Here is a 110539-nt window from a genome sequence, read left to right as displayed (position 1 = left end):
TACAGGCGCTCACCATCACGCACAGCTGATTTTTGTATTTTTTGCAGAGATGAGGTTTTGCCATGTTGCCCAGGCTGGTCTAAACTCCTGAGCTCAAGTGAATCGCCCGCCTCAGCCTCCCAAAGTGCTGGGATTACAGGTGGGAGCCACTGCACCTGACCCTCTGTTCATTTTAGAATCCCATTCTCTTCATTTGGTTTGGACTTTCTGTCTCCTTGTCTTAATAATACACTGTTACCCAGGTGTTTTGAAGAGGAATCTTTCCTGCTGAATGTGAAACATTCATTTAAGCTAGCTTAAAAAAACGCAGTAGGATGTTCTCACTTATAAGTGGAGTTAAGGTTGGGCGCGGTGGCTCACGCCTGTAATCCCAGCACTTTGAGAGGCCGAGGCGGGCGGATCACAAGGTCAGGAGTTCAAGACAAGCCTGGCCAACATGGGGAAATCCTGTCTCTACTAAAAATACAAAAATTAGCCGGGCATGGTGGCAGGCGCCTGTAATCCCAGCTACTCGGGAGGCTGAGGCAGGAGAATTGCTTGAACCTGGGAGGCGGAGGTTGCAGTGAGCCGAAATCACGCCACTGCACTCCAGCCTGGGTGACAGAGCAAGACTCCTTATTTAAAAAAGAAAAAAAAAAAAAAAGAGTTAAAAAATGTGTATAATGTGTACACAGGGACATAGAACGTGAACTGATGGACATTGGAGACTTTGAAGCAGTGGGGGTGGGGCGAGGGGAGGGATGAGAAATTACTTAATGGGTACAATGTACATGATTTGGGTGATGTTACACTAGAAGCCCAGACTTCACACTAAACAATATATCCATGTATCAAAACTGCACTTGTACCCTCTGAATTTATACCAAAAAAAAGAAAAAAAGGATTGATCTTAAGTCTGGAGGGGTATGCTTTGGAAACCACAGGCAGGCGTGCACCTGGGTCTAGGTGCGCTAGAACCAGGGACTCAAAGCACCTTCAGGAGCCTCCATCTCTCCCCACTGCTGCCCTCTGCATAACTGCCTCCTTTCTGCAAGCTGCCTGCAGCCCAGCCCTCTCTGGTTTCCCTTTCCAGGTCAAGAGGTAGAGTAGCCACCCGCTGCCACTCCTGTCAAGGATCAGCTGCTTTTGGGGCAGGGTGGGTGATTCTAAAGATGACAGGTACTGCCACTTCTGATTGTGGCAGAGGGAATATTGGGTTGCAGGGAAGGGGAGAGGGGAACAACCTGGAGATCCAGGCAGTGGTCCCCACAGGGATGTGGACACAGAGCTGCAGGGGAAGGCCTCTCTCACCAGAACCCCTTGGTCTCTAAGATAATCAGAGGAAGCAAACTAACTGTTTTGGATCACCTATTAGATGCCAGGCACCATGCTAACCATCTTTCTTGTGATTTCCTTCCATTTTCACACATTTAAAAAAAAAAAAAAAAGATGAGAAAACAGGCCCAAAAGAGTTACGTTACTTGCCCAAGGTTACAGAGCTAGAAGTAGAGAGTCTGGAATTCAGCCCATGGATCATTCCACTCTACCACACTGTCCCTGGCAACTGGGTCAGTGCCACAGTCAGTATCAGTATCACTGAAAGTGCCTGCTGTGACCTGGCCAGCCCAGTATCATCACAGGTGACTGTGGAAATATCCCTGGTTCCAGAAAAACAGTATTTTCAAACATGGCTCATTGTACCCGCTCACTTGGATTCAGCTCAGCCCAAGATAAATATGGCCAATATTGGTGGCTGATGAGCAGAGCCCCTCGATGGCAGAGGCAGGACCAGGTGAAGAGCCAGGCAACCTGGTCTCCTGAGATAGGTCAGCAGGTGGTGAGTCAGGGGGCTATAAACGGCCTGTGGCCCCAACCAGCACTGCCCAGATACTCAGCTGATGAAACCCCTTGTAAGCCCCTGTGTGCCCCTGCCTGGCTTAGGGAGGAGCATGTCAGCGCTCCTCGGGGAGGGGGCCCTACTTGGCAGGCCGGGGCCCAGCATTGTGCACGGTCTGTTCCAGCCTGGCTGGCCAGGCTGGGGGCCTGGGCTCATGGGCTATATTGAGGGCTGAGTCACCAGCCCCGCGCCTGGGTCAGGCTGATTGTCACTGGATGCTGGGGTCTGAGTCAGGCCCCGATTTATCCTGGAGAGCAACAGGCTCAGGTTTCTGAGGACAGTTGCGGGGGTTGGGGGGGGGTGACGGGAATCATCCCTTGGCACTCTGCACCCTCCTCTACCAACCATTCACTTGATCCCCTGGGGCCCGCACACTGACCTCCCCTGGAGCCCGCACACTGACCTCCCCTGGAGTGAGCTCATGAGTCAGAGGGAAAGCAAGGGAAGCTACAATGGGAGTTCCTTCTCCTCTCCCTGGCTTTCTCCAGCCTCTCCCACCTGAACAGAGGCGCTCAGTTGGCTGGGGGACCTCAGATAATGCCTGCAAAACAGGACTGTGGACTATTAGGGTCTGTAAAGGGGCTGTCAACTCCAAGCAAACTCACCTTAACCCTTTCTCCACCCCAGCAGCTCAAAGAGGAATGCATCCTTTCTCAGATCTGTGCCTCAGTTTACTCACCAGGGTTTCAGAGGCAGCACTGCTGAACCCTGAGCCCCTGGCACCTCAGGTTGGCTGTCAGAAGTCGGCCTTTGTATATACACAGTTCCCCTGTGAGGCCCAGCTGTGTGTCCTAGGAGCCGGGCCTCTCTCCACAGCAGAGCTCAGTCTCTCAAGTGTATGGACAGCACTGGTGCCTGACGGGTGGATTTAGCCAAGAGTTGAAGGTGGCTTGGGGAGAATGAGAGTTCTAGAGATAGAGAGAAGGGGTTGCCAACAGGAGAGTGGAATTCCTGAGCACCTCGTCACAGGCAGCCGACAGAACATGAGCCACAGGGCCCAGGCTATTTATACCTCGCCTGTCACTATCAGGGTCCCTAGAGCTCCCCCCACCCCCAGCCATGCACAGCAGGTCCTTTTGCTCTTTCTGGTCCCTTCTCTACTCCTCCCCCTCCCTACCTAAGGACCAGGCAATTTCATTCAATGAGAAGAGAAAGAAATTATTCATAGACCCCTGTCATCATAAGCATTGCCCCCCACAGAACCCTGAAACTTTCCTCAGCTCCATAACAGGGGGTGCCCTCATTGGCCCTTGGGGGAAAGAGCCCCCAAAGATGCTCACTATCTTGTCTTTTACGCCAGGTCTAGGGGTAGAAAAGGAATGAGATATAATGATTTACCTAAAAGGGCCCAGACCCTTCCCTGGCTTGAAGAAACTTCTCAGGCTCAGATATGGCCTCCTACCCAGCTCAACTCGACTAACTGGGTCTAGAAGGATGGGAAAGCTGAGGACACATGGCTTGAAAAAGGGGGAACTGGGAGATATGGCTGCATGTATGCTACAGAGTTGCAGAATGGATCTTCTCCTTATAGAAATATGTTCTCTAGACTGGGCATGGTGGCTCATGCCTGTAATCCCAGGACTTTGGGAGACTGAGGTGGGCGGATCACCTGAGGTTGCGAGTTTTAGACCAGCCTGACCAACATGGAGAAACTCCGTTTCTACTAAAGATACAAAATTAGTTGGGTGTGGTGGCGCATGCCTGTAATTCCAGCTACTCAGGAGGCTGAGGCAGGAGAATCGCTTGAACCTGGGAGGCAGAGGTTGTGGTGAGCAGAGATCATGCCATTGCACTCCAGCCTGGGTAACGAGAGCGAAACTCCATCTCAAAAAAAAAAAAGAAAGAAAAGAAAAGAAAAATAAATACCTTCTCTAGCTCTTTCTCCTCACCCCAGGCCAGAGGGTCTGTTTGGGTGCCTCAGTTTCCCTGCTGTTCTATTCCCCAGGCCTCCAGCTTTTGGCTTGCCCTGAGTACAGCTTTGCCTGGGCATCCCAGCTGGCTCCCTTGGGCTCTCCCTGACCACTCTGACCCTGGCCCTGCCCACCTGCCTGGTCACATTTCCCTCTGGCTGCTCTGGCTGGGGCTCTCCCTGTTTCAGCCTGGCTGACCCACCCTTTCCCTGGCAGGATCTGCCCCATGGCCCAAATGGGCACGTTGCCCAGGGGGCTCCCTGGCACTATGGGGGAAGAGTCTCTCCTTCCCCTCTTACCACCTCAGTTGAGTCAGACTTGGGGGAGGGGGACACACAGTGTGAGTCACTGTGTGCCCTTTTCCTGAGCTCAGCTTCATTCTGAGGTGATGAGGCCAAACGGGCTGCTGACCGGGACACTGAGTCAGGGGCAGGGGGCCCAGTTTTACTCCTGGAACTCTGGATTTGGGCCCCACATGAGGCTTTTCTATTTGTAAAGTCAAGTAATGGCTGGGAGGCACCCCCCCACCCCCCGGAGGATTCTCCTTCATTGGCCTGGGCAAGGTCCCTGCTTCCTCTCAGGCCCTCTCTGCACAAGCACACACACTTCCCTTCCCTGTCCACAGGTGGACAATGCCCTGGGCTAGGAGCCAGCCCTCGCAGGTCCCGTCAACAGCCTGCCACCAACTAGTCTAGAAAATTCTGTCAACACCAGATCAGTGGGTTTTGCCCTAATCGCTGGCCTCAGTTTCCCCATTTACCTCTTTGGCCCGTGCGAGGTGTGGAGGGAGCATATTTCATTCCTGACAGTTTGGTGTGTTGGGTGTGGATGGAGAACTGTCGGCCCTCCCCGCCACCTTCCAGCGCGGCGGCACCGGGGGCCCAGGGGGTGGGCACCCTCAACCCTGTCCCGCTGCTCGGGCGGCGCGGGGGAGGGGCGACGGGGGCGGGGCGTCCTGCGCGGCACGGCCCCCACCCGCTGGCCGGGCGGCATTCCTGGGAGGCCGGCGCTCTGACGTGGACCCGGGGGCCGCGGGCGCGGCGGGGGGGCGGCGGCCCGGGGGCTTCTTAAACCCCCCGCCCCGGCCCAGCCCGCACTTCCCGAGCACCGCTCCGCCCCCAGAGGGAGAGAGAGCCAGAGAGCGGCCGAGAACCTAGGAGGCCAGCTGAGCCCCGCCGAGCCCCGCCAGCCCCGGCGCGAGAGAAGTTGGAGAGGAGCGCAGCGCAGCGAGTTCCCTGGTCGCGCCCCGACAGCGCCCTACAGCCCCCGACAGCCCCAACCCCGGCCCTAGCCCCGGCCGCACCCCCAGCCCGCGCCAGCATGATGAACAACAGCGGCTACTCAGACGCCGGCCTCGGCCTGGGCGACGAGACGGACGAGATGCCGTCCACGGAGAAGGACCTGGCGGAGGACGCGCCGTGGAAGAAGATCCAGCAGAACACATTCACGCGCTGGTGCAATGAGCACCTCAAGTGCGTGGGCAAGCGCCTGACCGACCTGCAGCGCGACCTCAGCGACGGGCTCCGGCTCATCGCGCTGCTCGAGGTGCTCAGCCAGAAGCGCATGTACCGCAAGTTCCACCCGCGCCCCAACTTTCGCCAAATGAAGCTGGAGAACGTGTCCGTGGCCCTCGAGTTCCTGGAGCGTGAGCACATCAAGCTTGTGTCCATAGGTCAGTGCGGGGGGCGAGGGCACGGGCGCGTCAGGGATAGGGTCATCCCATGGGGCAGGGGACACAGGTGCGGGGTGGGCGCTCGAGGATCTGAGAGACAGGGCAGAGGGCACCCCCCTGGTACAGAGAGAAGACCCTGGCCCCGGCCCTCCCACCCACCGACGCGGGCCACGGGCACTGTCTGCACATCCCTCTGGGGACAGCGAGCACTCCCTGGGTGCCCCGGGGAGTCCAGGCCTTAGGGTTTGCGTGCCTTCCAGCTGCCGCCTCGCCATGCACACTCCTACCGCCCGTCTCCGCTCGCTGTCCCCTTTCCTTCCATCGGGCAACCCTAGCCCACACTTGGGAGGACAGAACTTGTGCCTGTCACTGATTACTGGGGGCCCCCAACAAAACAAGTGGCTCCCCAGCTTCACAGCCCCTCTGCGGGCCAGGAGAGAGGGCTGAAGACAGGTCCCAACAACTGCCCGCGTCTGCGGGCTCTGGGGCCGAGGGGAGCTGGCGCGGGAGGCCCTCTTCGTGCATGTGCTCAGCAGCTGGGTTCAGGCCCGGGGGCCAGGACAGGCAGGGCCCAGCCTCAGAAACCTAAAAAGGCACTGAGCGAGCGCGGGGAGACTTAACCCCTGACTGTCCTCCTCCTGCTTCAGCCTGCGGCGGAGGGGGCTTCCGCAAGTCCAGGCCCTGCCCCAGCCCACCCCCTACCCCGGGATTGGCTGCAGCTAACGGTCTGGGCTGCGGGAGAGGGAGGGAAGGCCTGTGGAAGGGAGGAAGTCATTGAGTGTAACCAGATTTGGAAGGTGTGTAGTGCAGGGTGGGGGTGGGGAGGCACTCCAGTCTTGGGAGCAAAGAGCCAAGGGTGGGCTTGGAGTGGCAGGAGGCTGTCCTGCCCTCAGAGTCCTGCAGTCATCCCTGAGGCTGGGGGGCCTGGGGAAGACCCCCCCCCCACCCCTGTGGAGAGCTCTTAAGAACCTTGCTGGGATTTGCAGGATGAGGTTCTTGGACGGTGCACCCCACGGCCCCACGAGAGGAGTTTCATGGCGGGCCAGGTGGGCCCCACACTGTATGTTCCCTGAGATTTCTCTGTCCGCCCCACTCTCCCTTGGGGCGATCTCTAGGCCTCCTGATATAGCAGCTGAGGTCAGCCCGGGGCCCTTTGCCCCATCCAGTCCCCTCCCTAGCCCTTACCCCCTCCTGCCCCTATACTGCCCCCCCACCCCACCCGCCTGGCCTGGCCTGGAAATAGCCCTGCCTCCGTGACACAGCAGATGTCTCTGAGCTTTCCAGAAGGACAAGGCTGAGGGCAGGGGGTGGGGGAGGGGGCCTGGAGTGTGTAGTGAGGCTGAGGGCTACGTGATGGAGGCTGAGGGGTCAAAGAGGAGTCAGTCCTGGGCCGGCATCCTCAGCAGACTGGGGTTTGAAAGGCAGGACTGACTGTCCCAGGTGGGGTCTCAGGGAAGAGCCGGAGGCCTCAGCAAGACATGTAGGAAACCGCTCAGCCTTCCCCTCCCTTCCAGTCTGCGGGGGCTCCCGGCCCCTCTCCAGGCCTCGTCCTTCTTGAGCACACCTCTCCCCTCCCCCGTGGCGGTGCCTGGCTCCAGCCCCCTTGGCTCTGCGGAGGAGGGGCCAGCTTAGAGCTGAGGGGAAGAAGCAAAAGCTGGTTTGAGGGTGGGAGGGAAGCTCCCTGGTTCCCGCTGGGAGGAAGGGGAGGCAGTCCTCATTTGGGCCAAGTGGCTCACTTGCGCTGATGAGATAAGCTGTCAGCAATTCAGCTGCCGGCCCCAGGCTGAGGCTGGAGGGGAGGGGACACTGGCAGTGACCGGCAGAGGTCCAAAGGGGCTGCCCATGAGGAGGGGGCATCCTGCTTCTGCTCGCTCCCCTACTCCATTTAGTGGTGGGAAGGGGCGATCCACGGGGCCTCCTTCTGAGTATTGTCTCAGCACTGAAATCGAGAGTCTGGGCACCTCAGGGGGCGTCAGAAAGACTCCCCACTTCTCTTTCTAGAAGGGAAGTCGGGGTCTGGAGTAGCAGTTGGGATCCAAGTCCACCTGAAGAAGGGGCACTGAGCCCAGGCTAAAGGAACTGTGCCCTTCATATCCCCACCACCTTGTCCTGGGCCCCCATCGCCCCTCATCCCCTAACAAAGAGGCCTATGAGGCAGCTCTGTCCCGCAGCTGTTCCCCAGTTGCTATTCCTTCTCCTGGAGCCAACAACCGAGGGAGGGGCTGGAGGGGGCAGCAGCTGTCCCAGCACCTCCCTAGGCCCAGCCCTCTCCTCCCCCTCCATTTGAGGCCTGGGGTGGCCTCGACTAGCTGTCTGGCTCCTCCCACTCCTTTGGGGGTATCCCTAGGCAGATGGAAAAGTGGTTTGGTGGGCCCTGGTGGCGCTGAGCTCCTTTCCTCTGCCTGGCCTCCGAGAGGGAGGAGGGAGAGGGAGGCCATTGCTTCCAGAGTGGGACTTGGGGCCCCACTGCCCTTCTCCTGCCCCAAGCCTGGACCACTCGCTGTCTGGCCCAGGGCCAGTTGCTGGGGAGAAACCTCCCTCTCCAGCAAGTATGAATGACCACCCTCCCCATATACACACCCCCTCCAGCCCCTGCAACCTCAAGGCTTCCTGCCCAGGGGTCTGGCTCCAGTTTGCAAGAAGTACTTCTGGGCATGTGAGCTTTGGAGTCTGTCGGGGTTGTGAGAGACTGGGGGCACTGGGGCATCCAGACTGTGTGAAAGTGTTGGAGCCTGTGTGTTTGAGAGAAAGCACCGGGAGGCAGGGAGTGAGTGTGTCATGGAATCTGAAAGCTGCCAAACCATTGTGCTGCAGTGGAGCCAGGGGAAGGGGGCGGGCTGGGGAGCTGCTGGGGAAGGAAGGATGAATCAGTGACAGGGTGGGGGAGCCCAGGAGGCCAGAGCCCCAGCCAGATGGACAGGGAGACTGAGGCACCCCTCCCATGGCAGGTGGGAGTGAGGCAGGGGATGCCCTGGATTTCCCAGGCTCTTGGTCTCCTAACACTCTCCCCAAGATGTGGGGAAGGGTGGAGGGGAGAAGATGTGTAAAGGGAAGCCTCCGCTCCACCCTCTCCCATCTCTCGGGCAACATCAGTAAACAAGACTGAGTCCTCCACCCGCTTCCAGCCTCCTGAAAGCAGTGCTTTGGGAAGCTGATAGATTTCAGAACTTCATTGCCCTTTACAAGTAAGCTGAATTCCAAAGATCTGTCTATGTGCTAGGCCGCCCCAGGCTTCTGGATATTTCTTTCTGATTGTTAAGTGGGATCTAGGCCCCCCCAAATCTTGAGGAACCAGTTCTGGCTCAAAGGAGGTGATGGGTGGAGTGTGTCAGCTCCTGAGGCTGGAGTCCCTCTGGCCCCTAGCCTTTGACAACATGACTTTCAAGACTTAACCAAGAATGTACTGGACCCCACCCACCCACCCCTGCCCCACTATCGGAACCCCTTGGTTTCTAAAGCCCTTTGTGGCATTCAGGGTAGAGTGTGAGTGGAAACTCGTCCTACTCCGCTCCAATTTCAGTTCTTAAAATATTCATTCATTCAACTATTATTTATTGAGACCTTACTATGTTTAAGACCTTCATTGTAGAAAGATAAAACCTAGTGTCTAGAATGAAAGAAACTAGACCCAAAAAAAAAGAGTATATACTGTGTGATGCCATTTATATAACACTCTAGGAAATACAGAGTAATCTATCGTGACAGAGAGCAGATCAGTTGTTGCTTGGAATGGAAGGACGAGGGTGGCAGGAGGGAGGGCTCACAAAGGGGTGTGTGCAAGGAAACTTTGGGGAGTGATGGATGGTACCTTTGTTATTCTCGATCTGTGGTGACGGCTTCGTGAGATATCAAAGCTAGTGTCAAAGCTTCTCAAACTTCATTATCTAGCATGTGCAGTTTGCTCTATGTCAATCATAGCTCAGTAGAACTGTTAACAAAACAAAAAGGCTCTGCCCTGGGAGCCTTACAATCCCACAAGGCCAGACAGAAACCAGGTAATTACATAAACAGGAGGCAGACTCACTGGCTGTAGCTGAGGTGAGGGTACCTTCCGGAACCACAGGAACACAGAGAAGCAGCCTTCTGACCAGAAGGGCCTCATAAAGGACTTGGCATCTGAGTGGGGCCTCGCAGGAGGGAGAGGGTCAGGTAGGCAGAGACTAGAGGCCTGACCCCAGGGCTCTGGCCCGAGGAGCTGCGCAGGTGAGGGAGGGTGCTCTGGGGCAGTGGAGGGTGGGGCCCCTGAGCCTGTCTGTGCCCTCCCCTCTGCAGACAGCAAGGCCATCGTGGATGGGAACCTGAAGCTGATCCTTGGCCTGATCTGGACGCTGATCCTGCACTACTCCATCTCCATGCCCATGTGGGAGGATGAAGATGATGAGGACGCCCGCAAACAGACACCCAAGCAGCGACTGCTCGGCTGGATCCAGAACAAGGTGCCCCAGCTGCCCATCACCAACTTCAACCGTGACTGGCAGGATGGCAAAGCTCTGGGTGCCCTGGTGGACAACTGTGCCCCTGGTGAGTGGGCCAGCAAGCACAGCATGGAGCCCTTAGCTCCCAAAGACAGAGGGGACAAGCTGGGGCTGCCAAGGCACATGGTTGTCAGAATGCACACCCTGGGGCCTGGGGGGCAGGATCCCCTGCAGGGTTTGTCCTCCTTCAGCTGAGACTGTCTGCTGGTTGGCAGCAGGCCCTACCTGATGAGTGTGCCAGATTCCACAGAGGCAGGGAGAGGTTTAAAACCCCTTATTTTACAGACAAGGACACCATGGCCCAGAGAGGGCTGGTGACTTATCCAAGATCACACAGCTTGTCCATGGCAGAACCACCTAGAGCCTAGGGCCTGGACTCCCTGCCCCACGAGGCACTATTCCTGCCGAGCTGAGAGAGAGGCAGTGTGGTGACCGGGACTTGTAGCAAGACCAGGAGTTAGATCCAGAGAAGGGTTTTCTCTGGGAGACCCTGGGATGGCTTTGAGAAGGGGTTGAGGCTCAGGATGATGTGGGATGAGGCCAGTGGGGCACTGCCTGGTGGCAGGTGACCCAGCCTTGCCCCTTCTCCATGTAGGTCCTGGCCTGGTCAAGTGGGGGCAGCTCAGGAGCCATGAAAAACTGAGGCATCACTGGCTAGAGCATACCCCATGGACAGCTCCCTTTCTGCCCCTCACCTCCTGAAAAGATAGGTTTTCTCCTGGAGTCACAGCCCCTTGGGAGAATCCTCCTCCACCCTGGGGTCAGCCGGGGAGCAGGGGGTGGGAGGCGGGGGCACAGCCTCCTGGGAAGCATTCCCAGCTGCTGAGCCATGGCCCATAACTGGTGTGGCTGCCAGCAGTGAGCTCAGCTGTTCCAGCCAGTCATGGATTCCAGCCTTGAGCCAGCCCCCTCCCCGAAACGGTGTGCCGTCCTCCTCCTCCAGTTCTGGCCTGAACCAAGTGCCCCCTCACCTCCAGCCTTCACAGGATTGATCTGGGGCTGCCTCAGCATCCTTCTTGTTAGGAGGGCGGGGCTCCTGAGGATGGCAGAGGAGAAGTCATTCTCTCCCCACAGGCCCTTTAATGCCTCAGTTTCCGCAAGTGAGCAGTTAGAAGGAATAGGGAGTCTTATCCCCTAAGACCGGTATGGAAAGTGTTTGGAGATCTAGGGCTTCAGGACAGCTGTGAGGAAGCCTTCTAGGAATGGGTCAGGGGCGTATGTGGGACAAGCACTCTGACCTCCTCTGCCCACCCCTGAGAAAGCTGAATGAGGCGAGAGGTATCTGAGAGGGGACACTCTCCCAGGGTTTGGGGCTCAAGGTCTGAGCTGGGGCCTGGGCAGGCAGGAGGCTGGCCAGCAGGGCTGGTGCCAGGCTGCGTCAGCGAGGGCAGAAAGGCCTCATTGTTGGTGGTGGGGAGGGCTGTCGTGCTCCTACATGGTGAGGGGCCTCGCAGCTGATGGGATCAACAGGAACCTGGCTGGTCAAGGCCTAGAGCTGGTGGGAAGGGGTGTGAAGCCACAGCCTCTGAGGGTGTTGGGTGAACAAATGCCCTGCATCCTGGCCAGCTGGCTGCCCCTCACCATTGTCTCCCTCCATCACCTCTCCAGGTCTCTGCCCCGACTGGGAGGCCTGGGATCCCAACCAGCCCGTGGAGAACGCCCGAGAGGCCATGCAGCAGGCCGACGACTGGCTTGGGGTGCCCCAGGTACCTGCACAGATGGGGCGGCAGGGGACAGGGGGCAGGGGCAGAGATTGGTTCTCTAAGTTTACCTGAGCAGGGTGCAGGGGGAGACTGGGGCTGCTGGGAAAAAGAGGACGCCATGTGACATCACTCCCTTCCATCGCAGGTCATTGCCCCTGAGGAGATCGTGGACCCCAACGTGGATGAGCATTCTGTTATGACATATCTGTCCCAGTTCCCCAAGGCCAAGCTCAAACCCGGCGCCCCTGTTCGATCCAAGCAGCTGAACCCCAAGAAAGCCATCGCCTATGGGCCTGGTACGTGTGAGCCCCTGGCAGCCCTCCTGGGCCGCTGGGCACATGTCGGCTCTCCCTCAGTAACCTGGGCTCTGCTCCTACCCCGCAGGCATCGAGCCACAGGGCAACACAGTGCTGCAGCCTGCCCACTTCACCGTGCAGACGGTGGACGCAGGCGTGGGCGAGGTGCTGGTCTACATCGAAGACCCCGAAGGCCACACCGAGGAGGTATGCAGAGGCCACTGGGGAAGAGGGATTCGCTTGGGATTGGAACCAGAGAGCGTGGGGCCAACAACAGGAATGGCCCGGAGGTGACTGCTAGAGCCACACACTGTGCTGTGCAGTCTGGGGAAGGTGTCACCGTGGAGGCTAAGTGGGGCTGGGGTGCATAAGGTGTTATGTGGTCAGGAGAGACTATGGTCATTGGAGAGGCTTCCAATCTTTTTCCTTCCCAATAGGCCAAGGTGGTTCCCAACAATGACAAAGACCGCACCTACGCTGTCTCCTATGTGCCCAAGGTCGCTGGGTTACACAAGGTATCTCCCTCTAGGCCCCCCTGCCTGCCCAGCTCTTCACATCCTTGGCTCTGGCTGCATGGACCCCTCTCTCAGCCTGCACTTCACCCCTGCCCAGAGCCCCAGCTGCCCTCTCACCCTCCTTGGTGTGGCTGTGCCCCTCTGCCCCCCTCAGGACTGCTCTCCCCTAGAAGCTAACCTTTGACCTCTGACCCCTAGGTGACCGTGCTCTTTGCTGGCCAGAACATTGAACGCAGTCCCTTTGAGGTGAACGTGGGCATGGCCCTGGGAGATGCCAACAAGGTGTCAGCCCGTGGTCCTGGCCTGGAACCTGTGGGCAATGTGGCCAACAAACCCACCTACTTTGACATCTACACTGCGGGTAGGACGGGCACCAGTGGGGTGCAGGCGGAAAGCCCCTGACCGTGTGGGGCTGTGGGAGGTGGGGCTGGGGCAGGGATGCCAGCCAGAGGGTGGGCAGCCTCAGGGTGAAGGCACTGGGGCAGCTGTGTGTCCAGAGTGGGTGCTGACAGCCTCTGTTTTCGGCAGGGGCCGGCACTGGCGATGTTGCTGTGGTGATCGTGGACCCACAGGGCCGGCGGGACACAGTGGAGGTCGCCCTGGAGGACAAGGGTGACAGCACGTTCCGCTGCACATACAGACCTGTCATGGAGGGGCCACACACCGTACATGTGGCCTTTGCGGGTGCCCCCATCACCCGCAGTCCCTTCCCTGTCCACGTGTCAGAAGGTAAGGGCCCTTCACCGCTCCCCACGGTAGCCCTCACCAAAGCCAGGATGCAGAGAATTGCCACCAAGTTCTAGTCCTGAGGACTGGGGGGACATGAAGCACTAACTCCATGGTGCAGAGGGGCACGGCTGGCTGAGGTTTGCAAGGGGCAAGAGGAAGAGCTGGGGCCGGGCTCTGCAGAGACCCCCTCCCTGAGTCCTCCGCCCCACCCCCAAGGTGGCTGGAGTCCCTGAGAGCAGGGCTGGGAGGCCACAGTGGAGGGTCCCAGAACACGTGCCACACTGGGAGGGCTGAGCGGAAGTGACGGGGCCGTACGGGTGGGGGCATATCTGGGGAGCACTGTCCTCACACCAGGCCCTCGGGTGGTGACTGCCCCACTTGTTCTCTCCCTACACTCAGTGCCCATCGTCCACCAGGCCAAGAGAGTGGTGCCACGTTAATGCTTTCCAGTGGAGGCGGGGCCAGGCATGGCCGTAGCTGACTGGCCTCACCTGCGCTGTGTGGCCTGGCCCGGGCAGTGTGGAATCGCCCCACTTCCATGGCATCCTGTGGCAGGCCCCAGGTCCCATGCCATTGTCTGTGTTCTGTGGCAGGTCTAGTGTCTTTGCCACTTGCCTGGTGATTTCTGTGATGAAATCTGGGCTCTGAGCTCTGCCTGTGTTCTGTGGTACCCCTTGGGCAGTGCCATTGCCTGTGGTCATGGTGGTCCTGGAATATGTGTCGTTGCCTGTAGCACCTGTGGGTTCCATGCCATTTTCTGGATTCTGTGGCAGGCTGAGATTCGTATTCCTTTGCCTGTGTTCCATGGCAAGGCCTGGGCTCATTGCCACTGGCCACAGTCTGTGGTAGGCTGATGTCCATAAGTTGCCTGTGTTCTATGGCAGGCTTCGAGTTCTATGAAGTAGCTCTTGTTCCGTGGCATTGCTGGATGTTTTGTGGCATGACTTAGATCCTAAGGTTGCTTTGGTGCTCTGAGAGGCCCAGAGGGCTCTAGATGGATGGCCTGGGGGTGGGTAAAGGGGACTTCCCTGTCTCTCTGAGCCCACCCTCAGCCCAGGCTCTGCCATGCATTTCCCCAGTGGCACTGGCTCGGAAGCTTTCTTGTAACCTGCCTGATCTGGGGCCTGTACCAGCTCCAGCCCAGCAGCCCCAGTTGTGTTGGGGGCACAAAGGGCTCCAGAGCAGCGCTGTGGGCCACTGCCTGTGCCTGGGAGGGGTTAGAAGCACTGTGCACAGGGAGGTGGGGGCTAGTAGTCCAAGGCTCCTCAGCACCCCCAACCTCCTTTCTGTTTCTTCTCTAGCCTGTAACCCCAATGCCTGCCGCGCCTCTGGGCGAGGCCTGCAGCCCAAGGGTGTTCGTGTGAAAGAGGTGGCTGACTTCAAGGTGTTTACCAAGGGTGCCGGCAGCGGGGAGCTCAAGGTCACAGTCAAGGGGCCAAGTGAGTGCCAGAGCCCAGGGTCGTGAGGGTGAGGCTGGGGGATCAGGAGGGAAGTATGGCCAGTGGTTCTGACTCCCAGAGGGCAGTGACAGCCCGCACCACAGCTCCACAGTGACCAGAGGCACCCCAGAATCTCAGGCACATTGTCTCCTCTCTGCCTCAGTTTCTTGGTCTCAAGCCAGGAATGATTCTCTCTACCCTAAGTGCTATATGGGGTGTTATGTACAGGGATGACAAGTGGTCCCTGCCCTGAGTTGCAGCACTGCTCACTAGAGCACTGCCCTCAGGCTGGGTCGGGGTCCCCATGGCTCCTTGAGGGGATTGAGGAGCTGGGACTTCAAGGCTATTGATCTGCCTTCTATCCCCACACCTTGCCTCCCTCTCCTCAGAGGGCACAGAGGAGCCAGTGAAGGTGCGGGAGGTTGGGGACGGTGTGTTCGAGTGCGAGTACTACCCGGTAGTGCCTGGGAAGTATGTGGTGACCATCACGTGGGGCGGCTATGCCATCCCCCGCAGGTAAGTACCTTGCGCCCCCCATGCTGTCCTGTCTAGGACATCACAGGGAGGGATGAAGGGCAGTGGGCTGCGGGGGAGTTTGAGGGGAGATGGAGGGGGACCTCGGGGGTCACTTCCTGGAGTAGACACCAGCTCCCTCTCTGCTCAGCCCCTTTGAGGTACAGGTGAGCCCAGAGGCAGGAGTGCAAAAGGTCCGGGCCTGGGGTCCTGGTTTGGAGACTGGCCAGGTGGGCAAGTCAGCTGACTTTGTGGTGGAAGCCATTGGCACCGAGGTGGGGACACTGGGTAAGTGGCTGAGGGGCAGGAGGAGGGAGTGCTGTGGGGGAGGGCAGCAGGGGGCACTGTGGGTAATGGGTGCAGTGAGCATGCTGGGGAGTGCTGGGGTGAGCAGGGAGATGGGACATGAGGCGGCCAGAGGGGAACTGGGGGATGGAAGGGTCTTGCCTGATGCTGGACCCTCTGACCCTCCCTGACCTCGCCCCAGGCTTCTCCATCGAGGGGCCCTCACAAGCCAAGATCGAATGTGATGACAAGGGGGATGGCTCCTGCGATGTGCGGTACTGGCCTACGGAGCCTGGGGAGTACGCTGTGCACGTCATCTGTGACGACGAGGACATCCGAGACTCACCCTTCATTGCCCACATCTTGCCCGCCCCACCTGACTGCTTCCCAGATAAGGTATGGTCCCAGATTCCACACACCTGCCCCCGGGGTGGGGCAAGCTGGTTCTCCTCCCGTCCCCAACCCAGCCTTCTTCCCTCCACACAGGTGAAGGCCTTTGGGCCTGGCCTGGAGCCTACAGGCTGCATCGTGGACAAGCCCGCTGAGTTCACCATTGATGCCCGTGCAGCTGGCAAGGGAGACCTGAAGCTCTATGCCCAGGTAGGTCATTATCCAGTCTCTGCTGCCCTTACTACCTATGGCAGGGACCCTGGAAGGCAGGGCCAGGCCAGAGGCAGAGACCTCCCGGCAGGAAATGACAACATCACAGAAGATCAGGCAGGACTGATACTCATGGGCCCATCAGTACCATGGAAAATTTTAAATTTTGTGTTTTCTTTTCTTTTTTTTTTTTTGAGATGGAGTCTTGCTCTGTTGCCCAGGAACAACACTCACTGCAAGCTCCGCCCCCTGGGTTCATGCCATTCTCCTGCCTCAGCCTCCCAAGTAGCTGGGATTACAGGTGCCCGCCACCACGCCTGGCTAATTTTTTGTGTGTTTTTTAGTAGAGACCAGGATGGTCTCGATCTCCTGACCTTATGATCCGCCTGCCTCGGCATCCCAGAGTGCTGGGATTACAGGCGTGAGCCATCACGGCGGGCCAAATTTTGTGTTTTCTTAATGATGATAACCTAAAAATGTATTTTACCAAAGAGTCATTTTTGTGCTAATTTGTAATTGAAAGATTGTTTCATTGAATAAGACAAGGTTTCTCAGACTGGTGTCCATTGACCCCTAGAAGTTAATGAACATAGTCTTGAGAATCTAAGAGGGTGATTCTTCTTTGAACGGCTCATGATTCAGTTTTAGGAACATAAATTTAGTCCACACTCTTCCTGTCCAACACATTTCAGAGTTGAGGAAACCTAGGCTGGGAGAGCAAGCCATACAGATGGCCTTGAGCCAGGCCTCCAGGCTCCAAGGGTGGGCTCTGGCCACCAGAGCATGTGGCCCTGGGCTCTGGTGGCCTCAGTGACTGGTGTGGGGGTGGGAGTGCCTGCGCGTTGGCAGTGGGAAAGGAGGCGCCGGGTTCACCTGTGGCCAGCAGAGGGCACTCTGCAGAGGCCACAGCTATGAACTTTGCTTGGGTGATGCCCACAGGACGCGGACGGCTGTCCCATCGACATCAAGGTGATCCCCAACGGCGATGGCACCTTCCGCTGCTCCTACGTGCCCACCAAGCCCATTAAGCACACCATCATCATCTCCTGGGGAGGCGTAAACGTGCCCAAGAGCCCCTTCCGGGTGCGTCCTCCCAGCCTGCCCCGTGCCCACCACCAGAGGTCCTTGAGGGAGGGTGGGCGCCTCGCTAGAGTCCCTGTTGTCCCTGGGCTCAGGCTGGGACTGAGGCTTGGGCTGGTGCCACTGAGGCTAGGCTGGGTGCGCTGGGCAGGAGGATGAGCCTTGAGGGAGGTCACCGCGCTGAGCTGTGACCCCTCCTGCAGGTGAACGTGGGCGAGGGCAGCCACCCCGAGCGGGTGAAAGTGTACGGCCCCGGCGTGGAGAAGACGGGCCTCAAGGCCAACGAGCCCACCTACTTCACCGTGGACTGCAGCGAGGCAGGGCAAGGTGCGCCCAGCCAGAAGGGGCGGGTCTGGGAGGGGGGCAGGGGTGAGTCGGGTTGGGGGGCTGAGCCTGACTCACAGCGGTGCCCGCCTCTCTGCAGGTGACGTGAGCATTGGCATCAAGTGCGCCCCCGGCGTGGTGGGCCCTGCAGAGGCTGACATCGACTTCGACATCATCAAGAATGACAATGACACCTTCACCGTCAAGTACACGCCACCGGGGGCGGGCCGCTACACCATCATGGTGCTGTTTGCCAACCAGGTACCCAAGCTCCTGGTACCTCCCAGCTCTAGAAGGCAGCTGGAGATGCTGTCACGGGACAGGGAGGGATGATTCCACAGACATGGTGGAGCGCTACCTGTGTGAGGCAGGGTGCCTCAGAGGAAGCAAAGGGGGCTCTTTTGGAGGCTGCCCCTGTCTATGCTGGGTCCCCTGGGTGTGTCCTGAGCCACATCTAGCCCAACAGCAGGGGTGTGTTCCCCTCGAGAGCCTTGACTGAGCCTCCTCCACATCCAGGAGATCCCCGCCAGCCCCTTCCACATCAAGGTGGACCCATCCCACGATGCCAGCAAAGTCAAGGCCGAGGGCCCTGGGCTGAATCGCACAGGTGAGTGTCTGGGCAGGGGCTGGGCCTGGCTCGAGGTTGGGGTTAAGTGGCTACCAGGCCCTCACCACATCTCTGGGTGGCTCCTCAGGTGTGGAAGTTGGGAAGCCCACCCACTTCACGGTGCTGACCAAGGGAGCCGGCAAGGCCAAGTTGGATGTGCAGTTTGCAGGGACAGCCAAGGGCGAGGCTGTGCGGGACTTTGAGATCATAGACAACCATGACTATTCCTACACTGTCAAGTACACCGCTGTCCAGCAGGTGCGCTCTGCCCCTCCCATGTCCCCGCCCGGCTGGACTGTCGGAGCTCTGGGTCTCCCTCCTCCAGTCCCATGGGACCAGTTCTGGATCCTCCATGCCTTCGCTGCCTCCTGCCCTCACTCTCGTGGTGGATCTGAGCTTCAGAGCCCATATTCACCACCAGGATGTTGCAGGACCGTGCCTTATACCCAGTTCTGACCTACCATTGTACCCAACAGGGCAACATGGCAGTGACAGTGACCTACGGCGGGGACCCTGTCCCCAAGAGCCCCTTTGTGGTGAATGTGGCACCCCCGCTGGACCTCAGCAAAATCAAAGTTCAGGGCCTCAATAGCAGTAAGTGGGGCAAGAGCCACCCTGGGAGTGAGGGGTGTTCGGGTGGGGTGGACCGGAGTCTCCTCATGGTGTCACTTGTCCTCCACGCAGAGGTGGCTGTGGGACAGGAACAAGCATTCTCTGTGAACACACGAGGGGCTGGCGGTCAAGGCCAACTGGATGTGCGGATGACTTCGCCCTCTCGCCGGCCCATCCCCTGCAAGCTGGAGCCAGGCGGCGGAGCGGAAGCCCAGGCTGTGCGCTACATGCCCCCGGAGGAGGGGCCCTACAAGGTGGACATCACCTACGATGGTCACCCAGTGCCTGGCAGCCCCTTTGCTGTGGAGGGTGTCCTGCCCCCTGATCCCTCCAAGGTGAGGAGATAGGAGCTGGTTGGGGCTGGGAGTTGGGGACTTGTCAGGAAGCTGGAAGAGTCATAGGGGGCAGAGGCCAGAGGGACTTATGTGCCTGGAGTGGGCACAGCCAAGAACGTGGGACTGAGACCAGCCGCACCCCACCACCTTCCTTGGAGACAACTTAGCTATTAAGAGCCTGGCCTTGGAGTCAGACCTGGGCTTGAATCCCAGGTCCACTACCGGGGAAATTGCTTCATCTCTCTGCCTCCATGTCATCACCTGGAATTGTTATAAGCACTCAGTCTGCAGTAGCAGCCACAGTTGGAGGTGATGAGTTGGGTGGGGGCCATGAAGGCTGGGATGGGAAGGCCGGGTGCAGGGAACCCACACACCTGCCTCTTCCCCTAGGTCTGTGCTTACGGCCCCGGTCTCAAGGGTGGACTGGTAGGCACCCCCGCACCATTCTCCATCGACACCAAGGGGGCTGGCACAGGTGGCCTGGGGCTGACCGTGGAGGGCCCCTGCGAGGCCAAGATCGAGTGCCAGGACAATGGTGATGGCTCATGTGCTGTCAGCTACCTGCCCACGGAGCCTGGCGAGTACACCATCAACATCCTGTTTGCCGAAGCCCACATCCCTGGCTCGCCCTTCAAAGCTACCATCCGGCCCGTGTTTGACCCAAGCAAGGTGCGGGCCAGTGGGCCGGGCCTGGAGCGCGGCAAGGCCGGTGAGGCAGCCACCTTCACTGTGGACTGCTCAGAGGCAGGCGAGGCAGAGCTGACCATTGAGATCCTGTCGGATGCCGGGGTCAAGGCCGAGGTGCTGATTCACAATAATGCGGATGGCACCTACCACATCACCTACAGCCCTGCCTTCCCCGGCACCTACACCATTACCATCAAATATGGCGGGCATCCGGTGCCCAAATTCCCCACCCGCGTCCATGTGCAGCCTGCGGTCGATACCAGTGGCGTCAAGGTCTCAGGGCCTGGTGTTGAGCCACATGGTGAGTGGTCAGGAGGAGCCAAGTGAGGTCAAGTGGCAGGTGCAGGAGCCGGATAGTCAGTGGGAGGGAGGGAAGCAGAGCTGAGGGCTGGGGGAGCCACCTGGCATGAAGGGAGGGCTCTCAGGGCAGCCCTAAAGTCCCTACTGGCCCAGAAGCCCCAGAGAAAGAGTGGAGGGGAAGACTGGGAGTGGAGACTGGCCTCCGCTCTTGTGGCAAAACTGCACCTGCCTCTGGGCGTTTTTCTGGAGAGGTCTCTTCTTTCATGTGCTTAAGGGGTACTCTGATGCAAAAAGCTACAACTCTGCTCTGGAGGGGGCAGGGGAAAGCTCTGGGGTAGAGGATGACAAGAGTCAGGAGACAGTAAGTGGGAATGGGCCATCTGCCGGGGCCAGACCCTGGCTAGGCATGGGGCACGGCAGAGGGATGCAAGACCCAGGCCCACAGCCTGGTGGGTGACTCATGTGAACAGAGAATGTCACTACATGGAGAAGGGAGTGAAGGCAGAGGCTGGAGCTCACGGAGGTGCAGGGGAGGGTAGGGGGCCCAGCCTCTGATCAGAGGAGCAGCCTGGGAGTTGGGGAGTGGGAGAGGAGGGGGGAGGAGGGGAAGAGGAGAAGGAGAGGAGAGGGAGAGGAGGGGGAGAGGAGGGGGAGAGGAGAGGGAGCATCTGTGTGAAGGCTGCCCCCACCCCTGCTGAGCATGCCACCCCTGGGCTCCAGGTGTCCTGCGGGAGGTGACCACTGAGTTCACTGTGGATGCAAGATCCTTAACAGCCACAGGCGGCAACCACGTGACGGCTCGCGTGCTCAACCCCTCGGGGGCCAAGACAGACACTTATGTGACAGACAATGGGGACGGCACCTACCGAGTACAGTACACCGCCTACGAGGAGGGTGAGGGCCGGTGGAGGGCCGGGCGAGCGGGCAGGGCCGGCCTCTGATGATATTGCGCTTGGGGCAGGAGGGGTGGTGGGGGTGCACACTCCCTGATTGATGCCCCTGTGGCTGGCTTCCAGGCGTGCATTTGGTGGAGGTCCTGTATGATGAGGTCGCTGTGCCCAAGAGCCCCTTCCGAGTGGGTGTCACCGAGGGCTGTGATCCCACCCGCGTCCGGGCCTTCGGGCCAGGCCTGGAGGGTGGCTTGGTTAACAAGGCCAACCGCTTCACTGTGGAGACCAGGTATCCTCCCCATTTGCTAGCCTAAACCTGTGACCACCCTTTCCCAGACCCTGGCCCTCCTTGCTCGTCCCTCTGTCTGTACCTCAGCCCCACCCCATCCTCTCTCTGGGGTGAGGCAGGAGCAGACCCCCCGACAGGACTCCAGATCAGCCCCTGGCTCATTTCTCCTCAGCTGGGTCCCCAGCAGCCTGCCCTCTTTCCTCCCTGTCCCCCCATTCAGCTACTCCCTCATCTTCACTCACTGGTCTTATGAAGCTGATGGGGGGGTGTCATCTCTCAGGGGAGCCGGCACCGGGGGCCTTGGCCTAGCCATCGAGGGTCCCTCGGAAGCCAAGATGTCCTGCAAGGACAACAAGGATGGTAGCTGCACTGTGGAGTACATCCCCTTCACCCCTGGAGACTATGACGTCAACATCACCTTCGGGGGGCGGCCCATCCCAGGTGTGCAGAGAGAGTGGTCGGGGCCTCAGGGAAGACAAGGGAGGATGCAGGATGCTCACCCCACAAGGGGGAAACTGGAAGGAAGTTAGATGAGAACATTCATAGAGAGGATAGCTGAGAGCAGGTCGGGGCTGGAGCCCAGCCAGAGGGAGGACGTGGAGGAGGCAGGCAGTGAGGGTTGATGCGACAGCCCCCCAGTCAATCCCAGGAACACGCTCTGGCCTCCTAGCCCCTTGCCTGGAGCTCGAGACGTCGGCTGTGCAGGTCCACTGCTCAGTGTGTGTCTGGAAACTCAGACACCGCCCACTCCTCTTGGTGGCTCAGGCCAGCCTTGGGCCTTCTTGCCCGCATCGCCTGCAGAATTCCCCTTGCCTTCTGCAGGCCCAGCTGCCCGGACAGGTTATGTCTTCAAATATTGCATGACTTGGGACTGCTGAAATTGGAAGTATTTTCCCTTATCTAATTTCCCATCTTTTTATTATTTCAGACACAGTGTCAGAAATACATTTCATTTTTAAAAACATTTTATTTTCAGTTTATTAATTTAGGAAGGCCTTCTCTTCCAGGCCTGGGACCCACGTGAGTGAGGTTTGCCCAGCCTCAGTCAAGTTCATTTATTCTTGTGTGTGTTTTCTTAGCAAGTTCCTAGGCATTTTCCCATGTTGGTCTGGCTTCCCTATGGGCATTTCAAAGGCAGGGAAGGCCTCCTCCTCCAAGGCTCCTCAGCATCAGGGGGACCCATCAGGGCTGGTGGCAGGGTCTGATGTCCTTCTCCTCACAGGGAGCCCATTCCGGGTGCCGGTGAAGGATGTGGTGGACCCTGGGAAGGTGAAGTGCTCGGGGCCAGGGCTGGGGGCTGGTGTCAGGGCCCGGGTCCCCCAGACCTTCACAGTGGACTGCAGTCAAGCTGGCCGGGCACCCCTGCAGGTGGCTGTGCTGGGCCCCACAGGTATAGAATGGCTGGGGCAGGGAGGAAGGAGGTGGGGCAGGATGCCCGGAGGCTCTGCTGACCCTGCGCACCTTGCCCAGGTGTGGCCGAGCCTGTGGAGGTGCGGGACAATGGAGATGGCACCCACACTGTCCACTACACCCCAGCCACTGATGGGCCCTACACGGTAGCTGTCAAGTATGCAGACCAGGAGGTGCCACGCAGGTGAGGACCAGCACTGGGCTCCTGTGCTATGACTGAGCTCTGGGGGTGCTCCTGCTAGGGCGGCACTGCAGGGTCACTGCTGGGGTCCCCGGGAGAGCCCCTCCCAGCTGTCAGCCTCGTCCAGTCTCACTGCCCCATCCTGCTGTTCCCCAGGGCTCTCTGCCCTGAGGCTATCCTGCCCCAGGAGCTTTTACAGCAAAACTAGCACCTTAGGAAAAGTGCAGGAGGCCTGGGCCAGGGCCTCCTCCTGGACCCTCCTACAGCACCTTCCTGGGGAATGGAGAAGTGCCCTGGGTCTGTCAAGGGAGTCCCAGAGTGCCCCCGCCCCCAGACTCGGAATGTCATCGGCTTCTGGGAACTGGCCTCTCCTGCCTGCCCCACAGTCCCCCTTCCTGTATGTCTATGGGGAGGACTCTGGCTGAAGATGAGATCACCCCTCCGCCCCGTCCATGCCCCCCAGCCAACTGTTTATCTCTTCTGCTCCTCAAGCCCTTTCAAGATCAAGGTCCTTCCAGCTCATGATGCCAGCAAGGTGCGAGCCAGCGGCCCAGGCCTCAATGCCTCTGGGATCCCTGCCAGTCTGCCTGTGGAGTTCACCATCGACGCAAGGGACGCGGGCGAGGGGTTGCTCACGGTCCAGATCCTGGTGAGTCTCTGCACAGCCCACCCCCCAGGTCATGCTCCAGGCACAGGCGGGCCTTGACCTCTGCTTCTCCCTCAGGACCCCGAGGGTAAACCCAAGAAGGCCAACATCCGGGACAATGGGGATGGCACGTACACTGTGTCCTACCTGCCAGACATGAGCGGCCGGTACACCATCACCATCAAGTATGGCGGCGATGAGATCCCCTACTCACCCTTCCGCATCCATGCTCTGCCCACCGGGGACGCCAGCAAGTGCCTCGTCACAGGTGGATGCCCACCCGCTGCCTGTGCCCTGCTCACCACCCAGCCCCTCAAAGCCCCTCCACAGCCCTGGCCTGGTCCCCAGGGTTCCGCTGGTCAGAGAGCACACATGCCCTAGCCCTGGCCCCTCCCTCATCCCTGCCCAATGCCCCAGCCCACGCTGGGCACCGCCTGGCCTCACTCTGTTCTCTCTTTCCAGTGTCCATTGGAGGCCACGGCCTGGGTGAGTGCCCTTTCTCTCCTCTTCTTGCTGTGGGCCAGGGTGGTTGGAGGTAGGGGGTGGGCAGTGGGAACAGAGAGGGCTGGCTCCAGCCCTCCAGCGCCCTGAGCAGGATCTCCCACATGGCAGGTGCCTGCCTGGGCCCCCGAATCCAGATTGGGCAGGAGACGGTGATCACAGTGGATGCCAAGGCAGCCGGCGAGGGGAAGGTGACATGCACGGTGTCCACGCCGGATGGGGCAGAGCTCGATGTGGACGTGGTTGAGAACCACGATGGTACCTTTGACATCTACTACACAGCGCCCGAGCCGGGCAAGTACGTCATCACCATCCGCTTCGGGGGCGAGCACATCCCGAACAGCCCCTTCCACGTACTGGTAAGTTCTGTAGCCACAGCAAGACTAGATGGCTGGGGAGGGCGGCCTGGCCCTTTTAGCAGCAGCAGGGATCCCCAATAACTGTCCCCAAGGAATCCCACTTCTCTGAGGGCTCCTGGGGCCAGAGTGCTCCTGGATGGAGCCTTAGCTTTCCCCACAGCCCTCCGAAATGGGAGGAGAGCATGGTCCTGCCCTCTGCCCAGTGCTATCAGCTCTCTGTGGAGGAACCCACTGTGTTCTCCACCATCCCCAGCTCCATCTCCCCAGAGGCTTCCCTGCAGGAAGATGAAGCCCTCCGAGGGGCGAGCACCCAATATATCAGCCAGCATTTCAGGTTCCTGGACCATTCTCTGAGTCAGCCCCTAGGCCTGTGAGGCTGCCACACCCTGTGCCCCCATGCCTTGCCTCCCCAGGCGTGTGACCCCCTGCCGCATGAGGAGGAGCCCTCTGAAGTGCCACAGCTGCGCCAGTCCTACGCTCCTCCCCGGCCTGGCGCCCGCCCCACACACTGGGTACTGCGCCTCCCACCAGGCGATGTCCTCCTTCTCCTCTTCCCCTTCCTTCATTTCTTCTCTCTACTCCTCTGCAGCCAGGGCAGGGACATGGTCTGGGGGCCTCTTGGGGAGCAGGCAGGAGTCAGGCTGGGCAGATGGAACCCCACTTGGGCACAGCACTCCTTCTCTTGCAGCTGATGCACCTCTCCTGCCACACTGGTTTCACCATTAACTACCTTGTTCTTTCCTCACTCTCCAGCTTCAGTCATGGCATGAGCCAAACTCCCGAGCCTTCCCCAGTCACTGACTCTTCCCTCTCACCTGCTGCAGGCCACAGAGGAGCCAGTGGTGCCTGTGGAGCCAATGGAATCCATGCTGAGGCCCTTCAACCTGGTCATCCCCTTTGCGGTGCAGAAAGGGGAGCTCACAGGTACTGCCCTGTGGCCCCCAGGCATGAGGGCTGAGGGGAGATACCCTCTTCCAGGTCCAGCCCCGTGTCTTAGAGATAAAAACCAAGGCCCAGAGAGAGGAAGTGAGCTCTATCCAGGGTCACACAACAAGTTGGGCAGAGCCAGAACTCAGGTGCAAGCCATCTGTCCCCAGTTCAGGGCTCAGGCCACTGCCACAGGCTGTCTCCTGGTGCGTGGCCTCTCAGGTGGCAGCAGAAGCACTCAGGACCAGGCCTGGGACAGCAGGGAGGTTGCAGTGGGGGAAATCAGGGTCCCCATGTAACTGTGTCTGCCCTGCAGGAGAGGTGCGGATGCCCTCAGGGAAGACGGCGCGGCCCAACATCACCGACAACAAGGACGGCACCATCACGGTGAGGTACGCACCCACCGAGAAAGGCCTGCACCAGATGGGGATCAAGTATGACGGCAACCACATCCCTGGTGAGTTGAGGGCTGGGCTGGGCTGGGGCTTGGGTGAGAGGAGCAGGCAGCAGCTGCAGTCCTGCCTTCCTGCTTTCAACAAATATTTATTGAGCACCTGCTGTGTGCAGACACCAGGCGAGGTCCCAGGGAGGCTTATACCCTGGTGAGAAGCAGACCTCCATGAGCCGGGTCCCTACGGCACAGACGGAGGGGGTTGGCAGGGAGGCTGCTGGAAGGTGCTGGGGCCAAGGTGGGCTCAGACAATCCCTGACGCTGACCCAGCCTCCTTTTTCCCTGTTCCCCCAGGGAGCCCCTTGCAGTTCTATGTAGATGCCATCAACAGCCGCCATGTCAGTGCCTATGGGCCAGGCCTGAGCCATGGCATGGTCAACAAGCCAGCCACCTTCACCATTGTCACCAAAGATGCTGGAGAAGGTGAGGGAGCTGCAGGCTGGGGGCTGGGGTGGGGACTTGCCAGGGGCAGGGGTGAGGGCAGGACCTCTGATTTGGGCCACACCTCCACCTACAGGGGGTCTGTCGCTGGCCGTGGAGGGCCCATCCAAGGCAGAGATCACCTGTAAGGACAACAAGGATGGCACCTGCACCGTGTCCTACCTGCCGACCGCACCTGGAGACTACAGCATCATCGTGCGCTTCGATGACAAGCACATCCCGGGGAGCCCCTTCACCGCCAAGATCACAGGTGAGGCGGGTGTATGGGGACGTGCAGCCCATGAGACATACACACCACATACACTGCACAGGTGTGCAAGCCCAGCCTGTTCAAGTCACTCATGACATTAAGGCAGAGGCCCTTCAAGTTGTAAGGGGTCATATTTTGAAAAATGTAAAAACACTGTGTTCTCCACGGCAGCTAAGAAGCAGTCAGCCACTCCTGTGCCTGAGAACACATTGCCTCATTTAGTCTTTGAAGTCACCTTTTGTTGTTGTTGTTTTTGTTTTTTGAGATGGAGTCTCGCTCTGTCACCCAGATTGGAGTGCAGTGGCACAATCTCGGCTCACTGCAACCTCCGCCTGCCGGGTTCATGCCATTCTCCTGCCTCAGCCTCCCGAGTAGCTGGGACTACAGGTGCCTACCACCACGCCCGGCTAATTTTTTGTATTTTTAGTGGCGACGGGGTTTCACTGTGTTAGCCAGGATGGTCTCGATCTCCTGACCTCGTGATCCGCCCGCTTTGGCCTCCCAAAGTGCTGGGATTACAGGCGTGAGTCACCGCGCCCAGCCTGAAGTCACTCTTAAGAAGTTAGGGCATGGATAATTCTTTTGATGGATAAGGAACCCCTGTCCCAGAGAGGCCAAGCAACGTGATTACAGTCACACAGCGAGGAAGGGGTCTGTGCGGTCCAGTCTAGTGTTTTGTTATCACACCATGTGACTCAGGGTTAAAACGCAGCAGGCTTTCTTTAGGGATTTAGTCCACAAGGACTGAGGCACCCACAGTGGAATTGGGGTACAGGCCCCTCTTAGTCTCTGGCAGCTCACATGTGAGTGCAGACTGGGCTTTCCAGGCCTTGGGCCTCTGTGCACCTGGGAGTGGCCCCCCATGTCTGTTGAGTCCAGCAGGGTCTGCCCAGGAGGATTCCTGAGCCCTTTGAGGGCAGGGCCTGTCTGGAGTCACAGCAGTCTGATGCCCCAACTCCCCCACCAGGCGATGACTCCATGAGGACCTCACAGCTGAACGTGGGTACCTCCACGGATGTGTCGCTGAAGATCACCGAGAGTGATCTGAGCCAGCTAACCGCCAGCATCCGTGCCCCCTCGGGCAACGAGGAGCCCTGTCTGCTGAAGCGCCTGCCCAACCGGCACATCGGTGAGCGTGGGGCCTCACGGAGACCTCAGGGGTGGGGGCCCACAGGATGCTCTGCCTAACACTTCCTTTCCACAGGGATCTCCTTCACTCCCAAGGAGGTGGGGGAGCATGTGGTGAGCGTGCGCAAGAGTGGCAAGCACGTCACCAACAGCCCCTTCAAGATCCTGGTGGGGCCATCTGAGATCGGGGACGCCAGCAAGGTGCGGGTCTGGGGCAAGGGCCTTTCTGAGGGACACACGTTCCAGGTGGCAGAGTTCATCGTGGATACTCGCAATGCAGGTACCTCCTGCCCCAGAGACCCCCATTCCAGCGGGTGCCTCCCACAGGCACTTGTCCTTCTGTCCTGCCCAGCACCCCCTTGGCTGCACTCTCCTCTCGAAAACTTCCTGGCCAGTCTGTGTCAGGATTCGCATTCTGCGGCCCATTGGGGGAAGTAAATGGCCCCGCATCAGTTCTCTCTCTTTGAAGAGAAAGGTTAGCTGTCCTGAGTTTCTGTCCCTCTCTTGCTCACTGGAATCCAAGAGGCTTACCTTAGGGAAATTTCCAGACCGCCTGGCCCGTGGCACCGCCTCTCCTCCCGCTGAGCCACTTTTGTTAGTGATCACTACACACATCCGGGCCCATTCTGGGTGCAGCCAGCAGTCGGGGGAGAGGAGAGCACTGTGGCTTGGCCAGCCTAGGACTGAGGGAGATGTGTTCCTTGCTTTCCCCCAGGGTATGGGGGCTTGGGGCTGAGTATTGAAGGCCCAAGCAAGGTGGACATCAACTGTGAGGACATGGAGGACGGGACATGCAAAGTCACCTACTGCCCCACCGAGCCCGGCACCTATATCATCAACATCAAGTTTGCTGACAAGCACGTGCCTGGTAAGGCTCTGGGCAGAGGTCGGGTGGCGAGAGACAGGGAGACCAGGAGGCCGGGGGTCTGAGGTTCCTGACCCACCCTTTGTCCCCCCACTTCAGGAAGCCCCTTCACTGTGAAGGTGACCGGCGAGGGCCGCATGAAGGAAAGCATTACCCGGCGGAGACAGGCGCCTTCCATTGCCACCATTGGCAGCACCTGTGACCTCAACCTCAAGATCCCAGGTAGAAGCCTGGAGGAGCCTGGGTGGGGCAAGTGGTGGGAGAGGACTGGCCTGGGCCAGAGACCACCTGTCGGGTCTCCACGCTGCTTCCTTACCCCTCGCTTCCCTCCCTCACCCTGGCTCCCTTAACCACACAGGGAACTGGTTCCAGATGGTGTCTGCCCAGGAGCGCCTGACGCGCACCTTCACACGCAGCAGCCACACCTACACCCGCACGGAGCGCACGGAAATCAGCAAGACGCGGGGCGGGGAGACAAAGCGCGAGGTGCGGGTGGAGGAGTCCACCCAGGTCGGCGGGGACCCCTTCCCTGCTGTGTTTGGGGACTTCCTGGGCCGGGAGCGCCTGGGCTCCTTCGGCAGCATCACCCGGCAGCAGGAGGGTGAGCACCGTGCACTGGGCCGGCTGGGTCTTAACAGTGGGATGGGAGGGTGCTGCTGACCAGGCTTGGTGCTGGCAGATTGGTCCCGAAGGCCAGGCGGGTCTGAGCAGAGGAGGTTTAACTGATGGGGAGGGAAGGGCCAGAGCTAGGAGGAATCCCAGTGTTGCCCTGACATCCCCCAAACCCTGCAGGCGAGGCCAGCTCTCAGGACATGACTGCACAGGTGACCAGCCCATCGGGCAAGATGGAAGCCGCGGAGATCGTCGAGGGCGAGGACAGCGCCTACAGTGTGCGCTTTGTGCCCCAGGAGATGGGGCCCCATACGGTCGCTGTCAAGTACCGTGGCCAGCACGTGCCCGGCAGCCCCTTTCAGTTCACTGTGGGGCCGCTAGGTGAAGGCGGGGCCCACAAGGTGCGGGCCGGAGGCACAGGGCTGGAGCGAGGTGTGGCCGGCGTGCCAGGTAAGGGGCAGATGGCCAGGAGTGGGGATGAAGTCAGGACAGCCAATGTGAGGGGCACTGATGCTGAAGTCCCCTACCTTGCCTGTCCCCAGCCGAGTTCAGCATCTGGACCCGGGAGGCCGGTGCTGGGGGCCTGTCCATTGCTGTGGAGGGTCCTAGCAAGGCGGAGATTGCATTTGAGGATCGCAAAGATGGCTCCTGCGGCGTCTCCTATGTTGTCCAGGAACCAGGTGGGCGTCCACACTGGCAGTGGGGCTGGGCCTGCCTGACCTTCCAGACTGGGTTTCTGCTCACTGGAGAGGCAGGAGATGCTTGGGGCCACAGAACTCCCCTCCCCGGGGCCCCCATCTCCCTCTACCCCACACCCTCGGAAACATGTGTCTGTCTCCAGGTCTGAGTGCTGACCACGGAGTCTATCCTGGGATAAAGCCAGAGTGGGGAGGCTCCCACCCTGCCAACCTCCATCCCGGAACCTATGCTGACTGGTCTCTCTCCCCAGGTGACTATGAGGTCTCCATCAAGTTCAATGATGAGCACATCCCGGACAGTCCCTTTGTGGTGCCTGTGGCCTCCCTCTCGGATGACGCTCGCCGTCTCACCGTCACCAGCCTCCAGGTTTGTGCCCAGGGTGGGGGTGGAGGGTTTCTGCTATCTGAGAGATGGGTAAGAGTTGGGGACAGCAGGTCCATGGGGCCAGGGATTTAGCAGTGACCTTGGAAGGGCCAGTTAGAAGTCCCTTCCCGTAAGGCACAAGGCAGGGCCCTTGGGGACGGTGGGCTCCGACCCTGTGGGCTAGCCTCTACACTCAGGCATGCCACGCCTCATTCTGCTTTTCTCAGGGTGGGTTTGCCTGTCCTACTGCCACCTGCCATTTCTTGTTAGTTTGTTCCACCTTCTCCTGTTCTAAGAATGCTAGATGCCAACATTTATAAGAATGAGAGTATAAAATCTATACAAACTAAGAGTAAACCAGTTTGCAGAGAGGGTGTGAGAGGCTCCTCTAAAGGGAATGCCTATGGCCTGCAGAGCCTGGGCTGCGTCCTCTCCAGGCCGATGGGAGCCTGGCTTGCTTTCTCTTGCTGCTGACTTCTAGAGATGTGGTGTCTTCCTTTCCTTCTGTCATAGCGGACATGTGCAAGGAAGGCTTTCAGCAAGTCACACTGAAACAGGCAAACCAGGGGGCCAGGTGTCCAGGGGACACACTGTAAAGGAGCTTGTGCATAAGGGGCATAGAATAGGCCTCACCCCAGCTCCTTATCCCGCGCGCCTCCTGGCTGCCCCTCAGGGTGGTCACATTAACCCATCCAGGGTCCTTGTGCATCTCCTCCTTCCACTCCTGAACCGGGTTCCCCAATGCAGGCTCCAATCCCTCCCCCAGAGCCCTTCTGTGCTTCTTCTGGGTCCTCCCTGTTGGTCCACCTCCTCCAGGAAGCTTTCCCAGGCCAGTCCAGCCAAACTCAGCTTCCTACCTCAGAGCTCTCTGGCACCGCCAGCCCACACAGCCCATCAGGCACTTGCTCTCTGCTCTCGGCCTGCTTCACACAGAGTGGGGCCCTTCCTTCCTCAGCCAGGACAGGGTACATCATCTCTCATCGCCCACACACCAAGCACAGCTAGGATAGCAGGTGCACGTATAGGGTTGCATACCAGACCCTGGCTCCTCCTACTCCCAGGCTGGTCTGGCAGGCAGGGGCCAGGCTGGGCGTAGGGTGGTGGCAGCCTTTGGGCTGGGCTTACGGTGAGCACCATGTGGGGCTTCAGAGAAGAGTGCTCCAGCCCTGGTCTCCCAGCAGTCTGAGCATCCTCCTTGGCCTTTGCAGGAGACAGGGCTCAAGGTGAACCAGCCGGCGTCCTTTGCTGTGCAGCTGAACGGCGCACGGGGCGTGATTGATGCCCGGGTGCACACACCCTCGGGGGCTGTGGAGGAGTGCTACGTCTCTGAGCTAGACAGTGGTGAGCTGGCCCTGCCCCTGCCAACCCCCTGCTGGGCTGGGGCCTTCTAAGAAGGGGAGGGGAAGGATGGAGGGTAAGCCACCAACCCTCTACCCACAGACAAGCATACCATCCGCTTCATCCCCCACGAGAATGGCGTCCACTCCATCGATGTCAAGTTCAATGGTGCCCACATCCCTGGAAGTCCCTTCAAGATCCGCGTTGGGGAGCAGAGCCAGGCTGGGGACCCAGGCTTGGTGTCAGCCTATGGTCCTGGGCTCGAGGGAGGCACTACTGGTGAGTGCCTGGAGCTAGGGAACAGGGTGACTTCTAGGGGTGCTTGGCCACTAGTCTGGTGCTGCCTTGCTCCAGAGGCAGGAGCCCTGCTTCCTGAGCCAGGAGTCCCCACAGAGGCTGCCCAGGGAACTGGAGCCCAGCCCCTCTTGGGCCACAAGCCCTTCCTGCCCTCAGCCTTGCTACCTCTGGCCTCTAGGTGTGTCATCAGAGTTCATCGTGAACACCCTGAACGCCGGCTCGGGGGCCTTGTCTGTCACCATTGATGGCCCCTCCAAGGTGCAGCTGGACTGTCGGGAGTGTCCTGAGGGCCACGTGGTCACTTACACTCCCATGGCCCCTGGCAACTACCTCATTGCCATCAAGTACGGTGGCCCCCAGCACATCGTGGGCAGCCCTTTCAAGGCCAAGGTCACTGGTGAGTGCTGGCTTCAGGGAGGTCCATCCAACCTGCAGCCCAGCCCAGCCTGGAGGGCTCCGGTGGCCACGCACATCCAGACCATAGTCTGACCCCAGACACCATGGTCAGTTTACCAGGGCTAGAGGTGGGCCTGGCTCTACACAGCACACATTCTGTGGAGTCAGGCATGATGGTGTAAAAGTCCCATTCTTCCTCTCCATCGCGGCCCCTCACTCCTTCAGCTCTGGCCTGCGCTGGCTCCTCAGGCTCTAGCATCACTTTCTTCCCTCCTGGCTTCCCATATTCCTCGGCTCCAAGAAGACACAGTCAGTATTGAGCAAGCTCCCCTCTTGAGGCTGTCTGTAGGATGCGTTGGGTGGGTGTTCCTTTGTAAAGTGACTCTTACCCTGTGAGTTAGCCTGAGTTCCCAAAGCCTGCAAGGGTGAGGGTCACAGCATCTGAGGCCCCAGCCCTGGGGTGGAGCACCAGTTGGAGCTGGCAGCTCAGGGCCCTGGCTGGGAATGGGGCTGTGCTCCTAGAGTGGCCCTTGGAGGAATTTGAGGGGAGCCGCGAATGCAGGCAGTGAGTCCCACAGGGTGGCAATGCTGACCGAAGGTCCCCTGCCTGGGGAAGAACAGGAAGCCCTCCTGACCAGGTTTGTGCCCCCTCCACCCGCCCCTCAGGTCCGAGGCTGTCCGGAGGCCACAGCCTTCACGAAACATCCACCGTTCTGGTGGAGACTGTGACCAAGTCTTCCTCAAGCCGGGGCTCCAGCTACAGCTCCATCCCCAAGTTCTCCTCAGATGCCAGCAAGGTGGTGACTCGGGGCCCTGGGCTGTCCCAGGCCTTCGTGGGCCAGAAGAACTCCTTCACCGTGGACTGCAGCAAAGCAGGCAGGTGGCGGGGGGAGGGTGTCTCCCAGGGTGTGAGCAAGAGGCCGTCAGGGAGCAGGGTGTGGGTCACAGTAGGGGACTCCCTGGTGTGAGCCTGTCCCTCTGCCTCCCTCTCCAGGCACCAACATGATGATGGTGGGCGTGCACGGCCCCAAGACCCCCTGTGAGGAGGTGTACGTGAAGCACATGGGGAACCGGGTGTACAATGTCACCTACACTGTCAAGGAGAAAGGGGACTACATCCTCATCGTCAAGTGGGGTGACGAAAGTGTCCCTGGAAGCCCCTTCAAAGTCAAGGTCCCTTGAATGCCAAAAGTGCCTCCCCAGCCTCAGCCCCCACCTCCAGCCAAACACATATTACACACACACACACGTGCCACACCCAGACACACGCACAGAATCAGACACTACAAACACCTGCCTTGGGGGTGAAGTGAAGGCACAGCCTCCTCACCCCACTGCGCCCCGGGGGTTGGAGGACCTTGTCTGTGTTAGGACAGTGTCCCTCCCTGGGAATGTGACATGCTAACTCACAGACTGGGGCCAGGCTCAGGGGCAGAGGCTGGGACATGAGGGGCTGACAAGTGGGCTTCGAGGCCAGGGAAGCCCTGAGTTTTCTGGCAGGGCTGAGCAGTGGGAGGGCATTGTGTTGTGGGTGTCTGTGTGTGAGGTCACCCTCAATCTGCACCGCCGGCCAGCCACCCCCCTGTCCCTGAGGACTTGGTCTGGTCCCTCTGGTAGCTTCAACCCCAGACTTTTAAGGACTTGGAAAGGAAAGCACAATCAGAGAAGAAAACAGCCCCTGAATCAGCAGGAGTGGCCTGGCACATGGACCGGCCTGAGCGATGTGCATTCTGCCCAAGCCAGCCTCCCAGGGGGCCGGATTTCTCTCTCACTGTCTCTTTTTTTAAAATGGTTGCACGGCTCTGCCCCATGGGGGGCCTTTTTTACACACTGCGAGGCCCAGCTTTCTAGGGGACTTTGCACATGTCATGCAGCTCAGCTGGGAGCTGCTTAGGTGGAAAACTCCAAATAAAGTGCGGCTGTCGCAGAGGCTTGGCTGTTCCTTGCGGGTGTGCTCTCTGTGGCTGGCTGCCCTCTGGCCTGCCACACGAGAAACTGGGCCCTGGGGAGGCAGAGGCAGCCTGGCTGTCCCCTGGAAGATTGACTCAGGTCGAGGGGAAGGTCCTGGGGCAGAAGTGAGGTCTGGGATGTTGGCAGAGTGCCTGAAAGAACTGGGGGGGGGGCTTGGGGATGTGGGAAGGGGTCCCAGCGGGAGGGTTCGTGGACAGTACAGGGTGTGGATACTGTGTTCTACAGTACTGCCCCAGGACCCCTGGGAGGCCAATTTCAGTTCAGCCTGACCTCAAGGATGTTTTTCAAATTAAGACTTTAAAACAGTGAGCACTGACTCAAACAGGAATATTCCTCAACCAGCAGGCAGACAGAACCACCTGCAGACTCAGCACCTTCCTCCGAGTCTGGCACTGAATCAACTTGGCCTGTTTCATGCCCGTTTCCAGCACTGAGCTTGCACAGGGCTTCCCTCCTGAACTCCTGCCCCAGCCCTGCCCTGGTCAGCTCCCTCCAACCTCCTCTCCATGCTGCAGCTTGAGGGGGGTCACTTTAAAGAGAGTATACCCCTCTCTGGTTTAGGGCCCTCCGTGACTCCCTCCTGCTCCAGAGTAAAGTTTCTTCCTCACAAGGTCTCCAAGGCCCCCCAGGTTCAGACAGCAGCCTCCCCAGCCGTATGAGTTGGGCAGCAAGCCCACTCCCCATTGTACCCTCCACCTCCAACCTCCCTTCACCACTAGTTAACTGGGCACCCATGCTGAATTTGGGCCCCTTCCCGGAAACACCCTTGCCTCCCCACCCTCTTCATCTTCCTGGCCAACAGGAAGTTTCCTGGACCCCTCCCTACCCCTCCTGGATCAGTGCCCCCAGCTCCCAAACTGCCCTGGGACACATCTCTAGCTGCAGTTACCACCCTGAGCTGTGGCCATGTATCCACGGCCCCCCACCAGATGGAGCTCCCTGGCCCTGGGTGTGAATGAGTGAGTGAATGGGTATGAGTGAATAAATGAGCAGCTGAGTAGCTGGAGCAGGGAAAACGCCTTTCATTCACCTGATCCCACAATCTAGACCCACCTGGGCATTTCAGCACACGGTGGTGGGCCTGGCAGAAAAACCCACGAGGCCCCAACTCCTAATCCCTGACCTCCCCACCTCTCTTACCTCTCACCAGCCTCTGTGCTTCCTCCCTCTTCCCACACACCCCTCCTCACTCTCTGCCCCCCTCACTCTCACCCCTAGATGTGCTAATTTCCCCCTCAGCTTCAGCTGCCTCCACCTGTGTGTGGCTGATAAGCTCACAGACCTCCAGCCTGCCCACTTCCAGCCAGCCACAGTGTGGCCCTGGGTGCTAAGCCTTAAAGGCCCTCCCTCATTAATCCTCATAACGGCCCTATGAGGTGGGGCTACTACCATCTGAAGAAACCAAGGCCCTGGGAATTTCAGTGATGAGTCTGAAACCATACCTCTAAGTAGTGGGGTACAGATTGAAACCCAGGCGTGCCCAAATCCCAAGCTTATCACACAAACAATTGCCAGACCAGACCACTTGCACTCCAAACTCACAAGCACTCCAAACTCACAAACCCCATGCCAGACACCAGGAGTGCTGGTTTATTAAAAGGGAGGAGGAAAGAGCGGCCCCTTCCCCTTCAGCCTGCTCATCTCACAGAGGTCACTTTCCCGGGAGTGTTACTCCCGTTCATGTGCTGTACAGGCCAGAAACCTGGAAGTCACCCAGGTCTCTCTTACCTCACTCCCCAAACACGCCACTCTGAAATCAGTTTTGTCCTAAATATCTAAATATCTCTCGGCTCTACCTACTTCTCTGTGTTTCCCATTTATCACCACCTGAGTTCTGGCCACCATTATCTCTCACAATGGCCTCCCAATCTGGTTTTTCCTCCCTCAATTTCGCCTCCGCTCACAGCACAGTCACAGTGAGTGACAGCTCTAAAACGTAAGTTTGGTGATAGCACTCTCTTACTTGAAAACCCTCAGCGGCTTCAGGATAACTCTGTCCTCAGGATAACTTCCAGATCCTTTTTTTTTTTTTTTAAACAGAGTCTCGCTCTGTCACCCAGGCTGGAGTGCAGTGGCGCCATCTCAGCTCACCACAACCTCCCTTGCCCGGGTTCAAGCAATTGTCCTGCCTCAGCCTCCCAAGTACCTGGGACTGTAGGCACACACCACCTCATTGGGCTAATGTTTTTTGTACTTTTAGTGGAGACAGGATTTCACCATGTTGGCCAGACTGGTCTCAAACTCCTGACCTCAGGTGATCCATCTGCCTCGGCCTCCCAAAGTGCTGGGATTACAGGCGTGAGTCACCGTACCTGGCCTGCAGATCCCTTTTTTTTTTTTTTTTTTTTTTCAGACAGGGTCTCGTTCTGCTGCTCAGGCTCAAGTGCAGTGCCCTGATCATAGCTCACTGTAACCTTGAACTCCTGAGCAAGCCCTGCTGCCTTAGCCTCTCGAGTACCTGGAACTATAAGTGTGCGCCACCACACCTGGCTAATTTTTCTTTTTTTTTTTGAGACAGAGTCTCGCTCTGTCGCCCAGGTTGGAGTGCAATGGCACAATCTCGGCTCACTGCAGTCTCCACTTCCCAGGTTCAAGCAATTCTCCTGCCTCAGCCTCTCGAGTAGCTGGGACTACAGGTGCCCACAACCATGCCCAACTAATTTTTTGTATTTTTAATAGAGACAGGTTTTTGCCATGTTGGCCAGGCTGGTCTCAAACTCCTGACCTCAGGTGATCCACCTGCCTTGGCCTCCCAAAGTGCTGGGATTACAGGAGTGAGCCACTGCACCTGGCCTACCTGGCTAATTTTTAAAATTTTTTGCAGAGACAGGGTCTCACTGTGTTGCCCAGGCTGGTCTCCAACTCCTGAGCTCAAGCAATCCTCCTCCATCAGGGAAGCACTCCCAAAGTGCTGGGATTATAGGCGTGGCATGAGCCACCATGCCTGGCCTTACCAATTCTTTAACTTTCCTTGAAGGCCCTACGCTCTCTAGTCAGTACGCCTTTGCATATGCTCTTCCTCTGCCTAGAACACCGTCTTGTCCTCACTTCTATCCCCTTCATCCTGCAGGTCCTTCAGGTCTCAGCTTAGATCTGAAGCAAGTTTCTTGGGGAAGGGTTCTTTGGATACCCCCTCTCTCCATGGGTTAGTTACCATGGATGTGTGCTTCCATATACTTTTCACATCCTAACCATTAACACACAGCTCTGTAGTCGCCTATTCCCTTGACTTTCCATCTCACTAGACAGTATCATCACTAACTTCTGCATTCCTTTAATTGAACAAATGCGTATTACTTGTTAAATATGTGTCATAGGTACACACATACACGATAAAGACCCAGACCCTGCCGATGAGATCAGTAACTGCGTCTCTTCTCTGGGATCTCGGCGTTTAAACAGCGCCAGGTTCAAATCGCTTGTTGAACGAATGAACCAAGGAAAGAGTGAATGAACGAATGAATGCCCGCGAAGGAGGTGGTGCCGCGCAGCCTTCTGGGAATCGTAGTCCCCTGCTTCGGGCCTGTCTTTATGGCGCAGGCGTATTCACATGGAGGCCGTGTTGCTGTTCATGCGCATGTCCCGGAATGCGGCTCGGAGAACTGCGCATGCCCGAAGGGGGGTGGGGCCGACGGGGAGCCGTACGGCGGAGGCGGGGCTTCGGCGGCTTTTGGTGCTCTCGGGTGAGCTCTGTCCGGCAGCGGGGATGGCGGGGAGGGGGAAGCTCATCGCAGTCATCGGAGACGAGGACACGGTGACTGGTTTCCTGCTGGGCGGCATAGGGGAGCTTAACAAGAACCGCCACCCCAATTTCCTGGTGGTGGAGAAGGATACAACAATCAATGAAATCGAAGACACTTTCCGGTACGGTAGCGCGCGAGGCCTGAACGGGCCCTTCTGCTGCCTGGTGGAGTGCGGGGCGAGGGTGGAGGCGGCCCGGGGACCGAGGCGTGAGGCCCGGACGGGGGTTAGGGGATGGTCGTGAAAGTCCGCCCGCCCGCCGCCGCGCCCCAAGTTCCCGTTTGGGGCTGGGTGGCACCGACGCTGTATCAGGTCCACGAGCTCCCCACCTCACATGATCGTGTGTCAGGAAAGAAGGGGAACAGAGCTCGTGACGGGCTAGGCAGTGGGCTCGGACTTTGTTCTGCTTTCCCCTCCTTTACAGGCTCACCGTCGTCCTGTAAGGTAGGGGTGATTTTGTCCTACTTACAGGTGAGAAAACTAAAGCTTGGAGAGGTTAAGGCACACACTAAAGTTACAAGTGGGCAGAGGCAGACCTGGAATTTGAACCTAATCCTAACCCTTTCTGCCTTTGGTAAGCCAGGTACACACTCTGTACAGCTCTCCTCAGTCGGCCTCGGAATTTCCCTTTGCTCTTGAGCACAGTAGGCAGAAAATGTCAGGACTGTGAGAGCCTTCTGCTAAGACCTTGCACTCAAGCCCTCACTCCCTGCCTTAGGTCAGAGGGTGGGCGCAGACATGCCTTTAATCCACCAGGGGTCCTGGTGACCTGAATTGAGGATAACAGCCTCCTATTCTATTCTATCCCTCACCCCTTCTTCAGGTTCGCTGTACTAAGTCTCAGGAATAAACCACTCACCTGTTTCCCCCCAAACAGTCCAGCCCAGGGCTGCCGGCTGAGACTGGTTCCTGCTGCCTGGTGTATTAGGTAGTTCCTGACCTGGTAGGCTGTTACCTGCCGATCTCTAAGCTGTCTGGTAAAGTTACCCAAGTTACCATGGGAGAAGGACAAATTTTACTTCAAGAATTTTTTATGTTTCCAATCAAAAGGGACCTCAGAGATCAAATCTAACCCAGTGACTGGCGGGGGGTGGGTGCTCAGTAAATAATTTTTAACCAGTAAATAAATGAATGAGTCTGGGCGCGGTGGCTCACGCCTGTGATCCCAACACTTCTGGAGGCCGAGGCGGGTGGATCACCTGAGTTCCACCCGCCAGGCTGGTTGGAGTTCGAAACCAGCCTGACCAATATGGTGAAACCCCATTTCTACTAAAAATACAAAAATTAGCCAGGCGTCGTGGAGGGTGCCTGTAATCCCAGCAAATCAGGAGGCTGAAGAAGGAGAACTGCTTGAACCTGGGAGGCGGAAGTTGCAGTGAGCCGAGATCCGCCGCTGCACTCCAGCCTGGGTGACAGAGGGAGACCCTGTCTCAAAAAAATAAAATAAACGAATGAATGGGTGGGTGATCACAGGAGAGGAGGATCACGAGGCCAGGTTCTTTTTGGGCAGAAAGTATGATTCCTTCATCAGAGTGTCCTCTTCCTAGCTTGTGATCTTGGTTCATGCCAGACTTTCCCTCTGACCCCTCCACCACCCTCATCAGCATAGACCTTGAGGCCTTCAGTGGTCTCATCAGCCCTATTTTTAAATTGTTTTCTTTCTAAAAGTTAATGTGTCCTTTTTTTTTTTTTTTTTTTTCTGAGACAGGGTCTCACTCCTGTCACCCAGGCTGGAGTGCAGTGGCGTGATCACAGCTCACTGTGGCCTCGACTTCCCAGGCTCAAGTGATTCTCCCACCTCAGCCTCCCAAGTAGCTGGGACTACAGTTTCCCAAGCAGCTGGTACATGCCGCCACATCGAGCCAATTTTTTGTATATATGTACACATTTTTTTTTCTTTTTTTTTGTAGAGATGGGAGTCTCACTATGTGGCCCATTCTGGTCTCAAACTGCAGGGTTCAAGCGATCCACCCGCCTCGGTTTCCCAAAGTGCTGGGATTACAGGCATGAGCCATTGCACCCGGCCTTCAGTATCTGCGCATAAAAAAGGATCTGTATACATATAATCTTATCCTTCCCCTTTCTGACACCATCACTGCATATTGAATACACCAGTGTGCACCCTAATTTTCATTACCAGTTCACTTGGAAGCGTTTCAGGCAGCGTTGCAGAAGCCAACCCTAGTCAGCATGACCCTCCGCTTTGGGATGAAATTGATTCTTGGTAGAGTTGACATAGGGTTGAGCGTGGCCGCCTTTCTCCTTGTCCTCTGTGCCCTCTGGGTCACACTCATTCTCCTCCACTGCCCAGCCCAACAACTTGGAGGCAGGAGAGAAGGCAGCCCCCAGAGCTGCCCTAGACTCCCGTCTCATCTCTCCCCACAGGCAGTTTCTAAACCGGGATGACATTGGCATCATCCTCATCAACCAGTACATCGCAGAGATGGTGCGGCATGCCCTGGACGCCCACCAGCACTCCATCCCCGCTGTCCTGGAGATCCCCTCCAAGGAGCACCCATATGACGCCGCCAAGGACTCCATTCTGCGCAGGGCCAGGGGCATGTTCACTGCTGAAGACCTGCGCTAGGGGACTCCTCACAGCCCTCAGCCCTTCCCTCGTTTCCAGGCCTCTCCCCAGGCTTGCCATCAGCCTTCTTTACTTTTTGAGCCTCTGATTTCCAATTCCCTGCCCATTCCCACTCCATTAAGAGGCTAGGTGAGGCACTTCTAGGTGGCTGGGGCTCTGCTGTTAAAGCTGGTTAAGGAACAGGAAGCCTGACCATCTCCCTCCACTACCTGTTCCCTGTGCTGTTACACAGTGTCATTGTTGATGTTAAATTAAAGTCATATTCTTGCTTCTCTCCAAACGGGCTGGGTGCTGGAAAGTACATGTGTGGGGTGAGGCCATGGGGCAGATTCAATTGGCAAGGATGGAAAAAGGTGCTGCCAAAGACAGGCATAGAAGAGCTGGCCCAGGAGGATCGTGCTGGGAGGCAGAACTCAAGGACTGGTCCTTGGATCAGAGAAGACCAGCTCTGGTCTGGGAAGGATTGGGAGGAAGCTTGAGCCCAGCCCCCACCTCCCCCACCTTGCTCAGCATTGGGCTGGGAAGGGGGCCAGACCCAAAGGACAGACGCAGAAAGCACACAAAACCTGGAAGCCTCTGATGCCAGATCCCGCGTGGGCCCTGCGGGAGGTTTGGGGAGCAGGGCTCTTAGCCAGTGGGCCCTGGCCCCAGGCTGCCTCAGGAAGCCGGGTTCATGGGGTCTGCTGGGGGCACAGCAAGTAGAACCCTGGCCCTGTGTGAGGTGAGGCATGGTTGCTAGGTGACTGCCAGGGCAGCCACTCGCCATCAGAAGCACTCTGCTTGCTGTGCTCACCCCTCAGCTGCATCCACCCTGGTGCCACTCCTTCCCTGGCCACCATGTCACGGCAGCTCAACATAGACACGTTACGGCAGAACTTCTGGAAGGAGGAATATCTGAGGGAAAAGATGTTGCGCTGTGAATGGTACCGCAAGTATGGGTCGATGGTGAAGGCCAAGCAGAAGGCTAAGGCTGCAGCCCGCCTGCCCCTCAAACTGCCCACCCTGCACCCCAAAGCCCCACTCTCACCCCCACCCGCCCCCAAGTCAGCCCCTTCCAAGGCGCCCAGCCCTGTCCCAGAGGCTCCTTTTCAGTCAGAAATGTACCCAGTACCACCTGTCACCCGAGCCCTGCTGTATGAAGGCATCTCCCACGACTTCCAGGGGCGCTACCGCTACCTCAACACTCGAAAACTGGACATGCCAGAGACGCGATACCTCTTCCCCGTCACCACCAGCTTCACATACGGCTGGCAGCTGGGTGAGCCCAACCTCTTGGAAATCACCTCAAAGACAGAGCACCTGCCATGTCCTAGGGAGTGGGCATCCTAGTGAAGGGTCCAGACCATAAACAGAGCAAGGAGATGACCAAGAAGTGTCAACATGTGCCACAGAACTAGGGAGTGGTGGTGGGCGGGGAGGCAGCGGCCATGTGCTGCTATTTATTGGATTTTCAGGAAAGGCCTTTCTGAGGACCTGAGGCCAACAGCCAGATGATAAGGATGGGTTTGGATTTTATTTGGTGTGCAGGGAAGCTGATGGAGGGTTCTAAGCAGGTTTCAAGAGTGACACTGATGAACCTTTTAAAAAGTCACCCTGGGCCGGGCGCGGTGGCTCACGCCTGTAATCCCAACACTTTGGGAGGCTGAGGCATGCGGATCACGAGGTCAGGAGATCGAGACCATCCTGGCTAACATGGTGAAACCCCATCTCTACTAAAAATGCAAAAAATTTGCTGGGCGTGGTGGCGGGTGCCTGTAATCCCAGCTACTCAGGAGGCTGAGGCAGGGGAATGGTGTGAACCCGGGAGGCGGAGCTTGCAGTGAACCGAGATCATGCCACTGCACTCCAGCCTGGGCGACAGAGCAAGACTCCGTCTCAAAAAAAAAGTCACTCTGACCTGTATGTAGGCAGTGGCTTTTTCAGGGGAAATGGTAGAATCTGGCACGTGAGTTGGGCATCTATTTTGTTACCCTGTGGCAGTGGCCTGAGGAATCAGCAATAGAGCTGAAATCAATTCAGGATGTTTTGGGGGAAGACTCAGTGGAACTCACCCATGGATAGAATGTGAGAATAAGGGGAAGAGAGAACAATCACCCAGGTGTTTAGCTAAAGCCGCAGTGACAGGGAAGACTGGGAGAGGTCAGGGCTGGAGTGTGCATGAACAGGTCCTATTTAGTCATGTGTGTTTGCCTATGTTATGCTTGAAGTGTCTGTAGGGTGACTGTTCTATAAGTCTGGATTGAAGTCAGAGCTGAAGATGCAAATTCGGAGGTCATTTGAATATAGGTGCTTTTTTTTTTTTTTTTCTTTTTGAAGCAGAGTCTCACTCTGTCACCCAGGCTGGAGTGCAGTGGCATGATCTCGGCTCACTGCAACCTCTGCCTCCCAGGTTCAAGAGATTCTTCTGCCTCAGCCTCCCAAGTAGCTGGGACTACACAGGCACGTGTCACCATGCCTGGCTAATTTTTGTATTTTTAGTAGAGACAGGGTTTCACCATATTGGCCAGGCTGTTCTCCAACTGCTGAGCTCGTAATCTGCCCACCTCGGCCTGCCAAAGTGCTGGGATTACAGGTGTGAGCCACTGCCCGGCCTATAGGTGCTATTTAAATCCGTGAGATCACCTAGGGAGCTCAAGTTGCTGGAATCTGATGGGAGTGGGGGCAGGAGGGCTGAGCCAGAGGCTGGTAGGGGATGGCGTAGGCAGGAAGGCTGTCCATCTGGGCTGAGTCTTTTTTCTGTGAGGTTGAGTCAAGGCCATCAGTGGGGAGGGAGCCGAGCTCAGGCAGTGGAGTAGCAGAGATGAAGAGGAAAGGTGTGGAACAGGCATGTGCCAGAGAGGGCTGCTGGGCGATGTTGCTGCACGTCCCATTGCTGTCTGTGCTCATGAATGTCAAGTGAGACTCCTCGGCCCTGTGTCCTTCTCCAGCTGCTTAAGTGTCTTGCAGAAAAGGTGGATGGTTGGGGATTGACTCAGTTGAGATTTTGCCCCCAAACATCCCTTTCCCCCAGGCCCCTAAAGGGAAAGTCAGGGAAATAACTTTCTAACAAAAGCAGGAGGCAAGCCCTAGAAGGGGAGAGCAGGAGACAGAAGGAAGTCCCATCTCTTCACAGTCTGTCCCTGTGACAAGCAGGCTAGGGTGGCTCCCCTCCTGGCAGGTAGAGGATCCTGAAGCTGGGGTAATGATGGCAGATGGCTGCTGTATGTATCCTGGCCTCCAACCAGCTCCCAGTATTTGCAGGTAGCTCCCATGCCTCCAAAGCATTTTCCGCTTCTTCCCACAAAGTGGCTACTCCACTGACGGATTCCTAGGGCTGTGCAGACAGACAGGGCTCCCATGCTCTGTGTGTCCTTCCCTCAGGAACCCATGCTTGGCCTCTAACATCTTTTCCCAGGCCCCCCAGTGAAGCAAGAACTGGTCTCCTGCAAGATGTGCCGCATTGAGTCATTCTTCCGCAAGAACGGGGCCTTCGCACTGCTTGATCCCCGAGACCTGGCCCTCTGACGGTGGGCCAGGTGTGGGCTTAGGGGAGGGAAGAAGAAATAACAGGCCTCCTGGTGGGGCAAAGCTGTTGTGTGTGTCTGTGCCCCTCTGCGCTCCCTGGCCCTGAGGCTGCATTCAGGCCTTTCTGAAACTATCTGACCTGCAAAAGTTGCCCTCTTGCTTTTTCCGTAACCCTCATCTCTTTAATCATCCCTTTGAGTACCCAGCAATGACCAGAGAGGACTGGGAAGGGCGAGCACTACTCTGCAGGCACGGGATCCGCAGCACCAGGGGAACACAGTAGTTCCAGAAGTTCTGAGTGTTCCTGCGGGGAGAGCGGCCTGTCATCTCGGAGGCCAGGGAAAGGGGACTCCTGCCACCGCCACGCGCCTCCTTGCCCGCCCCTCACCTGGCCCCGAGGGCCCGCAGCCGCCCGGTCCTCTCCCGATGCATCTGTTCCAGCTGCTCCCGCAGGGCGCGCCGCCGCCCAGTCGCGTCCTCCTGGCGGTGCAGATCGCTGAGCATCCGCGGCTCAGTGGGGCGGGCGGGGCAGCACCTGGCACACCCGCCCCTCGCGCCCCGCCCGCCCGAGTCGCTGCCAGAGTGCAGTGCGCTCACTTCAAAGGGACCCGGGCGCACCAAGCTCGGCCCCTGCCCCGTGCAGGTTCCTTGTGGCCCCACCGCCTTCTGGGGGTCTTGCCTGTGGCGGGAGTTGAGCCGGGCAGGGCGGGAGCCCCACGGGGTGAACCCGGCAGTGGCGGTTCCTGGCGATGTGGAGGCGTTCCAGGACCTGCAGAGGGGCAGTCAGCGTCCGGCCGCCCCTCGGTGCCCCGCCCGCCCCAGGCAGGCCCCAATACCGGCGTGGGGACGCACCCGGAGCCGCTGCTGCTCACGGTCCCGCCGGCGCCGCCACCTGGCTGCGCTGTGCAGCTCCAGCAGCCTCTGCAGAGCCGTCTCCTGCTGCGCCGCGCTCAAGCCCGCAGGCGCCTTGGCCCTGCCTAGGGGCGCCGGCCACGCGGCCTTCGAGGCCTTGGGACGCTCAGGACCGCCCCCCCGACCCCGGAGGGCACCCGGAAGCCGAGCCTGGCCCACCTCCTGCTCTCCCGGGCCGGGGCCCACTCCAGGGCCCTGCAGCCCGTGCGGATTGCGCTCCGGGTCTGGAGGCCCCCGGAGACCCCGGGGAGCCCCTGCTGCCCGGATCCCTTGGCGCGCAGGGTCGCTGGCATCACAGCTCCGGCTCCGCGACCTGGAAGCAGCTGCCGGGCCGGGGGCTTCGGGGTGGGAAGCGCAGCCCACGCCCCCTCCTGGGCGACTCCTAGCTTTGCCACCGCCGGTGCCGACTTTTGTGTCTCGCCTCTGATCCTGCCCTGCATCATCGCGGTAGTCCTTCTCCGGAGGTCTGAGCTCTCCCTGCCCACAGGCTTTGGAGTCTGTGCTTTCAGGGACCCGCAGGAGTCCCTCTGATGGCTCCGGGAGCCGCCTTCCTCTGGGAGCTGTACAGTGGCCTCCCCGGGAGCCACCTCCCAGGCTTGTGAGATATTGCCTTCCCAAGACCGCAGCATCTTCCCCAGACTCTGGGGACTCGCCTTTCCCTGGCACTTAGGACTAAATTCTCTTCGACTCTGAGGAACGCCCGTGTTCTCACCCAGGGGGGCCTCCTCCCTCTGACCCTGAGGAGCCCTTGGGCTCTGGCCCCTCTGTGTCTTCACCCTCTGACGCTGAGGAGCATCTTTGATCTCGCCCCGGGAGGCCTCCCCTCTCTTATGCTGAGGGGTCTCTGCTTTCTGATCCTGAGGGTCCTCCTCTCTCAGACTCTGAGGGGTGTCCATCCTTGGCGGTCTTTGAAGTTCTGCTCTCTCCTGGCCCAGGTGCGGGTCCCAGCCCAGTTCTTCAAGGGCATCTTGGGAAGGCAGGTTTTGGGAGGGCAGGTCCCCTGGCCCAGGGGTCCTGGGAGTGAGCTTTCTTTCCTGGGTCTCAGGTTCTGCCTCACTCCTCTCTTCCCTCTGGGCCAGGTCCTGGAAAGGAAGAGCACTTTGGGCCCAGGCTTGACAGGGAACCTGCAGACCCGACCCCAGGGGCCAGCCCTTGCCTGATTCCTGAATTTGTCAAAGCCATTTAATGTAGTGTGGAAGGTGCTTCACTGAAAAGCCTCCCCCTCACCCCAGCAGCCTCCTCCCACGCAGACCCACCCCTGCCCTCCCCAACCTGAGACGCTTGACCTTTTCACCTTGTACTCTGAGCTGCCTGGCACCCCAAAGCTCCTCCTGGTAGTGGGGTTCAGCTCTTGTAAGGAGCCTGAGGAAGAAAGACCGGTGTTGGGAGCTCATGTCCCCTCATGCACAGTCCACCTAGACTAGAGCCAGGAAGTTTAGGGAGTCCCAGCACATGGCTAGGGGTGCCCTGAGGGCGCTGTCTGAACCTCAGGCTGTCACAGTTCATCAGCCAGCCACGCACTTATTTGTCATGTGTGCCTGCCAACAGCCCACCCCATCTTTCTCATCCTCCCAGCCAAGGCAGACCACTCCAGAGGGACCTGCACAGCCTCCTCCTCAAGACCACCATGGGAGGCCTGGGAGTGAGAAGGGTCACGGTGCTGGGCGCCTGGGTCCCTCAGCACCAGCTACTCCCGCTTTGTCCTGGTATGCCCATCAGGCCCAGAGAAGAAACCCGCTCTGGGCATCTTACTTTTTACTCTTACTTAGAAGAAACCTCCCTTAGCCTTTTCTTTGTTTCTGACAGCAAAATCAAAGGAAATTCAAGTGAAATTTTAGGCCAGAGGCTGGCCTAAAAACTGCAAGTGTTCATAATTAACAAAAGAAATCTAAAAACAGAGATGATGTATTGCCGCTCCCCTGCAGCTGTGGAAGAAGGAGCGCTGTTCTGCATCCATAAAACTGGTTAAAAGGGATTTCATAAGGTCTGAAATTGAGATCTTTCCCAAGAATACTGCATCTTGTTCTCTTGTGCAATATCAGACGTGTGAATATTCATAACAGTAACCAAATGGGTGCACTCTCTGTGACAACACATCTTTCAAAGAGTTGTTTGAACAAAGGAGTCTTATAAGACTCCTGGGCCTTTAGAAATAATTGCCACAAACTGCAAAAACAACCTCCAACCTCCCACCTCTAATTCTCATCGGTTGTCTTACTAGAAAATTTATTTCTCTGGTAATGTTATAATTGATAGCCCTGTCTTCTCAAGATATATATCCCTGTCTTCTCAAAATACTTGTAAAAACTTCTCTGTCAATCAGAAAATAATTATTGGCAGTTTTCTTCTCTCTCATGTGCGTGGTGGAACAATAAAAAGCTTGTGGCTTTGCTACATCTATTATTTAACAATTTGAGAGTCTGTTTCATTTAAATTAATAGGCTCAAGGCTCATAGTATCCATTCCACTGCCTGTTTATTGTCATGCTGTTTCTAGCCTGTGATCTAAAGACAGGCACCCAGTCTCCTTGATCTCTGTATATCTCCAGTGCCCAGCTGAAGGGTGGCAAAGAGGTGGCCTGTGCCTGGCTGAAGGGTGGCAAAGAGGTGGCCTGTGCTTGGCTGAAGGGTGGCAAAGAGGTGGCCTGTGCCTGGCTGAAGGGTGGCAAAGAGGTGGCCTGTGCCTGGCTGAAGGGTGGCAAGTAGGCGGCCTGGAGTTGGTATTGTGTTCCCTCGTCCCTGGGCAGCCAGTGATGCTCATTCCTGAACTTTCTCCCCTGAACCCCAGTTTAGCATCAGAATCCTACTGGACGCACTGCCTGAGACAGCTGGTACCAACCAGGTGGAATTGGCACATCAAATAAAACCTACTTGCCATCGCTGGGTGTCCTGGCACTCCATCAGGAAGTGTGAGATGAAGAATGAGTGAAGAATGAAGTCCTGGGACTTGGGCAGAGGACTTTCCTGCCTCATCCCAATCCAGTCTGGCTGCCCCTGCCCTCCCAGTTGTCTGACAACGTACCGCGTGTGGGCTCTGCAGGTCCTCCAGGGCTCTCCCACCCTTGGCCTGCACCACTCCCGGCTTCACCCAGATCTGGGGCCAATGATGGGTCTCCCGCCTGCCCCCTGCAGGAGTTCAAGGGCTGCCTCTGATGCACCTCTCTGGGCCCATGGGCTCTGGAATGGGAGGGAGTCTGCCTGCCAGTCTCCAGAGACCCCCACCCCAGCATGCAAACACTTGAGGCCCCCAGTGCCCTCCCTCCTCCCCCATCACCAGATCCTGGGAGCTGGAATTTGGAGATTAACCTTTCCAGGGGCCGTGGGGCAACCATGGGTGCAACTAAGAGCCCAGGAGGCATAACGAAGGGCACTGGCAGGACTGCAGAAGGTGACAGAGAAAGAGCCCAGTTCACAGAGGGAAAGGCAGGATTCCCCAGGGAGACTCACCCTTCCAGGAGCTGATGGTTCTGGCTCAGGGAGTCCCTGTCCTGGGGTAGAAGGTGCAGCCTAGAATTCTGGAAGGGTTGGGGGCAACCTAGTCCACATGGCTCCATCCCCCAGTGTGGCAGCCAGGCTTTAAGATGGCCCCTAAATGATCCCTGCCTCCTGGAATTCATACCCTCTGTGCCCGCCACTTCCCCTCCACGCAAAGGGGCTTGGAAACGGATCCCTCCTCCCAGTTGAGTCTCAGATGAGACCATAGTTCTTGCCAGCAATGTAGGCTGAACCCTTCCTAAGTTGCACCACGAACACCCGCTCCTGCTACAGCTGAGGGTGCCTTGGCCCAGAGAGGGCTACTAACCTGCCCAAAGTGACTCAGACAGCTGCTGGCTGAGCCAGGACTGGGACCCACATTCCCAGTTCCCCACTCTGTTCTGGGCCCAGTCACCACAGCACCCCCTCCTGGAGTCTCAGCCCAGCTGCAGCCCTGGAGGGAGAGGCCAGCGGCTGGGGCTGTCGGCGCCTGTGTCTCAGCGGCACACTTCATTGCCTTTGCTCTCTGGGGCCCTGCCAGGCTGCTTTCCTCCCACGTGGCGGTCACATGGAAAGGCTTCCAGGTATCACCACACAGGTGATTTGACCAAGACAGTCGTTAGCTGTGGAATGAGAATAACGGCCTGCCTGGAAGAGCAGGCCCTGTGTGCCAGGCGTAGTCCACTGTTCCTCCTGACAGCCCTTGGAGAAAGATCTCTTCTTGTGGGTGTTTTCTTTTTTTTTTTTTGGCGGGGGAGTTGGGGGTAAACGGAGTTTGGCTCTTGTTGCCTAGACTGGAGTGCAATGGTGCAATCTCAGCTCACTGCAACCTTCACCTCCCAGGTTCAAGCGATTCTCCTGCCTCAGCCTCCCAAGTAGCTGGGATTACAGGTACAGGCATGTGCTATCATGCCCGGCTAATTTTTGTATTTTCAGTAAAGACGGGGTTTCTCCATGTTGGTCAGACCGGTCTCAAACTCCCAACCTCAGGTGATCCGCCCGCCTCAGCCTCCCAAAGTGTTGGGATTACAGACGTGAGCCACCGTGCCCGGCCTCATGGGCATTTTCTAGCTGAGGAAAGGTAGACTCAGAGCCCACAGGGGGTTCAGCATGGAGATTCGAACCCAGCCCTGTCTCCAAAACCGTGCCCCTTCTACTTGCCCTCACCACAGCAGGGCCCCAGTGTCCCCAGAACCTCTGTCCCCGCCGTGCCCCCTCACCCACTCACCAGCTGCTCGGGGTCCCCACCCGTGCTACCACCTGGCTGACAGTGCTGGCTCCATGCATGCTGGGCCTGGCCCCTCGGACTGAAAAACTGGGCCTGGGGTGGCCAGAAGAGGCCCAGCTCCACACCAGTCAGCAGCTCCAAGTCCCACAGGAGCTGCAGGAAGATGGGGTGCCAAGGCGTGAGGGGGCACCCACCCTGGCCTCAGCCACACCCCCAGCCAGCCCCTACCTGCTCCTGGGCCCGCCGGCTCCGCTCCATCTGCAGCAGCACAAGGGGCAGCTCCAGCCCCGGGGGACACCCGCAGCCCTTTTGCACCTGGAGGGGCAAGGTGATGTCAGGTCCCCAGCTGTCTCCTTCCTTCTAAGGCAGTGCCCCTCCCTCACCTGCCAAAGTGCAGCCCGGAGCTGGCCTGGACCTGCAGGGCACCGGAAGAGATACTGGTACAAAGCCAAGGCCTGCCTGGGGCTACAGGGGATCCCTGAGCCCCCCCGGAGTGGCTGCCTGCGCCATGCAAAGCCTGGAGGGAAACGGAGGACAGGCAACCAAGAGCCAGGAGCAAGGAGGGACAAAGGCTCTGATCTCAATAATGCAGGGCTTGACATCTGAGCCCCGGCTGGACCGCAGCCAAGCCTCATAGACTCTGGCCTGCCTCAGGAGACGGTTTTTGTGGCCCTAGGGGTGGCAGCATGGAGTGAGCAGTGTGACCCTGAGAGAGGGAGGTGTACGCATATGCTTGTTTACAGCCCCCAGCGAGCATTTGTTTGACATATACTGTACACGCGTACATCTGAACATCAGCTTCACAGCTGCATTATTTGGTCACACAATATGCCCAATATGGGTAGCAATAGCAGCTGCTACCAAAGTTTAGCTTGTGCCAGGATGAAGATGCTTCATACATATAATCCTTTCTTGCAGCAACTCTATGAAGTAAGCTCTATTATTATCCCTAATTTATAGGTAAGAAGACTGACTCAGAAAGCAACTTCTCCTAGGCCAAGTGTGGTGGTTCACATCTGCAGTTCCACCACTTTAGGAGGATGAAGTGGGAGGATGGCTTGAGCCCAGGAATTTGAGACCAGCCTGGATGACATAGCAAGACCTCATCTCAAAAAAAAAAAAAAAAAAGTTAGCGAGGCGTGGTAGCACATGCCTGTAGTTACAGCTACTTGGGAGGCTGAGATGGGAGGATTGATTGAGCCTGGGAGGTCAAGGCTGCAGTGAGCTGTGATCATGCCACTGTATTCCAGCCTGAGTGACAGAGCAAGACCTTGTGTCTTTAGAAAAAAAAAAAAAAAAAAAGAATAGCTTGTCTTAACATGCAGCAGCATTTTTTTCATCTGGAGATGGATGGATGTGATACCCTCTGGGAAGACATGGTCCTGGGAGCCCAGGCCATCCATCAGCAAGAGGCGAGTGGTAAGAGGCCCTGCCCCGGCAAGCACTGCCCACATGCTTGTCCATGCTGTCCACCTAGTAAGTGCTGTCCATGGGTCACTGTTCATTCCCTGACACTTATTATTATCATCCTCACCTCACAGATGAATAGACAGGTCATATAAGTTATCTAATCAGAAGAGAGGCTGAGTGCAGGAGCTCTGCCATCTTTACATCCTGCCCTGTTGTGAGCAGATTGGCCTGCTGGCTACTTTGTCCCCATTCCATGAGACAACGGAGCAGACCCTCCTCTTGGCTGGAAGAGAGAACAGCCTCAATGAAAGAGCAAGCAGGCTGAGTGGCCTCTAATTCAACCCGGCACTCTCCTGCATCCCTGCCTGAGCACAAAGCCCTTCACTCCCTGTTGGAATATCAGGGAGCAATGAGGATGGAGTCCCCTGACCTCATGGCCAAGGTCCCTAAAACACCAAGGTCACAGAGTAGGCGGCAAAGAAAACTTGAATTCTGGACTTTTTCTATCTCAAAACCCATGTTCCCTCCCTACAGTGACGTCTTCACACGCTGCCAGTGTCTACTGCCCACACATCTGCCTGGGGTGGGTGTGGTTGTGAAGGCAGGCAGGTATGCATTGCATGTGTTTATCTGGGCTTCTGAGGGATGTATGTTTCTGTGTGTGTTTCTGTGTGCACACGCAGGCACATGTCCATATTGCATTGTGGTCTGTTGCTTCTCCTGTTTCTCACCCCAGGCATTGTGTCACTAGCCCTCGGAGTGGCCCAGAAGGTGCTTGCACATTCAGTATCCCCCAGCCACAAGGAAGGGGGAGGCCATTCTCTGATGCAGCCCCTTCTCCATGGTTCCTCAGCCCCTGCAGGATCCCACATGGATCCACAGAAGGTACCACATGGGGTCATGCATCATGCCTGCTACACAGAATGAGCACAGGGCTAAGACCAGGGCACCAGGGTCCTCCTCCTACCACTGCAGGGTTTCCCAGACAGCACCAGGGAGTGGCTGGGTGGGGCAGCCCAGGCATGCAGGTGCAAGGAGGGTGCATGGTGCTGTGATTCTGGGGCCATTGATCACCAGACCCCATGTTCCTGGCAGCCCAGCCTCTGTCCCAGCACCAGGAGGAAATACACACACACACAAGGAAGCCTTCGGGCAGGCCTAGAGTTTACTGCTTGTGACTCAACACAGCAGGGGTCTTTGCAGGGCAGGGGCCCAGGCTCCACTGTCCAGGCAGGGCATTCTCTCCACAGCCCTGACCAGGGTGGGAACTGCTTGCCAAGGGGAGACTCCTGGCCTGATGAACCCTGGTCAGGCACTGTCCTGGCTCAGGGTGTCTCCTGGGGCTCCCGGCTGGGGCTGGGCGGAGCACCGAGTGGCTGGTCTCCAGTGAGCAGGACTTGGGGACAGGCCTCGGGTGGGATGCAGTGGGCCTCGTGCTCCACCAGGCCTGCAGGGCACTGGCAGCCGGGCATGCAGGGCCTCACGCAGTGGGCTGCCAGCTCCCCCAGGGGGATATGCTGATTGAAGCAGGTGCGGGGACAGGGCGGGCCGCACTCATCGAACACGAAGCCATGCTCCAGGGGGCAGCCTACCACTGTGGGGGGTGGGGGGAGTGGGAGGCGGGGTTACCGAGGCACCTGAAACTGCCCCAGTAGCTGTGCGTACCACTGCGAGACTCGTCACACCCACCGTGGACCCGCCCTGAGCCCTCCGGGCTACCCTTCTTCTCTGTGCTGACCCTCCCCCAGCCTGCAGTGGGCATCACCCCCTCACCGCACAGTGTGGGGCCTCGCCAGGTAGGTGTCACTCCTGCCTGGCGACAGTGACTGGCATAGGCTTCCAGGGCGTCACAGAGGCAGGCATCAGTGGAGGAGCCAGGGCCACAGGCACACAGGTCATACACACAGGCGGCAAAGAAGGGCTCTGGTGGCACCACAGCATGGCAGCGACTGAATGGGGAGGACTTCAACACCCCACACCGGGCATTGGCCTCACGCCTGGCACGGTAACCTGCTGCCCGGCACGGATCCATCTCTCGGCCTGCAGAACAGGGCCGGCCAGGCCCCAGCCCCTCTGGGACCTGGGTGGGGAGAGCAGCCCTGATGTGACAGCACCACTGGCAGCTGGCCTCTGCATGCCATGCTCTTCAAAGCACTTCCCACCCAGTCATTTGCTTTAGTCCCCAAAACCTCCCTAAAAGAACGCAAAGGAAGTACTGTCTACCTTCTTTTTGTCCCCATTTTACAGATGGACAGACCAAGGCCAGAGTAGGTCAGCACTTGTTCAAGGTCACACAGCCAGTGAGTGGCAAAGCAAGGCTTGGGGGTTCAGGTGACGAGACCTCTTTTTTTTTTTTTGAGACAGAGTTTTGCTCTTGTTGCCCAGGCTGGAGTACAGTGGTGCGATCTCGGCTCACTGCAACCTCCGCCTCCTGGGTTCAAGCGATTCTCCTGCCTCAGCCTCCTGAGTAGCTGGGATTACAGGCATATGCACCACCAGGCCCAGTTAATTTTGTATTTTTAGTAGAGATGGGGTTTCCCCACATTGGTCAGGCTGGTCTCAAACTCCCGACCTCAGGTGATCCACCCACCTCAGCCTCCCAAAGTGCTGGGATTACAGGCATGAGCCACTGCGCCTGGCCAACGAGGCCTCTTTTAACAAGCCACCCCTCAAGCCTGTAATCCCAGCACTTTGGGAGGCCGAGACGGGCGGATCACGAGGTCAGGAGATCGAGACCATCCTGGCTAACACGGTGAAACCCCGTCTCTACTAAAAATACAAAAAAAAACTAGCCGGGCGAGGTGGCGGGCGCCTGTAGTCCCAGCTACTCAGGAGGCTGAGGCAGGAGAATGGCGTAAACCTGGGAGGTGGAGCTTGCAGTGAGCTGAGATCCGGCCACTGCACTCCAACCTGGGCGACAGAGCGAGACTCCGTCTCAAAAAAAAAAAAAAAAAAAAACAACAAGTCACCCTACCTCTCCAGCACCAAGACAGTCAAGAAGCCTACACACCTCCCTGAAAGCCCAAAAGCCTATCTTGTGTGACTTCACTCCCTTTCCCCGCTTTCCATGCCAGAGGGTTGCTCTGAGACTCATGCTCAGCTGCGTCTTCCCTAACCCCCATCTCCGGTTCCTGTGCCACTCACCTGCCAGCTATTCCCAAACGCAGCCTCTGTGGGCAGGAGCAGCCCCTCAGGGCCCTGCAGATCATCCTGGGCAAAGCCGTTGAAGTTCCCACAGAGCCCACAAGTCCGGCCCTGGTAGGAGCCAGGCACGCTCACCTCCACCTGGGACTGCCCGTCCCACAGCACCTGTGTGAAGAGGCCTGGGACTGGGGAGCAGGTAAGGACAGGGGCCTGAAGGAGCTCAGGGTCCATTATGGCCCCAGGCACTGTGTTCAGCGCGGCCAGTGCTGCAGGGGAGGAGAATGGACAGATGGAGGCCCCCCTTGGAAGAAACACAGCCCTAGCCAAGGCCAAGTGGATACATTCTGTGCCAGCCCTGGGCAAAGACAGATGACAGGAGGAGCTGCCCACAGCTCCTGCATGAGGGCACCTTCTCCTGCCGCCATCCCTCAACTGGGCCCCACGTGAAATGCAACCCCCTTCCAGGGATTCACTTTCTCATGGGCATTCCGGCCTTGCAGAGGACAAAGCACAATTAGGGTTCAGATTAGAAGTGTGTACCCTTATTCTATGAATTTACAAGTTGTGTTTCTTGCTGGGCGCAGGGGGCAAATTACTCCTTCCACATGAGGGTTGGAAGGAACCAGAGACACCCGCCAGGAGACTTTAGCTGACATCCTCCCCACTGCCACTGACCCTTCCCATTCCCCACTTTACAGATGAGAAATCTGAGGCCCAGGGGAGGCTGTTGGTGACTTAAGAGGCTGAGTCAAGATGAGAAATCAGTCTCAGAACTCAGAACTCCTCTGACTGCCCGGGGAGATCTCTGACCCTGATCCACCTCCCCTCACAGCCCTGCACCCCACTCCTGGCCTCTTTTGGCCAGGAGGTAGCTGGCATCCCCACCCCCCTATAGATACAGAGGCCTAAACAGGACTGAAGTTCCCAGCAGGCAGCCCACCCAGACTCGCCCTGGAGCCGCACCTGGAGCCCGGGCTGGGTATGCAGGATCACAGTGTGTCCTCGCAGCTCCACATACAGCAGTGGCTCCTGCAGGAAGGGCAAGGCCACTGGGCGCCCATCCACCTGGAGGATAAAGGAGGTGGGAGGAGGGGCGATGTCGAGGCACATGGGTGGACAGCATGGAATCCACCTTCCTCTGCTCATCGGCTTTGCTCACAGTGACTGCTCCGCCCTGCAGCAGCCGCACGGCCACATCTCCCAGCAGCACCGCCACCTCCTGGGTCCAGGCCACGCCGCTCCGGCCCCGGTCATCATTGGTCACGTGCACACTGTGGGCGGGAAAGTCCCAGGTGCCAATGGTCAGCAGGGCTGGGTGTAGGGGTTGGGGAGAAGAGAGACGGGGGATGCACACCTGAAGTCCCCGCTGTGGCAGTCCTTGGCCAGCACATAGCTGCAACTGCCCTGGAAGTGCAGCAGGCGGCCGTCGAAGGTGCGGTAATGGGGGTCTCCGAAGGCCATGCAGGAAGCTGGCCGGGGCAGGCAGCGGGGGCAGCAGCTGCTGGGACTCAGGGCAGGGGCCTTGTCCTGCATTCAGCCCCAGACACTGTCAGACACGCCACCCTCCCGGCCATGCCTCTCGCAGACCCTCCCAGAAAACCAAGCATCTCCCAGGAGTCTCCAGGGATCTCCAGGACTCCAGCGCCCGGGCTCCCTGCGAGCAAGGTCAGGGCACCACTTTGTGGTCGCACTGGGAACAGCACTGTCGCCAGCTCCCAGCTGGCTGCAGGAGCCCAGCCTCCCTCTCGGATGCCTGATCACACCAGGATGGTGGTACCATGTGCCCCCACCCTGACCCTCCCCACCTCCTTAGATTGCGGTACTCACGGGGCCACACGAGAGCGGTGAGCAGCGCCGGCTCTGGCAACGCACGGTGCCCGCCATGCAGGAGCAGCTGGTGCAGGCGTCCACAGTCCAGCGCTCTCCAGAGGCCACCTCACGGCCCTGGTGCACGCAGGACTGGGTGGGAGCTGAAGGGATAGGAGCTGGGAGGTCAGCTGCCCCTCCCACATGCCCAGAAGGTCTGACTTACCCCCTCCCCCATCATCCTGGCTGCACACCTTGGCATCGCTCACAGCAGCTGTCGGCCTGGGGCACCTTTGCCCAGCCATGGGGGCAGGAGAGGGCCTGGCACTCCTCGAGGTGGCACTCCACATGGCCCCGCTGAGGACAGACATCATTGTTCTGGGGTTTTCTGCAGGGCCGGAGTCCCTGGCCTCATGCTTCTGGGGGCATCTGGGCATGGACTTCTGCCTGCCCCTCCCACAATACACTCTTCACAGTTCAAGTGGAGAATGAAATCCAACCTTCGGCTCCGTGCCCTGGTGCAGGGATGCTCTTGCCCCTTAAAGACCCCGTATTTGCTGGTGGAGTGTTGGACACTCCTCCCTTTATCCATCTGTGAGATCCTCTACCCTCCCAGACCCACCCCAGCTCACACGACAGATGCAGGTGATGCACGCATTGCTGGGGTCCCTCCAGCTCTCTCCATCTGCCACTCTCCGGCCCTCAGCCTCCACCACACATTCTGAGGAGGAAGACATGGGATGGGCAGGCACTGTCCCTCCAGCTGTATCCTCCCTCCTCGGAGCTTACCCCGCATTTCATGGCAGGAAAGCACCCACTCAATTTCCCTACCACCCTGATGGTGTTGATTTCTTCAACCAATATCCACAGGGCCCATTAGACATCAGGCCTCGCATCAGTGCTGGGGATGTCTCTAGGGTCCTAGGAGCCCAAAGGGCCAGAGGCTGGAACCCCACTCTGGGCCGGCTGCCCACTCAGTAGTGCAATGCCCTCTTCATGGGCCTGGAGATCCCAAGCCTCCTGAGAGGCATCAGGCCAGACCTTGAGAATCTAGGTTTCATCCCAGCTTCCCCCTGCCTCATGGGTCTCTTCCCCACCTCAAGAACAGCCCCCCTCCATTTCTAGAAAAGAATGAACCCTGTATTCTTTTCTAAAAACCGAGTACAAACCCTGGACTGCCCACTTGGCCCATGAATGTCTCCCCTTCCTGTCTTCCCCCTGGGCTCCTCTCTGAGGGTGGAGGCCAGGGCTGGGCACTTACCCTGGCACACGGGGCAGCAGCTCCCAGGGGGAGTGTGGCGCTCTGAGAGGGGACAGCTGAGCTCAGGACAGGTTTGGTGGATGCAGAGCCATGTCAGGTCCTACCCATGTGAACACAAGAGGTAGAGAATGGCGGATCTCAGGGAGCTGGTGGAGGAGTAAGGCGTAGTCATGATGTGACAGTCAGGACAAGTGGGCAAATGTCAGGGTGAGTGGAGAGCCCCGGAGCTGCTGCGGGAGAGGAGGGGCAGCCACAGCCCACAGAGAAGGAAGAAGAGGGGCTCTGTGAGTCCCCAAGGCAGGAGGGCTCACCTGGCACTGGCATGTGTAGCAGGGGTCCAGTGGGGCTAGCTCAGATCCCAGCAGGCCCTCTGAACAGTTACTCAAAGCCTCTGTGAAGACAAGAACCCAGAGTGGGGGACAGAAAAAGGGGCTCAGGGCTGGAAATCCCAGCTGTCCCCACGCACCGTGTCCCCAGATTTCTAACTTGAACTCCTGGGCATACCCGCATCCCAGCACCTTGACTCCGGGGAGGACAAGTTCTCTTTCTCTTTAATTCAGTCACGTTCACACGTTTGCAAAGAAACTTTGCTAGGTTGTTATGTGGGGCCGGGTAGGGGTGCAAGGTGACTAGAAACAGACCAAGAATGGCTTCCTTAGCCTGAGGTCACTAAGAATGGCCAGCTTGTGGCCTGCTCTCCCTCCTGCTATCTGTAATACAGTGTGGCTACAACAGCGCAGGGAAGCACACAGCCAGGCAGCCCGAGTTCGAATCCTGATGCCAGCACTCAGTGCCTGTGCTCATTAGGTTAGATTAATCCATCTCTCTGAGCCTCAGTTTCTTAATCTGTAAAAAGAGATTAATACTTCCCTCACTGGGTAACTGTGAAAACAAAGCGAGAGACTTTATTAAGAGCACCAGGTACAGTGTGTGGCATGCAGTAGGTGCTTAATAAATGTTGGTCTTCCTCCCTTCCCCTGAAGAACCCCCAAGCAAGTGTTGACCTCCCTGCTGGATGGCAGGGATGGCTGCACAGCATTATGAACATATTTAATACCACAAACTGTACACTTAAAAAATGGTTAGGATCGTACATTTTAGTGTCTTACACCATAAAAATAAATAAATAAAAAATAAAAAATAAAAAAACAGAAAAACCAGCGTGGTGGCTCACACCTGTAATCCAGCACTTTGGGAGGCCGAGGCAGGAGGATCACCTGAGCTCAGGAGTTCGAGACCAGCCTGGACAACATGGTAAAACCCCATCTCTACTAAAAACACAAAAAATTAGCCAGGCGTGGTGGTGCATGCCTATAATCCCAGCTACTTGGGAGGCTGAGGCAGGAGAATTCCTTGAACCCAGAGGTTGCAGTGAACTGAGATTATGCCACTGCACTCCAGCCTGGGTGACAAAGCGAAACTCTGTCTCAAAAAACCCAAAACCCAAATCAAAAAACCAAACTGGAGAAAACAGGAGGATTATCATTTTAAAAGAGTATGTTTCTTCTTTTTTGAGACAGAATCTCACTCTGCCACCAAGCTGGAGTGCAGTGGCGCAATCTCGGCTCACTGCAACCTCTGCCTCCCGGGTTCAAGCTATTCTCCTGCCTCAGCCTCCCGAGTTGCTGGGATTACAGGCATGCGCCACCACGCCTGGCTAATTTTTGTATCTTTAGTAGAGACAGGGTTTCACCATGTTGGCCAGGATGGTCTCGATCTCTTTACCTTGTGATCCTCCCGCCTCGGCCTCCCAAAGTGCTGGGATTACAGACGTGAGCTACTGGCCCTGGTCTGTTTTTTCTATGTAAGGATAACTAACGTTCACCTGTATTGCAAAGGTAGGTTATCATTTCAGTGCTGGTATAGAACCAGAAACAGAAAAAATTTCCCTTCACAACAAATATAAAATGGCTGTGTTGAGTAAACCACAAGTGTTAAATCCAGGAGACAGAAATTGGCCATCTTTCTATATTTGTAATAAAAATAAAACTGTTTCTTTACTTACTTTTCCCCCCAATCTTAATAAATCTTTACTCTAAAAAAAAAAAAAAAAAATGCTCGCCCACCCCTGTGACTGGGCCACCCACTGCCTGTCTTGTCCTCACGTCTCAGCACAACTGTCGCCTTGCAGCGCCACCTGCTGGCCAGATGCTCCACAAACTGCACTCAGCTGCGGAGAGGCAAAGGGTCCCTGCCAGCTTCCCCAGTTCCCCTAGGGATGGTGCAGCCCTCACCGGCCTGGCATGGGGTTCCAGAACAGTCCACTGGAGTCAGGAAAAATCTGGGGCTGGTGGAGGGGTGGCATAATACATAACTCATATCTCATCTACCTCCCCCTGACCCCAGGGAGCGGGGTGTGCACAAGGACGGAGGCCACTTCTCCAACTGCCTGTCTCTGCCACCCGGCCCAGCAGAGACAAGCAGGTGTGGGCCCAGGGCCTCCTCCCCGCATTTCCCCTCCTGCCCCAGGCTTCCAGTACCAGGCTCATCCCTGTACTCACGGGCACAGGTCGGACAGCAGTGCTGGGGCCCAGGGGGCAGGAGCTGGCTGGGGGGGCAGCCCACCAGGCTGGGACACTGCCGCCGGTGACAGCGAAGGCTGGGAGGCCCCTCAGGCTGTGGCTACAAGAATGAGTGAGCAGCGGTGGGTCCCGGGCCACAAAAACCCAGAGCTGCCCTTGGCGAGGACTTCCGGCCCCTCCCTCTGCCTGCTGCAACCTCTTCCGGGACGCATCTTGGGCCCTGAACTCCAGGCTGAAGAGAGACTCAGAGTCTTCTAGACATGCTCCTCACCCCATGCCCTAGTCTCCGAGACGATGTCTCCTTCTCCTTTCAGTCACTTGGGCCTGAGCCCTCATGTGACCTTTGATCCTCCAGCAGGCTCATGCCATCCTCCTCCCCAGGCCCATGGCTTAGTCCCCTGGCCTGTGATGTCATTTGCCTGCTCCAAGCCCTTCCAGGGCCTTGCAAATAGAATCTCCACAACCCTAGCCACGTCCCAGGTGGCTCTCCGGCCATACACACTCACCCTGCACTGCAGCAGGGGGACCACCCATGGCCTCCTGCACACTTGGAACGTGGGCTCCTTGTCTAAACCCAGGCCTCCAGGCCTTGTTGGTCCCAGCCCTGCCTTGTCTCCTGGCCACAGGGATACACTCGTCTGGCCCCCAGAGTGCCCGCTCCATGAAGTGACCAGCTTGGCTGGGCCTCATCCCATGCTGCCCACTCCCCACCCCTCGAGGTGCCCTAGCCCCTCCACTGAGCCCTCACCTACCTGGCAGATGCACACTTCACAGGGGTCTGCCCCAGGCTGGAAGCTTTCCCCGGGCTCGTACTTCCGGCCCTCATGCTCACAGTCTTTGGGGTGAGAGCAGAACGGAATCAGGGGGCCTTCAGGTTGGCAGCGAGGCCGGGGTAGAGTCCTCTGTCCCCAGCCTCCCCCTGACCCCAGGGAGTGGAGTGTGCACAAAGATGGAGACCACTTCTCCAACTACCTGTCTGCCACCCAGCCCAGCACAGGCAGGGAGGTGTGGGCCCAGGGCTCCCTCCTTGCCTTTTCCCTCCCGTCCCAGGCTTCCAGTACCAGAGCATCGAGGACAGCAGTCATGGGGCCCCTGGTGGGGCTGGGCGCAAGAGCTGATGCACTGGACGCGTGCACAGGTGATGACACCCTCATGACACACGCAGGAGGAGCAGGCACTGTCGGGGGGCACCCAGCTACTGCCTTCAGGGTGCTCTTCCCCATGAGCCAGGCAGCCTGTGGTGCAAGGTGGGCAGGGACGAGCTTGGAGGTTGAGATCTGGACGTCTGCCCCTAGCCCCCCACCCTCAGTGGTCAGCTAGGCACGTGGCGCCAGGAGTAGTGGGTTTGCAGGGATTTGGCAGGAAGAAAGGATGGGGCAGAACTCCTGTCTGTTGTGGAGGGGAAATGCACTGGGTGGGGTTCAGAACACCTGGGTTCTAATCCTGTTCTGTTCCTGCCTGCTCTGAAGACCAAGCTCCAGGCAGCGGGCACTGCCCAGTGCAGCCCGCATCGGTCACAGTACCTGGCATGTAGCAGCTGTGTCATGAATGCATGTGGACCAGGTGAATGGCTCCATTGCTAACTGTGTGCCCAAGATAACTCAATCTCTCTGAGCCTCAGTCTCCTCATCTGTTAAATGGGGATTTCCTCTGTCCTGCCTCCCTCACAGAGCAAGTGAAATGCTATGACAGTTCTGTGGTTCTGTAGAAACAACACCAGGCTGGGCAGTGTGTGGGGTGAGGGGCAGTGGGCAGGCTCAGAAAGGCTCAAGTTCAGAGCCAGATGGCCCAAGTGCCCATCTTGGCTCTGCCACCTTCTCTACCTCTCTGTACCTCCACTTTCTCATCTGTAAAATAGGAGGAATAAGAGTACTTATCTGGTAAGGTTGTTGTGCTGATTAAATGAGATAATACACGTAAAGTGCTCAGGGCCTGGCACATGCTACCTGTTCAGTGAATGTCAGGTATCTTGATGATGATGATGATGATGAATGGGGTGTGATTAGAAAGAGGGGCAGCTTTTTATTTTATTTTTGAGACAGAGTCTTCTTTGTTGCCCAAGCTGGAGCGCAGTGGTGCAAATGCAGCTCACTGCAGCCTCAAACTCCTGGGTTCAAGTGATCCTCCCGCCTTGGCCTCCCAAAGTGCTGGGATTTCAAGTGTGAGCTGCTGCACCCAAACCAAGAGAGGCAGCTTTGAGGGAACTCTAACCAGCACCTGGAAGAGGGATGGTCTGGGCAGTCCAGGACAGGGAGAGGTAGGAGAAGCTGAAGGTGGCAAGGGTGTATGCAAGCGCCAATTGTGGGGGCAGGGAGGTGGGAGAAGAGCTGGCTGAGGGGAGGGAGGTGGGGTGGACAGAGGGACATAGGGCCAAGGGGCTGAAGCAAGGGGTAGGGCTGGGGGCAGCCATACCTCTGCAGCGAGGGCAGCAGCTCCCCGGCTCGGTGACCTGGAGCTGGCAGGGAAGGGGTGGGCACTGCAGCCGCACACAGCTGACCTGGCCAGCCTGTAGGAGATGCAGAGATACTGACTTGCTGCCTAGGCTGGGCCCCAGAGGTGCTATGGTCCAGCCGTCACTCCATGCCTCCCACCTCCTGCTATACCTGACAGCGACACCATTCACAGCTGCCTGCTGCTCCCTCAAACTCCTCCCCGTCCTGGTGCTCCTGGCCCTGAGAGACGCAGCCTGTGGGGGACATACCTCCTGGGTGGAGGGCCTGTACCACCCTGCCCTGCTCAGCCCAACCTTAGGCCTGGCAGGAAGGGAAGGGGGAGGCAGAGGTGGGGAAGGGCGTGGGGGCCGGGCATGAGGAAGGCAGCTCACTGTGGCAAACAGGGCAGAAGCAGGGGCCTGGAGAGGGGTGGGGGCAGAGAGCTGGGGGACATGGCTTCTTCTGGCAGCGCATGGAACCTTCCTAGGGGAGAGAGGCCCATCACACCCTCAACTGGGCTGCACATTTCCCCAGGGCTGGGGACCCTACTGAGCCTGCAGGGGCCCAAACACCCTCCCTTGGCCCGGGAGACCTGAGCCCAGTCCTGTCCCATGAGATGTCAAGGGCAGAGTGTAGCCCTTGCCACCTGAGTGGAGGAGACAGCCTCTTCCTGGCCGGAGAAGAGGATCAAGGGAGGAAAGATGACCAAAGTCCCAAAGGGGCTGCCTCACCTGGCAGGTGCAGAGGGAACAGGCAGGGTCAAGTGGGTCAGGAAGGGTCTCTCCGGAGGCAGCAGTGACGCCATGGTAGTGGCATCCTGGCAGAGTGGGGAGTCCAACAGAAGAGCTGCCATCAACAGAGCCTCCACTGTCACACACACACACAGCTCCTCCCCACACACACATACACACACAGCAGCGGGGAGTGCACCAGAAGAGCTGCCATCAACAGAACTGCCACAGTCACACACACACAGCCCCTTCCCCCTCCACGCATATGAACACAGCCACACCCACACCCACAGCCACACACACACATACACATACCCACATACATACACATACCCAGATACACACACAGCCACACCCACAACCACAGCCACACACACACACCCAAATACACACACAGCCACACCCACAACCACATGCACACACACATATGCAGACACACACACACACACATACACACAGCAGGGGGGAGTGCAACAGAAGAGTTGCCATCAACGGAACCGCCACTATCACACACACATGCGTGCAGCCCCTCCCCCTCCACACATACACACACAGCCACACACACACATACACACACCCACATACACAGCCACACCCACAACCACATACACACACACATACGCAGACACACACACACATACACACATACACACAGCAGGGGGGAGTGCAACAGAAGAGTTGCCATCAACGGAACTGCCACTGTCACACACACGCGCACAGCCCCTCCCCCTCCACACATACGCACACAGCCACACACACACATACACCCACCCACATACACACATATACCCATATACACACAGACACATACACATACACACACACACACACATCCAGATACACACAGGCACACATACACTTACACACAGAGCCACACACACACAGACACATACACATACAACCACACACACATGGCCACACACACCCCCCCATACACACACAGATGTGCACACACCCACACACATACAGAGATGGCCCCCCCACATACACACACCCACACACAAGCACACACACACCCACACACACACATACACACACAGCCCCCCCACACACACAAACATAGACACAAATACAGACACACACACACACCCACATACACAGCTACAGCCATATACACACACACACAGGGCCACACACATACACAGCCACACAAACACACATATACACACAGTCATACATACACAAACACACACATAGCCACACACACAGACACACATACAGCCACACACATACATATACACAGACACACACACACGGTCACACACACAGAGCAACACACACACATACACAGATACACCCACACAGAGCAACACACACACACACATACACACACACCCAAACACACAGGGCAACACATACACAGCCACACACAGATACACACATACACACACACAGTGACACATACATACACACACACAGCCACACACACATAGAGAAACACACACAGCCACACTCACAGCCACACATGGCCACACACATACACACAGAGCCACACACACACAGAGCCACACTCGCAGAGCCACACACACAGCCAGACGCACACACACATACAGACACACACAAACACACACACACAGCCACACATACACACAAACACACAGCCCTGCTTGGGACCTCTATCAAAGATGAGGGAGTCGGAGAGTGAGAGGAAAGTATGGTGGAGAGACAGGCAGTGGGAGGGCTGGGAAGAAAGCGGAATCGGTGAGAGAGGCACTCCTGGGAACCCCAGCAGGGGCAATGGAAGGGCAGGTGTGGCCCTACCCTGGCAGGTCGGGCAGCAGTGCCCAGAGGGGATGAGTGGGTGGCTGCAGCCCGGGGGTTCACAGGGCCGGCGGCCGCAGGTCACGAAGCCTCCAAGGCAGGTACACAGGTTGCAGGGTTCTCGGGGATCTGGGAACTCCTGGTTACTCAGGTAGGACTCCCCCAGGTACTCACAGCCTTTCAGAGAAGAGACAGAGAGGCTGAGGGGAGGGACAGAAAGGGATCAGAGCACAGCAGTTGTAGGCTCTGAGCTTGGGCCTGTTATGCGTCCAAGATCTCAAAGATCTAGAGTAGCGGGTGGGGGTCACAGTCCAAGCCCAAGGAGTAAAGCAGTCGTGAGGGATGCGGGGTTTGGATTGGCCAAACGGCAAACTTTCTCCCCTTTGTCCTGCAAAAAACTTTCCTATTTAACTTGTAGAAAAACACCCACAAGGAATCTGCTGCCCCAGGGTTAAATACTCAGCAGGCTACTGCCAGAGGCACCAGTTTTCCAACCCGGAGAGCTGGGAGTAGCCCCAGCTCACTCAGGTGGTGCGAACCCAAGGTAGCACCTTTCCCACGCTCTTCCAAGCCCACTGATGAATCCAGGAGGGGGTGGGGTCCCAGGGTGGTGGCAGCCTGCCTTTGGCACCTCTGCCATTTGCTCACCTCCCTTTTTAAAAAAGAGAGGGTGAATTTCAGGCTCAAAGCCTTGGTGGGCAAAAGTATCTGACTAGGATTTAACAACATGATCATTTTAATTGTATTCATTTTTATGGTAATGTGGTCCTGGCAAGTCTACTTTTCCACTTACAGTATGATATAAAACTCCTTTCTAAATCAATTTAAATTAATAAGTGAGTTAATCGGAAGGCAAGTAGTAAACAAAATTGCAGTTGGTAGAGGGCGACTGGCCCAAACTGCCAAGATTGCACAAGAGTGAGGGAGGACAGGAGGACTGGGGGACTGGGTCTTTTTACAAGAGCCAAATTTAGGCCCAGAGGTTATGTAACTTGCCTAAGACCACGCACCAAATAGTAACAGAGGCAGGAGAAGATCCAGGCTTTTGTCTCAGGCTTTTTTTTTTTTTTTTTTGGCCAAGGTCTCACTCTGTCACCCAGCCTGGAGTGCAGTGGCGAAAACATGGCTCACTGTAGCCTCAAACCCCTGGGCAATCCTCCCACCTCAGCCTCCCAAGTAGTACCAGAGCCACCGCAACCAACTGATTTAAAATTTTTTGTGTAGAGACAAGATCTCTCTATGTTGCCAAGGTGGTCTTGAACTTCTGGGCTCAAGCGATCCTCCTGCCTCAGCCTCCCAAATTGTTGGGGTCACAGGCTCGAGCTAGGCTCCCAGCCTCAGGGCTTTTTCTTACTGTAATAAATATTTTAGATCCACCCTGGGGCAGTAAAGATTATGCTGACCCAGCCCTCTGGTCCCCCCATCCCACCCCCGCAGTTCCCTATCCCCTGACCCTCACCATCACAGTCAGGGCAGCAGTCGCCCCTGGCAGGGAAGGGGCACAGTGCAGGGGCACATGCCTTGGGCTCGCAGCTCACGCTGCCCTCCCAGCAAAGGCAGAGGTGGCAGGCGGCAGTGGTCGATGGGAAGCGCTCCCCGCTGGCAAACTCCTTCCCCTGGTACAGGCAGCCTGGGGAGAAGGGCAGGGGCTGGGGGCCGTGTGGGCTGGGGGTCGTTGGGGCTGGGGGCCGTGCGGGCTGGCTCCCAGGCCTTGCTGACCGGACATTACATTCCTAACGAGGGCGGAGAGGGCCTGGAGGAGGTGGACTGGGCAGGGCGCTCCGAGGCGGGGAGGGCCGGGGCGGGCCGGGATGGGGCTGCAGGACGCTGGTGGCCTGGAGGGGCGCCGCCAGGGCGTTACCGTCGCAGGAGGCGCAGCAAGGACCCTGGCGCGGGTGCGCGCAGGGCGCGGGCGGGCAAGGCAGCCGATGGCAGGACACGGAGCCGTCGAGGCAGAGGCAGCGGCGGCAGGGATCGCCAGGCGGGGAGAAGTACTCCTGGTGGCGGGCGAGGGCCGCGCCGGGCCGTGGGCAGCCGGCGGGGGCCGGGGAGGCTGCGGCGAGAGCGCGCGTCAAAGGGGCCCAGGAACAGACCTCCGAGGGGACCTCGGGGGAGGAGCAGCCGAGGGATGCGGCCCCTACCCGGGCACAGCGGGCAGCAGTCTCCCGGCAGCAGGACAGGCTCTGGACAGGGCAGCGGCGAGCAGCGGCGGGTCAGGCACTGCACGTTGCCGCTCTACGGACCGACAGACGCACCACGGGTCGGTGGGTTAGTTGGGGGAGGCCGAGGAGACCCCTCCCATCCAGTTGCCACCAGGTGCCACCAGGTCCCACCCCTCCCACCTGGGCGGGCCTCTCCTGGCCTCCGCAAGTCCCGCCTCCACTCCCCTAGGTTCCTCCCACCCAGATGCAGACTCACCAGACAGCGACACAGACGGCAGGGGTCAGAGGGGTGGGGGAAGTCCGCTCCGCTGGCATACTCTTTACCGCCAAAGGCACAGCCTGTGGGAGGGAGCGGCTATAGCCTGGGAGACGGCGACTCCCCCAGGGCTTGCTGCCTTCCCAGGGCCACGTCATCCCAGAAGGTCGCCCCGACTCGCTCAGCTCACCGCTGCAGTCGTTCGGGCAGCAGGTCCCAGGCAGCGGGTGGGCACAGGGGGCCCTGAGGCAGGCGCGAGGCTGGCAGCGGGCATGGCCTTCCTGGCATCGGCACTCCTGGCAGGGGTCTCGGGGGTGGGAGAAGCTCTCACCATCCACAAACACCTCTTCTTCCAGGATGCAGTCTAGGCGGTGGACAGTGGGGCAGGTATGAGGGCAAAGCCTGACAGCCCCTCCAGCCCTGGAGTCCAGAGCCGCTGCCCAAGTGCCCACTTGGAAGCTGACTCGATAGGGAAGAGGAGGAAGTGGCCATGTGCACATGTGTGCAGGCGTGTGTATCATTCTGAGCACACACGTGTGTGTGCATGTGCACTGGGGATCATTCACCTGCAGGCAGATGTGTGTCTCTGAGGGGAAGAAGGGGAGTGCTTACACATGTGTGTACCTGTGTTTGACACACGCCCTCACACAGACTCTATGCGGGCAGGGACATGTCCCATGCATCCCAGCACCCGGCCTCCTATGTGGCAGGCTCAAGTGTCTGCTCATGAACCTGTGTTATCCAGGTAGATACCTGAGGGGTGGGGGATGGGGGCTCTAGAGTGGTGGTGGGGGACAGTAGTTACTAAAAGAGGAAATGCAGCATGGGAGGGGAGGGTGGTGTAGGTACAGGCAGGAATAAACAAATCTCTACTCTCCCTCCCACCCACACACACCCCCTGAGTTCCAGAGAGTTCTAAGCTCTGAAACAGGACTGAAACAATTCAGAAGGCCAATGCTTTCTAAGGTATCTGTTGGGTCCATGGGGCTGTGGGACAGCAGCCTCTGGGGCCCTGATCCCCTCAGGCACAGAGAGTGCCCACATACCTGGGCACCTGGGGCAACACTGGCCCGGTCCACTCTGGGGCCTGGCACAGGTCGTGAGAGGGCAGTCAACCAAGGAGCATGTCACAGTTCCATCCTGGGAGACAGCAGGGGAGAGAGCAATGGGGGCACGCCCAGGAGGGGCTCAGTAGGGCAGCAGCAAGGCTGGGCAGCTACCTGGCAGCGGCAGACATGGCAAGGGCTGTCTGCGTCCGTGAAGTTCTGCCCATTGGCATACACTTGGCCATGGTAGGTGCAGCTGTCACAGCTGGGGCAGCAGGCACCTGGGTGGGGCAGGCTGGTCAGGGTGAGCTGGGTAATGCAGGGGAAGAAAGCCAGGATCAGCCCAGGCACTCACCAGGGGGCTGGGTGGGGTGCTGGCAGGGGGCTGGGGGGCAGAGCGCAGCCCCGCACTTGGGTACCCCATCTTGACAGATGCAGGTGGTGCAGGGCCGACCATCAGGCTCCCACTGGACTCCCTCAGCAAACTCCTCTCCATCCAGCACACAGGCTGTAGTAAGGGGGCTGTCACATGGCAGCTTGCACACCTCCCACTCATCCCTGTCCTTCCCAGGACACAGGGACCCCAGCTTCACCATCCCCACTGACACTGTAGAATGGCTAGTGGATGTAGCAACCCGTACGCCATCCAGGGAAGGAGCGCCCTCCATTTGCAGCCCCCGGAGGCAGCGCCTGTAGCAGCTGCTCCTCCCCTTCTCACACACACCTGGGCAGAGCTGGCGACCAGAGGCAGGCAGGGCACAGGGAGTGACTGGGCACTCCTGCTCCTCACAGGAGACCTCGCCAGCCTAGGAGGGAAGCAGGTGAGACACCCTGAAGGAATGAGGCAGATCTGGGTGTGAGCGGAGGAACCGCCTACCTGGCAGGAGCAGCGGACACAGAGGCCCCGCTCGTGGAGTCTGAAGGTCTCCTGGCTCTGATACTGGTGTCCCTGGTACTCACAGCCTGGATGGGATGACAGGGGCGTGGGGTAATAGGACTGGAAGCAGACGGGAAGCTTCACATCACCCCAAGACGTCCAACCCCCACCCAGACAAAGAAGACCCAGCAGAGTTCTCCAGGGTGCCCTGCCAGCAGCCCCCCGCCCCCCACAGCTATGCCACAGAAGCGCAGGCCCCAGCACGGTGCCAGTTTGTCATGAGAAGGTGTGGTGAGGACTCACTTTGGGAACAGGGTAACAGGGGCTTAGGTACAAGAGAAGCAAATCCCCCACACCTGGAGCCTCTCTGTGGCCAAGGCTGCCCCTCCCGCAGTGACTCCGGCCCCCACTCACCATCGCAGACAGGGCAGCACTGCCCAGGGATCTTGCCTGGGTGTCTGCAGGGCACTGGCGGGCAGGGCAGAGGCTCACACTGGACACTCCCATTCTGCCAACAGGGCCTGGTCAGGACACCAGAGGCAGGCCCGGGAGCCAGGCCCTCCCTGCCAGGCAGCCACACTCACAGCGCAGCGGCAGTGCGAGCAGGGGTCCCCTGAGCCCACGGGCTCCCCGCTGCGGTGCTCCCGCCCGTTTAGGAAACAGCCTGTTGGGAAGGGGGGCCTTAGATGTTCCTCCGGGACCCCTCCCTGCCCTCTCCTGGCCTCCATGGGCTTCCGAGCAGGGCCACCCATCAGCTTTCTCCAGGTTGCCCCCCGTGGTCAGGTCCCTGCCCTACCCACCGACTCACCATCACACACAGGGCAGCAGGTGCCTGGGAGGGGCCGGGCTGGGTACGGACACAGGCTGGCACATTCTCGCTGGCGGCACTGGATGTGACCCTCCTGGTGGGGAGAATGAATAGGGGAAGGGGCTGTCAGGGCTCAACTGAGAGGAGGAAATGGCATTAGAATCCCCGCTATCCACTTATTAGATGTTATGGATTGAATTGTGTGGCCCCATCCCCAAATCCATATGTTGAACTCCTCACCCCAGTACCTCAGCCTGTTACATTATTTGGAAACAGGGTCATTGCAGACGTAATTAGTTAAGATGAGGTCATACTGGATCAGGGTTGGTCTCTAATCCAATATAACTAGTATCTTTTTTTTTTTTTTTTTTTTTGAGATGGTGAAAAAGACCTTGCTGATAAAACAAGTTGCAGGTTTACAGGTTGTAAGTTGAGACAGAGTTTCACTCTTGTTGCCCAGGATGGAATGCAGTGGTGTGATCTGAGCTCACTGCAACCTCTACCCCCTGAGTTCAAGCGATTCTTCTGCCTCAGCCTCCCGGGTAGCTGGGATTACAGGCACGCACCCCCATGCCCTGCTAATTTTTTATACTTTTAGCACAGACGGGGTTTCACCATGTTAGCCAGGCTGGTCTCAAACTCCTGGCCTCAGGTGATCCACATGCCTTGGTCTTCCAAAGTGCTGGGTTTACAGGCGTGAGTCACTGTGCCAGGCAGTATCCCTCTAAAAAGGGGAAATTTACACACAGACACATACACACACATACACACACAGGGAGAACGATATGGAAAAGAGAAGGCAGAGGTTCAGGTGCTGCAGAAGCCAAGGAATGCCAGTGATCTCCAGTGAACCACCAGAAGCGAGGACAGAGGCTGAAGCAGATTCCTCCTCACAGTCCCAGAAGGAACCAACCCTCCCACACCTTGGTCTCACACTTCTGGCCTCCAGAACTGAGAGACAATATATTTACATTGTTCAAGACACCTAGTAAGTGGCACTTTGTTACAGCAGCCCAAGAAACTCATACGGATACACAAACTGGCATGTCACTTAAGCTCTCTGTGACTCAGTTTACTCATCTGAAAAAAAATGGACAATAATAGTCCTGTTCTCATAGGCTTGTTGTGGGATCAAAGGAAACAAGGGATCTGGTGTGGCGCCTACCTCTAGAAGCTGGTACTTAGCATGGTGACTGCTGCCACTCCCCAACGGCCTGACTCCAAAAGACCCCATGCCTTGAATTCACACCCACATCCCTGGGCCCACTGCCTCCAGCTCCGTCTGGGTCTGAGCAGCCAATGACTTCTCATGGGTGGGGAGAGGGAGGATATGGTTGTGTCAAAGGAGTTTGAACCACAGCAACTCCATCTTGAATAGGGGCTAGGTGAAATGAGGCTGAGACCTAGTGGGCTGCATTCCCAGATGGTTAGGCATTCTAAGTCACAGGATGACATAGGAGGACGGCACAAACTACAGATCATAAAGACCTTGCTGATAAAACAGGTTGCAGCCAAAACCCACCAAAACCAAGATGGCAATGAGAGTGACCTCTGGTCGTCCTCACTGCTACACTCCCGTCGGCGCCATGACAGTTTACAAATGCCATGGCAATGGCAGGAAGTTACCCTACATGGTCTAGAAGGGGGCGTCATGAATAATCCACCCCCTGCTAAGCATATCATCAAGAAATAACTATAAAAATGGGCAACCAGCAGCCCTCAGGGCTGCTCTGTCTATGGAGTAGCATTCTTTTACTCCTTTACTTTCCTAATAAACTTGCTTTCACTTTACTCTATAGACTTGCCCTGAATTTTTTCTTGTGCAAGATCCAAGAACCCTCTCTTGGGGTCTGGATCAGGACCCCTTTCCTGTAACATCTTTCTGGCGACCACTGAAGGGATGATAGTGCAGTTACCCCCGACCCACAGGCTAATTTTGGTAAGTGATGGGGTCTGGTAACATCTTTCTGATGAGCCATGGAAGGAACAATACTGAAGAAATCCCCCGACCTTCTAAATAGGCTGCACCAGTGGGGTGCATATACCCAGGGAAAGAATGGGATTGGGTCAGAGGCCCCACTTAGGGGAGTTAGAGGCCTCTCTTAATAAAAGGCATGGACACTTGATGGGCCTTGGGATAGAGGCCCAACTCAGGAGGGTTAGAGTCTGTTCTAAGATTTAAACGATTAGAGGCCCCTCTGGGTAAAGTCTCTCCCAGTTAAGAATGGGTTTGGCACTACAGGATGTTAACTGCTATTCTCTTGGGATTAATCTGTCTTGTACTCACAGCTGACGGCTGTGGGTGACAGGATTAGGCAAATACAGGATCGTGGGACATGAGGAGTTTTTTCCTCGCTAAAAGGGAAAACTTAAGAGCTGATAGGACTGCCGAAAAAGCTCCCTTCGTGGCTGGGCGCAGTGGCTCACGCCTGTAATCCCAGCACTTTGGGAGGCCAAGGAGGGCAGATCATGAGGTCAAGAGACTGAGACCATCCTGGCCAACATGGTGAAACTGTTTCTACTAAAAATACAGAAATTGGCCGGGCGCGGTGGCTCATGCCTGTAATCCCAGCACTTTGGGAGGCTGAAGTGGGAGGATCATGAGGTCAGGAGATTGAGACCAGCCTGGCCAACATAGTGGAACTCCGTCTCTACTAAAAATACAAAAAATTAGCTGGGCGTGGTGGCAGGTGCCTGTAATCCCAGCTACTTGGGAGGCTGAGGCAGGAGAGTCACTTAAAGCCGGAAGGCAGAGGTTGCAGTGAGCCACAATTGCGCCACTGCACTCCAGCCCGACGGACAGTACGAGACTCCATCTGACCAAAAAAAAAAAAAAAAAAAAAAAAAATTAGCTGGGCGTGGTGGCACACGCCTGTAGTCCCAGCTACTCGGGAGACTGAGGCAGGAGAATCACTTGAAACCAGGAGGCAGAAGTTGCAGTGAGCTGAGATCATGCCATTTCACTCCAGCCTGGTGACAGAGCAAGACTCCATCTCAAAAAAAAAGAAAAAAAAAAAATCCCTTCACTACTGATACGCGGCCACCCAAACTTTTGAGCAACAGGTGGGTCTTTCTCTGGCCTCCCTGAGCACTTCACCTTTCCCACTCTGCCTCAGGCAATGCTTCCCCCTTTGCCCTCCACTGCAAGTTGGTTGAATGAATGGTAAAAATCATCGTTTATTTCCTCTGCAAAGTTTTGATTAATGGAAAAAAAGAATGTGTGAGCTAGTCTTAAGCTATAGTGAATCTGGTGTGCTTTGTGTGTCTTTCTGTGTTGTTCTGTCATAAAGAAAGGTACCTTAGAATAGAACACAGGCTTAGGACACCTGTAAGCCTGCTTTTCAAGACAACCCAGCAAACTGGTCAGTTACAAACTTTGCTGCAGGTCCCTGAAAAAAAACTGGATAAGGTTTCCCTCTTGTCTGGTATGTCCTTGGGAGCTTGACCTTGTAACCACATGGCAGTACTCTCTCTTGGTCTCTGCCATCACAATGGTGACTTGGGTTCAGGGTTCAATTCACAACTTAGAGGATGAGCCCTTTATCTTCTTTTTTTTTTTTTTTTTTTTTTTGAGACGGAGTCTCGCTCTGTCGCCCAGGCTGGAGTGCAGTGGCCGGATCTCAGCTCACTGCAAGCTCCGCCTCCCGGGTTTACGCCATTCTCCTGCCTCAGCCTCCCGAGTAGCTGGGACTACAGGCGCCCGCCACCTCGCCTGGCTAGTTTTTTGTATTTTTTAGTAGAGACGGGGTTTCACCGTGCTAGCCAGGATGGTCTCGATCTCCTGACCTCGTGATCCGCCCGTCTCGGCCTCCCAAAGTGCTGGGATTACAGGCTTGAGCCACCGCGCCCGGCCCTTTATCTTCTTTTGTCTGTGTATTTATATGTGTGGTGTGTGTGATGTTTATATAGAAAAGAGCTTTAACTAATTGGTTTAATAATAATAAGAGCTTAAATATTTTGTCAGAAAAGTAAAAAGTCTAATGCCTTTTAGTTCATGTGACTTAAGTAATCTTTGGGAAATAAGCACAGTCTTAAAGATTATTGATAAAATAAAAATATCTTCAAATATTTAAACATTTGGTCTAAATTATGCAGGTCAGATATTAGATTTGCTAAATGCTTTAAGGTCATAAACTGCTTCTTTGACTTTTGAAAATTATCCAATTTAGGCCGGGCGCGGTGGCTCAAGCCTGTAATCCCAGCACTTTGGGAGGCCGAGGCGGGCGGATCACAAGGTCAGGAGATCGAGACCACAGTGAAACCCCGTCTCTACTAAAAATACAAAAAATTAGCCGGGTGCGGTGGCGGGCGCCTGTAGTCCCAGCTACTCAGGAGGCTGAGGCAGGAGAATGGCGGGAACCCGGGAGGCGGAGCTTGCAGTGAGCCGAGATCGCGCCACTGCACTCCAGCCTGGGCAACAGCGTGAGACTCCGTCTCAAAAAAAAAAGAAAAAGAAAAAAAAGAAAATTATCCAATTTATTTTGGAGCTTTAGATTCTAGATAAGGCCTGGGGACATGTGGAATTAGCCATGTCTCCTAGCTATGCAAAAAAGGTTATAAAGCAAACAGATTTTATATAAGAAAGGATCTTGTATGGTAAACTCGTGTTCTAAAGTAAAATGACTGGTTGTTTAAAGAGAGGAATGCTTAAGACAAGTCAGAAAGTTCCAAGCATATTATAGATTGTCTGTGTAAGTCATGAAAGAATTCGTGAAAGGGAATTTATGCAATAAATGTTGTACAATTTAAAGGGTGTTAGGCCTCCTAAAAGTTTCATAAAATGCCGCTATGACTCTTTTTTTTTCTTTCTGGTTTTTTTTTGAGACAGTCTCACTCTGTCACCCAGGCTAGAGTGCAATGGTGCGATCTTGGCTCACTGCAACCTCCACTTCCTGGGCTCAAGCCAGTCTCCTGCCTCAGTTCCTGAGTAGGTGGAATTATAGGCATGCACCAGCATGCCCAGCTAATTTTTGTATTTTTAGTAGAGATGGGGTTTCACCATGTTGCCCAGGCTGGTCTCAAACCACTGACCTCAAGTGATCTGCCCACTGTGGCCTCCCAAAGTGCAGGGATTACAGGTGTAAGCCACAGCACCCAGCCACACTATGACTCTTAACTATACAACTTGCCTGCTTTACAGTTAGGTAAGTCCTGGGACATGTGGAGTTTGCCACATCCCCTAGCTATGCTGGAAAAAGTCATACCTTATCTACACTTCTGCCTGGTGTGTCCTAGGCTAGGTTCCACACCTAGTACATAGTTAAAATCCTGAATTTACCAAGGTTTTCACCAAAAGTAAAAGTTGCTAAGGGTTACCATTGTAACATGTGATTGAGACTACTGAAAAAATAGTTCTACATGCAAGGTATATAAGAAAAGTAGAATGTACTTTTGGTAAAGGATTATAAAAGGTCATGGGAATATGGATTTATTGCCTAAATTTAGAGGGTTAAAAGATTGTTTTAAGTTAGACAGAATAAAGCTGAAGGTTTGAGCAAGTTGTGGAAGGTTTGTGAAAAATTAATCTTGTAAAATAAATTGTGTGTGAACATATTGGTTAAGGTTAAAGGGGTATTATCCAGTTTTTCTGTAAATTGAGCATTGGAATAAAAGTGCAACAGGTTTTTCTTAAAGCAAAACCTGCTTGTAATCTGCTCTTTAACAAAAATTTGTAAAGGGTTATAAAACATTTATGAAAATCTTACCTTATAGTCAAACTGATTAAGAAATATTTGTCTATAAGGTTTTATTAAGAATTGAGTTTGACAGCAATAATGCACCCATGCAACAGCGACATTTGGCTTATTTGGTATAAAAGTCATATAGGAAGTACTGTCAAATATGAAATGGTATTTGGTTTTCTTATGGCTGTGCTTATATAAATGTGTTATATGTTCCAAAATTATAAGAAACTCCTATAATGCTGATATGACAGTGTATGTTATTAATAATTATAATTGTTATGTGAAATTATTATATGCCACAAGAGTAACCAATTTTTCTTTTTATTATATGCCACAAGAGTAACCAAATTTTCTTATCAATTGTAGCTTTTATAGTGGCTGTCCTAAAACTTTTTACCATGCACAAACAATTGTTATCTTGTTTTAACCCTCTTTAAAAGGTGGTTTTATAATCAACTATAGAACTTCAACAGGTGCACTTAGATGCAGGCTTTCTGATAACTTTGGAGACTGTGATATCAGAATAGATGAAAAAACTTTCAGAACTCTCATAGAGAGCTGAAATGTTCATGAATGTCAAACAGAAGTTAACTGCATGGACTCTGACATAATCTATTTGACTTTTTGTTCAAAACATTGCTGATCCTTTGTTTTATTTTTCATAGTAAAAAAAAACTTTTTTTGAGCTATTTACAGCTTTTGGCAATTGAGTAAAGTATACTCCTGTGAACAAAATTTGAAGCATATTTCTTTCTTTCTACCTAATTTATCCAGAATTTGGAAACTATTTGTGAGTATTCTTAATTTATGGCAATATAGCTATTTGCATGTGTGCAACAAAAATCTGTTTTCTTTTGTAACAGGACACAATTGGAGAAACTGGCTATTTTACCAAGGCTTTGACTGGAATGGCATACTTTCCCTTAAGGAATCAAACTTGAGTTGTAGAGCCCATAAACGCCCCTTGGGGAAACTGGCCTCATACCTTGCCTACACAGTGCCTGTACAGGGTTTCTGACCTGTGGTAAGTAAAGAATGTCACTTTCTAACAGGCCCAGGAGCCCCAAGTTATCTTGGAACCTCAAGAGGAGAGGAATTTACTCAACTCATAGGTATTTGAGGGTACAAACCCATGGCAAGGCTTGGCTCAAAAAAAAATCCTATCTGAGATTCTTTATGGAACAGAGTTCCATTAAAGCCAATTTCAAAGAGCTTATATAAAAAATAATTATTCTTGCCACACTTTATACAAATAATCAGGCCAAATATAATAAGGCAAATCAGTGTTACCATGATTAGTCTTTAGTAAAAATGGGAAACTGGAGAGAGAAATATTATATTTCAAGAACTATGGTATACTTGTTATTAAATTCTAGTCTTGGCAGTTGTTTTTAAGTTTGTTTTTGCAATTTAGACTGACTGCTTGTTCCTGTGACCCAACCAGAGATCTCTGGCTGCTGCAGAAAAGAAACAAAAAGGATGGGTTATGTAAAAATCTGGAGTCAATATTCTAATTCTAGGCATGTACTGGAATCATCTAGCAATCCCATATCAGCTTGGTTCCAACAGTTGTCCAGTTCATGGAAAACCTTCTAATTTAGTTTACTTGAGATAATTTCACTGATTTTGCTTTACTCTTGTGGAATATGTTTCTGTTGTACTCTTTGGGTAGGAATAAGGATAAGCTTACTCAACATTTTCTTAAATTGAACATTTATTAATCTTCCAGATATCAACTTTTGTCAGAACTCGGAGTTATGAATGGCCCTTGCCATACTGATGCTTTCTGATTAAGCACCTCTCTACCCTGAACACAAGAGAGAGAGACCCTAATAGTTAGGCAGGAATGTCATTGCCCCTATTCAGCCTGAAGAAATTACAGATGGATCTTTGTCCCTTTGCACCCCTTAGGATTAAGGGTTCTCTTATAAAAGGGAGGGGGAAAATGTCAGAGGCATGTGAACCAGAGCAACTCCATCTTAAATAGGAGCTGGGTAAAATGAGGCTGAGGCCTACTGGGCTGCATTCACAGATGGTTAGGCATTCTAAGTTACAGGATGAGATAGGAGGTCGGCACAAAATATAGGTCATAAAGACCTGCTGATAAGACAGGTTGTAGTAAAGAAGTCAGCCAAAACCCACCAAAACCAAGATGGCGACCAGAGTGACCTCTGGTCGTCCTCACTGCTATACTCCCACCAGCGCCATGATAGTTTACAAATGCCATGGCAATGTCAGGAAGTTACCCTACATGGTCTAAAAAGGGGAGGCATGAATAATCCCTTCTTGTTTAGCATATCATCAAGAAATAACCATAAAAATGGGCAACCAGCAGCCCTCAGGGCTGCTCTGTCTATGGAGTAGCCGTTCTTTTATTCCTCTACTTTCTTAATAAACTTGCTTTCACCTTACTCTGTAGACTTGCCCAGAATTCTTTCTTGCGCGAGTTTCAAGAACCCTCTTTTGGGGTCTCGACTGGGACCCCTTTCCTGTAACAATTGCATTGGGGTTGGGTGCCCTGTAGCCTTCGCACAGAGTCCTTAGTACTTAGCAGGCTGTCAGGAAGCTCCCATGAAACACAGCCCTCCTCAGGTGCCCACCTGGCCATCACGGCTTACATGTTCCTACCTCCCCTAGGCTATTCCTTATATCTGGGGTACCTTCCCCTCATTTTCCCTGCTCAAACCCTACTTGCCCTTTGAGGCATAAGTAAACACTGCCCCCACCAGGAAGACAAAACAGATGAAATTAAGTTTTAAAAACATATTTCATTTGACCCAATATATCCAAACTGTGATTTCAACATGTAATCAACATATAATAGATTACTATTTTACATCCCTCTATTTCATAGGAGGTCTTTGAAATCCGGCATATATTTTACACTTATGGCACATCTCATTTTGGACCTGGCCACACGTCAAGGGCTGGGTAGCCACATGTAGTAGTGGCTGTAAATTGGACAGCACAGTTCTAGATGTCTCAAGTCAAACTGTGATTCTCCCGCCCTGGAGCTTTTGCTGCCTGCCATATGCTGCCCAGTCTCCTCCTCCAGCCTTTGAGCTCCTTGAGTTCATTCACTAACCCAGGCTGAGCACCTATTGGGCTCAGAGCTGAGCACGCAGATGAGCTCTGCCCAGCCCCCAGCAGACAGTGCCTAGGTCTTCTCCATTGGGTTCTCTTTCAACACCTCTGCGAAGTATTCCATGGCATGAGGGAAAGAATACAGTGGGCCTGAGGGCAGGGAAGGGGACAGACCAGGAGCAGCCTCAGGACTCACCAGGCACTGGCAGATTCGGCAGGGGTCCCCCGGTGTGGTCCACTCTTGGCCGTGTTCCCAGTGAGAGCCACCTTCTGTGCAGCCTAGGGTTGAGGGGGTGAGCAGAGGGAGGTCTGGTAGGAGCTGGCCTAGACCCCAGCCTCAGCCTGCCCGCCCTCCTTGTCTACATGCCGTCTGAGGGCTCTCTCCTGAGCCAAGACTAGATGGGGTCAGATCTCTGCCTAGATTCCCCAGTGGCTCCCAGTGCCCCAGGCAGGGTGAGGCCTCAGCTCCTTAGCCCACCCTTTCTGGTCTTCCCTGGACAGAGCATGGCCACACCCATGTGCCCCACCTATCTCCGGCCCCTCGTCACCTCTCGCACCTTCCCAGCCAACATCACACACCCACCCTGAGTGTCAGGGCCACACCTGTGCTTGATTTCTCCCCACTTCCTGGGAGGTTCACTGCCTTCGTCAGCCCTTCACCAAGCTAACTGCTCTCTATCCTTAAGGGCCACCTGGGGACCAGCTGCCTCCAGGCCGCTTTCCCTCCTGTGCCCAGGCTGGATAGGGTCTCCTTCCTCTGAATCCGCACAGTGGCTGGTACCTGCTTCTATTCCTGCCCTTGACTGGTACAGGATTTTGCATTAGTGTTTGACTCAGTGTCACACTCTAGTGGTCATCCCTGAGGGCTGACCCCATGTCTAATGATTGGGGAGCACAAAGTAGAAAGCAAGCATTTATTAAGCAGCACAATGAGGTATGGAATATCATTATCTGCACCTTACACATGGGGAACTTGTGGTAGAGAGTCACACAAGCCCTAGATGGCAATGGCAGAATTTGAGCTCAGGCATTCCAGCTCCCCCATGGACCAAACCCACCGGAGGCCAGTAAGGTGGGTTCTGGAATTCAAGAAATGGCACGATAGCCTACCTGTGGCTCTACCAGGGAAGGGCCAGGGGCTCTCACCTTGGCAGGTCGGGCAGCAGTGCCCAGGCCTCAGGACTGGCTGTGGGCAGGGGCTGGGCGGGCACTTCAGGGACATGCAGCGAGCTCGGCTCCTCTGTAATGCACCAGTGGCTGTGAGGCTTCTGATCTGGCTCCCGCAGAGGGCAGGGTGGGTGGGTGCTGGGCACCCTCAGAGAAGGGGGACACAGGGCAGAGATGGAGGGAGAGCCTAGCTGGCTCCAGCTCTTGCGAGGCATGTGAGGGGGCTGGAGGAGTGGCAGGGCAGGTATCCAGGGAGGAGCAGGGCCTAGGCTGAGGGGACAGGTGGACTCACCAGGCAGGTGCACTGCAGACAAGGGTTGGAACTGGATAGGAAGGTGCTCCCCTCCTCATAAAGCTGCCCCTCATACTCACAGCCTGTGAAGGTTGGCAGGATGACAAGTGGGTTACCAGGGAGCAGGGTGGGTGAACATCACTTGAGGGAAGGCGTGACCCCAAGTAGGTACTGGACCCTTGGGGTTGAAGGGATGGCAGGGCAGGGCAGGGCAGGACAGGGCAGGTCACCGGGCCGGCAGATGGGGCAGCACTCCCCAAGTGGGGTGCAGCTCTCCAAGCAGTTGAGCTCTGAACATGAGAACCACTGGCACTGCACAGCCCCTGCCTGCAGGGCAGATACTGAGCCAGCCCTCCCTCCCCACACCATCCTCCCTCTTTCTGTCTATTCCACTCTCCCTCCTCATCCCTTCCTGCTCCGTCCCTCTCCATTGCCAGAGCTGGCTTACTCTGCAGGCTTGGCAGGCTTCAGCCCTGATGCCTGGGCAGCGTCAGTAGCAGCCCTGCCTAGCCCCCATATTTGGGCTTGGTATGGCCAGGCCGGCAGTCTGCCCAGCAGCAGGGATATGGGTGGTGGCTGATTCCTTTACCTGGCAGGTGTGGATGACACAGGGCTCTGGATGCCATGCTTCCCCAGCCCCGTGGCCCCAGGGCAGCCTGGATAACCAGGCCCTGGCCCACAAGTAAGAGACCCAAAGGACTGGGTGCCACATTAAAGGGACACCATTCACGTGACGGACATCAGCGATTTTAATATTTACTACACCTTTCCAGCAGATGGCAGTAAAGTGTCAGACAGGCACATCATCGGCACAGTTCCATTATTTTACAACAGATGGAAGTAGTGTCTTGAGGAAAGGATGCCTTTTAAAATTTCACCAAAGACATTATATAGGCTAGCGGTGGCCCTGAGGCACCACGTGCCCTGAAGAGAGAGAGTGTGTGTGTGTCTTTTCTTTGTGTGTCTTTTCTTTGAGATTCATAAACCCTCAAGATTTTAGTCCTCTTCTCCAGCCAACACCCCAGGCTGCATTTCCAGACCCAACTGGTCTGAGTCCCTGTCCCACCTTTCTAACTACTAGCTGAGACTCCTCTCTTGGTGGGGCTGCCAGACAAAATACAGGATGCCCAGTAAAATTTGAATTTCAGATTAATAAAACATCATTTTCAGTATAAGAATATCCCAAATATTGAATAGGATATACCTGTACTAAAAACTGACATGCTGTTTATTGAAATTCAGATATAACAAAGCATTCTAGACTTTCATTTGCTAAATCTGGCAACCGTATCCCCCTATGAGCCAGTAACACCCCCCTGCGTAGCCATGACCTCCTCTTCCTCCCAGCTCTCTTCACGTCCCCGGCACCACTGCTATCCTAGTGTCCCAAACTCAGCCTCCACTATTCCAGGGGACACAGCCAGTCACAGACTCCTGCCCGTCCTTTAGAAACACCCCCCTTTCTCCAGCCCACGGGACCCCTGGCTCCATGCCTAGATAACTGCTGTCACAGCCCTGATGCCTCTGTCTGCATCCAGCCCCCACCAAGTGAATATTCCTCAACCACCCCCTTGACCATGCCACACGCTGCTTCAGCCGTCAGTGCCCCCCACTGCCCATAGAAGAAAGTCCTAATTGCAAGGCTTCCAGCAGCCTGTTCCCATGGCCTTCCCACATGGCCTCCTGCAACCCACCTCTCTCCACCCTGTCCTTGTGCAGGGAGGACCCTCACATACTCCCTCTCCTTCAGGTGGAAACCCACTTTCCCATGAAGACCCAGCTCAAAGGACTCATTGTCTGGAAAGGTCCCCTGACTGCCCAGCCTGGACGGGCTTCTGCTGCCTCCTGTGCCCTTCTCTGGCAAAGCACACACTGCAGCCTTCTACACCTCCTCTTAATCTGCTCATTGGGTCTTACATCTTGTGGTAGCTTGGCTATGAGCTTATCTTCTCAACTAGATTGGAGGCTCCCTGAGGGCAGGAAAAAGATTTTGTGCCTGTTTTCCTATGGTCTCTGGCTCAGTCCCAGGCCAGAGCCAGTATTTGCTGACTTGTGCACGGGTTCTGCACTCCCCTGGCTACTGTCACAGTGAGAGGACAGGCACCCCTGGGCATGTCCCAGACTCGTTGACCCTCAGGTGGCAGGTTGTGGCTGTGGGCCACAGAAGGCATGCAGGAGGTGGAGCTGAGGCTGGCAGGAGGCTGACCTGGCTCACAGTGCGGGCAGCACGCTCCTGGCTCAGGGCAGGGTCCTCTTGGACATGGCTTCGGGGTGCAGCTGATGGTCCCTTCCTGTGGGAGCAGACTGAGGTGGCTGCACAGGCCTCAGAAGCCCAGAGCACAGGGCCTCTGGAAGCAAAACCTCAGCCCAGGCTGGGACATGTCAGAGGGGCAACAGGATGAGTCGGCTCTGAGGATGTGAGCTACCCTCTGTGTAAAGGCAGAAAAGAGACATCCCGCCCCCACTCCCATCGTCTCCTGATGCTCTTAACCCTGGGGAACCATCTGTTCCAGGTGCCAGCAAATTCCCCAGAGAGGGGAGATCCTAGGAAGAAGACGAAAGACTTTCTCAGTGGAGGAAAGAGGAAGGAAAGACTGGGGGAAGGTGGATGCAGAGCCTGGTGAGGGAGAACAGGCAGGAGAGGGGGTTCCGAGGTAGAAGATGGGCAGTGGAAGAGTGGGAGGTGACATAGGAGGACAAGCAACTATTAACTTGGTGCAAAAGTAATTGCGGTTTTTTGGCCATTAAAAGTCATGTCAAAAACCGCAATTACTTTTACACCAACCTAATACATTCTCTGCCCTCCACGCCACTGTTGGCCAGGTCTGAATTGAGTGGCTTGAGGGCCCCCCAGTGTCCATGGGTGTTGAGCTCCTTTTCCTACTTGAAATCAACTGAAAGCCACCGTGGCAATGTGTGGGAGTGGCAGGCAGAGCCCATTATGCGACATCTGGAGTGCCACATTGTGGTGACAGGTAGCTGAAGAGAGGCAGAAAGGTGAGGGACATCCCAGGTGGGTCCTGGGAGCTCACCAGACAGCGGCAGGTGGTGCAGGCGTCTGGGGAGAAGGTCTCCCTGTTGTCGTAGGTCCGGCCATTCTGGCTGCAGCCTGAGGAGACAGCAGTGTCACTCAAGCACCCCATGCCATCTGCAGGCCGTTAGGTGGCCCCGGTGGGCGGATAGGGTGGCACTTACCCCCGCAATGGGGCAGGTGGGCTTGGGGGCCACAGTGAGCGGTCCCATCCTGGCAGACGCAGGCTGTGCAGGGGTCAGGCTCCCAGCGCGCCCCCTCGGGCCAGGCACGCCCCAGCCCCCAGCACTGGGGAGATGCAGGGTGGCACTCACAGGACTCCAGCCGCCTCACCCTCATCTGCAGGTCCTTATTCTGGAGGAAGGAGATGGAATAGCAGGCACTGGCTCAGTGTCCCCACCATCTCCAGCAGAGATGAGGGGTGTGAAAATGAGGCGGGATGAGAAAGAAGTTTGCCAGTTCCAGAGCAGAGATGGGTCCCCCTCAGTCAGCATCCAGCTCAAATGATCACCGTTCTCAGGGGAGCATGAGCTCCATTCTCTTCTTTGGACAAAATCGGGACCCAACCCTTGCCCCAAGAATTAAAGACATCTTTACCCATCCAAAATATTTCTTGATGATGCCTTATGCAAAGCACATTCCATGACATTTCCCAAATACATGCAACAGCATGAAACATGAACTGACAAAACAAATAGCCTGCAGGTTCTTCACTTGTATGAAAGAATAAATGTTAAGAACTGTTCAGGCCGGGCATGGTGGCTCACACCTATAATCCCAGCACTTGGGGAGGTTGAGGCAGGCAGATCACCTGAGGCCAGGAGTTCGAGACCAGCCTGGCCAACATGGTGAAATCCTATCTCTACTAAAAATATAAAAATTAGCCGGCATGGTGGTGCACACTAGTAGTCCCAACTACTCAGGAGGCTGAAGCACAAAAATCACTAGAACCCAGGAGGCAGAAGTTGCAGGGAGCTGAGATCGTGCCACTGCACTCCAGCCTGGGTGACAGATGGCGACTCCATCTCGCAAAAAAGAAAGAAGAAAGAAAGAAAGAAAGAAAGAAAGAAAGAAAGAAAGAAAGAAAGAAAGAAAGAAAGAAAGAAAGAAAGAAAGAAAGAAAGAAAGAAAGAAAGAAAGAAAGAAAGAAAGAAAGGGAAAGAGAGAGAGAGAGAGGGAGGGAGGGAGGAAGGAAGGAAGGAGAAAAGAAAAGAAGGAAGGAAATTGTTCAGATAAGAGCCTTTCCTTTCCATGTGCAATGAAAGAAAGCTCTATTTTAGGAACCCCCCTCCAAGGTGAACTTTTCCCTCCTTCCCATTATGAGAAGCCCTCCCCATTCAATGCACACCAGCCCTGTCTCCATGGTACCTGTTCTCTGAGCTCCACCACTGCAGCCTCCAGCAGCCCCAGCCACTCTCGCAGGGGGAGCCACTGCTCCTGGGGGTCCCCAGAAGGGGCTGAGGAGTGGACAGGTGTCTGCTGCCCAGGGGGCTCCTTGGGGACAGTCCCACCTGAAGGGCACAAGAATCCCATGTGGGCCTGAGGGTGAGGGGCTGGCCTGGCCACATTTCCTGGGTTCTGTCTTCAGACCCACAGGGGAAGGGGGTCATCCTGTGCACCCCACCCTGTCCACTTGCCCGCCCACCATCCAGGGAAGGAGATGTGGTCTGTGAGGGTTGGGGAGTGAAAGCTGGAGGCGAGGGCATGGAAGAAGGGGAAGGAAGTTCTGAGTGGACAAATGTGGCCCAGACCAGCTTCTCCCGCTTGTCTGGGTGAGCCACAGGCCCCCCGGCCCACCAGGGGACACGGAGCAGTCTCTGGAGCAGGGCTGCTCTGCAGCCTGCCCCGGCTGATGTTCCCAGCCATGGTGAGCATGTCAGGATCATCCCGCCTCTCTTGGGCCAGGGGCTTGGCCAGGGATGGTTGGGAAGCTGACATGTCATGCTGGGAGGGCCTGGAAGCCAGCACAGGCTGAAACACAGGGGAAGGCCACAGACATGCGCCAGGTGGAGCTGCTTTCAGGGGCCTGGGGTCTGGCTGGGAGTCTTTTCAGGGAGAACACGAGCAGCTCCCATCCCCTGACTCTCTGTCTACACCTGTCAGAAAAGCCATCACTTTTGGAGAAAGTGCTGAGAGAAGGACAACTGCTCCCCCTGCTCCTGCTCTCAACCCTGAGCACAGTTTTCCAGGCTTATGACAGGGGGTCCTGGGGGCCCCCACATTGGGTGTGGTGGGCTCCAAAAGTGGGACTTGGCTGCATTTCCTGAAGGGTTTGAGAAAGGTGCTGGCAAGGCCTCCACTAGCTTTGAACACAACAGATCCAGTGAAGGCAGCCTGTCCCTGATTCTAGAAGACACTATGTCCAGGAAAGGGGGACAGGGCACCTCTGAGCTCTGGCCTGGGGTTGGGGATGGTCACTTTCACCTTTTCACTTTGATCCTTCTCCTGCAGCCAGGAAAGTAAAGGCAGGAGGGGAGGAGGCAGACATGGGTCCCTCCTCCAGGCAGGGATCGGCAGGGAAGTGGAGGGTCTGGAGCGGGATGCAACAGGAACAGAGAGAGGAGGAGGGAGAGGGCTGGGTCTTTCCCACCATGGCAGCTCATTAGTGAGGCCAGGCCTGGAGTGGCTTAAAAGGGTTTCTCACAGACACTAGGCCTGTGAGATAGGGGAACAATGTCACTCACTGTCACCACCAAAGGCGGAGGGGATTCTAGGTTAAAATTGAACTTGCTTTGCCCCAAGTTCCCTGGCTTGGTTAATGCCATCCCACTTACTCAGTTACTTAAGCCAGAAAGCTGGGACTCAGCTCCCCTATTTTATTGTCTGAGTTGTCCCCTAATCCATCCCCCTTTTCTCCTCTCTCCACCTTCTCCATTCAGAAGGCAAAGCCCTGTCCCTGCCTCCATCTGCGTTCCTTCTCTCCACTCGACCTTTCTGAATCACACAGAAGTCTCCCAGGAGTAAGTCCCGCTGGAACGGATCACAAGCACCGCCCACCTTTCCAGCCCCGCTACTGCCCGCTCATATCAGGGATTCTAACTCCGACCCCGCACCATGGGCAGATGCTGGCCCCCAAACCCCAGGTACCCTTTCCCATCTCCATCCCTGTACTGGGCACCCTGTCACCCGGAATGGCACTCGGTCTCAGTCCTTCCCAAGCACACAGGGGGCGGCCACGAAGGGCGTGTCAGCATCTGAAACCTTCTACCCAATCTGGACTCCCGTGGGACCTCACCCTGCTGCCCAGGGCCCCTCCTCCCAGGCCCCTCTTCCAGTACTGCTTAAGCAGGCAGGCAGAAGGAGTCCGGGAGAAGCTGGATCCTCTGGTACCCCTAGGTGAAGCTAGGGTCAGCCTTGCCTGGAGAGACCTGCAGAAAGAGCTCCGAGTGGCAAAAACCTGACTGGTCCCCCAGGAACTGTACCGGGCTCCCCTCTCAGCCTCCCCTGGCCCCCTGCCGGCACCGAGCCCTCCATTCCCGCTTGTCCCGCTCCAGGGAGGGCCAGACACAGACTCAAAGTCAGCTTCCACAGCGGGCCTGCTTTCTCCCCCTCCTTCGTCAAGACAAATAATTAACTTCAGACTCCCAGATGCCAGGGCAGCCGCGCCCTCTCCCGCCGCCGGCTGCAGGAACCCCCCCGCTCCTGAACCCCCTGCTTTGGCCGCGGTCTTCCCAACCCTGCTCGCTCCTCCGACGGGGAGGACCGGGCTGGCCAGGGAGGCGTGTGAACTTCAGGCAGGGCTAAGAGAAGCAGCCCCCGGCCCCGCTCGGCCCCCTCAGGCCGGGCTGATAGGAGGCAGGGGGCGCACCTGGCCGGACCCCAGGTCTCCCGCGCCTGGACTCACCTCCCGCGCCCGCGCCCACGGCCAGCGCCAGGCCCCCGAGCTGCAGGAGAAGGGACAGCGCAGCGGCCCCTGCCCCGGCCATGCTAGCTCCGCCTCGCTTGCCGTCGTCTGTCGTCGCGGCTCAGCAGGCGCTGGGGGAGGCGGGGTGGGGACACACAGGCCGCTCCCACCCAGGCTTTGTTCAAGGAGGGCTCAAACCCCCACCGCGCGCGCCTTTCCCATGGATACCTCCACCCTCCCCGGCCCCCGGCCGGTCCTGACCCCAGAGAGCAGCTCCAGCTCGCAGGAAGCCCAACGTGGGTACAGGCCCTGTCTCCGCTTAAGATCCAGGAGGAGACTCCGAAAAGAAAATAAACCCAAGTCCACCCCTCTGGGGCTCCTGGACAGTCTCCCTGCCCCTTTAAGTTACTCCATCGCCTGGAGTTTCCAGATGGATTTTTCCTCTCTCTCACAGGTTTACAGAAGAAGCAGACTGAGCTGGGTTTAAATCCCTGCTCAGCCAATTCCACGTGGCTTTAGACCACCAACTTCTCTGCGCCTCAATTTCCCTATCTGTAAACTGGGCATCACCACATCTACTTTATAGACTTGAGTAAGCATTAAGTGAGATTATATAAGAATTTAGAGTTGGTAGACACAAGGTAAATGCTCAGTAAATAACAAATAATAAGTAGTCCTCATCTCTGAAATCATGGACATGACCAGTGTATTCCTCTCTCCACCTATAAGTTTCTTTCCTGGACTCCACTCAACACCCCTTCCCACTCCAGTAGTCTCAGGCTTGGCCCCAAATGCCAAGGCCACCCTTCACTGGCTGGTTTCAGCCCCATTCCCACACCTGAGCTCAGGCCTGGCTGTGGGGTGAGCCTGGGTAGGGGGCAGGGCTGGGCTCTGGGCTCAGCAGGCAGAGGGGGCCAAAGGGAGGAAGTGAGGACAGCCGTCCCTGTGGGCCCACAGGGCTGGGAAACTCCTCCTTGCAGCTGGGAAGCAGAGGGTTGGGTCTCGCAGGCGAAGCTCACAGGCAAAAAGGGACATTGAGGGCGGAGCTGTGAACCCTTCCAAAGCTCTCCCTCCCTGCCATAAAGACCAGAAGTCAGAAGCTACCCCTCCCCCTAGCCTAGGAAGGGACTGAGGTCTCCCCAGCCCACTCTCCACAGAGCTTAAAGCTTCAGTAAGGAGAGGGCAGCTTCTCTGCCCCAGGGTCTGGGCCCCTAGTGGGCCTGAGCCTTTGCCACAGGCGGCGGGGAGGCTGTAACGCCACTGTAAGACCTGGCCTCAGTGCCTGGATCTGGGGTCACAGAGGAAAGCCAGGGCCAGCCAGCCAGAAGAGGAACAAGGAAGCGGCAGCGCTATTCCTGGCAGGTTTAAGGAAAGTGGCTTTGTTGACTGGGTGCCTCTGGAAGGCAAGTCCTGCAGGGGGCTAGGTAGTGGGACGGTTCAGAGCACAGACTCCGGCAGGGTTGCCACAGCACATCCTGGAGCTCACGCTTTCTGCTCTGGGGCCTCTGGCAGGTCACTTCACTTTTGGTGGCTGATTTTTCTGAGCTGTGACTGGAGCTCTAACAGCACCCACTTCATGGAGCGTTTGTAAGGGTTAGTACCACATGGTGCCTGGCACAGAGGTATGAGCACTTATTACTTCCCTTATGAAGAATGGGGGCACCTCCATCCCCATTTTACAGAATCAGGGAGAATCAGGGTGAGCAGCTCTAAACCACACTGGGAAGACGTACAAGGCTTCCCTGGTCCCACAGCCCCCTTCCAGTCCCTCATGTCCCAGCCTCTGCCCCTGAGCCTGGCCCCAGTCTGCCCTCATGTCACATTCCCGGGGAGGGACACTGTCCTGACACAGACAAGGTCCTCCAACCCCAGGGGCACAGTGGGGTGAGGAGGCTGTGACTTTACTTCACCCCCAAGGCAGGTGTTTGTAGTGTCTGATTCTGTGCGTGTGTCTGGGTGTGGCACGTGTGTGTGTGTGTGTGTGTGTAATGTGTGTTTGGCTGGAGGTGGGGGCTGAGGCTGGGGAAGTACTTTTTTGGCATTCAAGGGACCTTAACTTTGAAGGGGCTTCCAGGGACACTTTCATCACCCCACTTGACGATGAGGATGTAGTCCCCTTTCTCCTTGACGGTGTAGGTGACATTGTACACCCGGTTCCCTATCTGCTTCACGTACACCTCCTCACAGGGGGTCTTGGGGCTGTGCACACCCACCATCATCATGTTGGTGCCTGGAGAGGGAGGCAGAGGGATGGGCTCACACCAGGGAGTCCCCTACTGTGACCCACACCCTGCTCCCTGACGGCCTCTTGCTCACACCCTGGGAGACACCCTCCCCCCACCACCTGCCTGCTTTGCTGCAGTCCACGGTGAAGGAGTTCTTCTGGCCCACAAAGGCCTGGGACAGCCCAGGGCCCCGAGTCACCACCTTGCTGGCATCCGAGGAGAACTTGGGGATGGAGCTGTAGCTGGAGCCCCGGCTTGAGGAAGACTTGGTCACAGTCTCCACCAGAACGGTGGATGTTTCGTGAAGGCTGTGGCCTCCGGACAGCCTCGGACCTGAGGGGCGGGTGGAGGGGGCACAAACCTGGTCAGAAGGGCTTCCTGTTCTTCCCCAGGCAGGGGACCTTCGGTCAGCATTGCCACCCTGTGGGACTCACTGCCTGCATTCGCGGCTCCCCCCAAATTCCTCCAAGGGCCACTCTAGGAGCACAGCCCCATTCCCAGCCAGGGCCCTGAGCTGCCAGCTCCAACTGGTGCTCCACCCCAGGGCTGGGGCCTCAGATGCTGTGACCCTCACCCTTGCAGGCTTTGGGAACTCAGGCTAACTCACAGGGTAAGAGTCACTTTACAAAGGAACACCCACCCAACGCATCCTACAGACAGCCTCAAGAGGGGAGCTTGCTCAATACTGACTGTGTCTTCTTGGAGCCAAGGAATATGGGAAGCCAGGAGGGGAGAAAGTGATGCTAGAGCCTGAGGAGCCAGCGCAGGCCAGAGCTGAAGGAGTGAGGGGCCGCGATGGAGAGGAAGAATGGGACTTTTACACCATCATGCCTGACTCCACAGAATGTGTGCTGTGTAGAGCCAGGCCCACCTCTAGCCCTGGTAAACTGACCATGGTGTCTGGGGTCAGACTATGGTCTGGATGTGCGTGGCCACCGGAGCCCTCCAGGCTGGGCTGGGCTGCAGGTTGGATGGGCCTCCCCGAAGCCAGCACTCACCAGTGACCTTGGCCTTGAAAGGGCTGCCCACGATGTGCTGGGGGCCACCGTACTTGATGGCAATGAGGTAGTTGCCAGGGGCCATGGGAGTGTAAGTGACCACGTGGCCCTCAGGACACTTCCGACAGTCCAGCTGCACCTTGGAGGGGCCATCAATGGTGACAGACAAGGCCTCCGAGCCGGCGTTCAGGGTGTTCACGATGAACTCTGATGACACACCTAGAGGCCAGAAGTAGCAAGGCTGAGGGCAGGAAGGGCTTGTGGCCCAAGAGGGGCTAGGCTCCAGTTCCCTCGGCAGCCTCTGTGGGAAGCTGCCACCTCCCCATGCCCAGCCTGGCCCCTGCCTGCCAGCCCAGCCTGGGGACAGGAGGAACCAGGGTCCAGTGTGCAATCCTCGGTGCATACCTGCTCTGAGGGGCACTAGCCTAGCTGTGCTGGGTACCAGGAAAATGAGAGATGATGTGCCCTGTCCTGGCTGAGGAAGGCAGAGCCCCACACTGTGTGAAGCAGGCTGAGAGCACAAGGCAAGTGCCTGATGGGCTGTGTCAGCTGTGGGTGCATGAGCACTCAAATGTGGGAAGCTGAGTGTGGCTGGACTAACCTGGGAGGGCTTTGGGGAGGAGGTGGGTCAACAGGGAGGACTGGAGGGGCTCCAGGGAAAAAGCAGATAAACTTGTTGGGAGAGCCCCAGATCTGGAATATGAGGAGGGGATGCACAAGTGCTCCTGATGGGCTGGTAAAATCTCACAGCCAACCCCAGGGCCCCAGTGGAGTCCCAGGAGACAGTCCCGTCACTCCAGGAGCTGCAAGGCTTGGGTAGCAGGGGACCACTAGGGGAGGAAGTGCCACAGCAGTCTTAGTAAGAGTAGCCAGACAGCAGGCGCCCTGCTGTGTCCAGGGTTGGTCTGGGTCACATGTCTCCTTGCAAACCCACACCCAGCTCAGGCAGAGGACAAAGGTTTCACTGCATTGGGCCTGATCCTAAATCCCACCCCTCCGGGTGAGCTGCCCACACCCCCGGCCCTGCCGCCCGCCTGGTCCAGACAGGCTGAGGCTCTGGGGCAACAGGTGCCCAGGAAGACGTTTCTTTCAGCTTCCTCCCAGGGGCAGGGTGGGGGAAGACCAGGGTACAGGGGGAAAACCCCCAAGCAGGGCCTTTAGGTAAAAAGGGGTGATTACCCAGTGCCTCCCTAAACTCTTGGAGCCCCTCAGCCCCAGCCCCAGGCCCCACAGCTATGGGGTAGGGGGAGGGTGGAGGCAGGGGGAGGGGAGGTCTTGCCAGTTTTTTTTATGGACACAGCCGGTGCACTTTCGGGCCCTGGTGACTGGGTCCGCGGAGGCCCAGGCCCACCTCAGTCCTCTGCCCCTGCTCCCCACTTCCCCTCCGCTCCTCCTCCCCCCTTCCCTCTGCCCCCACACCTCTCGCTGTCTCCCCTGGGGCACACCCCTTGGGCCAGCCCCGCGGAGCCACCCCCACCCCCACCCCCAGGGATGGCCTCTGGACCATTCCTCTTGCTGCTGGAGGAGCAGCACCCTGGTCCTCACCCTGCTGTGCCCAGCGTGGCTGCGAGGCTGGGAAAGTCCCCCACTCCCGCCTCTGCTCCCGGGTACCCACTCCGCCCCTCCCAGGTCCGGAGACAACTGCGCGAGGCCAGCGCTGGTCCTTGCCATCTCCCCCAGCATCCCGGCCACACTAGTCTCACTTTTCCTCCACATTTAGCCTCTTCATTGTTGTCTTCTTAAGTTCTGGGACAGGACCTACAGAAACCAGCCCAGGAACTATTGCGCCCCATCCTTCTCCGCTGCTTGGGGGGCCGACGTCTACCATTCCCGGCCGCGAGCCCAGGGACAGATGGAGCCTCTACCTGACACCGTCTTCCCGCAAACTCTTGCACAGTTCCTGCCATTGGCCTGAACATCCCGGCGAGGGGGGCGGGGATGAAAGCTTTAAATCTCAACCTTTTTTTTTTTTCCCCGAAAGGGTGAGGGTGGCCCGATAAGAGCGTGGGTGAGTGCATGGAAAGTAAGGATCGGGCCTCGCTCCTCAGTGGCCCAAGCCAGCCTCCAGCGGGATGCCCGGGAGCCCCCATCCTGGGCGATGGCGAGGGGAGAGCAGCAGAGACTGCACCCCCCACCGACTCCGCCGCCTGGGCCTTGGGGCTCGTCGGGCGCCAGCACCCCAAACTGATGGGGCGTGAGGGGAGCCTGGGAAGTCCCAGGTCGGCGGGGCGCACCCTGCTGTAGGCACCCACCAGAGCTCGGTCTCCAGGCACAGCTGGACGCGGAACCCGCCGTACTCCAGTCTTCATCCCTCCGCCCGCAGGTGCCTGAGGGGCGCGGTCCCTGGTGGAGCCCTAGACTTGGGGTTGGGCAGCAGCGGGTACCGCTCCCCCTACCTTCGGGGCGCACCGGACTGGGACGCGGAGAGGAGCGCGCGGCTGAGGGTACCCACCTGTCTGCGGTGCGCTTGCGTGGCTGCGCCCTGGAGCACCGGTCCGGACGGCGGGGCAAAGCTGGCTCTGCCCGGACTGCGCTGGGTTCTTCTGCATCGCGCAGGTCCCGCCCGGGGAGACCACCCAAGGCGGCCGGCACTTACCGGCGGTGACTACGTACCTGGACTGAGCACTGGGCCAGACAGCGCGGTGGCCTAGACCACCACTGGGCTGCTTCGGCAGTCTGGAACAGGGAAATAGTAATTCCTCAACCCCAAATTCCCCCCGCGCCCCGCCCCCGATTCCTCCCAGCTCTGAAGGGTCCTCAGGTCTTCCCTAGCCCACGCTCTCGGTGGGACTGGCACCTGAAAGAGATGCTTTCCCGGGTCAAGAGCGTTAGGATGCCAGGTGGTGGCTTGCGCCTGTAATCCCAGGGCTTCGGAAAGACCAGGCAAGAGGATCGCTTGAGTCCAGAAGCTGGCCAGCACGGGCAACATAAGGAGACCCAGTCTCTACAAAGTAATAAAAAGAAATTAACCGGGCATGACGGTGAGCGCCTGTAGTCCCAAGGTACTCTGGAGGCTGAGGCGGGAGGATCACTTGACATGGGGAGGTGGAGACTGCAGTCAGCCATGATGAAGCCACTGTATTCTAGGCTGGGCAATACATTACGAACCTGTCTCAAACAAAACAAAACAAAACAAAAAATCAAGAGACGACTCGAGTTGGGGCAGGATGTCTCTTTTCTGCTTTCACACAGAGGGTAGCCCACACCCTCAGAGCCCACTCATCCTGTTGCCCCTCTGACATGTCCCAGCCTTGGCTGAGGCCCTGCCCTCTGGGGTTCTGAGGCCTGTGCAGCCACCTCAGTCTGCTCCCACAGGAAGGGACCATCACCTGCACCCCGAAGCCATGCCCAAAAGGACCCTGCCCTAAGCCAGGAGCATGCTGCCTGCACTGTGAGCCAGGTCAGCCATGTGCCAGCCTCAACACCACCTCCTGCATGCCTTCTGTGGCCCACAGCCACAACCTGCCACCTGAGGGTCAACGAGTCTGGGACATGCCCAGGGGTGCCTGTCCTCTCACTCTGACAGTGGCCAGGGGAGTGCAGAACCCATGCACAAGTCAGCAAATACTGGCTCTGGCCTGGAACTGAGCCAGAGACCATAGGGAAACAGGCACAAAATCTTTTTCCTGCCCTCAGGGAGCCTCCAATCTAGTTGAGAAGATAAGCTCATAGCCAAGCTACCGCAAGATGTAAGAACCATTGGGCAAATTAAGAGGAGGTGTGGAAGACTGCAGTGTGTGCTTTGCCAGAGGAGGGCACAGGAGGCAGCAGAAGCCCGTCCAGGCTGGGCAGTCAGGGGACCTTTCCAGACAATGAGTCCTTTGAGCTGGGTCTTCATGGGAAAGTGGGTTTCCACCTGAAGGAGAGGGAGTATGTGAGGGTCCTCCCTGCACAAGGACAGGGTGGAGAGAGGTGGGTTGCAGAAGGTCCATGTGGGAAGGCCATGGGAACAGGCTGCTGGAAGCCTTGCAATTAGGACTTTCTTCTATGGGCAGTGGGGGGCATTGAAGGCTGAAGCAGCGTGTGGCATGGTCAAGGGGGCGCTTGAGGAATATTCACCTGGTGGGGGCTGGATGCAGACAGAGGCATCGGGGCTGTGACAGCAGTTGTCTAGGCATGGAGCCAGGGGTCCAGTGGGCTGGAGAAAGGGGGGTGTTTCTAAAGGACGGGCAGGAGTCTGTGACTGGCTGGGTCCCCTGGAATAGTGTAGGCCGAGTTTGGGACACTAGGATAGCAGTGGTGCTGGGGACGTGAAGAGAGCTGGGAGGAAGAGGAGGTCATGGCTACGCAGGGGGGTGTTACTGGTTTACAGGGGAATAGTGTTGCCAGATTTCACAAATAAAAATGCAGAACGTCCTGTTAAATTTGAATTTCAAATAAACAGCACAATTTTTTAGCATAAGCTCAGAGTCACAGTGGGAATAAGTTGTAGAGAATGGAATCAATTTGAGGTCCTTAGGATCCTGGGGGCTGGCCAGGCCTGTCCACACTGACCTCCAGCCAAGTAGCGTGGACCTATCCTTGGCACGACCTACTAGGCCTTCTCCCTGGAAAAGTTATTGTCATGAGAAGTCCAAGCCTCCTCGCCCTCCCTGGTCACTGTGACTCTCAGCTGCTTCCTGCCCAGCTCACCCCCTGCTCTGCCCAGTCCCACACCCCAGCACCCCCACCTGCCCTCTTCATGCCTCTATCAGAGCCCCTGAGTGTTGCTGGACAGCATCTCATCACTCCATTGCTTCCATTAAGATTCGTGGCCACAAACCTCAACGAGCACCGGACGCTGCCAGAAATCCTCCTACAATCTCTTGGCAAATCATTCTCCCCGTCCCTGAGAGGAGCATTTTTTTTTTTTTTTTTTTTAACTTCCAGTGGTTCTGCCCTTTACTTGCCATGTGATCTTGGCAAGTTATTGAACCTCAGTCTCAGGTCCTCCCCTATGAAACAGGGGTAATAAGAGCACCTCTGTCATTGCTGTCGTTAAGGATTGTCTTAGGCTGGGCACGGTGGCTCACACCTGTAATCCCAGCACTTTGGGAGGCTGAGGTGGGTGGATCACCTGAGGTCAGGAGTTCAAGACCAGCCTGGCCAACATGGTGAAACTCCATGTCTACTAAAAATACAAACATTAGCTGGGTGTGGTGGCGCCTGTAATCCCAGTTACTCAGGAGGCTGAGGCAGGAGAATCACTTGAACCTGGGAAGTGGAGGTTGAAGTGAGCCGAGATCCGTGCCACTGCACTCCAGCCTGGGTGACAGAGCAAGACTGTCTCAAAAACAAAATAAAACAAACAACAACAAACAGACAAACAAAAAACGATTGTCTTAGCCTGAGTTCCTGGAAATCAGAGCCTGAGATAAATAAAGGCTTGTATGCAGGCTGATTTTGGAATATGATCCCCAGGAGAAGGAGGGAGGATGGGAAGTGTGAAACTGGGAAGGATGGAGAGCCAATACAAGGGTGCATTATGCAATGGCGCCGACCACTGTGGTGGGCATCAGCGTCCAGTCCTGCAGGTCTGGGGGAGCCATATGAAAGGGAGGCAGGCAGTAGAAGCTATTGGCACCGGGAGGCCCCCAGGGCGTTGACTGCTCCCAGTTATGCATGAGCCAGTGCTCACGTGGTTTCCCGAGTGTATCCAATGCTGTGCATCAGAGAAATTCCAACATGAGAGAGGTAGATTTGCAGCCAGGACCTGAGGAGAAACGCTGTCAGGATGCACTGTGTGGAGCTGCTTGCAAGTTGCGTACGACTGGAATGAGATACGACTGGAATGAGGTACGACTGAGAGGACTTGCTTAAGAGGTGGCCAGCACAGGTGTTAAGTGGGATAATACGCACAGAAAACTTTTTACAACGCCCAGCACATTTTAAGCACCGCAATCTGTTATTATTTTTATTGTCATAATCATCATCTCCCTCTAAGGTCCAAACTGAAACGTCAATATTAACATTTTTAAAAAATCTGCAACAGAAGGTAAAGAAGCTTCTGGAAAACTCACCCTATGAAGTGAAAGCCCAGGGCCCCGAGGAAAGGGTGTTATTTGCAAGGCACTTGAGTTCCACAGTTGAGTATGATCACTGAGTGCCTCTCTGTTGGGTACCAGGCACTGTGCTCGATGCAGGGATACAGTGGCGAATGAGACAGGCTCCTGCCCTGAACCTTCCGGGAAACAAGACTCCTGGTAAAGGGAACAGCATGAGCACCAGACTCAGGTCCACACAAATGTCAGTCTTGGAATAAGCATCTGGTCTGTTTTTCTCTGCTAGGCGGTGGGGGGCCCTGGTGCAGCCTTTCTGACCAGAAACAGCTCTTTCTTTAGAAGAAGGGGATTTGGCTAGAGAAGGAAGGAGGGAACGGCTTGGGTCCAGGCTTGAGTTCTCGCTTGACCTGGAAGCCCCTCTGTGGGGACACTGCTGGTTCCCTTACCGTGATGCATGAACCCCTGGGAGGCATATGGCCGCAGTAGCAGCATACGATGCTCAGTCGGGTGGAGTTCAGAGTCAGTGAGTTCCGAATTCAACTCCTGTGCTACCACTTACTAACTGCGCTGAGTGTCCTCTCATTATCCCTCCTCTCCTCCTCTGCCATTTATTCCCTGTCCCTCTTGGTCTCCTACAGAAGGCATCACTCTGTGCTTTCATGCCTTCCGGTTTCCTGTTGGTTCCGCAAATGACAGGCCCCAACAGGGGATGAGCGGGCAGGAGGGAGAATGGTTGGCGTATTTCTTCCCCACCCTCCTCCTGCTCTGCCTGGGCTCCCGAGGTTACACTATTCCTTCCCCTTTGTCCCCTCAGCCCGGGAGGTGACAGTGGTTTCCTGCTACTGTTAGTCCCTGGGGGGCCTCAACATTCCTTGCTCGTCCTTATAACCATGTCTGCACATCTGTGAACAGCTCCTTCTTCACATTCTCTTTAGCTAAATTGTTTTTGGGGGAATTCTGTTTCCTCCTGGGTCCTCAACTGATATGCTAACCTTACCCACTTGCTCCACCCAGTTACTTAACCACCCCTAAGCCCAAACCCTTCATCTGTAAAATGAAGTAATACTCCCTACCTGAAGCTGGGAGGATTCAACTGGGCAAACCTAATATGCTGGTTCGCTCCTGTGCGTGTGGTGCCTGGCACACAGGAGCCCCAGCATAAGTGACTCCCATTCTTACTGCCTTTGGGGTGCACCGCTCACGTAGCAGGTTGGTTTTTTCTCTGAGTTTGGTGGCTGGAAGCAAAAGGTCACTGTGGGGAGGGAGGCAGAGAAGGGATTAGTAAATGATTAGATTTTTGTGCTTCATTTGATATCTTTTAAATCACGACAGTTGTGACAAATGAAATCAGCTAACGGGCCAGCTGAGCAACCACAGTGGGCGGGAGGATGTGCTTTTTATCAGAGATCTGAGATTCTAATGCCACAACTCATATCTCACAGCCCGGCGACATCTTTCGTAAATTCAGACTAGGTAGCCCACCAGTCCCCTCCCGGGAGGGATTTCGTTTGCCCGTCCTTAAAATGCCCCACAGGTCCACCTCACTGCATTCCAGGCACGGTGCCAAGCTGCAGTGTTGCCCACTCAAGTACAAAATGTCGATCCACACGCCCGGCCGGCCTGCCGGGTCATACGCAGGGTTGGGACCCAATACTTCCTTGCTGGATGGAACCTGCTGGGATTTGAGGAGTGTGTGTGAGTGTGAGTTTTTTGTTTTGTTTCCAGTATAGAAAGACCAAGGCACTCAGACTGCTATATATATATATATATATATATAAAATGTATTGCACTATATATAAATATATATAAAATAAAGATATATATCTTTATATATGTAATACATATAAAATAAAGTTTACTAAACCTTTATACACACACACACACACACACACACACACATTAATTTAATTTTTGGGAGGATCTTGCTCTGTCACCCAGGCTGGAGTGCAGTGGTGCAATCACAGCTCATCTCAGCCTTAACCGCCTGGGCTCAAGCAATCCTCCCACCTCAGCCTCCCAAGTTGCTGGGACTACAGGTGTGTGTCATCATGCCTGGCCAGTTTTTTTATTTTTTATTTTTGTAGAGACAGGGTCTCCTCCTATGTTGTCCAGGCCAGTCTCGAACTCCTGGACTCAGGCTATCCTCCCACCTCAGCCTCCCAAAGTGCTGGGATTAGAGGTGCGAGCCACTGCACCCAGTCACATTGCATATCTGAACCCCATGCCACAGCCTGCCCCTGGGGGCTGGGCAGGAGGTTTCCAGACACTCACACAGTGACCCCCCCAAGCCTGGAGGTTCTGCAGCTGGAGGAAAACTTGCCAGTAGAGCCTCGTGCCTCTTCTCACCTGGGGCTTCTTTAATCCCTTTTGACTTCTCAAAGGCTGACCACTGGGGATCCCATTAGGGTTTGGAGAAGCTAAGAGGTTTGGGGAAGTGTGCCCCCCACCTGGCATTCTCTCTTCTTCCCACCTCAGCTCTTCCTGTCCTTCCTGGCCTTACTCTCAAGCTTCCACAGTGCCTCCTCTCACAGTCCAGTAGGACTGTCTGCAATGATGGACGTGTTCTAGATCTGTGCTGTCCAATGTAATGGCCACATAAAGCTATTGGCACCTGAGCAACTGAGTGTCTGAATTTTTCATTTTAATTAATTTCATTACTTTAATGTAACTAGCCATGTGTAGCTAGTGACTTACCGTACTGGGCAGCACATATTTAGACCTCGAAGACTCCAATTCTCGAGACAATTTACTCCCACAGGCTAAGACAGTTTTGTAACAGATCCACAACGGCTATGATGTGAATAAGGCCCCCTAGAGTTGTAAGGCACAAAGCTCCCCCTGTGGCAGCCCCGGCTTCAGGAGCCCCCCCTGAACCCGATAGGGCAGTGATAATGACTCCTGGGCCGAGTGCTCAAGGGGTGCCAGGCCCATGCCAGGTGGGCTACACAGATGATGGTGATTTGTGCTCACAGCTGCTCTAGGAGGTAGGTGCTACGATGGTCCCCAGGAAACTCCAAACCCAGGACTTGGAGAATTTAAGAGGCTCAGGCAGAGGAGAGGAGCTGGTTCTCCATCCCAACTCTGGTGGGCCCCAGACTCTCCACCACAACGCAGACCTCTGCTTGCCCCCCTCAGCCCCTGCACCTGCCCCACACCCTCCAAGTGGCTTCTCTGCACACTGAGAAGTTCAGCTTCTCCATGGTTTCCACAGCACTGCGTCTTGCCTCTGCTACGGCATCCAGGCTTATCTCCTGGGGCGCCAGGCTAGGAGTGCCCTGGGAGCTGGGCTTTACCATCTCTGCACTCCCTTGCTTTTTTAGAGAGAGGAATGGCCCTGAGGGTTATTTGGATGGGCACACACAGAGGTCTCTCCTCCAACTGCCTCAAACCACATGCAGTGCCCAGGAATTGGGTTGGGGGGTGGTCCTGAGACTTGGAAGCCACTTTGGCCCCTGCTCTGTGATCCTGATTTGTGGCTGCAGAATTCAGATCTCCAACAGACAATGCCTGTTGGGGCTGAGCAGCCTGGGGGCTGGGTGAGGAGGGGCATAGCCCACACCTGCCAAGGGCCCTATGCTTTGGGGCAGCTCAGCACCTCTCAGCTATTCTCTTGACTCCCTTAGCAGTCAGGCCCTGAGTTGCCAATGTTTGCCTTCCCCGGTTGGTTGGCCAGAGGAGACATTATCTCTCAGGAACTTGGGTCAAGACTAGCCAAGAGGCCTCTGGACAACAGCCTGGCCTCACCCACAAGTCCCACCCCACTGTTTGGAGGCAAGCAGGACCTTAGACAGGGGCCGAGGCCGTGGGAATGGTGGCTGCTGCTGCTAAGTAATGGGAAGTAGGAGCGTCCAATGCAAGCGGCTAGTTAGAGGCCAGTGGATCTGCAGCTGGGGCCCTCTCAGGGCACCGGGTGTCCTGGCACCCAGTGGTGATCTCAGGCCACTCCCCTTTTTTGGTAACAACTTTATTGAGATATAAGTCACATAGCATACAATTTACCCATCTAAAGTGTACAATTCAATAGTTTAGGCCGGGCACAGTGGCTCATGCCTGTAATCCCAGCACTTCGGGAGGCTGAGGCGGGAGGACTGCTTAAATCCAGGAGTTCGAGATCAGCCTGGGCAACATAACAAGACCCTGTCTCTACAAAAAAGATAAATAAAACATTAGCCAGGCATAGTGGCACATGCCTGTATTCCCAGCTACTTGGGAGGCTGAGGTAGGAGGATTGCTTGAGCCTGGGAGGTCGAGGCTGCAGTGAGCCATGATTGTACCACTGCACTCCAGCCTGGGGGGACAAAGCGAGTCCCTGACTCAAAAAAAAAAAAAAAAAATTTCAATATAATCACAGAGTTGTACAACCATCACCACAACCAATTTTGGAACATTTCATCATCCCAAAAAGAAATCTTGTACCCTATCCTGTCCCAAAGCAAACCACAAATCTACATTTTTTTCTCTGTGGATTTGCCTGTTCTGAACATTGTATTTAAACAGAATCACACAATATGTGGTCTTTCGTATCTGACTTCTTTCACGTAGCATGTTTTAAAAGCTCATCCATGTTGTAGCATGTAGCAGTACTTGGTTCCTTTTTACTGACAAATAATATTTCATTGCATTTATATACCACATTTTATTTATCCATTCATCAGGTGACAGACATTTGGGTTGTTTCTACTTTCTGCCTGTTATGAAGAATATTGCTTAAACATTCATATACAAAGTTTGTGTGGACATGAGCTTTCATTTGTAATGAGGAAGAGAATTGTGGCATTATATGGTACTTCTATGCTTAAGCTTTTTTTTTTTTTAAACAGAGTGTTGCTCCGTCACCCAGGCTGGAGTGCAGTGGCACGATGTCAGCTCACTGCATTCTCCACCTCCCGGATTCAAACAATTCTCCTGCCTCAGTCTCCCAAGTAGCTGGGATTACAGGTGTGTGTCACCACACCTGGCTAATTTTTGTATTTTTAGTAAAGACGGGCTTTCACCATGTTGGCCAGGCTGGTCTCGAACTACTGACCTTAAGTGATCCACCCACCTCAGCCTCCCAAAGTGCTGGGATTACAGGCAGAAGCCACCACGCCCGACCTCTATGTTTAAGCTTTTGAGCAACTGCCAGACTGTTTTCCTAAGTGGCTGCACTGTTGTACATTTCACATACAACAGCAGTATGCGAGGGTTCCAATTTCTCCACATTCTTGACAATACTTCTTATTATCTGTCTTTTTTATTATAGCCATCCTGTAAGTGTGAGTGGTATTTTATTGTGGTTTTGATTTACATTTTCCTAATGAATAATGATGTTGAGCATCTTTTCACGTACACACTAGACATTTATATATTTTAATCGGAGAAGTGTCTATTCAAATCCTTTGCCCACTTTTAAACTGGGCTATTTGTCTTCTTATTATTCAATTGTAAGAGTTATTTACATATTCTAGATACAAGTCACTTATCAGGCATATGGTTAGCAAATATTTTCTCCCATTCTGTGGGTTGTCTTTTCTCTTTTTTGATGGTGTCCTTTGCAGCACAAAAGTTTTTAATTTTGATGAAATCCAATTTATGTTTTATTCTTTTGTTGCTTGTGCTTTTGGTGTCATTTTAAAGGAATCATTATCTAATCTAAGGTTAGGAAGATTTATCCCTATATTTATTTATAGGAGTTTTATAGCGTTAGCTCTTCTATATAGGTCTTCGATCCATTTTAGTTAATTTTTATATATTGTGTGAAGTATGGTTCTGATGTTAGTTGCATGTATGTTTATAATTATCATATCTTCCTGATGGATTACACTTTTATCATTATAAAATGTCCCTCTTTATCTTTAGTAATTAAAAAAAATTTAAATCTACTCTGTATGATAGTTTTCTTATGGTTGCTGTTTGCTCTCTCTATATATATAGGAAATCATATATATACACACATATATGTGTATATATATGAAACACATTGGAAATCAAACCAGAGTAAATAACATTTTTTAAAGTGGATAATGATAAATCAACATTGTATATTTTAAAAAGCAAATCATTCAAGAACTTTGGTGGTTTATTGCTGTAAGAAATTCCTTGCAACACATTTCAGAACTGATCAGGACAAACCTCTGGGTATCAGCATAGTCACTGGGAACTACTAGTTTAGGGTAGAGTTTCTGGCTCTGCTCTACTCATCTGCTTGGAAGTTTGACTAATAAACTTCTGAGCCCCTTCATCATCATCACATATATGTACATATATATATATATAATATTTTAAAGAATTTTAATTTTTTATTCCTCTTACATTTCCCCTTGTTTATTCACAAGAATTATATATAATTAACATGTTTGTCTAAATAAATTCAAAAGACCATTTAAAAAGAAAAGCTAAAACACAGATAAAAATACTGTATTGGCTTATTTGGCAGTTTTTTTTTTCTTAGTGGTACATAAATATTTGCATAATTACAATTGGTGACATGACAAAACATGATACAATAAATTTAAATTAATATGAAATAGTATGATACAACATTAGGACAACAGATGCCATATGACTCTGATAATACCTCCACTTACTTTCCTAAAGTTTTGCAAACATTTCACTCTTGGTTATCACTTCAAAAGAATGGGCAATATCTTGATGCACGGCTTCCTACCACAGCACATCTTCCTGACTCTTGGTATCTAACTCCTTGGGGACCAGTTTTGGGGCTTCACTCCTCACTCTCCAGGGATCTTTTACTTCCTTGTTAGTGCTCCTGATCAGTGTGCTGGCTCTCTCGCTCCAAAATCTATTGATCAATTGCAGGTCATTCAAGGGCTGTTCAAAGTGAAGGGGAAATATTACTTTTCAGCTAGAGTTTCGGATGCATATTTGGTTTTCATTTTGTTTTGTTTTGTTTTGTTTTTGACAGAGTCTTACTCTGTCACCCAGGCTGGAGTGCAGTGGCGTGATCTCAGCCTCCTGGGTTCAAGCAATTCTCGTGCCTCAGTCTCCTGAGTAACTGGGATTACAGGTGTGCGTCACCATGATGGTAGGTATCAATTTTTTCTACCCTCTTATTAAATCTATTTATATCTTTAAATCTAAAGTGTGCCTCCTGTAAATAGCATGTTGTTGGATTTTGTTTTTAATTTGTATGTTTTTAAATTAATTTATTTTTATTTTATTTTTATTTTTTGGAGACAGGGTCTTTCTTTGTTGTCCAGGCTGGAGTACTGTGGTTCATCACAGTTAGCTGTAACCTTGAACTCCTGGGCTCAAGCGACCCTCCCACTACAGGCTCCTGAGAAGCTAGGACTTACAGGTGTGTGCCACCATGCCAGGCTAATTTCTATTTCATTTTATTTTTTGTAGAGTCGAGGTCTCTCTATGTGGCCCAGGCTGAAACTCCTGGCCTCAAGCAATCATCCTGCTTTGGACTCCCAAAATATTGGGATTACAGGCACGAGCCACCGCAACTGGACAGATCTTATTTTAAAATTGGGTCTGACTATCTCTGCCTTTTGGTTGAATTGTTTAATCTAGCAGTGCTCAACCTTTTTGGCATCAGGGACCGGTTTCGTGGAAGACAATTTTTCCACAGACAGTGGAGGGTGGTGGTGGTGGGTGGTTTGGGGGGCAGGCTGGTTTCGGGATGAAACTGTTCCACTTCAGATCATCAGGCATTAGATTCTCATAAGCAGTGTGCAACCCAGATCCCTCTCATGTGCAGTTCTCAATATGGTTTGAGCTCCTATGAGAATCATTTTTTTTTTCTTTTTTTTTTTTTTTTTGAGACGGAGTCTCACTTTATTACCCAGGTTGGAGTGCAGTGGCAAGATCTTGGCTCATTACAAGCTCTGCCTCCTGGGTTCAAGCGATTCTCCTGCCTCAGCCTCCCAAATAGCTGGGACTACAGGTGCCCACCATCACGCCTGGCTAATTTTTATATTTTTAGTAGAGATGGGGTTGTGCCATATTGGCTAGGCTGGTCCCGAACTCCTGACCTCAGGTGATCTGCCTGCCTTGGCCTCCCAAAGTGCTGGGATTACAGGTTAAGCCACTGTGCCTGGCCTCCTATAATAGTCTAATGCCACCGCAATCTGACAGGAGGTGGAGCTCAGGCAGTAATGCTCATTGCTTGCCTGCTGCTCACTTCCTGCCGTGAGGCCCAGTTCCTAAGAGACCAGAGACTACTACCAATCCACGGTGTAGGGGTTGGGGACCCCTGGTTTAATCCATTCACATTATCAATATACATAGTTGAATTTCCATCTGCTATTTTTAAACATTTCATGTCTTTTTTTGCTCCTCTATTTCTCCTTCACTGCTTTTTTTTTTTTTACATTAAGTGAATACTTCTAGTAGGACATTTTAAATCCTTTAGTGATTTTTTAACTACATTTTTGAGTGATTTTCGTCATGTTTGGTCTAGGGCTTACCTGTGGGCAGCATACTATACTGTCTTCCTGTCCCGTCCAGGTAAGCTGCACACAGCAAAGGTCCTGGGCGGAGGCAACGGCAGGAAAGTTGCCTGAAGAGGGATGCACCGCCTGGGACAAGGGAGCCCCAAGGAGGAGAACTGGGGCCTTGAGATGGCCACAGGGTGGCCCCAGTGAGCAAAACAGCGGCTGTGGTTTTGATGGGCATGTGTTTGGGCTGCACGGCCCTGGTGATCACCTCGGATTTATGAGTCAAAATAGATGTCCTGGCCCTAGGACAGGGGCCAGGGGTGAGCATTAAAGGGTATGTCCTAGGGTCTGGGCACCACTGCTGTCAGGCTGCCTTGGCAGCTTCCTCTGCCACCCCCGTCCCACACCTTGACTGCCTCCCATCATGAAGCCCTGAACTGTCCACACTCCCCTCTGCCCCAGGGGCCAATAAAAGCGGGGCAGGGCTCAGTGGGAATGGCAGCTGCCTCACCCTTCCCTTGCACATCCTAAAATGTGTCAAGGCCTGAGCTGGGACTGGCTAGAGGACAGAGAGGGGATGAAGGGCAGAGCGGGGCATCTGATGTGGGGAGGCATCGGGAGTGGAGGCCGCTGAAATGCTCTCCCTTCTCTGGTCAGCCGAAGCCCTGCTGAGAAAGTACCAGGTCCCTATTGGAACCCACTCTCCGCACATCTGGAAATCTTTGGAAACAGACCAGAGACCACGGCACACCTGTGCCATGGGTGAAGACCCAGGGTCACCTACACACCGGAGTCCACCTAGTAGGACAGGGTGCCCTGCCACTCACTCAGACTTCCACAGGGGCCTGACTGAGGGCTTGAGGGAACAGAGTTCAGCTCTTGGTTGGGGCTGGGGTGCATAACAGGAGGGAAGCACTGCCCTTTCATCTTCACTGCAGGCCCCTGCCCCTCATCCCAGTGATGCTCAGCTTCCTGGCATCCACCACACAGTAGTGCAGGGTGCTGCCTGCCAAGCTCTGGTCCAAGGTAGAGGTAGGGGTACAGTGTCTGAAGACCCACGTGGGAGACGGCAGAGGAGAGGGCCTGCCCTAGGCCTCTGACCTCCCACCCTGGCCCTCACCCCCAATCCCAGTGCTGGCTCCTGGAACCCAAAGACTAAGAGCCCCTTGCAAGGTCTTCCCCATGAGATCCGGGCCTCACTGCTTCTCCGCCCCTGCACCCTTGGACAGTCAAGGCTGGTGGGCCCATGTGGCCTCCACCAAACCCCTGACTCTCCTGGGAGATGCACCTGGAGCAAGAGGGGTGATTAACAAGCATACCATGACTTGCAGTGGGATATGCAGGTCAGAGAATGCACATGCACAGGTGTGCAGGTGCCCAGCTCAGTGTCAGTTCCCTCCCAGCCCTGCCAGGGGCCAAGAGGAAAGCACTCCCTCCCCTCATTAGCTGCCACCAGTCCTGCTTTCCAGGGTACTCGGAATATGCATGGCCCCCGGGCCAGCTCTCCCCCTCCCACCAGGAGGTATGGGCAAGAGACAGGAGGCCAAGAGAATGGGACAAAAGGGATTTCTTCCCTCTGCCTGCAATCTTCCCCTGGCAAAGGTCCCAAAGGACGGCCCCTCTGAGGGTGGAGGTGGTTCCCAGCTGATGCTAGGCCCTGGATGCCTGGAAGTTCCACAGTAGCTTTCAGAACCCTGTCTACACCTTTGCAAGTGTCCACTTCACTCAACTCTCCTCTGCCCAATATCACCTGTCTCCTGCCAGGACCCTCACCTGAAGCCACCCACATGGAGGGTGGACTCTTGGCCTGGGTCCGTGGGGCAGTCAGGGAGCCTGATAGACATAACCAAATCCCTGGAGACAGTGCTCAGTCTCCCAAGAGCTTGGAGGGAAGCAGAAGAGGGACTGGCAGGACAACTCGGCCACGGCCCAGAACAGCCAGACTGGAGGGACGGAGTGCGGAGAGAAGACGGCACCACCTTGCCTCTTTGTGAAGGATGCCTCTCGGATCTGTTATTTTTCTTTCTTTTTCCTCTTTAAAAAAATTACTTAGGGCTGGGTTTGGTGGCTCATGCCTGTAATCCCAGCACTTTGGGAGGCCAGGAGATCAAGACCATCCTGGCCAACATGGTGAAACCCTGTCTCTACTATAAATACAAACATTAGGTGGGCATCATGGTGGGTGCCTGTAGTCCCAGCTACTTGGGAGGCTGAGGCAGGAGAATTGCTTGAACCAGGGAGTCGGAGGTTGCAGTGAGCGAGATCGTGCCACTGCACTCCAGCCTGGGTGACAGAGCGAGACTCCATCTCAAAAAAAAAAAAAAAAAAAAGAAAATTACTTAGAATTTTTATTTTAAACATACTTGAAAGACTTATTTAAGACATAGTTACATATAAGTCTTTTTTTTAGGTATGAAGGAAAATATAAACCATATAAATTAGTTAAGCTTTTCCTAAAAACTCCTTTTTTTTTTTTTTGAATACAGGTTCAAGTGATTCTCCTGCCTCAGCCTTCTAAGTTAGATGGACTACAGGCATGTGCCACTGTGCCTGAGTAGTTTTTTGTATTTTTAGTAAAGACAGGGTTTCACCACGTTGGCCAGGCTGGTCTCAAACTCCTGACCTCAGGTGATCTGCCCACTTCAGCCTCCCAAAGTGCTGGGATTACATTCATGACCCACCGTGCCCAGCCAAAACTTCTTGACATTTGGAGTTTGAATCTTCTGAATCATGAAACATTTAAAAAATTTTTACATTTACATACAGTAAAATTCACTCTTTTTAGCGTACGGTTCTAGGAGTTTTGGCAAAGGTGGAGAGTTGTGTAAACACTGACACAGTCAAGAGACAGAACTGTTCCCATCACTTCATGCCGTCCCTTCGTGGTCGACCCTTCCCCACATCCCATCCCCTAATTCGTTCTCCGTTTCTTGATTTTTCTTAGGCCTGTTCCTATAGTAAGGCAGCCTGTGTAGGGGGTGGCAGGCAGGCTCTTTGGGGGTCCATGATCATTCTTTCGGTACATGGGCCTCCTTCTCTACATAGAGAACACTCCAGGGCCAGGGTGAGGAAGGAGGCCGCCAGCAGCCAGCTGCTTTCCACCCTTCCCCTACCATGTCAGGCCCAGTGGAGGGAGAGGGGAAAAGGAGGGTGTGGCCCAGGGGCAGTCTAGGGATCTCTGAGTTGAGGGAGAGTGGGGACCTGCATGCCTCCCGGCTCTGCCTGCTCCAGGGAATCAGGCAGGACAGCTGGTCATGGTGAGGCAGTCGCCCAGAACCGCCGGAGCACCGGACATGTTCTATGGAGCAGCTACTGCTATGTTTAGTAGAATCATTTCCACTGTGTGTCCAGCGCTGGGCTGGGCCTGATCCTCACCGTGGAACAGCAGTTCTTTGTTGCTGACGGTGTATCATTAGTTCCATTTCACAGTGAGGACACCCAGACTTGAGAGGTTGAACAACTTGCTGAGCTCATCCAGCTATGACCTGAACCCAAGTCTGTCTGGTTCCCAAAGGATAAAATGTCACTGATGGTTTAGTCTGGTTCAAGTGCCAGTGCCTCATGTGACTAGCTGCTGTGTGCCTTTGGGTAAACTGCCCCACCCTTCTGAGCTCGGCTGTCTGGCCCCTGGCACAGTCCTCTTGGGCTCTCCTATGGTCTGCTACTGCAAAGCAGAGCCTCCTTAGAGCCAGTGAAGAGGCCCCATAAGCTCTTTCCTGCCTGAGCAGGTGCCCCTTTCTTCTTCCTAACTTCTCCTGCACCCCCGCTCCCTAGCAATGGCCCCTGGACAGGTTATCAGGGTATGTCAGTATCCCCATGGCTTTGGAGGTGCTGCTCCAGGAGAGAAAGGAGGAGGACGGACTGGAAGACACAGAGGAGACCTGACCCTCGAGACAGGCACGGGTTGGCGGAGACGCTCCTGAATCCACAGGTCCACTGGCGCGCTCAGGGGTCCAGTCTGCCCGGCACGGGGGTCTGGGTGGGCCTCAGGCTTCAGTTGGCTCCTGGCTTGGAGAACTGCAAAGCATCAAGGCTCCAGGACACTGGCCTGGTAAGAACCTGCCCCCAGAACTCCCTCCAATGAGGCCTGACACCCTTTTCTTCCCTGAAAGGGCTCAAGACAGGAGAGGGGGCCCTGGCCCATGGCCCCCACAGGGTTCTTCAGCCCCTAGGCTCTCCGCTTTCTTGACTTTCTGCCCCCAGAATCAGAGGCTACAGGAACAGGAGAGACTCCTAGAAGGTGCCCCACCCAGAGCCCCCAAGGCCTGACCCACAGGGTCATAGTGTTGGCCCGGGGAGCAGCTGGCAAGAGCCAAACACCAGGCCCTGCAACTCCATTCAGCTGCCAGCCCCCAAGTGCTCCCTCTCCTCCCTGCCTCACACCTGAAATGCTCAACTCGCAACCCACCCCCACACCCCACCCCTCAGGGGCCAGAGAGGGACCGCTGGGACGTGCCTCCTCATGGTTGAGTGTCGAGAGGCCACACAAGAGGAATGTCATACCCCACACCCCTCCCATGACCTCACACATCAGTGACTGCAGGCCAGAGAGTATCGGGGTCAGCCCTGGAGAGGTCCCTCGCAGAGGGGTGGCTCTGTCACCTCCCCACCACTCTGAGGAGAGCACCCCATGCCCTTGGGCTGGCCCTGCCATCCTGGAGAGAATTGCGTCTCTCCCCCTTTCCCGTCTGAGCCCACCTGGGAGGGACCACCATCCTACCCAGGAGCAGTCCTAGCCTTGGTTCTAAGCTGCAAGGGCTTGAGATGGATCTGGTTCAGAAATGTTTTGGAGTCTGAGGCCGGGGGCCCCCTGCACTGCACATCAAAGATAGGTGGACCTCGTGGGCCTGGTGGGGACACCTGCAGATGCTGAGCTCCAACCAGGCTCATTCTGGGACAAAAGAGCGTACCAGAGGTCTTCAGCTGGTGCCTGTGGGGCTGGGTTGGCATCTGTCCCCACAAAGCAAGGGCCCCAGAAGGCTGGGGTCTCTAGCTAGACTTTGTCCTTTTCCCTTTCCTCCTTGTCCAGGTGCCTCGTGCTCCACAGCGAGCCCTCGAGACATGCAGGAAGGACGGACATCCCACCCCGTCCGTGACAGAGCCCAGGAGCCAGGAGGGAAGTGGTTTGAGCACAGTGCTGAGCTAAGCAAGTTTTAGAAACACTGAATCAGACCACGTGCAGCCAGTAGGGGAGGAGAGAACCTCTGGGCTGGTGTCCTGGAGGCCCGCAGTAGGCGGCAGGGGGGCAGGGGCGCAGACTCAGGGAGCTGAGCTGGGAGAGGAATCCCAGAGGGAAGTGAGAGGGCTTCAGCACATTTATTTAAAGGGAATGGTGAGAAATCTAGGAAAGAGTGAAACCCCAAGATCTGAGGGTTTAAGTGAGAAAGACAGGTAGCTACAGGAGGCCAGCAGAGACCGGAGTTGTCAGGGAGTTCTGGTGGGTTTCAGGGCTTGCTTGAGCTGTGGATCCAAGGCCTGGAGGACGGTGTGAGGCCAGAACAGATTCCACGGACAAGGACAAGAGCCAGGTTGCAGGCATCAGAGAGGACAGGTGACCTGTCAGGGCCTGGAGCAAGGGCCCGGGCAGCTTCCTTCACAGGCCATGTGAAGACAGAGCCATGGATTGGGAAAGGTGGGGACTCCAAGTGTAGAAGTGTTCATGTGACAGGCTGGCTGAATGGGGGACTTCCAGGTCACACCCCAAAAAGCTCCGAGCCGGTGTTAGTTAGTAAGAAATGGGGGGGAAGGCCCAGCCGTGGCGTCCTGGGTATTAATCCTAAAAAAGATACCACTTCTATGTGCCAGAAACTTCAAAGCAAGTGAGCACTTCAAATACAAGAACCAGAGGTGTTTTTTTTTCTTTTTTGTTTTGAGACGGAGTCTCGCTCCGTCACCCAGGCTGGAGTGCAATGGTGCGATCTCGGCTCACTACAACCTCCGCCTTCTGGGTTCAAGCAATTTTCCTGCCTCAGCCTCCTGAGTAGCTGGGATTACAAGCATGAACCACCACGCCTGGCTAATTTTTGTATTTTTTTTAGTAGAGACAGGGTTTCCCCATGTTGGCCAGGCTGGTCTTGAACTGCTGACCTCAAGTGATCCACCTGCCTCGGCCTCCCACACTGCTGGGATTATAGGTGTGAGTCATCGCACCCGGCCAAGAGGTGTTAAAACCTAAATCAGACTGTGTCATGCCTCAGGTCTGAACCTTCCAGTGAC

General features: G+C 55.7%; 6 protein-coding genes and 1 long non-coding RNA gene across 8 annotated transcripts; 3 read left to right on the top strand and 4 right to left on the bottom strand.

Annotated features, from left to right (window-relative positions):
* The first annotated feature begins 4878 nt into the window (after window positions 1-4878).
* LOC105471454 (filamin-C) lies at window positions 4879-33930 on the top strand. 2 transcript variants are annotated; one of them, XM_071094530.1, is made up of 48 exons: window positions 4879-5458; window positions 9731-9979; window positions 11542-11639; window positions 11782-11932; window positions 12021-12139; window positions 12370-12447; window positions 12646-12808; window positions 12976-13176; window positions 14478-14615; window positions 15005-15131; window positions 15280-15416; window positions 15616-15809; window positions 15900-16013; window positions 16953-17096; window positions 17297-17420; window positions 17518-17678; window positions 17934-18024; window positions 18113-18282; window positions 18501-18618; window positions 18709-18971; window positions 19362-19959; window positions 20679-20852; window positions 20975-21137; window positions 21418-21578; window positions 22360-22527; window positions 22608-22731; window positions 23221-23377; window positions 23453-23642; window positions 23837-23860; window positions 23987-24234; window positions 24648-24746; window positions 25059-25158; window positions 25478-25618; window positions 25907-26035; window positions 26130-26303; window positions 27271-27432; window positions 27508-27711; window positions 28147-28299; window positions 28396-28518; window positions 28655-28897; window positions 29089-29358; window positions 29451-29588; window positions 29858-29973; window positions 31179-31311; window positions 31411-31587; window positions 31784-32002; window positions 32668-32877; window positions 32996-33930. In XM_071094530.1, exons 1-48 carry the CDS (start codon window positions 5107-5109, stop codon window positions 33181-33183), a joined length of 8178 nt encoding a protein of 2725 aa, XP_070950631.1. In that variant the 5' UTR covers window positions 4879-5106; the 3' UTR covers window positions 33184-33930. The 2 variants fall into 2 exon arrangements, with proteins under 2 accessions (XP_070950631.1, XP_070950632.1); XM_071094531.1 differs by lacking the exon at window positions 24648-24746.
* Window positions 33931-37640: 3710 nt separating this feature from the next.
* On the bottom strand, window positions 37641-41003 carry LOC139362739 (uncharacterized). Its single transcript, XR_011621986.1, has 2 exons — window positions 40867-41003; window positions 37641-37786 (listed from the first exon to the last, which is right to left on the bottom strand). It is a non-coding gene; the product is annotated as an uncharacterized lncRNA (long non-coding RNA).
* On the top strand, window positions 37679-40580 carry LOC105471421 (ATPase H+ transporting V1 subunit F). Its single transcript, XM_011723918.3, has 2 exons — window positions 37679-37836; window positions 40099-40580. Exons 1-2 carry the CDS (start codon window positions 37679-37681, stop codon window positions 40298-40300), a joined length of 360 nt encoding a protein of 119 aa, XP_011722220.2. The 3' UTR covers window positions 40301-40580.
* A 134-nt stretch (window positions 41004-41137) lies between the features above and the next one.
* On the top strand, window positions 41138-43871 carry SPMIP1 (sperm microtubule inner protein 1). Its single transcript, XM_011723917.3, has 2 exons — window positions 41138-41558; window positions 43695-43871. Exons 1-2 carry the CDS (start codon window positions 41138-41140, stop codon window positions 43802-43804), a joined length of 531 nt encoding a protein of 176 aa, XP_011722219.1. The 3' UTR covers window positions 43805-43871.
* Window positions 43872-44402: 531 nt separating this feature from the next.
* LOC139355315 (uncharacterized) lies at window positions 44403-49390 on the bottom strand. The gene is made up of 6 exons (XM_071094126.1): window positions 48022-49390; window positions 47738-47892; window positions 46011-46078; window positions 44876-45798; window positions 44657-44777; window positions 44403-44573 (listed from the first exon to the last, which is right to left on the bottom strand). Exons 1-6 carry the CDS (start codon window positions 48072-48074, stop codon window positions 44403-44405), a joined length of 1491 nt encoding a protein of 496 aa, XP_070950227.1. The 5' UTR covers window positions 48075-49390.
* Window positions 49391-51830: 2440 nt separating this feature from the next.
* Window positions 51831-86852, bottom strand: KC (kielin cysteine rich BMP regulator). Its single transcript, XM_011723916.3, has 40 exons — window positions 86736-86852; window positions 84260-84402; window positions 83056-83245; window positions 82893-82969; window positions 82067-82151; window positions 79861-79943; window positions 79548-79641; window positions 78598-78680; window positions 69634-69727; window positions 69410-69489; window positions 69240-69333; window positions 68826-68911; window positions 68673-68754; window positions 68304-68456; window positions 68123-68229; window positions 67949-68042; window positions 67093-67266; window positions 66903-66985; window positions 66626-66719; window positions 66346-66537; window positions 65944-66114; window positions 64485-64661; window positions 62724-62809; window positions 62385-62475; window positions 62164-62246; window positions 61973-62066; window positions 60622-60795; window positions 60313-60395; window positions 59540-59660; window positions 57350-57429; window positions 57039-57138; window positions 56410-56498; window positions 56032-56134; window positions 55799-55941; window positions 55326-55498; window positions 55131-55242; window positions 54935-55036; window positions 53972-54136; window positions 52601-52907; window positions 51831-52421 (listed from the first exon to the last, which is right to left on the bottom strand). The coding sequence occupies exons 1-40, from the start codon at window positions 86815-86817 to the stop codon at window positions 52153-52155; spliced, it is 4893 nt and encodes a 1630-aa protein (XP_011722218.2). The 5' UTR covers window positions 86818-86852; the 3' UTR covers window positions 51831-52152.
* A 727-nt stretch (window positions 86853-87579) lies between these two features.
* On the bottom strand, window positions 87580-90100 carry LOC105471417 (filamin-B-like). Its single transcript, XM_011723913.2, has 4 exons — window positions 89959-90100; window positions 89084-89293; window positions 88830-88965; window positions 87580-87715 (listed from the first exon to the last, which is right to left on the bottom strand). The coding sequence occupies exons 1-4, from the start codon at window positions 90041-90043 to the stop codon at window positions 87580-87582; spliced, it is 567 nt and encodes a 188-aa protein (XP_011722215.2). The 5' UTR covers window positions 90044-90100.
* Between the last annotated feature and the right edge of the window lie 20439 nt (window positions 90101-110539).

This window comes from Macaca nemestrina, chromosome 4 (genome assembly GCF_043159975.1).
Source record: "Macaca nemestrina isolate mMacNem1 chromosome 4, mMacNem.hap1, whole genome shotgun sequence".
Classification (NCBI taxonomy): domain Eukaryota; kingdom Metazoa; phylum Chordata; class Mammalia; order Primates; family Cercopithecidae; genus Macaca; species Macaca nemestrina.
Note: the sequence above shows the minus strand (reverse complement) of the source record. Positions and strands in the feature narration are given on the sequence as shown.

Coding starts and splice junctions, on each gene's coding strand:
- LOC105471454 (XM_071094530.1), top strand. CDS start 5,107: ATGATGAACAACAGCGGCTACTCAGACGCCGGCCTCGGCCTGGGCGAC. Junction 18,619..18,708: donor AGTTCAGGGCCTCAATAGCA/GTAAGTGGGGCA, acceptor TCCTCCACGCAG/AGGTGGCTGTGGGACAGGAA. Junction 32,003..32,667: donor TTTCAAGGCCAAGGTCACTG/GTGAGTGCTGGC, acceptor CCCGCCCCTCAG/GTCCGAGGCTGTCCGGAGGC.
- LOC105471421 (XM_011723918.3), top strand. CDS start 37,679: ATGGCGGGGAGGGGGAAGCTCATCGCAGTCATCGGAGACGAGGACACG. Junction 37,837..40,098: donor GAAATCGAAGACACTTTCCG/GTACGGTAGCGC, acceptor CTCTCCCCACAG/GCAGTTTCTAAACCGGGATG.
- SPMIP1 (XM_011723917.3), top strand. CDS start 41,138: ATGTCACGGCAGCTCAACATAGACACGTTACGGCAGAACTTCTGGAAG. Junction 41,559..43,694: donor CACATACGGCTGGCAGCTGG/GTGAGCCCAACC, acceptor ATCTTTTCCCAG/GCCCCCCAGTGAAGCAAGAA.
- LOC139355315 (XM_071094126.1), bottom strand. CDS start 48,074: ATGCCTCCTGGGCTCTTAGTTGCACCCATGGTTGCCCCACGGCCCCTG. Junction 47,893..48,021: donor GCCCCACGGCCCCTGGAAAG/GTTAATCTCCAA, acceptor CTCCCATTCCAG/AGCCCATGGGCCCAGAGAGG. Junction 45,799..46,010: donor CAGGCAGCTCAGAGTACAAG/GTGAAAAGGTCA, acceptor CTTCCTTTCCAG/GACCTGGCCCAGAGGGAAGA.
- KC (XM_011723916.3), bottom strand. CDS start 86,817: ATGGCCGGGGCAGGGGCCGCTGCGCTGTCCCTTCTCCTGCAGCTCGGG. Junction 79,944..82,066: donor CTGCCCGCACTGTGAGCCAG/GTCAGCCTCCTG, acceptor CAACCTTCACAG/GCTGTGAGTATGAGGGGCAG. Junction 54,137..54,934: donor ATACCCAGCCCGGGCTCCAG/GTGCGGCTCCAG, acceptor CTCTTCACACAG/GTGCTGTGGGACGGGCAGTC.
- LOC105471417 (XM_011723913.2), bottom strand. CDS start 90,043: ATGGCCCCTGGCAACTACCTCATTGCCATCAAGTACGGTGGCCCCCAG. Junction 88,966..89,083: donor CGTGGACTGCAGCAAAGCAG/GCAGGTGGTGGG, acceptor CTCCCTCTCCAG/GCACCAACATGATGATGGTG. Junction 87,716..88,829: donor GACTACATCCTCATCGTCAA/GTGGGGTGATGA, acceptor TCTGCTTCCCAG/CTGCAAGGAGGAGTTTCCCA.